General features: G+C 40.6%; 1 protein-coding gene, 1 non-coding gene and 2 pseudogenes across 5 annotated transcripts; 1 reads left to right on the plus strand and 3 right to left on the minus strand.

The window, feature by feature from the left end:
* Gm18660 (predicted gene, 18660) lies at positions 5,003-5,631 on the minus strand (annotated as a pseudogene).
* Positions 18,873-120,998, minus strand: Tm4sf1 (transmembrane 4 superfamily member 1). 4 transcript variants are annotated; one of them, XM_030252445.1, is made up of 9 exons: positions 120,918-120,998; positions 44,626-44,709; positions 43,520-43,632; positions 34,784-34,898; positions 27,874-28,344; positions 26,275-26,364; positions 26,042-26,187; positions 22,951-23,131; positions 20,639-21,032 (listed from the first exon to the last, which is right to left on the minus strand). In XM_030252445.1, the coding sequence occupies exons 5-9, from the start codon at positions 28,048-28,050 to the stop codon at positions 21,018-21,020; spliced, it is 609 nt and encodes a 202-aa protein (XP_030108305.1). In that variant the 5' UTR covers positions 28,051-28,344; positions 34,784-34,898; positions 43,520-43,632; positions 44,626-44,709; positions 120,918-120,998; the 3' UTR covers positions 20,639-21,017. The 4 variants fall into 4 exon arrangements, with proteins under 4 accessions (NP_032562.1, NP_001342059.1, XP_030108305.1 ...); NM_008536.4 differs by lacking the exons at positions 43,520-43,632; positions 44,626-44,709; positions 120,918-120,998 and adding an exon at positions 34,990-35,250 and having other exon boundaries at positions 18,873-21,032; NM_001355130.1 differs by lacking the exons at positions 34,784-34,898; positions 43,520-43,632; positions 44,626-44,709; positions 120,918-120,998 and adding an exon at positions 34,990-35,250 and having other exon boundaries at positions 18,873-21,032.
* Gm51274 (predicted gene, 51274) lies at positions 50,709-50,773 on the minus strand. Its single transcript, NR_162799.1, has one exon. It is a non-coding gene; the product is annotated as a predicted gene, 51274 (primary transcript).
* Gm5276 (predicted gene 5276) lies at positions 95,511-96,876 on the plus strand (annotated as a pseudogene).
* Positions 120,999-121,896: the final 898 nt, after the last annotated feature.

Below are 121,896 nucleotides of genomic sequence, written 5' to 3' on the forward strand. Positions count from 1 at the left end.
TCCCTTAAACACGAAGTGGTGGGTTTAGGAAGATGGCTCAGCAGTTAAGAGAAGTTGACAAGCATCAATGGGAGGAGAGGCCCTTGGTTCTGTGAAAGCCCGATGCCCTAGTGCAAGGAAATGCAAAGGTGGGGAGCCAGAAGTGGGTGGGTGGGTGGGGGCACACCCTCATAAAAGCAGGAGGAAGGGGGATGGGATAAGGGGTTTCTGGGGGGATTGGGAAAGGGGATAACATTTGAAATGTAGATAGATAAAATATTCAATAATAAGAAAAAAGAAATTGTTGATCTTGCAGAAGATGTGAGTTTGATTCCCAGCTCTCACATAGTGGCTCACAACCTCTCCTAAGTCCAGTTGCAGAGAATGAGACACCTCTTCTGAGCTCTGTGGGTACCAAGCATCCATGTGCATACATACACTTATGCAAAATACTTATACACATAAATAAATAGATTATAGATAGGTGATAGATAGATAGACAAATAGTTGATAGATGATAACTGAAAATTTTTTAATCAAATGGTTACCAAAAACCACTGGTGTTTTATCTGAAATGTATCAGAGATGCTATAATCACTGCATAATTTTTCTTGATATTTCAGTTGTTGGTCTTCTCACTCTTCCATATTTCTTTTATTTTAAACAAAACTAATTAGCATACATGCAGTGATAGAAAAAATGAAGCTGAGATAATGCTCTTAGCATGAAGCAAAAGTCAGAGGCTCGGGCGAATCTACAAAAATCAGTATTATTTGGTTACCAAGTTTTAAGAATGTAACGAAAGCCAATTTATAAAGTTTACTTTAGATTGAATCTAAGAAATGGGAACTGGTCCAAGAACTTCAGATACAAAACTGAAAAGCATCACTGTCTGTCATACCTACTCCCTTCAGTATCAGGAAGGCAAGTGCCTTCCTCTCCAGGTGCCCATCTCAAGTTCAAGCTATCATTCTCAGCTCTAGGGAAGGGACCGGCAGCCCACTGCTGTCATTACTCCTGTCGGCCACATGGTGTCACTGTCGAAAGCCTGTTTATTTTTCTAAAAATGCTTCCTTCACAGAGAGTCACTATAGGGACCCTTACTGGGAAACAGAGCTCCCTTCTATAGTCAAGGCTCTTAATGATATTGTTTTGAACCCCCATTTCTGGAGAGACTGCCATGCTAGAACGGCCAAGAATAGTCTAGAGGCAGAGAGGAAACTGGAAAGGGGTGGGGTGGGGGGTGTGGATAATGCAGGCCCCTAGGTATTAACTATGGTGTTTGCTTTCTACCACGGAACACATATACCTCTTCGATAGGGACCAGTGAATTTAAATGATAGTGGTTACAGAATGCTCTGCTCTCTTCTATATTTTTCATGTTTCTCCATCATATATGGGGTTCTCATGAAGGCTACTTATGACATCCTTGTATTGCTTTGCCTCAATATCCTTTTCCCTTTTAATTTTATTTGGGGCTTATACTCTAGCATTCCATTAGATCCTAGGTACGTGCAAATCATAATGGCCTCTCCTTTTACCCATTAAAATGTGCTTACGCTCATGCCAGAACACTCAAAATACACTAACCCCAGGGCCATGGTGAGTTAGTCTTGTAATCTTAGCCCATTTATACAACGTAACAAAATACTACCCACTGTGTAATTTATAAATGACAATAATTTTTTCTCTGTTCTAGAGCCTGGGAAATCCAGGACTAAGGCACTGTCCTTTAGTGTCTCAGGAGGGACAGACTCATGAAGAGACATAGATGCTGCCTTCTAGCTGGGCCTGGGCCTGGAGGGTGGTCAGTGTGCAGGGCAGGACCTGGCACAGACTCAGAAATTCTGGACCTGGACATGGAGGGCTGATGGGGAAGGAAACAGAGAGGGCAAAAAGAAAGCATGTAGGTGGGGTTCTTGGCTGGACTTCAGTCAAGAGAACATGAGGATACAGAGCCCAGTGAGGTCTGGACAGTACAGTGTGAGGTTCCTGGCTCAGACAGGCTTTCTAATCAGGTATACACTCCCCATCTCCCCCACCCTGTTGTCATGTAAACATGCACACACATACATGGGTTTCAAAATCAGCCAGAAGCACCTCTCAGCTTCTTAACACAGCACTGTCTGCTTTTGACCAGATTCTCACATACATTATCTCAGGCAGACATTACCATTCCCATGGACAAACAAGGAAAGAGAAGCTGAGTGACACAAGGGACTTGCTTAAGGTAACAAAACTAGACAGGAACAACGGCTGAGTCCCATGTGCATCACCTCCTCATTTCTTGTCCCATTCCTTGCTCCCTTTCTAAAGATCAGCAGCATGGCTGGGCCTGAACCTGGGCCTTATTGGAGAGTCATAGCAAAGCCATTTTTTAAAAAGCAGCCAACTCCTCCAAGTTCTCAGAGGCCCTGAAATGTGAAGTGTATAGTTGACACGATGTGTTCATCTTGGGAACACTACAGCTTGTGTAAGCACTAGCTCATTAGTCCTCATAAGACCAGACATTCCCAAACAAATGAGTTAATGTTTGAAAGTTCTTGAGATCTGAAGACTGTAAGCATAACATGAATGAACTCACGGCAGCACCAGAAGCCTCTACAGCTGTCCTGAAGTAGATGGCTTGAAGGGCTGTCCTATAAAAATGTCAAGTCATGATGGTGGTGGCAGAAATGAGGTGTGCTGGGGGGTCGGAGTCAGATCTAACAAGACTGACTGATTAGGACAGAATGATACCAAAGTAGACTCAGTGGTGACTCTGGTCTATTACCAGTGCCTGACAAACAAGATGACTAGAAAAGGGTGCTAAAATTGTGTCCAGGCACATTGGAAGCGACTACTGGGAAAGACTCACGGCATTTGCCACGTGTGCAAGACTGAAGAACTTGACCTGCATGTTTCAAGAATTCATCCTTTCTGGTGGCTATTATTCTGTCTAATAGAATCATCCAAGGAGCTTTTCAATCTCTTGACTGGATGAGGCATGCCGAAGCCACTGGATCACAGCTGAAAAGAGCTGGTCACTGATATAGCTATCTCTTTTGAAGCTATGCCAGTGACTGGCAAATACAGAAGTGGATGCTCACAGTCATCTATTGGATGGAACACAGGGCCCCTAAAGAAGGAGCTAGAGAAAATACCCAAGGAGCTAAAGGGGTCGGCAACCCTATGAGGGATCAACAATATGAACTAACAGTACCCCCCAGAACTGTGTCTCTAGTTGCATATGTAGCAGAGGATGGCCTAGTCAGCCATCAATGGGAGGAGAGGCCCTTGGTCTTGCGAAGATCATATGCTCCAGTACAGGGGAATGCCAGTGCCAGGAAATGGGAGTGGGTGGGTTGGGGAGCAGGGCAGGGGGAGGGTATAGGGGACTTTCAGGATAGCATTTGAAGTGTAAATGAAAAAAAATCTAATAAAAAAATGAAATAAAAAAAAAAGAAAAAGAAAAGAGCTGGTCAGATCAACCCAAATACCTTTTAAAATGCTTGGTGTTTTTGATTGATAACTGTGACCTGCCATCCATTGCAAGTTAGTTGGTGATGTCATCTGAGTCCAAGAATCACGGTTTGTAAGGGTGACACTGTACAGAAGTAGAGAATAATTCTCAGCCTTGGCAATTGCTTGGATAGAGTAGAAACTTGTTCTTTCTTTTCCTTTTTTTTTTCCTTTTTCTTTTTCTTTTTTTTTTTTTCCTTTTTTGTGTTGTTGTTGTTGTTGTTGTTTTTCGAGACAGGATTTCTCTTTGTAGCCCTGGCTGTCCTGGAACTCACTTTGTAGACGAGGCTGGCCTCGAAATTCCAGCACTTGAGAGACAGAGGCAGGCAGATTTCTGAGTTCGAGGCCAGCCTGATCTACAAAGTGAGTTCCAGGACAGCCAGGGCTACACAGAGAAACCCTGTCTTGAAAAAAAAAAAATGTTGAAACTTGTTTTTTCAACTGCTTCAAGTTCAGAGCAAAACTGAGCAGCTCAGTCTGCATGTACCTCCTGTCTCTGTGCACACAACTGCTTCTACCCACAGGTTGCCCCTGTTAACCACTGGAAATGCTTCTACCCACATGTTGCCCCCTGTTGACCACTGGAAATACTGAGATGAGGAAGTTAAATGATACATTCCTGAGTAACCAATAGGTCTAATAAGAAAGCAAGATGGAAAGCTTGAGACAAACATTAAATCACAACATCTAAAAAACATTGGGATTTAACAAAAGTAAGTTTAAAAGGGAGCTTTCTAGCCTATGTATGTTTGGTTTTCTCAGCTAATCTAACTTATCACATACCCAACAACAAAATAACAAGTGGACTGATAAAATCAGCTGGCACTTTCCAAAAGAAAACACACTCAAATATCCAGGAAATATTTTTTAAATGCTCAAATAGTAATTTGCACCAGGGTACGCAAATTAAATTGGTTACTTACAAACAGTATCTATATTCTCATGGTGATATAAAAGATTTCAGAACATGCTGCTACCTTAAAAGCCCCATTTTCTCAGGTTCTGTCAATGCCTAAGATCCTTCATCATTGAACTTGGGGGCTAAACAGCAATTTATATTTCCTGTGTCCGCCATATTTTATAATTTACAATAAGAGTTACATCAGCAAACATACTAAGTTTTTCAATGATATATATTAATTAGGTGGAAATTAATATGGCAGCAGTTACTCCTTAACCAGCAAGCTCCCCAAATAACCACACAGAAACCTTTTAATAGTTCAAAGCTTAGGCCTTAGCTGGTCAGATTCTCAACTAGCTTATCTAAGTTAACCAGACCACCTTGTCCCATCCCATGTCTACCTATGCCTTCCAGGCCCATAACCATATCTGTCTCCTCTCATCTCTCCTACCAAAAGGGCCTTTCTTATTCTCCTTCACAGTGTTCCTTTCTTCCTCCCAAGAAGTCCTACCTTCCATTTCCTTCCCAGCTGATTAACCATTAGATCTTTATTAAAGCCAACCAGAGAATGAATTAGGTGGATGAGGAATGACAGAGACACAGCTTCACACAGTTTACCCCAATTCTAAGTGTTACTATATGATACAATGGAATGATTTTTTTAAAAAAAAAAATCAGTTCAAAAGTTAGCTGAACTGGGTCCTTCATGTCCAGGGTAATAATTTCTACCTCTTTATCAATATTACTTATTTGTGAAAACTTAATGTTTTTAGTTGCAGATAATTTCACCCCTTCTTTTGCACAGAATATTATAACAGTATCTCCAGGGTGACCAAGGCCTCAGCTATATGTGCATGTCACTATACAGCATCTTTACTATATAGCTGTACTCCTGTATCCCAAATTGTTCAACTTCTGAATCCATTTAACTACATTCCAGTCTGAAACTTTTTCTTGATTTTGTGTTTGAAATACTAGTATCAAGGTACCTTGTTATTCAGCCCTTAATGTAATGAGATCTCTGTGCCAGCAAATTTTAATATTTTGGACTTGGTGGTGAAATTCCCCCCTATAGCCAGATTGCATTTATAGCCATATATGTCAAGGCATTTAGAGCACAGGGTGAGCTACAAGGAGACATGAGATAAATCTGTAGTCTGCAGGTTCACAACAACCAAGGCAATATTCCAGCTGGCTTTGTTACTAAGTCCTTGAGTACCTTCAATCATCTTATTCAGGACAGAGCCTTGGTTTCACCAAGCACACTTGAACATGATAGCAGAATTACACTGATGGAGCTAGAGACCAAAATAAGGAATGATTGTGATTAATTATGTGCCTGTATCTCTGTTTCTCTAATACTTTTAACATGAAGGGTTGCTAGATTCTGCTAAAGGCTTTTTCAGCATCTAATGAGTTGATCATGTGATTTTCTTTTCTTTCAGTTTGTTTATATGGTGATTACAAGGATGGATTTTCAACCATTCCTGCATCCCTGAGATGAAGCCTACTTTATTATGATGTATTGCGTCCCGCTCGACCGGCAAGAAAGACGCAACAAACCAGAATCTTCCGCGGCAAGAGCTTTATTGCTTGTTTCTCAGGAAGATCCCGAACTGGGAAAATGGCGCTGCTTTTATAACCCGCAGCGTGACGTTTCAGCACCTGATATGGCGTGACAGCTCCCGATTCGTTGCTTGCCCATCACCCCACTATTACACCCCGAGAATGGGAGTGACTAGGAGTGAATTCACTCTTGCACCTGCGTACAGGACTTGTTTACTAGTTAGGCACAGTGGAGGCTCGCGGCACACACGGCTCTCCTCAGAGATTACTGGCAGCACGCATGCGATTGCTCGCAGCACATACCGGCTCTCCACAATGATGGATGATGTTTTTATGACAAAATTTATCCTGTCTACAAGAAATCCAGGGACAGGGGTGAAGCAGAGCCTGAGCCAACCAATACTCAACTGGACTTGAGACCCATTTCATGGGAAATCACCCTGACACTATAAAAGATACTCTGTTATGCTTGCAGACAGGAGCCTAGCACAACTTTCCTCTGAGAGGTTCCACCCAGCAGCTGACTGAAACAGATGCAGATACCCACAGGTAAACAGTGGATGGAGCTTGGGGACTCTTATGGAAGAATAGGAGGAAGGATTGTGGGCCTTGAAAGGGATAGAAACTCCACAGGAAGACCAACAGAGTCAACTAACCTAGACTCTTGGGGCTCTCAGAGACTGAATCACCAACCAAAGACTAAACCTTGACCTTCTCACACGTGTAGTAGATGTGCAGCTTGGTCTTCATGTGGGTCCTGAACAACTGGAACAGGGGCTATCACAAGAGCTGTTGCTGTATGTGGGATATGTTCTTCTAGCTGGGCTACCTTGTCTGGCCTCAGTGGGAGAGGATGCGCCTAACCTCACAGAGACTTGATGTGCCAGGGTGGTGTGGGGGAGGGGACGGTGAGGGAAAGGATTGTGGGAGATGGTGACAGGGAGGGGGGCAGCGAGGGGGATGTAAAGTGAATAAGTAAAACAAACAAACAGACAAACAAATGAGATGTGGCCAGCTTTGCAATCCTGGCTATTGAAACAAAATCAGCAGGGTAGAACTTGGTTTAAACAATACCTGGAATATCTGTCACCAAGGCAACAAATGACAAAGGCTGGTGAAGATATGAGGAAATAGGGAGAAAGGAGCCATTTCCCATTCACAGCTGGGAAAAGTGTAAACTGGTACTGCCACTCTGGAAATCAATGTGGGGGTTACTTACAAATTAGAAAATAGAATTGCCACATGCCTCTCTCTACAGCTCCTAGGCATATACTCAGAGAACAGAATTTCCCATAGCAAATGTCTTTCCTCATCCATGCCCATGGCTGTTCTAACTGTTGACACTAGCAAGGAAATGGACCAGCCTAGATGCCTACCAGCAGATGAATGGATAAATAAAAATGTTGTACAGGAACATAATAGTGGAATTTTATTCAGCTCTAAAGAAAAAAAATGAATTTATAAAATTTCAAGGAAAATTGAGTAGATCTGGGAAGTGAAGTGACCCAAACTCAGGAATATGAAACCTGCATGTGCTGTCCCATATACAGATTCCAGCTTGTGATATGTGTATGCATGTGTGTGAGAGTGGGTGTAAATGTGAATAAGCTTAAAACTAGAGAGGAGTCCAAGAAAGAGTTTTTTAAAATTCTGGAGAATGGGGAGTGGAGGGCAAAGGGATACATGACTTGAAAGAACAAAAGAACCTGGGTCAGAGAATGATATTGAGGAGATGAGGAAAAAGAGGAATGGGGAAGTGAAGAGACGGTGTAGTGGTTTGAATGAGACACCCCATAAGTCCTGGGCATCTGAATACTTGGTCCCCCAATTAGTTGCTATTTAGGAAGGATTAGGAAGGCTGGCATTGTTGAAGGAGGTGTGTCACTGTGGGTAGGCTTAAGGTTTCAAAAACCTCCTGCCATCCCCAGTGAGCCCTCTCTGCCTCCTTCTTGCTGATCAAAATGTAAGCTCCCAGCTATTCCTGCCACCAAGCCCTTACTCTACCATCATGGACTCTAACCCTCTAAATTCATAAACCCAATTAAACACGTTTTAAAATATGTTTCCTTCTCTTTGTCATAGAAACAGAAAAGAAACTAAATTGGTAAGATCGTCTACTAAAATATATATTGTTTGAAAATGACATAACCTCAAATATTCAGTATCATAACTTTAAATTTAATTTAATTTAATCAGCAACAAAATAAAACCTAGCAAACTCTAAATTTCAGAAGGAAGGGACCACAGAAACAAATGAAGGATGAAATCACACTATTATCCCAAGAGACTCAACAAGACATTTGACTTGACAACATTCTATGTCTTTTCATGATTAAATACTCTCAAAAAATTAGGCAATTTCAGTGATAAAAAGCTGAGAACTTTCGTTGTAAGACCACAGACAAGACAAGGAGTTCACTTAAGTCACCCCTATTCAACATGAGTTCATTAGTTTTGTTTTGTTTTTTAATTTTTTTTTTGCTTTGTCCTCTACTGTATCTCAATTTTCAAATTCAATTCCTTCTCAGAACATATTAAGATAAATTGAGTTGAATATAACTTATTCCAAAACAGAGTTACCTTTTGAGCATTCCAACTTAGTGCTGGAGAGAGAGCTCCGCAGTTAGCAGCATTTGCTGCTCAGAGGATCTGAGTTGACCTCCTATCACCCACATAGTGGCTCCCTGCCATCTATAACTCAGTTTCAGGATATTCAACACTATCTTTTGGCCACTGCTGGCACCAGCAAACATGTGTTGTACATATATGAGGACAAAACACTCATACACATAAAATTAAAAAGATCTAAAAATTAATTAAATTAAAATTTGAATACAGATTAAAGAGAAAAAAGTTTAATTATCTTTATTTATAAATAGTACTATTTAATTTATAAAACTCCAGACTCTACCCTAAAGCGCACACACACACACTTACTCTTAAAGGAGAAAAAGAAATAATTTTTAATTATTATTAAAATTATAGGGTCCATGAGCCAACTTTTCTTTTTGTGAAGGCACACTGAATCATTCCCACAGACTAGCTTGGGCCAACGTCTACAAATATTAATCACTCTCTGACTTCAGAAAATAGAAACAAAGAATAGGAGGCGGTGTCGCAAAGTGCTCTGATTAAAAAAACAATGCTCAAAGTGAGGGTGTGCCATCAATTTTATTTTTTAAAATAAGATATATAGATACCTGAAAGAAGAATGAAAATTTACTAGGCAAAGCAGAAATTATATGCCTATGTTTTCCAAACACTGTATAGGAATTAGGACTTTCCTGATCTATTTAGTCTAGCAACTCAGCCAGCTTTGCCTGGCTACTTTCCACCTATTTGCAGGTATAATTATCTCCCAGCAACTCCTTTGGCATGACTTCTCTGACTAAATATAAGGACAATGGTTGTCTCATGTACTTAAAGAGTTTGCTTTAAGGATTGTAGATGGGTTCCTGAATGATTTTAATATGTGTCTTTCTAGCCTTGTTTTAATTTCTTCCTAAAAGCAATGTGTATTTCTTGTAGAACTTCAGAAAGAGTGTGTAACTCAAATAAATCAAGACAAAAAATATGATCAGAAAGTTGATTAAAATCATTTAACATATTCAATATCTGTGCACATAGAAATATAAATATAGAACCAACTTTCTGTTTTAAAACTTTTAAAAGATGATATATTTTTGTTTTATGTGCATTGGTGTCTGCGCCTGCATTTATGTTTGTGTGAAGATGTCAGATTCCTTGGAACTGAAGTTATAGACAGTGCCATGTGGGTGCTGAGAATCGAACCTGGGTCCTTTAGGAAAAAAACAGCCACTGCTCTTATCCACTGAGAAATCTCTACAACCCCTGTTTTGGAACTTTTTAATGGCTGTGTGGTCTATATTATTTATTCTGACTTTTGATAACCCTATTCTGGTTCTATTTAATCAAAATAGTTCTTTGCTATCAGACAACATCAGATTTGTCTTGGTGCTAAAATATACTCTACAGGAAGAGTTTACAGAAGAAAGGACACAGTCTTGTTCAGAGCTGTAGATGATTCTGTTTATTTGTGCAGGGGAGGCATGCCAGTGATGTGATGGGAACGTGGGGCAGAGACTATTTCATCACACAGGGGCAGGTAGTAAAGAAAGAGGCTTGGACCAGAGCCTTGGCTAAAACCTTCAAAGACTCACCCCGCAGTAACCCACGGTTATTAGCCAGGTCCCACTTTCTAAAGGATCTATAGCCTCCCCGAGTAATCTCACCAGCTGGGAACACTAAAACACAAACCCATAGCCTTATGACAATCTCTGGAAACTGAACTATTGTGAGCATTCTTGATGATATTCCAAAAATAAACTTTTCAAAGTAAATATACCAAATGAATGCATATTGTAGACTGTTAGTGGATGTCACCAAGCTGCTGTTCTGAGAAGATGCACTAAGAGCCCCATAGTTCTCTATGAAAAAAAGGGATGATGGAAATGTTATCAGAAACCTGTCCTATGGGAAGAAATGAGGACAACATGTTATTATCTGCTTAGATTTTACTTCAGGAAATGTTTTTCATATAGACTGGTATCTATGATTTGGTGTAAAAACAAAACAAAAGCAAAAGCAAAACAAACAAGCAAACTCTGGTACTCAGTGGCCATGCCCACTCTTCAAGCAATCAGAATCTATAATAATTTTTATTATGTTTGTGTTACCAGATAATAAGAAACTATTTTGACACAATCTCCCAAGGGGATTTCTAGACAAATATAGATGGTTCGACTATTCCAGACCCAGAGGACTGGCTATAAACAGAGCTTAACAAGGAAGGAGGGTGACTTGTGAGCGTTTTTCCTCTGAGCAATAACAATGTCTATCATTAAAGAATTTACAAATGAAGGGAAACTCTGCATCATTTAAATATGGACAACTAAGATAAGGATGACAGGAGTCCTTAGGCATGCAAGTGGAAGGTGTGGCATTCAGTGTGGGTGTGGCTGAGTTCCAGTGTGGTGTGGTGACGGTATTCTCTGTGCAGCGGACATACAAATGTAGGAGGAGGCAGGACTCTGTGAATGGCCTGGAAAGGGCGGAGCATTGGACTGGCAGGAGTATATGTCAGTAATATGCCTAACTTCGCAGCAAGATCTAACAGAAAAGATGGAAGCCATGCCATTTCTTTCTGTGACACACTTAACTTCTAAGTCTTCCATACAAACTTAAGTTCAAAGTCTCCCTGATACCCATCCCCATCCCTCCAGAACACAGTACAGTGTTCTGTACTGTCATCTGTATTAGCTGCTGTTTAACATTAAGAAAGCTAATGTTCTGACTTGTGTGGCACTGAGTAAATAGGTGGTTATTAAAACATTTCTGTTACATGCCTCATACATTGCCTTTTTAAACAGAAGATTGAGAAAATATGTCCATGATGAACTCATTAAATTTATGCCTTAACTCCTGAAAGAAAAAAAAAATGTATCATGGGTTTTTGTTGTTGTTAAATTTTAAGTCTTTGCAATTTTAAGTGGTCTTAAGCTATGCCTGCATTCTTATGTTTTTACAAGAATATATGCTCTGATATTACATAAATTCATTATCACTTAGTTTTAAAGCTAGTAATATAGTTTTGCCCAGAACAGCATACTATATTTCTAATATACTATTACATTGAACTGAATAGAAAGTGTAGAGCTTTTCAAACCACACCTTCTTTCAGTGCTTATCAAAATGTACATACGCTGGTCTACCCAGAGGGAGCTTACTCTTATTTTGAATTGTTTTCTCTCAAGTTTTGAATGTCTAAATATAGCCTTTTCCATTGTACAGAACAATCTCACGCTGCATACATACAACTGAAAGTACTAGAACAGGACCTTTGTGGATTGTTTTCCCCGTGCTCAATCACTTGTGAATTGCCGGAACTCCTTTCATATGAACTGGACTGTATCTTTTTTCACATGCTTATATTTTTATAATTTGAAAAGTACAATAAAATTTATATTTTTAACGTTTGCTAAAAAGGGATAGGAAGAGGCAGATCTTGAGATCTACGACCCACTGCTTTTGAGACCATACTTTTTCTTTGGTCACTAGTCATAACTGTCCTTAATACAGCATCTCTGTTCATGGTAGCTTACTTTAACCTTGAAACTTTTTTTTTTTTTTTGATCTTGGGAAACAAGAAACTAGAAACTTCACTTTTGGCTTTCAGACTCCTCCCTAAGATTGACAACCATTATCACCATGTCCCTTCTGGTTCCTAGGAACTCCAGCATGATAGCGTGGTAGTTTGAATGAAAATGGCCCCCATACACTCATAGGAGTAGCACTATTAGAAGTATGCCCTCCTTGGAGTAAGTGTGGCCTTGTTAGAAGTGTGGCACTGGAGGTGGGCTTAGAGGTTTCAAATGACTAAGCCAGGCCCAGCATCACTTTCTCTTCCTGCTGCCTACCAATCTCCAGCACTATGTCTGCCTGTGTGCTGTCATGAGAACCATAATGACAGTGGACTAAACTTCTGAACCTCTCATCAATCCCCAAGTAAATGCCTTCCTTTAGAAAAGTTGCTGTGTCATGATGTCTCTTCACAGCAATAAAACCTTAACTAAGTCAGAAGTTGGTACCAGGGTCTAGGTTATTAATGTGATAGACCTGACCATGTTCTTGTGTAGAGGAATGTGGACTTCGGAATGCTGGATCAGAAGAGCAGTTTAACAATTTAAGTGGAGATTAATGGGCCATCCTAGTAGGACCATGGAAGACAGAGGTGCTGAGGATAATTTGAATGTGGCTGCTTTCTGTCCCTGTCCCCCGCCCTGCCCCCCCCAAAAAAAAAATCTGCCTGGGGATAAATTTAAAATTTTTGGATTTGCAGAGGAGATTTCAAAACAGCCTAGTGTTGACTTTGTCATGTGGTTATTAGTGGTCAGTCTTATGTAAATCTATAATGAAAAGGAGCAGGCTAAGTAAGGAAAAATACAAAATGTACATACAGTTCAAGGAGCAAAGGGGAACCTGGGAGTACAAAGGAGATAAATCCTATATTTAAAGACATAGACCGATTAAAGAAAAGCCTGATGCTAAATGGAGTAAAGAGTGCGGTAACCTCAGGGTAGGACCTCACCCAAACAAGCTTCCAATTTGTGAAAAGGAATTGAGGAAAAAAAGGTTAGGGCTAGACTATGTTGATACATGCCTCTAATCCCAACACTCTGGAAGCAGAGGCCAGGCTGGTCTACAGAGCAAATTCCAGGACAGCTGAGCTTAGGCAGTGAAGAAATCCATCAAAAATAAAAAGCTGGTGAAAATGTATATGAATGTGGGGGTCATGCTCCAGCCCCAGCAAGCAGGAGAACTTGGGAATTTCAGGTGTATGGGTCTGGCTTTAAAGTCAAGGATAGAAGAAAGGAATTATAAAATCTCTCTCTCTGAGATGAGGGAAAGAGACCAAAGTGACAGAAGTGTCCCTGAATGGAACCCAGAGAGTTCACTGTATGAAACATGAAGTCTGGATTAGCTTAGGGACCCCAAAAGACTGGAAATGCCAGAGCTATGGGATATCTACCAAGAAGAGTCACTAACAGAACTCTTAGGCCCCCAGCCTAAGAGAAAGACAAGTATAGCAGTCAACAAAGCTGAAACAAGTTGGAGATCTGAAAAATACTTTGACATTAGACATGGAGTTGCAGAATTTGGCGTTTGCCTACCTGGTTTTTAGTCTTGCTTTAGTCCAGTATTTCCTTATTTGCTCCCTTTTCTCCCTTTGGTAATAATGTATATCTTGGTAATAATGTCTAGTCTGGAAGCATATGATCTGATTTTTCATTTTGATTTTTATAAATGATTACAGTTAAGGGGATTGCCATGAAACTTTGGACTTGAAACTTTTAAACAGGGTTGAGATTGTTATAGACTATGGGGACTTTTGAAGGTGGACTGAATGCATTTCTGCTTTATGATACAGCTACATGCCTATGGTGCTAAGGAGTAGAATGAGGTAGTTTGAATGAAAATAGTCTCTATAGGGAGTGTCATTGTAAAGAGACGTGGCCATATGGGAGCAGATGTCATCTTGTGAGAGAAAGGGTATCATGGGGAGTAGAGTGGGCTTTGAGGTTTTCAATGCTGAAGCCAGGCCCAGTGCCGCTGTCTCTTCCTGATTCCTGTGAATCCAGATGTAGAACTCTCAGCTACCTTACCATCACCATGTCTGCCAGTGTGTAGAATGTGTCCCGCCATGATGACAATGGCCCAACCTCTGAACCTGTTAGCAAGCTCCAGTTAAATACCTTCATCTATAAGAGTTGCGGAGACCATGGTATCTCTTCACAGCAATGGCAATCTCAATTAAGACCGCTTTAGGCTTTTTCCCTTTTCCATGTTTAAACCTGCAGGTTTCTAGGAACCTCATCAGAAACCAACCTCCTGAGAAAGGAAATGCACTAAACACTCTGTGCAGCTGTAAGAGCTCCTGATTTTAATCATGTTAGATTACAGTTCCATCATAGGTATCTCTGGATACAGTTTATAATTCTCATAAAAAGGGAGGAAAAAACAGCTCTGGCTATTATTACTATTATTCTCATTATTATTATTACTTATTCACCTTACATCCTGCTCACTGCTCCTTTCCTGGTCACCCCTCCCACAGTCTTTCCCTTCATCCCCCCTCCCTTTCTCCTCTGAGCTGGTGGCAGCCCCCTTGAGGATCCCTCCCCCCTGCCCCCATCCTGGCACATCAAGTCTCTGAGGGGCTAGGTGCTTCTTCTCCCACTGAGGCCAGAAAAGGCAGCCCAGCTAGAAGAACATATCCCACATACAGGCAACAGCTTTTGCGATAGCCCACACTCCAGTTGTTCAGGACCCACATGAAGACCAAGCTGCATATCTGCTACATATGTGCAGGGAGGCCTAGGTCCAACCTGTGTATGTTCTTTGGTTGGTGGTTCAGTCTTTCAGAGCCCCAAGGGTCCAGGTTAGTTGATTCTGTTGGTTTTCCTGTGGAGTTCCTTTCCCCTTAGAGGCTGCAATCCTTTTCTCCTGTCCCTCCATAAGAGTCCCCAAGCTCCAGTCACTGTTTATTTGTGGTATCTGTATCTGTCTGAGTCAGCTGCTGGGTAGAGTCTCTTAGTGGACAACCATGCTAGATTGCTGTCTGTAAGCATAACAGATTATCACTAATAGAGTCAGGGATTGGTGCTTGCCTTTGGGATGGGCCTCAAGTTGGTTCAGTTATTGGCTGACCATTCCCTCAGTCTCTGCTTCCTCCCCGGTGCCTGCATTTCTTGTAGACAGGATAAATTTGGGGTTGAAAGTTTTGTGTATGGGTTTGTGTCCCTGTTGCTCCATAGGGGTTCCTGCCTGGATATAGGGGGTGGCCTCTTCAGGTTCCGTATTGCCAGTGTTGTGCATCACAGCAAAGGACACCCCCCCATGATTCTCGCACCTCCTTTATTCTAATCTCTCTCTCATCCTGGAGATGTCCCCCACCTTTCCACAACTCATCAGTTGCACATTTCCATTCATTTTCATGGCCATCTGGCCATCTCTCCTGTCCCTCCGCACACCTTATCCTGACCCCCCCCCCACTCCCCTCCCATCCCGTCTCCCATCCAGCTCCCTCCCTCTATCTACCTTTTATGACTATTTTATTCCCCCTTCCAAGTGAGGTCAAACATCCTTGCTTGAGCCTTCCTTCTTGTTTAGCTTCTTTGGGTTTGTGGAGTGTAGCATAGGAATCCTGTACTTTATGGCTAATATCCACTTATAAGTGAGTATATACCACGCATGTCCTTTTGGGACTGGGTTACTTCACTCAGGATGATATTCTCAAGATCCATCCATTTGCCTGCAAAATCCATGATGTCTTGGTTTATAATAGCTGAATAGTATTCCATTGTGTAGATGTACCACATTTTCTTTATCCATTCTTCCGTTGAAAGTCATCTAGTTTGTTTCCAGTTTCTGGCTATTACAAATAAAGCTGTCATAAACATAGTTGAGCAATTGTCTTTGTGGGATGGTGGAAAATCTTTGGGTATATGCCCAGGAGTGGTACATTGGGTCTTGAGGTAGAACTATTTTCAGTGTTCTGAGAAACTGTCATATTGATTTCCACAATGATTGTACAAGTTTACACTCCCACCAGCAGTGGAGGAGCGTTCCCCTCATTCCACATCCTTGCCAGCATCTGCTGTCACTTGAACAGCTCTGAGGTTTTGTTTTGGGTTTTGTGGGTTTTGTTTTGTTTTGTTTTTGTTTTTGCTTTGTTTTTTTTTATTAAGTTATTTATTTCCTATAACATCTTGATGGAAGCCTCCCCTGCCTCTTCTCCTCCCAGTCTTTAACTCCCACTTCCCGCCCACATCCACCCTACCTCCCCTTCTCCTCAAAACAGCGGAAACTTCCAGTGACTATCAACCAGCCTTGGCATTACCATACACAGGAAGACTAGGTTCATCTACTTCTATTGAGGTAAGACAAGGAAGCCCAGTGAGGGGAAAGGTATCCAAAGGCAAGCAATGCAGTCAGAGATAGCTGCTGCTCCTGCTTTAGGAGTGCCACATAGAGACTCCACTGCACAACTGTATAGAGGGCCTAGGTCTGTACCATGTATGCTCTCTGATTGGTAGTTCATTTTATATGAGTCCTCATGGACCCAGGTTAGTTGGTTCTGTAGGTGTTCTTGTGGTGTCCTTAACCCATCTGGCACCTTCAATCCTTCCTCCCACTCTTCTACAGGATCCCCCAAGCTCCACTTAATGTTTGGCTGTGGGTCACTGCAACATTTTCCTCAGCTTCTGGGTGAAGCCTCTCTGATGACAGTTATGCTAGGCTCCTGTCTGCAAGGATAGCAGAATATCATTAATAGTGTCACAGTTGGGGGCTGGCGAGATGTCTCAGCAGGTAAGAGCACTGACTACTCTTCTGAAGGTCCTGGGTTCAAATCCCAGCAACCACATGGTGACCCACAACCACCCATAATGAGATCTGATGACCTCTTCTGGTGTGTCTGAAGACAGCTACAGTGTACTTGTGTATAATAATAAATAAATCTTTTTTAAAAATTGTGTCACAGTGAGCTCCCTCTCATGGCATGGGTTTCAAACTGTGCCAGTCATTGGTTGGCCCTTTCCTCAAATTCTGCTCCACCTTTTATCACTGCATATCTTGTAGGCAGGACAAATTGTGGATCTAAGGTTTTGTAGCTGGGTTGGTGTCCCAATCCCTCCATTGGAAGTCTTGTTTGGTTACAGGAGATGGCCAATTCAGATTCCATGTCCCTCATTACTAGGAGTCTTAGCTAGGGTTACCCTCATAGATTTCTGGGAATTTCCATTGTTCTATGTTTAAGAACCAGTTTCTTAAGTTTTTAAGATGTAATTCAAAAGCCTCTGACAATTACTTCCTACTCTCCCTTGGGAAATCCATTCCCACTCTTGGGATTGTCTCATGATTTGACACTCTCATGAGAAGCCCACAGTGACACTTGGACATATTTTTTTTCTTTCAAAGTGGTTCTTTCTCCTAGCCCTCAGGGTTAAAGCTTATATTACAATTTCTTTAATAAAGTCAAAGTCTTGAAATTCTTTTCTGCACTAATGTCACAAATCCCAACCTAGCTTACATTGAGGTTCATAAAAGATTAGGGAAACTCTTCAGTTTGCTTCTGTACACTCACCCTAATAGAAATAAAGTCTATTTTTTTATTACACAGACCCTTGTTCTTCATTAGGCTACACAGAAACAGCTTCTAATCTTTACCTTTTAAAAGTGGGTAGGGTGTTTTGTTCCCAATTCTAAGGAGGGGCATAGTGTCCACCCATGGAAGGAGTTACAAAGACAAAGTTTGGAGCTGAGATGAAAGGATGGACCATGTAGAGACTGCCATATCCAGGGATCCACCCCATAATCAGCATCCAAACGCTGACACCATTGCATATACTAGCAAGATTTTATCGAAAGGACCCATATGTAGCTGTCTCTTGTGAGACTATGCCGGGGCCTAGCAAACACAGAAGTGGATGCTCACAGTCAGCTAATGGATGGATCACAGGGCTCCCAATGGAGGAGCTAGAGAAAGTACAAAGAGATCTGCAACCCTATAGGTGGAACAACATTATGAACTAGCCAGTACCCCGGAGCTCTTGACTCTAGCAAACACAGAAGTGGATGCTCATAGTCAGCTAATGGATGGATCACAGGGCTCCCAATGGAGGAGCTAGAGAAAGTACCCAAGGAGCTAAAGGGATCTGCAACCCTATAGGTGGAACAACATTATGAACTAACCAGTACCCCGGAGCTCTTGATTCTAGCTGCATATGTATCAAAAGATGGCCTAGTTGGCCATCACTGGAAAGAGAGGCCCATTGGACACGCAAACTTTATATGCCCCAGTACAGGGGAACGCCAGGGCCAAAAAGGGGGAGTGGGTGGGTAGGGGAGTGGGGGTGGGTGGGTATGGGGGACTTTTGGTATAGCATTGGAAATGTAAATGAGCTAAATACCTAATAAAAAATGGAAAAAAAAAGTCTTTTTGAATTTTGTGTTGCAGAGATTTTTAACCCAGTACTTGAGAGTTACCTATAGGCTCCTGGGTAGATTTTTGGGGAATGAGACCACACTTTAGTGGAAAATCAATAGTAGCATTACTTTGTACCAATCTTTAACCAACATGCTAACTGCATTTCCTTTCATTGTGACTTCATGCAATAAAAGAAAGTAGTATTGAAACTAATGTCCCATTTTCATCTAGAGTATTTGTGTATGTTTTTGTATCACACTGAATTGCTCTTGGTACCTCAAAAAATCTCAGTTTAACTGACATCCTGTTTTAAAAGTCTAGTAAATTGCTTTACTCACAAGGTTGCAGCTAGAACACATGGACAATTGTCTGTTTGTCTTCAGATGTGAAGCAACAAAGTAGACTATCAAAACAACTACTATATAATTTTGACTTATTTTTATTTTATTTATGTAAATAAATGTTTTACCTGCATGCATGTCTGTGCACCACATGTAGGCACCTGTGGAACCAGAAGAGAATATTGGATCCACTGACACTGGAGTTACAGACAGTTATAACCTGCAGTGTGAGTGCTGGGACTCAAAACTAGGTCCTCTGGAAGAGCAATCAGTGCTCTTAACCACTGAGCCATCTCTCTAGTCCCACTTCTAATTTATTTGATAAAATATTCTAGTGCATTGATTTACTTCTTACGTCTATATATTTTATTTTATGTGTTTATAGATATTATTAGAAAAAGTCTCCAAGTTTCACTAGATTGTCAGAGGGATCATAGCACAAAGATGTTAGTTGGATCAGCTACCACAGCAGGTATCTTGCCTAAAGGAAGCGTGCACCTGTCTAATAGCAAACAAAACTCCACTAACTCTCTTGTCTGTTATGCAGGACAATGAATAACCAAAGCCAAGTCCTCTGTATAAAATCCCAATTGCTATTATCTGAATGTGTTTCTTTAATAGTTGGTCCTTGGATGGTCCTAGGAGATAGTAGGGACTTTAGAAGTAGGACCTTGTTGGAGGAAGTGAGTTGTTGGAGGACGTGAATCTGAAGGTTACATCTGGCCCCCAGTCCCTTTCTCTATCTGCTTCCTATCTACCATGAAGTGATCTGTGTCCTGTTATGCATGCTCCTACCAGAAGGAGGTTCTGCTTTCCCACAGGCCTATGACAGTGCAGCCTGTAACCCCAGACTAAAAGCTCCGGAACCATGAGCAAATACATAGTTCTATCCCCCTCTAAGTAATTCTGCCAAGCAGTGGGTTAAGGGATCCTTTTACATTAAAATAAATAAATAACAAGGTGTAATTTGTGCACCAAGAGAGAAAAACATACTACCTTACCCAGGACTTTGATAACTGGAGCACCCAGCAGAAAGAAAGATATCTAGCTGATTTGAGAGCCTCGAGGGATAGCATAGCCATGGTTATCTGTTGATAGAAAAGGCAGAAGAGGGGATAAGGCAGGGAAAGCAGGAGAGAGGACCCAGAGGAAAGCAAGACCTTGGCATAGATGCTACCCAACCTGTAGACCACAGGTCACTGAGAGGGAGGGAAAAACAGAAGCTGTGAACAATGACATTGGCTTGTCCTACTGAGTGTATTCACTGTGTGTAACCTTTCAAATCAAATTCTATTAAGTTAGAAACCAGATCTCCAGACCCAGAAGCCTGTACTCTGAAAACGTCTTTTGTCTTCCAGGAAAGGTAATAGATCTTTCTATGTGTTAGGAAGAAGTCCTCTCTACGTGACTCCGATAAATTGCCTGATGAGAGAGGGTGTCACTTCAGACGTAAAACTAAAGCCACAGCTGAATGGTATTGAATACTTAATTTTATGCTCAGAAGCAAGCTTGGGAAGCATTCCCCTGTGAGCTTCCTGACCCTGCCCCACCTCTCTTCTGTTTTCCCACCATTTCTCATTTTCCTTGTCTAACTATCCTGACCTTCCTCTTTACAGAAACAGTCTTTGTCTTTGAAAGGCAAAAAGGTTTCTACAAGCTGCACAACTTCAGCCTTGAGTAGTGTTTCACAGACATTGTCAGTATTATATATTTCCTCTCCCATACTTGGGTTAGCACGCTCTCAATGAGATTTCCGAATCCAGGTAAGAGAAAATCTCACTTCAGAGGGTTTCTTAGAGACTCATTCACATACAAATGGGAAACAGCATATGAACAGTAAAATATATCTTTCTTGTTTTTCTTTTTTTTTTATTTTGGTCCTTCTTGGTCTTAAAAAGGAAATCGGAGATCTTTTATTTAAAAAAAAATGCACATATGCACAATAGTTAGCTCTGATTTTTATCTCAAACACTGAAGAGTTTATCTCAGCTATGCTGAGAACAGTCCTTAAGTCTGTAAAATCCCTTCGGAGAGAGTGCAGTTTGCTGCCTTGTTTGTTTTGTGAATGTAAACACTGACATCATGTGATGACGTCAGCACATTTCCTTACAAAAGCAGAAAGGGTAGGATGTGGCACAAGGTGCAAAGTCTCACAACACAGGGAAAATATACAAATTACAGTGAAATACAGGAAGCACGCCCTTCTGTCTTGTGTTCTTTTTTAGCAGTTATATTGCTGTAAAGAAAATAAAATTTACATTAGCTTATTACCAGTGACAACACAAAATGCACAGTCTTATTCAAAGCAAACATAACATAGAATAATTTTTTTTTCATCAAAACTAGGCCCGCCACACCATTAGGGATCAGACAGAGCTCACAAAATGTTTCCCAAACAAACCAGACCCACTTACTTCCCCAGGAAAATTTACAGAAAGTGTTCATGGAAACTTCAGGATACTGACACAGAATTGGCTTGTAGTGTGTTTGTGTTGGGTCGCAATTCTTGGGGAGTAACTTAAAATAATGCCGTGGGAATTTCCCACTGGTGTGGGGTTACCCTAGTTAACCTTTCAAATCAAATGCTACCAAGTTAGGAGTCAGCTCTCCTAAACTAAATCCCCTGTCCTGAGAGAGCACCTTTTGTCTTGCAAACAAAGGTCATAGATCTTTCGAAATGTTAAGAAACAGCACTTTCTACAGTGACTCTGACCACAGACCACATGCTTGCCTCCACCTCAGGAAGTTATCTCTCCTCACAAAACACAGAACCAATTTTGTCCACCTACTTACTCCTTACGCCTATGCCCCAAATGCCCCAGCACCAAAGGCCAGCAGCAGCTGAGTTTATTCTCTGCTTTGTCTGCGTTTCAAGGAACAGCATAGGTTTGCGTTTAGGAATCAATCTCAAAGGTTGATTTTGTTCTTCCCCTCAGTTGCCTTACAAAAAACAATGCCATACAAAAGTTTTCCCACTAGGCTGTTTTCCTGGAAATTTGGCAGGATCCCAAAGAAATTCTTAACCTTGTGGATTTGCCTGATAGATAAAGCTAGAAATAAATTGTAACTTCCTCTCAAAATGAATAAAACTTTCCCATATATTTATAGCAAAGGGTTTCCCAGTAGCCCTGACTTTTAGTTTCTATTAGGTTTTATTTGTTTGCTGGTTTTTTATTTTTATATTTGCGGGGGGGGGGGTGTTGTTTTGTTTTGGTTTTGTTTTGCCTTATTTCCAAGGAAAGTCAAAAGACATTGAATTAGGAGATAAATGGAATGAAATAGAAAATATAAGTGAAATAAGTTTACTTTATCTTGTCTTAAATAATAAGACATAAAACAGCAACTTCCCAAAATGGGCCGATTTTAACTTCCCATCTGTTCAATAATATATGATTTATAGAGACATAGAAAAAATATTTCAATAAAACAGAAAAAAAAATAACTTTCTCTGTTACAAACAAGTGGATATTTCATTCCTGAGTCATATCCACAGGAAATGAGAGCTTCCTGGCTTTCTTTCACATAGAGTTTCTTTCACAAGGACATTCAAAGGCTAATAATTGCACTCCATGCTTACAGAGTAAGGGTAAGGCATTTTTGTTATTCCTTATTAGGAAAGAATTACAGGGAACCAAACAGGACAGGAAATGCAGCACCAAGGTTAAGAGGAAGGGCTTGGGCATAAAATAACTGAGGAGTTGAAGTCTGTTACCTCCTGAGTAAGTGAACTTAAGCATCTTGTTCAGTGCTTGAGTTGAGCATGTGAATGGGGAGTGAGACGAGTGCTACATCTTATGGAATCAGTGTTGGGTACTATTCCTGTGTACTTAGGAACATGAAGGTTAAGTATCTTGACACTCATACCTGTAACCAGAGCTGGGTGGGTGGAACATACAGGGGACTTGACTTGAAGGAGGAACTGTGTCTATAGGCAAGTGTTTCTGTGCCCACAGAATGATCTACAAGCCAAGACGACTTAGTCTGTGAGACTCAGTACTGTAGCCAAAATTGAATGTAAGAAATGCCTCCCCACAAAGATGAAGTGAGAGTAGGTTCTAGTTTGTTGCCTGTGCCTGGTTTTGCCTTTACGGAGAAGAATGGGGCCTTGTTGCCACTACAGGGCTAGACCTCCACACAGTCCCACAAGTTCTCACCTGTTGGCGAGAGCAGCAATAGCCACATAAGCCTCCAAGCATTCCATTTATTACTTGAATGAGACACAAGATGAATTCAACTGCGGCAAAAGCCAAGAGGATAGAAAATAGAGTCACATGCCACTCCACAATATGCTTGGGCTCATAGCACTTGGACCACATAGAGGAATTCAGAAGGTACCTGTGGACAGAAGAGGAACTTCAGACACGTGGCCACAGTTTAAGAGGATATCTCATAACTTGCCTTTATTGTTTAGAGATTTTCATTCAGAAACATGGAAATGAATTAACACAATGTTATGTGCTAGCTACACCGTTCCAACAAATGGAAGGGTTTAGCCCAAAGATTATCCCAATGATAAACATAAAATTAAAACACAAATTTTGACACCAATCTAGGATTCTGTGGTTAAAAAATTCACACATGAGAGATTTTTATATTCTTTAAAAGACATATGACTTCTTGTGAGAAAGAAAAGCAAACATATATTAGCATCATGATTAACACCATGTCTTGTATCATATGGCTGTGAACTAAAAGTAAAAATGGAAAAATGGAAACAATTCAGGCTGGGGTAGTAAACTTACAAAGCATATTTCTGTTCTGTTACCCAGGTTTATCATTGCTTAATCTTTGTCTATGAGCAAGCTATTGAGTAAATTTTTTATTTGGAAAATATATTTTACAGTATACTTTAAACTTTGGGATCTTAATTATCACTTTATTAAGATATTAAGCACTTTCCTCTTTTGAAAAGTATCCAAATTCTGCCAAGTTAAAACTCAAGAGGCTTTCATTTTCAAATGAAATTTGTTGATATAAATTGTTTTTAAATTTTTAAGCAAAAAGTTAATTCCCAATAGAAAGTAGAAGGATTTGAGTTCAGCCTCTTTACTTTCATGATATCATGCTCTGTAGCAATGAAGAGCACCTTTTATTCAGTTATTAGACCAAGATGGCTGATCTGCTGCTGTGTGAGTGCAACATTGAGCTAGAGCTGCACCGTAAGGAGCATTCTGTTCTGAAAGAACATGGACTCCAGCAGAAGAACACGGATTGAGAACATCAATGCCAAGTATGGGGATCAGGGAAACAAAGTGAAAGGCTACCATCAAAAAAAAACCTTCCCAAGAGAAGACCTGTTTATACCCACTCTGCAAGGCTCAGTTCCATGCAGGCAGGGGCAGGGCCTATTCTTCTTACACCCAGCTACCAGCACAGTATCTGGGACATTGTGTATGTTTAAAAATCACAGAATGATAAATAACACCCTGAACTCTCCTTGTTAAAAAATCACCAGACCATATTAAGGTCATATGTGACTTTATATATACACAACGTGAGAAATTTCTTCTCGCACATGTGTGTGTGTGTGTGTGTGTGTGTGTGTATGTGTGTATGTAGATACATACATACATACATACATACAAACATAGGCATGCCTTGGATCTCTTTCCTAGCATGTCAGCCACTGCTACTCCAGAGTAGAATTTGGATTCCCCGTAAAGTAGGATTCAATCATGTGGGAACATCCAGGAGTGACTTAACCCAACAACAAGACCTGGTACAATTTCTTATCACTTCTTCCTGCCCCAGCTTGAAACCAAACATCTAACATTGGAACAGTACACTGAGCCAATAAGAGAGTCAACTTGTTGGTTTAAGACAAAACTTACCACCACCACTCCACCCCTAAAAAAATCAAAACAGAACAAGAATATGGCATTCTGTCCCCGTGTTTCTGCTTGTCAGTAAAACAAAGGCTGTTATTCAGGTCACACAGAGTCAAAATTTTCTTTAGCTCTATTTAGCTACTGAAAATTTAATCGGTGGCTTGGAACTGTTAGTTATTCTATGTATTGAGATCCCTAAACAGATTCAAATAAAGAATGATCTAGAAGAAAAAAGACCTTTTTTTGAGAAGCATAAATGAGTAGTGAGACAGATGTACAAACAGCTCTTAAAATCTGTTTAGTAATAGACATAACCCTGTATGCACCTGAGATCATTTTCTATGAGCACATTATGTTCTGAGCAAAGTTGATGACAGTTGGAGGCATTAAGACTCCAACTCCAATAAGTACTGGGTTTTCTTCAGAGGCTACCATTCTTTCATGTTCATCCTAAACTAATTCTGACAGTGATCACAATATGTCAGCCATCACATGAGCATTTCACACGGATCGCCTCATTAATGCTCATGACAACTGCCATTCTCTAGATGAAGTCACTGAGAGACGGGAAAATTAGTTCACACCTTCCTGTTCTTAGAGAGTGAGTAAGGAGCTCAACCCGGGGATATCTGGCACTTCATTCTGAACTCTGTTGGAACCTACACTCACATATGCATACACGCATGCACGCACACGCGAACACACACAATATCTTTTCTTTTAAAGAAGGCAAGTCAGGAAAGAACAATCGATACTCATCCATCACCAGCTTTTCTGATTCTGTTCTTCTGTCATAACTGACTAAAAACAGAAAATCCCAGCATAAGACAATGGGCCTCTCTTAACGACACTGAAGCTGGAGTAGTGGGGAAGACCTTTGCTCTGTCTCTTGGTAACTTGAATCAAGGGTGTGTGTGTTATACATGCTTCACAATATGCAGGCATAGGGTGGAAGAATTGTTTGTCCTAGGTTTTGAATACATAAAAATACTATAATACTGTCCTATGACCTAGTAAAATGTGCTACATTTGACCTGAGTGTCATTGGGGGTTTGCAGCACATACTAGCTGAGCACAAACGCTATGAGGCAGACAACCTGGATTCAGAGATTCACTAGTACTTTCTAGCAATGAGACCTTGGACAAATCACTTCATCCTTCCCTGCCTCCTTTTCTCATTTGTAAAAGAAAAGGAATTATGGGAGCATCTCCATACGGTCGTGGTAAGAACAAAATCAGTGAATATATGCAATAGTATATTCACTGATTAGAATTTCCCCAGGTTCATGACTGCCCATCTAGCCTTACATACTGCATGATTTGGAGTAAGGAAATATTGGATGGGTGGATAGATAGATAACTTAGTTTTAAGCATTGTGGTTAAGAATGTGTTACTAGTTAAAGAACAGTTACATACTGTCCCTCAGTGCTGGCAAAGGTGTAGTTCCATACTCCATGGGCATCGCTGCACTTTGGTCCTTCTGCCAAACCCAGTGATGCCACAATGACACAGTAAGCAGATCCCACGATTCCAATCAGAGCAGCCAGTACAGAAGAAAGCATCTATGGAAAGGAAAAAGCAAGAAGTGAGCCTCCATCCTGTGTCAGGAACGAAGCACATCCACCAGGGCGCAGCACCAGGAGGCTTACCGAGCATCGCTTGCCGTAGTTTTCGTAGCCGCAGCAACCACAGCAGTCCTCTTCATCCATCCCAATGAACACAAACGCTGGCAGGAGCATCTGCTCAGAAGGCAAACAGAATCAAGCCATGGCCTTTCCTGATTCCCTATGGGTGGGTTCAGGCGTTTCTGTAAGATATATCTATGTCTTCTGATTAGGTCAACCAGATATCATGAATGATGTAAAGGCCTAAGAAGAGTCGCAAGTATTACATTTGCTTGCTTCCATGTACAGTGAGTGAGCACACAGAGTGTGAAATAATAACCTGTAAATGTGAACTGTCAGCACTGTTAAATGTAAAATCTGTCCTCATCAAACATAGAAGATCAAATCTTGAGTAGAACGGCTGAAACATTTTGAGTACGTAGAAAACGTAAACATTTTTCATAAAAAAAAAAAGATGATCTGTTTCTTTGAAGATACAAAGGCTCCAGTTCAACTCAGCAATGATGCTCTTCATGTAAGAATGAGCTACTTGAAATTTAAGCCCCAAAGCAGCAAAGCAGAGTAGATGCTAACTATATGTTAAACAGTGAGTATGCTCACTTGTATTATTTGCACTGATTGTGGGAACATGAACGATAGTGATGCTTAAGTTCAAAGCACATGCCAGGCAGTGGTGGCACACGCCTTTAATCCCAGCTCTTGGGAAGCAGACAGGTGAATTTCTGAGTTCAAGGCCAGCCTGGTCTACAGAGTGAGTTCCAGGACAGCCAAGGCCATACAGAGAAACCCTGTCTCGAAAAACAAAAAACAAAACCCAAAAGTTCAAAGCACATTTGCCACGCCAATGCCACGAGGAGTCCATTAGGTTTCAACGTCTTAATTTTAGTTGACAAAGGAGATAGTGTTCTCTGCAATAGTAACGATTCCATAAAATTTCTCTCTGCAGTTCTTAAGTCTAGCATTTTAAGTGGACAAAGTCAAATGTGTCTACATTCCATCTGTGTCGAGATGGAAACTAATACTTCACCTCCCATTGTGCCAAGGAAATTCCTCCCAACTTCAACAACAAACAACCTGTAAGGGGGAGGGAGAGTAAGCCAGCACATTCCATCCTTAGACTGAGATGCTAACCTGCTTCTAACTCCAACCTCAGGAGACCACTTACAGTTATTAGAAAATACCAGTTCACTCCCTAAATGTTTTCCCATGTCATAGATGCCTGAAAGTAAGCAGCAGAGAGTAATTTAGACCCCAAACTTTTGTCTCGGAGCCAGCCAACTCTCTCCAGCTCCAAATGAGGACTGACCATTGCTCCCGCACTCAGAAACTCGATAGTCTCTCAAGTCTCCTTGGACAGTGATCATTTTTCAAGCTGTAAAGTAAAAGCTTCTGAGAAAAGAGACTTCTCTCTAAGGCAAAAGATTTTACTAAAGCAACATCTAATAAGGTCAGCAAAAGTTTAACACAACCTTAGAATATTCTGCTTTCAAAGAGAGAGCGCAGCAACAACGACAAAATCCAGTTTTTACAGATGGGCATTATAGAAAACTTCGCATGAGAAGAATACTCTCTGCCATTCGAGAGGAGAGGAAGTTTTAGTGATAATAGTTCTGAGTGACTCACCAGCAGGCCTCCGCCTACAATGCCGGCAAAATACCACACGAAACGGCTGAGGTGGTCCTCCGTAGCATACTTTGTCTCCCCATTAGGAAAGTAGAGCAAAGCATTAGCTACGATGCAGAAGACAGCAGCCCACACCAGAGAGTATCCGATGTATCTTGCACACTTTACGTAGCACATAGTGGCACCAGGAGTCCTGCAGGCTTTCCTCTGTTCCCTTTCTTCAGCTCAGCGGTTCCACAGATCAGATGTTAGCGTGCCCCTTTGTGGAGAAAGCCGATGCTCACAGCCCATTCCTGCTAACACTTAAATAGTGCCAGTGCTTAGTGCCAGTAAACGAGGTTCTAAGCTTTCATTGGTCCAGACTTCAGACTCCGGTTGGGGTGGAGGGAAGTAATGGAGTGCCCCGCCCTTCAAATGAAATCCTTGGGACAACGAAACCAGTAGTAGGATGTGAGAAACATCCTCAGTCACCTGCAAGAGAGAAAATGACTAATCCACTATACCGCTTGCTCACAGGATAAAGACGAAGGGGAAGTCTGGCACAGTCTTCCAGTAACTGCTTAGAGACGGATGCTTTGGGCCTTGGAAAGAGCTGTGATCTCTCTCTTGCAGCCTTTTGGACCGTTTCCAGTCTGAGGCTGTGTTCACTTCTACATTGACACGAATTTAATTTGCGACCTGGGGCAAGTTTCCTAAGCTCTGAGCTCATTTCCGTGTCTGATCGAGGCAACGTGTCCAAGCTGTCACCCACAGATTTAAGGAGGCTGCTGGGAAAATTACAGAGTGGCTTCTTTTCCTCTGCCTGCGGCTAGCTAGGCAGGACAGATCCCATAGCTGGGTTCCCTGGGTCAGCGCGGCTGAGGGCATCTGCCTCAGAGAGAGATGGTATCCAACAACACAACAGCTCAAACATTCCTGACTAATGCCGTGTAGCAAAGCAGTGCCAGAAAAGGTGAAGGAGGCCCACGGCACGGCTTAGGGTGGAAGATGGAAGAAGAGGGGACTCATTTGCCCTTCCTTGGTAGGTCAGATAAGGAAGCTGAGAAAAACTGAAGAATCTAGAGACTCCAGCTTAGATCAGTGGTATCTCAAAGCTATAGAAAAGGATACAATCTAGCCACTAAACAGCACGGAGACTAACAATAAGTGAAGAGGTCACATTCCCAACTGGACTGAAGAAATAAATAAATGTAAATGCCGGAAAACCGGAACCATCTGGGTGTGTGCAGAGTTAGACCCCATAAAAGCCTCACTCTGTCTCCAGCACACTTCTAACAACAGGGTGTATGGTCTCTGTTCTGGTTTGTGAGTCCTGTCTAGATAGCATCCCATCGCTGATAAGGCTGAAAGAGCAATATAGGCAAATGACTGAATTCTCTTAAAACATAGCAAAGCACTTAGAAACTGATTTTCCTAAAAGGCATCCACTCCTTGCTTTGCCTACAAGGTTAGTGGAAGCAGACTGGAGTCTGCCATCTTTACCTTTGTCTGGCATTCCTATCCTCTACTTTGGGTCTCCTACTTACCTGCACATACTGATAGGTAAATCACTCATGATGTGTCTCTCTAGAAACTGCTAGTACCTAGCCTATATCATTCTCCTTCAAGGGGACAAGCACAAGATGAAAGAGCTGGCATCTTACTGTCAACCTTCTAGGCCTCTAAAAGGCATCTCATGGTCTCTAGTCTGGTCATCATGGATTGCAAAAAGAGCAGAGCCTGATAGAACAGACCACCCTCCAGATGAGGGAAGTTATTCAAAATAGGAGGCTATACTCTGGAGCCCTAGCACTAGTCTCCAAGGAACCAGCTTGTTCTCTCGAGTGATAAGGGCCCTTCTGAATACTTGCAGAAACATCACTCTTATCCCCTGCCCCAGTTCTTTCTCTAAATATAAAGCTCGCCTCAGTGCACTGAAGATGAGCATTCGGTCTTTGGACAATGTTATTTAGTCCTGTTCAGAGTATATTGATTAAGTCTCACTTCTCTGTGATAAATAATTATGATCATTTATCTCTCTAAGTGGCATATTGAGCCAGGTGGTATTCTGCCCTTAACCCCAGTTACACTTAGTTGGAGTGTTTTCATTATAATCTGCTATTCTATTGATCTGTCCCATTAATAGCCAAAATGGGGGAAAGTGTCCATTTGAGGACTTTGCCCCCTCACCCCTAGTTTTGAAATCCTCTGCTGTCTTCTTTCTCCCATGCCTGTGATCAGGAGTGCAAAGAAGAGAGGCTGTGGGGCTTGGATATTTCAAAAAGTATGAAGTAAGACACAGTATCCCTTCCTTCCAGCTTTGTGTACTGTGGCAAGTCATTTACCTTCCAAGACTGTCCCTTTGTCTGCACAACTATATTAGAAGAGAGCCTGAACCAATGGTTAGATTTACCAAGTCTGTGACTGTGTTGCTATGATACTGATTCTCTCCAAAAAGAAAAAAAACAAAATCCAAACAAAGGAAAAGAAAGAAAAAAGCAATGCCCTTGTATATAATCAATCACTTTTTCATTATTTCTAGAGATTCATAAGCTCTAATTGAAGCCAATTGGTAGTTCATTTTCTATGTCTACTCATTTAATCACACATGAAGATTTAGGACCTACCCTCAATACAATGAATAGAAAGTTCCCTACATGAATTCTTTTTGTTCTCTCAAGTTTAAGAACCAAAACCTCAGATAATGTTCACTCATATCTGATGTTCTCTGAGGTTCTTTTTTTTTTTTTTAAGATTTATTTATTTATTATATGTAAGTACACTGTAGCTGTCTTCAGACACTCCAGAAGAGGGCATCAGATCTTGTTACAGATGGTTGTGAGCCACCATGTGGTTGCTGGGATTTGAACTCCGGACCTTCGGAAGAGCAGTCAGGTGCTCTTACCCACTGAGCCATCTCACCAGCCCTCTGAGGTTCTTCTTTAACGACCTTTAGCTGTGGCCAGAAGCCATGGAATATAGCTGCTCGACCTGGCCCTGTTGCAAAGCTTTGGTGTAAGGAATTTTCAGATGAAATGTCAACCTTGTCTTGTGTTTTTGTAATAACAAAGTGAAGGGCACAGGGTAGCCAAGAACCTGTGATTCTCTGCTCTCAACCTTTTGATAGTAGAGGTCTCAGGAATATGCCACCATGCCTGGCCTTTATAATACATATTTTCTCCTTACTCGCCCTCCTGTCTCCTTCAGTGTCCTGTGCTTCCACTCTGCAGATGATCACCTAACCTCAGTTTAGGACTCTGGCTTAAAACTTAAAAAAAAAAACGTGTGATTTGAGGGGACAATTTCTTAACCATGTGGCCATGTTACTAACCAGACCTTAGCTGGGAGATAATCATGGCCTTTCTTTGGCCTCAAAACTGTTTGATATGCACAATTGCCACCTCCACAGAGCCTTTCTGGTCTCGGTTCATAACCCTTGGTGCTGGTCCTTCCTCTACCCCACTTCTGTTTCTGCTCTGAGCATCCTTGGAGCACCATTTTGTAGGCTTCTACTCACATGCAAGTTGAACTTCCCTAATGTGCAAATCTGAAGTCCTGACAGAATGCTCCAAAGTCCAAAATCTTTTCAGCACTGATGTGACAGCACATGTGGAAAAATTCCATATTTGCTCCCATGTAGTGGAGTGCCATCAAAACACTGGCATAGGGCCTGGGAATGGGCTTTTGGGCTCTTGCCCAGCATGTGGAAGGTCGTAACATAGTCACTAAGTTGATCCCTACTATGACAAAAATAAAATAAAATAGAGCCACCAAACCTAAGATGTATTGAAAATATTTACTGCTATAATTAGCTTCAGCCCATGTGTATTGTGCTAGGTGTACACACAAAATATTAAGTATATTTCATGTTCAAGCTTGAGTCTTATCCCATATATATATACATATATATGAATATGGAAACATATATATTCATATATATTACATATTCCATATACATATGTATACAAATATGTAAATATATATACTTACCATATATATGTATATATATGTAATTATATATATACATATATATATATTACATACTTCAAATATGTAATCTGGAAGCTCAGGTGTTGAATAAAGGAATGCAACCCCATGTAATTTGCCCAGAAGCCTTTCTGAAGACCTGTCTGCTGATGCCCAGTCCCACCCCCACTATTCTCCATCCCATCACACCTAGTGCAGAACAACCATCCCCTGAGATTATCCTGTGTGGTTGCCCATCTCACTCCTCTCTCCCAGACTGCAGGCACCTCTGCGTTGTCTACCATTGTCACCATGCTTGACGTAACACCTGTTGTAGTCCAAGTGCTTAGTAAATACTGTTAAGTACTTGAATGCATAAAACAATGGAACCAATGTTCTTTTAAAAGTATGTTTATAAGGTTTATTTCTTTTTATTTCAAGCAGATGGATGTTCTGCCTGCATGTGTTCACTGTGTGTGTGCATGCCTACTTCCTGAGGAGGACAGAGGATGGTATCAGACTGCCTGGAGCTGGAGTTATAGGTGGTTGTTAGGAGCCATGTAGGTGCTTAGAATCAAACCAGGTCCTCTGGAAGGGCATCCAGCACCCTTAACTGCTAAGCCATCTTCCCAGCTTTCATGCTCTTTTAAACTTGTTAATGGCATGAAAATCTAGTAGTCCGTCTGTTTTCAGTACCTTCTGTGAACTCAAGATCCCAGTTTGAAAGCCTTTTTAGCTACTCAGGTAATTTTTTCATGGTCCTGACACCACCTGGCTACTTAGTCTGTTTCAAGTTATCTGTTCCTTGGTTTCTATTGTCTATTCATCCCTGATATTTATTGTGTTCACATTATGTCTTTCTATAAAATGGCGGGAAACACAGTGGTAAAGAAAACAAGGTTTTGTTTGTTTGTTTGTTTGTTTGTTTGCTATTATAGAGCATCCATTCATGAGAAAGACTTGTTTTTAATAAGTGAACTACAGAGCATCTAAGATTATGGTGAATGGGAGAAGGGGGTCAGGTGAAGGACACGACAGAGTAGATCTCTCTGAGACAGATGATAAACTTTATCTCATGGAGCGTGATGTGAAGCCACGAGTCAACCTATGTAAATCCTGACGCACGCGGCATTTAGCAACAGCACAGTTCACATTATTTACCATTAACTCACTAATTTCAGCCACCCACTCTTCCAGGCAAGACACTTTAACTTCATCTCTAATATGTTTTGTTTATTTTTCTGGGGCTCCATCAATCTGACGTCATTGCTTTTGTTTATTGTTATTGTTCCTGATTAGTTTTTAAATACTAGCATCCCAACAGCTCTGGCTCACACCCAGCTCCTGCACACCTCTGGAATCAATGAACGGATGCCTCTGGGAGAAATGTTTTTTTGTTTGTTTGTTTGTTTTTATTTTTAACTATAGTGTAGAACTGTAGATTCTTGAGCACTGGTCTCAAGCTCTCAAACCCATAATTTAGTATGCTGCTCCTTCTAGAAAGTTCTGTTTCTTTTTCCCTGACCCACCCTACCTGTACTCCCTGGGCTAAACTCATTACTTCTTCGAGCATGCCTTCAAGTATACTGTACCACCCCACTTCTTCCATGCCTGCTCATGATTTTGTTTTAAACACAGCAAGCCCAATTGTGGCCCACACCATGTGACCACATGTATGAATCTGTATCCTTTCCAGCGTAAAATGAGACAGAGCTACCAGATATCTGGAAACTTCAGCTCACCTCATAAGAGCAGAACACTCGACACAATGGCAGGCGTTTCAGTGGCTCTCAATAAACATTTGCCAAATGAGTAAATATTTGTTCACAGAAATAGATGGAAGTTGAAAATGTTTGGTTCTAAGGTTGTTTGCATGTAAGAAAAGTCAACATAGCTTGAAAAGTTAGGCAGAGCTGACATTCATCATGTTTATGTACGTGTGCACGTGTGTGGATGAGAGCGGATGTGCATGGCGGTCAGGGGTATGAGGGCAAATTCTTCCTTAATTTTTTATTCACCTTAGTTTTTGATACTACCACTGAATTTGAAGTTCACCAACTGGTTAGACTAGCAGGCCAGGGAGCTCCAGGAGCCTCCTGTCTCTGCCTCGCCAGGGCTGGCATTACAGGCAGGTGCTGCCAAACGCCTTATGTTTTTACACGGATGCTGGGGATCTGAACTTAGATGGGGATCCACACGTTTGAACTGAAAGTACTACCAACTTTTCTGTCTCCCCAGACTCAAAATTATCATATTTAAATTTAAAAGCACTTAAATCTTACTCATCATTCACAAGCCTGTTTGGGCACTCCATCTAATGTACACAATACTTTCAAGAATAATTCCACAGAAAACTCCTACGATACTAAGTGCCATGTTAGTATAGCTTTTTATGTTGAAAGAAGTCTTGAGAGAGTGACTGCCAGTGTTTTCATAGACCACACTGGACATCTTAGAGTTGAAGATGTTAACAGCATAAAACAACAACAAAAATCTTTCCCAAAGGTTGTTTAGCTTGTTGGCAATGGAACTTGGTAACCTTTAAGAACTTAAAATTAGAAGCCTATATTTCCGTGTGTTTGTGAGAGTCTAGAGATAGATTCATACTCAGATCTTCTCTCTCCTGGTTGTATCTACATATATGTCCCTTGCTTGTCTAGAAGACACTGGCTTCTTACTCCTGTGAGTATGACAAGTGCTATAACTCATATGTAGTGACCATGCTCGTTAGAGTTTATGACTATAAGTAACAAATACAAGCTCAGCTGCCTTATCTATAGAAGCATTCATTATGAAATTTCAGATGAGAATAACAGATAGGACCATGGGACTCGGGAGCAAAGGGGAGCAAGAGGGCCTTTGTCATATTCCTTCCTGCATCTTTGTTCTCTCTGTCCGTAGGACTTGGTTTTCTGAACAAACCTGGTTCTACTTTCTCAGTCCACATGAAAGAATATAGCTGTACCTTTTCTTTGAGTCATGAGACGGTGCCCAGAGCAGGTTCTGAAGGATCTGAGTGTCACTAGATACGACTGCATCAGAGATCACACCTGTTGAGTCCTGCACAGTTAACTGCAGCTCTGCAAACACATGACAGAAGTCACTGTGCTCAGTCATCATGCCTGAAACCAAGAGGAGAAGCACACCCCAGTGGGTGAGTCTAATGCTTACCTGGAGTTGGAGTCTACTAATGTAGGTGGTCTGTAGTTTCCTTTATTTGAAACTGTAATCATGACACACAGGCGAAGGGGCAGTTGAGAAGAAGCAGTAGAAAATGGTCTTAACGCACAGCCACCCGGCTTTCCCCCTCTTTAAACTGCAGCTCACTTTGTTCATGGGTTAAAATAAAATTCTAGGTTCAAGATGAAACCAGTGTTGATTTCTTATCCCTTGACATCCTCACACTTACTGGTAGACCTCATAAAGCATCTCACAGCAGCCCCCAGCTGAGGAATCTCCCAGGTTTCAGCTGTGTTTTTCAAACAAGAAACTCCCTGCGTTTCCTAGGCCACAACTGAAAGCTCCAAACATGCCTGTGGTTCTCCCTGCCCAGCAACAGGCTGCACAGTCTGACTTCCTAGTGGATGGCTTAGATTGGGGTTTCAGAACATGCATGAGACAGACTGTGTGCAAACACTAATGAAAAAGAAAGATTTGTTTGCCCCTTGGAGTATCATTTCCTTTGATTTTCAGTAGCTAGAGCCTGTGATCCTGGCTTTCTACACAGGGCTAGAAACAGGTCTTCAAAACCACTTGTGTTGACTTGGCTCTAGGGAAGCAGTCTCGAAAGCTGGTCAGAAAAAGCTCCACCCCCAAGGGATTCTGATGAGCAGCCAGAACTGAAGTGTACTGATGTAGGCAGTCCAAACTTACAGCTTTATAAACAATGCTACTAATAAATAAATAAATAAATAAATAAATAAATAAATAAATAAATAAAATAGTGCTACTGAGGTCCAGTTGAGAAGAAAGGCCAGAGATTAAAACAAAGGTGGGGAGAACTGGGAGGAGTAAGAGGGGCACTGTAATCAGAATCTATATGTGTATGTATGTATGTGTAATAGATAGATAAATAGATACATATATATATATATATATATATATATATATATATATATATATATATATACGAAATGCATATATATGAAAAGGACCTATTTTCAATAAATTTTATGTATATAAAGTGAATAAATAAGTAATTCTGAAATATTTATTTTAAGATTTATTTATTTTATGTATATGAGTACACTGTAGCTGTAGATGGTTGTGAGCCACCTGTGGTTGCTGGGATTTGAACTCAGGACCTTAGGAAGAGCAGTCAGTGCTCTTATCCACTGAGCCATATCACTAGTCTGTAACTCTGAAATATTAAAATTAAATAATCATCTACACAGTGAGAAGCACATGGTTCTTATTGTGAAATGGGACCAAGAGACATCAGACTCCCAACACTCCCCCTATGATGTGAGATGTCAAGTTTTCTCCGCCCCCCCCCCCCAAACGTGAGGCTCTCTCCCAGTTGGCTTGCTTCCTACATCTGGCTTGCCCTGGGGAGAATGTCAGTAGCTGTCAGGACTTAGGTAATTATTCCCCAGTTTTGTTGTGCTGAAGAGAGAAGAGCACAGGGCAGGAGAAGGAGGATGAACAGGGCTGTTTCTCCTTCAGGAGTTAATTTTCCAGGTGAGAAGTTGGAGTTTGTGAGCTGAGGAAGCAAGCAAGCCAGGGCCACAAGGCCAACAAGTGACAGTTGGGATTTTTATTCCTTGGTTTTCTGACTCAGGCAGGATTTCTCTTTTCTGCAGGTTTGATTCTTTTTTTTTTTTTTAACTGCTTCATATGTCTAATGAGAAACAGACTTAGCTAGACAGACTTAGGGATTTCTTAACTAAAAAAGAAAAAACCCACAATTTCAAGACATTCACCCTTTGAACTCCATTTTTCTGAGACCCGAGGTTTGAAGGTTAATTTCACATCTTTTATATAAGAGGTTCCACTGATGTGAGCTGATTGACCTGAACCCTGCCTGGCAACTCAACGCTCAAAAGAAGGCTAGTGTCCAGTAGCTTGGTGTTAGTTACTGTAGCACAATAGACTCTTAACAAACAAGGGCCACACAGTTACACAAACACCTCCTATGTTCAGAATAAGACATAAGCAAGCCTCATCCAGACATGGGCAGTCCTGTGGTTTTGGCATATTGGAGGATGAAGCCAAAGGATCTCAAATTTAAAGGTCACTTAACAATAATTCTCTCTCTCTCTTTCTCTCAAAAAAAGAAGAAAGAAAAGAAAGTCTATTCCCTTTTATTTCCTTCCTCCTGATCTAAGCGTTCACCCTACCTTCCCTTGCCCATCTGCCTTTCAGCCTTATACAATAATATGCGTGCTTGCAGAGGAGAGGCTGGCCGTTGGTCTGTCCCTCTCCCACTTTGGTAAGCTCACTCAGTTGCTGATGTTACAAGAGTGTTTAATGATGGTGATTTTCAACACCACTTTTCAGGGATCCCTAGAAACAGAGAAGCTATGTCATCCAGTTGTGAATGAAAAGAAATCCTGTTGAGCATCTGTACCAAGTGCTTCTCTGACTTCCGAGTTCTCAGCCACTTAGTTTGAAGCATAAATAAGATTCGGTGTGAGCATGCTCCGAGCAATCATGATGAATCAGTGAGTTCAGGCTCTACTGACTGGGCTCTGCAACGCCCAGTCAAAAACAATATGGCTTTTGTAGCTGTCAAATAGCAACATGGCAAATTTCCCACTGATACTGATCAGACTGAAAACTCAGGTTCCTGCTGTTATTTCCCTGGGGGAATTTTATCAAAAATGACCTTACAGCAGTGAAAAGTTGAGGGGTGTGTGTGTGTGTGTGTGTGTGTGTGTGTGTGTGTGTGTGTGTGTGTGTGTGTGGAAAAGTGACAAATTTAGAAAGGCTATGACGTTTACTGATAGCCAAAGTGAACATTTGCCTTTCTACCTCCCTGCTTGGAGTCTCTGCCTTGCTTGGATACAGAATAGCTGAATTATGAGTAAGTATTTGCTTGGTGTCTAATATAAATAAGCAAGCTTCATATTTTCTACCCAGAAAGGGAGTTGAGATTCTAACTAGATGAATCATCTAGTGACAATTGCCTTCATTGTATTACGTTACTATTGGCAGCTTAATGGAAAATCCTTTCTACTTTCAGCTTGAACCGTTAGCCTGGCATGTTTAAAATGGCTATGAGGTTTGACAATGCCACGATTGGTGTGTAATGCCTTCAGGGCAGAATGGAAATTAGTTTTTCAGATGTGGTCATGTGAAGGATTGCGAAGAAACCAAAACCCCAATTTCAACATAATAATTGTCTGGGAATTTTTTAAAAATGCATTTCCTTCTTCCTCAAGAGGAATCAGAGCTTCCTACTGAGACCCTTTAGGATAACTGTCCCTCGAAAGAGGTAAGTCAGGAAATTGGAGATGTGCAAAAGGTCCTGGTATTGCAGCAAGCACAGGATGTGAGCCCAGAGATTACCATGGTCTCCTTTGGCAGATGTAGGTCCCTTTGGTTTTCACTCTTTGGTGAAGGATGGTGAAGAGCCTCCCACTTCTCAGTCACCCCATCTGATTTACTGACCATTCTTTTAGTGATCATGGTGGAGTTGTTGTTGTTTGTTGTTGTTGTTTGTTGTTTTAGATGAGTTTATGTCTTTAGTAATTAGAGACCCAGACAAAATCACATCTAGGTTTGGTATCAGACTCTCCTAAGTTCCTTTTTCCGTCTGCCATTAAAGCTGTATTCCAGGAACAGACATGTGCTTGTGTCTTTCCACAATGCCAGAATTTGTTGCAAAACGGTTCATTCACGAGTTGTATTAGCTTTGCTCCTGCTATTTACCTAGTAATTTGGATTTTTCTTGGCAGCTGGACATTGTAATCACAGCTTCTGTGACTTTGATTTAAAATATTGTCCTGTGTGGTGGTGCATACCTTTAATTCTAGCACTTGAGGACGAAGGAGGGAGATCTGTGAAAGCTTGAAGCCAACCTGGTCTACAAAGACAGTTCCAGTCCAGATAGGGTTACATAGTGAGTGAGACCTTATCTTAAAAACCAAAAACCAAACGAACGGCACAAGAAAACCACCCATAATTACTAACGTTAACTCTTGGATCACATCTTATTATACTTGGCACAGTTATAAACAGAATGTTATGCAATATATCATGAAATAGAATGGCTATAAAAGGATTGAAGAAGCCTCAAATGTCAGAGACCTCGAAGAGGCAGGCAGAAAGCTGATGCATATATGAAGAGTCACTGAAGGTGTTTACAGTAGACCTTTATTAATCTGGTTGAAGATTTTGTAGACCCACATAGCCAAGTTATTGGGTTGCAGGGTAGAGTAGAGCCTAAGAGACATAGGACCTGTCAAAAACTAGAAACTTTAGTGGGCGACATCAAGCTGTAGGACATCAAGTAGCATGCTGAGCTGAAGCATCAAGGACAGTCAGGACTTCTATGTCTGTCTGTCTTCCAGTGTACACACACAAGATAGTTGACAGGTTCATAGGGATGTCTTCATTACAGCTTTTTCCCTTTTACATGGTTCAGGTAGGGTGCTGTTCACTTTGTTGTCATGATGTGTTAGGTAAATTCTCAATAGTTTCTATGATATGGTTTTAATATACCATATGACCATATATTCCCAATCCACTTTGTGGGTATATAGGTTACATCTTTTTCCTCTTAGGAATAGTTGGTGTCTCGTTGTGGCGATGAACAGGTGTTGATGTCAGCACATGTAAAATTGCTTGCTGAGAGTCATCCTGCCTCTGCATTTGCACTCATAAATGGTGCCAGATGTCTTTGTTTAAGGCAGAGTTCCTAGGGAAAGGGAAAGCTTTGAAAACCACTGCTTTAAATGATAGGGAGTCACCTAGAGCAGGACATAACCTGGCCTCCACATTGCTTTCTCTAAAATCCATATGTGGCATTTATAGGCTTGTCAGCTTCACATAGCACACTAACAACAGGCAACTGGAGGAGACAGCTCAGCAGACAAAAGTGTTTGCTGTACAATTATAGGAAAATAAGGTTTTGCACCCAAATAAAGGAAGACCCCATGACATACCTGTACCTGATTCACTGAGACAGATTCATCTGAAGGGTCATTGGTCATACAGCCTAGTTCTAAGTTCAGTTAGAGTCTTTGTCTTAAACAAACAAACAAACAAACAAATCAGACAGACAAGGTAGAAAGCAAAGAAGACATCGTAACATCAGCAACTTCTGGCCTCAATGTGTACACGCACAAGCAAACACTAGAGCAAACATGCCTCAGAACACACACATGTGCACATACAAAGATAGAATGGAATTCTTTTATTCTTTTTATTTTATGTATTTGTGTGTATGCCTGAGTGTGTGTGTGTGTGTGTGTGTGTGTGTGTGTGTGTGTGTGTGTATCATGTGCATGCAGGAACCTGCAGAGGTCAGAAGAGCATCTCATCCCCTGGAACTAGAGTTATTGATAGCACCATGTGGATTCTGCAAACTTAACCTGGATTGTCTTCAAAAGCAGCAAGCTGTAAGCTCTTAATGACAGAGTCATCTTTCCCACCCTTGAAAAGGATTTTTAAAGGGAAATGTTTTCACAAGGGAATAATGGTCTCTGACAAATTTGCTTTCTTTTGAAAGGATTTGGAGTAGGCTTTTCCACTTGTCATTCTTTGGCCAAGTTTTCATCCACAGGAAAATTATTCAAAAACAACTTCCTGAGTAGTCACTGTGTTCCAGGCATGAGACTAAGAACCTGGCATGTACTTCTCAGTCAACCCTCGTGTTACTGGAATTGCTAAGGTCAGCCTGCGTCTCCGAAGCCCTAACAAACCAGGATCAGCTACTCATTCTTAATAGGTCAGTTAAAAAGAGACCCATTAACAGTGAAAAATAATTTATTCAATGTAACCATATTGATAAAAGAAACAAGTGACTCACCCTACTCCCCACCCCCATGATGTTTAATTGTGACTGTCAACTTGACTGGATCTAAAATCAACTAAAAGGCAAGTTGACAGGCAACCCTATAAAGGTCTTTCTTTTTATTATTATTTTAATTATTTCATTTATTTACATTCCAGTCGTTGCCCCCTCCTCCTGGTTCTTCTTCACAATTCCTCCTCTCCTTTGCTTCCGAGAGGGTGCTCCCCACCACCAATCCGGCCTCCCCCTCCCCTGGGGCTTCAAGTCTCTCAAGGATTAAATGAGTCTTCTCCCAATGAGTCCAGACCAAGCAGACCTCTCCTATATATGTGCCAGGGGCCTGGGAATGGCCATGAATGCTCCTGGTTGGTGGCTCAGTCTCTGGGAGATCCATGGAGTCTGGGTTAGTTGAGACTGCTGGTCTTCCTATGGGGTAGCTCTTCCTTCATCTTCTTCAATCCTTCCCCTAATTCAACCATAGGAGTCTCCAATTTCAGTCCAATACTTAGGTGTAAGTATCTGTGTCTGTCTCAGCTGCTAGTTGGACTTCTCAGAGGACACCCAGGCCAAGCTCCCATCTATAAAGGTCTTTCTTAATCAGATTATTTAAGTAGGAACACCTGCCCTAACTGTGAATGGTACCTTCTGGTGTCAGCATCTGCTGGGGACACCATCTTCTGGGAGCAGCATCTGCTGGGGGCAGCCCAGGTAAAAGGATGTGGAAGAAGAATAGCTTTGCTTTTATGTTTGACTGTTCTCACCCTTTCTGGAAATTCATCTAACATGCTGCTGCCACCATTGCGTTCCTTCACTGATAGAACCTATCATGGTGTGAAAATGCTCAGCCCAGGGAATGGCACTATTATTGGGTATGACCCTGTTGGAGTAGGGGCGGTCTTATTGGAGTAGTTGAGTCACTGTGGGTGTGGGCCTCATTCTAGATGCCTGGAAGCCAGTATTCTGCTAGCAGCCTTCAGATGAAGACATAGAACTCGCAGCTCCTCCTGCACCATGCCTGCCTGGATGCTGCCAGGTTCCCACCTTGATGATAATGGACTGAACCTCTGAACCTGCAAGTCAGCCCCAGTTAAATGTTGTCCTTATAAGAGTTGCCTTGGTCATGGTGTCTGTTTACAGTAGTAAAGCCCTAACAAATACAAAATCAGTTTCTTCAAGCGTCCTATGTAGACTGAAGTCTAGCAGCTCTCCAACAATCCTCTAGGCCCAGGATGCCAGGCTGGGAATGCTGAGACCTCCAACCTCGTGGACTGGATTCTCACTGTAAGTCAGCCATTAGTAGACCTCCCAGACCATGTCACATAAACCAATCTAATAAATCTTTTTAATATATATTGATCTTATTGATTCTGTTTCTTTAGGGACTCCTAGTTAATATAGGTACTGGTATTAAGAAAAAACTTGTGACATGGACTAATTTTTGGATAATTTTAGAACTTTGGGCTGAAAAAAGCCATGGAGCACCCAGAGCTTAATGAACTGATATGGGGAACTTGGAAGACAAAGTGCTATGGAGGTGTGCCTTGTGAAGTGTCAGAGGAAAGTAATGATTTAAGAACTAGACTAAGGGCCACTCATACTACATCCACTCCAGTAGTGACTGGAATGACAGGCCTGGAAAGCCTGGAAGCAGTCCCGAGGCAAAGACTTTCACAGAAACTTAGCCTCCTGGAACCTTGGCATTCCCATAGCTAGAATGCCCCAGATCTGTCCCTGTGATATTGTGGAGGGTCTTGCATGCTTTCTTGTAGTATTTTACTTGAATAGAGCTAGAAAAGCTCAGGGCTAGTCTACATAGTAATTACTTAGGACAATAGCCGAGTCACACCCATACACAGGAATACACAATAGCCTAGGAGATAGGTGGGTTGTAGTATTATTCATGAATTGTTAGTAGAATGGAATTCCCCTGGTGCAGGTTTTTCACTAGGCCCAGAGGAAAAGCATAATCAGGTATTTACTAAAGGACCCCTGGAGGTGGGTTTAACAATAGACTAGCATTGTATCAGAGTGTTCACCTGGCTCCTGTGTTTAGCTGATCTTGATTAAGGGTTGTTTCTATTCTCAGTTGTAAACACAGCCTGGCTCCCACCATCTTTTTATGTATGCATTTTCTTTGTTTTGTGTTAAGAACCAGTGTACCGGGGAGTGGGTGAGGGGGAGGGTATGGGGGACTTTTGAGATAGCATTGGAAATGTAAATGAAGAAAATAGCTAATAAAAAATTTTTTTAAAAGAAAAAGGTGGAATGCTAATTAGGAATGGGGAGGAAGATAAATAAAAAATAAATAAGTAAAGTAAAATAACAAAAAATAAATAAAAAACTAAAAAAAAAAAAAAAAAAAAGAACCAGTGTACCTTGACGGATGTATTCGCCTAGCTTTCTTGTTTTTCTTCTGGATTATAAGACTGGTGCTTGCTTTGAGAAAATACATTCAGATACCACACTCCCTTATGTTCATGTCTGTTTGTCACCCTTTTCTCACCAACTCCTTGCTTGCCTGTAACAGGAACCCCCAAATTTTTTCCACAGATTGAGGGAGGCCGACTGGGACTGGTCTGTGGCACACTCATATGGTATTTTGACTAAGAATCTGTGTTGCTGTTCACAGTGGGGCTGAAGGAATAACTGTGATTTTTCAAAGAGGTCAGCATCATTGAAGTGAAACCTTCGCTGGTCAGATAAAACTGAAAATTAAAAAATGATTAAAAAAGAGATTGGTACCATTGAAGTGAAATCTTCTGAGAAGTATTTCCTTGGGAGTCAGCTGAATCTATGGTCCAGAGGAGCCAATGCTGGTAGCCAAGCTTGGCAATGGGTATGTTTCTGACCTGGACCTGGTTTTGAAGACATGAGAGATGCAAGATTATGGGACCCTGGAGAGAAGATAAGGACTGATAACATATCAGGGTCAGGGTACTTGAGAAGAGACAAGAAGAGGCTACTGGAAACATGAAGCCTCAGTTGCAGAGAAAACCACAGGATATTGGAGAGTCTAGGACCATGGACCATCCACCAAAGACAGCAGCAGATGTGAAATCAAGCCAACTTAAGTTTATGAGACTAGCTGTGTGTTCTGCAGATGGCAGAACCAGAGAAGCAAACTGTCCCAATTTCTTTGGAATCCAGATGATTATGAGTTCCAGATGCCAGACATTAAGCTATACTGCTAAATTTTAGGTCTTTCTTTGATTTGTGTGTTTCCATATCAAAATATTTTCTTTCTGGAATAGTAAATATTTAACTCAGCTTTTAATGGGATCTTACAGTTAAGAGATTTTGAATTTTTAATAGACATTAAACTTATAAAGTCTTCAATGTTTTTTAAGACTGTTGGACTTTTAAAATGAACCCAAAACTGTAAGGAATAGCTGAAGTCTTAAGTGAATGTGTACTATTGACAAGAGATGGCCATCCATGTCCAATACCCTGTGCTTCAGACCCATACAAATGGTAAATCCTTCTCCTGATCTATTTTCAATATTAGCAGTGCAGGCAGAAACTATCAACCAAAGCTTCTTTCTCCTCACAGGTGACTGAGTTTCCCCACTGTTACCATGTCTTCATCAGAACACATGGCCCACCTGATCTGAACTTTTCTGTGTGTCTGTGTGTGTCTGTTAATCTTTGCATCTGTTCATCTGTGTGTCTCTGTGTGTGTGCATGTCTGTGTGTCTGTGTAACTGTATGGCTGTGTATCTGTGTGACTGTGTATATGTGTGTCTGTGTGTCTTTGTGTCTGTCCTTTACTTCATCCTCTCATTGCCATTTCAGGTCAATCCCTAAAGCCACACAAGTCACAGCACAGACCCATAATTAAGAAGAAAAACCTGGATCCTATGATGGCAATTGTAATGCTGGCCTTCTGTGGAGACAGAGATGTAAGAATCATCTAGGATTGAGCCGTCTAGCTTCTGCAGAAGAAGAAACAACAAGAAAGTTCTTTTAGTAACAAAATTAAAGATAAAAGCTGTCTCCTGAAAGTTGTCCTTGGATCTCTGATACATGTTTTATGGCATGTTTGTCACACACACATGCACACATACACACAAAGAATTAACTAAATTAAATTATTGTTTTAATTTTAAAAGAACATCTTAAGACAATTAGTCAACCTGAATGTAGTGAGAATTTTTGTTTCTTTAAAAACCCAGTTATTTTTATCTGAAATGTGTTTGTTTCAATCTCAGGTATGTATGGGATGTGGTTCTGCTTCAGTATATTGCCTTGCACACTCGCAGGGGCATGTTTTTTTCCAGCTGCAGATAGTTAAATTCTGGAGATTCTGAAGAGGAAATAAGTGCCAGAGCCCCAAGAGGAGTGGGAGCTATTCCACAGAAGAAAGCAGAGGCTGCTGCTGATTGGTCCTACTGCGGCATTTACTGCTGCCTTTGCCATTTGCTGGGCTGCTGGGTTGCTGGGTTGCTGTTTGTTCACTGGATTGCTGGGTGTTTTGATGACAAAGATTGGACTTGCTGTAGAAAGTAGCCTATACAGGTCTATGCCCCCTTATCCCTTTAACGTTCTTTTACTCCTACCTAGTATAGGGGGGTTGGAAGGGATCAGGATGGAATAAAGGTTAGAAAGAAGGTAGAGGTATAAGAACATAATAAAATAGAAAAAAGAAAAATAAAAACACCACCACCAGCAACAGCAACGAAAATGTGCCAGCATTTGAGTATTGATTGTCTGTCAAGTTAGGTAGTTTTGATTATGTCATTGGTAACTAGCATAATCTTCCCAATCTGCAAGTGCAACTAAAGAACATATGGGAGACTTAGGCACTATTTGTAAAATGTCCATGAGTTTGTGACCATTTTGAGATTAAAAGGGTTTTTTTTTTAAGTTAAATTTCACCATTAAAATGACACTAGAAATAATTCTAAGAGATCTTTGCAATGTGGGGAATGCCAGGGCTGTGACATCATGTCACACAAAGGGTATGACTAACACATCACCTTTTGCCATCTCATATGGGCTTGTTGTGCTTCCAGGAATCTGAAGTAAAATATTGGACAGTTGTGACTAATTTTAATATATTATTTATCCAGGATCCATAATTTTGGGCTTAGTGAGGAGTAAGGATAGTGTGATGGTGTGTTGTCATGTAATATGGGGCACTGTCAGGATGCCACCCAGCCTGAGGCCCTCATCCCCATGCCTGCTGACTGACAAGGTGCTGAGAGAGATATAGTGTTAGTCACGCATAGCCAGGACTCTCAAGGCTACTCCTGGCCTAAGCATCGTGCCTCATACAAGGCAAAACTCTTCCCAGAGAACAGTCTTCCCAGCAAAGGCTGATGAAGAAAAAAAACACCTAATTTCAAGTCTCAACTGGAACAACTTGCAAGGCATGCCTGGCCACAGAGCTTCCTGGTGGGCTTTTGTTGTACCTGTGTAATGATCTCTGGGTGATTGATATCTGACCCTTCTTCCTGTGGGCCTTACAGGTGATGGGTCCCAGGTCACTCCATCAGAATCTGTTTCCTAAGAATCTGATCTCACCATTTTCTTCAGTCCCATTTCACACTTTCTCAGTCCTAGGTTGACTGATACATGACTATTCATTTCCTATGAAATGTAGACAGAAAAATAAATAAAGTGAATTTAAAATTTTGCTTTTTATGCTTTTAATGTAGCAATAGGACCCCAAAGATAACAAGATAACTCCCAGTTCTGTTCCTGCTACAATGTTCTATTCAGAAGAGAATGGATTTTACTGGGTTTTTTTTTAAAGTTTAAATAAACTAAATTAGAATAATATCTAAATACTCACAGGTCTTCCTCAACCAACTCCAACAATATTCATGGCCAATTTTAGTGCTTTAATATCCCAATTTATTAAAATATTATTTAAAGAATATTCTAAGCATATTTCATCCATAAGTTTTTCATTATAATTTTATAAGAATGACTTTTAAAAACATATCTACCACAATATGTAAAACAGTATATATTACTAGTATTTCTTCTTTTAAAATATTTTAATTATTTAACATAATTTTTAATAAATATTTTTGATTATATTCTTCTCCTTCCCCAAGTCCTTCCAGGCCTCCTCTGACCACTCACCCAGCTTTAAGTTCTTTCTCAGAAAAACCAAAACCCAAGACAATAAAACCTCCAAAAACAAGAAAACAAAATAAAACACCACTCAAAGAATAACAAAAACAAAAACTAACTGTAACCAAATAAAAGCACACACAAATAAACATGGCACTATTATATGTCGGTCAACTACACTTGAACATGAGGTTTGTCCAAGAGTGAATGATATACCTATTGTCTCTTCACTGGAGAAACCTGATTTTCCCTCTCCCAGTAGGTATAAATGACAGTTCAGTTTTTAATCTTTACCCCAGTGGCTAAGTTTTTATTCATTCATTAATTTTTAATAATATAAAGGGATAGTATAAAAACTATCATATCAAAGTTGGACAAGACAAACCAACAGAAAGAAAAAAGAGTCCGAGAAGATGCAAGAATCACAGAGACACTCATTTACACACTCAGGAGTCCCATAAAAACACTAAACTGAAAGTCACAATCTATGCACAGAGGACCTAGTGCGCATCCATGCACACTCTGTGCATAGGGCTTCAGCATCTGTAAGTTCATATAAGAATTGCTCATGTTGATTTAGAGGGCCTTGTTTTCTTGGTGTCCAACATGTCCTGGGCTGCTTACATTGTTTCTGCCTCCTCTTCTGCTGGGTTCCCTGACCTCTGAGAAAAGGGATTTAATGAAGAAATCCCATTTAGGTTTAGTGTTTCAAGGGCTCATACTCTTTGCAGAGTCTGGCTATGGGCTCTATTTTTATTCAGTCTTCTGTAAGAGGAAGGTTCTCTGATAACAACTAAACAAGATACTGATCTCTTCATATAACAATATCATTAGGAATAATTTTATCACTCTTTTTTTTTTTAAATTTAGACCAGTATTTTTGTTTTTACCCTAGGTCCCTGGGCTAACTAGTCTCAGGTTCTTGGTCACACGAGCAGTGTCTGGTATGAATTCTATCTCAGTAGGTGGACCTTAAATCAAATCAGTTAATAACTGGTTACGCCCACAAGTCTTGTGCCATTATAACACTAGACTTGAAAGTATTACACCATTGTAGATAAAGAATTTGTGGTTGGCTTGAAGCTTCTCTTTTGATAGTGTGCAGAGTACATTCCTGTGCTGATTCTGGAATGTAGGGGTGAAGGCTTTATGTAGCTCATTATCTCTATGCTCAATGAGTAGTGTAGGTGTTGTCTTCAGCAATAGGGCCTTCCTGACAGTTTGGGAGAGCAACCTATAACCTTGGCAACATCTGGGGTGTTTGAATATTCCCATGGAAACCCTTTGGACAATAACCCAATCAAGGTACTGGAAATTTCATTGGATGACAAGAGATGGCCAGTCGGGACTGTCTTGCCTGTTATTGGAGAATTTTATTTATATCTCCTTCATATGCATATATATTTTAGGAAGTTTTCAGTGTATTAGGTCTCATATAACCCTACAAATTTCTCTTAATTTTAGCTGTCTCTCCCTGAATTGACTCCACCAACTCATTTTACCCTCCCACTCCACCTCCTCACTTATTCCTCCTATTTGAGACCCCTCTTCCATCCATATCTACATATTCTATTTCTCTGTTTTAATGAGATCTATCTGCTCCCTCTATTCTCTAACTCTATATCTACCCTCATCTAATATCTACATATAATTAAATACACACCATAGTTTCTTTCTGGATCTAAAATTTCTCACTTGGGGCAATTTTTTCTACTTCCATCCATTTGTTTGTAAATTTCATGATGTCATTTTTTAACAGATGAGTAATACTCCATTGTGTAAATGTAGCACATATTTATCTACTCTTCTGTTGAGAGACATTTAGATTGTTTCCAATTTCTGGCTACTAAATAGTGTAGCAATAAACATGGTTGACCTGTGTCTCTGCTATAGGATGAAGAACCTTTTGGGTACATGCCCAAGAGTGAGTGGTATAAGTGGGTCTTGAAGTAGGTAGATTCCCATCTCTCTGAGAAACTGCCATACTGATTTCCATGGTGGTACATGAGTTTGCAATCCCACCAGCAATAAAATAGTGTTCCTCTTACTCCATATCCTTGCCAGCATGAGCTGTCATTTGGCTTACTGATCTTAGCCATTCTGACAGGTGTAAGAAGAAATCTCAAAAGAATTAATTTGTATTTTCCTGATGACTAAGGATGTTGAACATTTTAGTGTTACTCAACCACTTGAGCTTCCTCTATTAAGAATTCCCTATTTAAATCTGTATACCATTTTAAAAATTAAGTTATTTTCATGATATGAGGTTTCTTAAGTTCTTTTTTGTATATTAGCCTTCTATCAGATGTGTAGTTAGTGAAAAATCTTTTTTTCCATTCTGTAGGATGCTGCTTTGTTCAATTGCCAGTGTCCTTTGCCATACACAAGTTTCTCAGTTTCATGAGGTCTCATTTATTAATTGTTGGTCTTAGTACCTGTGCTAATAGTGTTCTGTTCAGCAAGTATTTTTCTATGCCAATGAACTTAAGACTATTTTCCACTTTCTATTCTATCAGGTTGACTGTATCTGGTTTTATGTTGAGGTCTGTGATATATTTCTAGTTGAACTTTGTGCAAGATGCTAAGCATGGATCTATTTGGGTTCTTCTACCATCTCCATCCAGTTTTATCACCACCATTTATTAAAGAATGTCTTTTTTTCAATGTGTATTTATGGTTTCTTTATCAAAAGTCAGGTGTTTCTAGGTGTGTGTATTTATGTCTAGGTCTTTAATTCAATTGATCAGTGTGTCTCTATTTGTGCCAATATCATGCTGCTTTCATTACTATAGCTCTGTAGTACAACTTGAAATTGGGGGTGGTGGTACCTCCAGCAGTTCCTTTCTTATTCAAGGTTGTTTTAGTAATCCTGGGATTTATGTTTCCACATGAAGTTGGGTGATGACCAAGATCTGTAAGGAATTTTGATGGGGATTGCACTGAATCTGTAGATTGCTTTCGTAGAGTGATCATTTTTACTATGCTTATCCTATCAATCCTTGAACATAAGAAACCATTCCATCTTCTTGATACCTTTCAACTTATTTCTCCAAAGACATGAAGGTTTTATCATGCAATCCCTTTAGTTTCTTGGTTAGAAATATCCCAAGATAGTTTATGTAACTTGAAGCTATTGTGAAAAGTGTTGATTCCATGATTTCTTTCTCAGAGTCTTATGTTATAGTTTCCCACTATCAGTGTGTGAGTGTCAATATGTGACTTAAACTGTAGTAATGTCTCTTTTTCAAATTTGGGTACCCTTGTGTTGTGACATAGATGCAAAGAATTGAAATCTCTTCTTGGTGGGGTTTTTCTTTGATGAGTATGGAGCATCCTTTGCTATCTTTTCTGATTAGTTTTAATTTGAAGTCTATTTTGTCAGCTATTAAAATGGCTACACCAGATTCTTTCTTATATCCACTTGCTTGAAATATCTTTTTCCATCCTTTTGTTCTGAGGTGACATCTATCCTTGATGTAAACATATGTTTCTTAGATGCACAGAAGGGTGGATCCTGTTTTTACAGTACCATTCTATTAGTTTGTGTCTTTTTACTGGGGAAGTAAGACTGTTGATGTTGAGAGCTATCAATAACCAATGATTGTAGATTTCTTTTATTTTGTTGTTGTTGTGTGCACATGCATGCAAATGTGCTCATTCTTCCCTTCGGCTAACTTTATTGGTTTGAAATTATTTATTCCATGTGTTTTCTTAGATGTAATTAACCTCTTTAGGTTGGAGTTTACTTTCTAGTACCTTCTATAGGTATTGATTTATAGATAGGTATTGGTTAAACTTACTTTGGTTATTAAATGTCTCATTCACTCCATCTGTGATGACTGAAAGTTTTGCTGGGTATAACAGTCTTGTCTGGAAGACTGAGCCCAAAAATTCCAGCCAAGACTGTTATACCCAGCAAAACTTTCAGAGTCTGTAGCACATCTGTTCAGGACTTGTGGAGTCTCCATTGAGAAGTCAGGATTCATTCTGATAGGTCTGACAAAGAATTCTTTCTTTGTTCTCTATGTTTATTGTTTTATTACATGCAGAGGGAGTGTTTTTGTTGTTCAGTCTATTTGGTGTCTTGTATGCTTCTTGTACTTTGGTAGGCATCTCCTTTAAGTTAAGACTATCTTCTTCTATAGTTTTGTTAAAAAACATTTTCTGTGTCTTTGATCTGTGTTTCTTTTCCTTCCTCAGTTTCTATTTTTTTTTATTGTTTCATAGTGCTCCAGACTTTTTAGATGTTTTGTGCCAGGGTTTTGTTTTGTTTTGTTTGACTGTGATACCAATTTCTTCTAACATGTCTTCAATGCATGTAGTTCTCTCTTCCAGCCTCTTGTACTCTTTTGGTGAAACTTACTTTTGATACCTCTTCAAGTTCCTAAAATTTTTATCTCCAGGTTTTCTCCAGTTTGGTTTTGCTTGTTCATTTCTTTGTTTGTTTGTTTGTTTTTAATTCTATTTCCCCCTTTAGGTCTTGAATACTTTTATTCATTTCCTTCCACTGTTCATATTTTCATAGATTTCTCTAGAAAATGATGCCTTCATCTTTAAGGACCTCTTTCATATTTAAGGTCTTTGACTTGTGCTTCAACTGTTTTGAAATATTCAGGACCTGCTGTGGTAAGGCTCTAGCCTCTAGTAGAGACATTTTTGCCCTGGCTAATATTGATTGTGTTTTAAGGTTGCTGTTTAAGCAGCTGTGATTGGTAAGATTATAATTCTTGGTGGTGATATTTGGTCTTGTCTTTGTTGGGTAGGTGTTTTGTTCATTGGTTTATGTTTCCTCTCTGGTTGTGAGAAGAGTATGGTGGCTGTGTGTTGCCTGAAAAATCTTCTGGAGTTCTGATAGGTGTGGGCACTAGGAGTTCCAAGTAAAATGTGTTTTTAGGTATTGGAACATAAGACTTGGGGATGCAAATAAGCTCAGGGTGGTGGAGGAGCTTCAGGTGAGGGAGAAAATTAGGGAGTCCCACCAGGATCTGCTTAGTTAGTCCCCTGAGAACAGAGGCAGATACTGAGGCAAGGCCAGAGCAGAAGGTCTGCTAAAGAGCTAAAGAACAAGACTGAGGAAATGGACTTGGAGGAATGGAGGAAGAGCTGAAGATCTGCAGTTATCTCAGCTGCTTCTCTGGCAGCAGTGGCCTGTATATTCTCAGGGAGTGCCTTCTGTAGTTGGGGGGCTGGGACAAAGTAATGAGAAAGGAAAAAAATCCAGGGGAGATGTGTGTGGTTCACTGGAGATGGGGGCAGGAAGGGAAGGGAAGGGAAGGGAAGGGAAGGGAAGGGAAGGGAAGGGAAGGGAAGGGAAGGGAAGGGAAGGGAAGGGAAGGGAAGGGAAGGGAAGGGAAGCTGCAACAAGTGTTCAGCTTTAGAGCTGGAGATGAAACTGAGGCACTGGACTTGGAGAAGATATGAGAGAGGAAAAGACCTACACTTAGTCTACCTGGTTCCCTGGTCAGTGTGGCCTGTGGGTTCCCAGGAAGTACCTGTTTGAGTTGGGGCATGAAGCACAGCATTGGGTAGGCAAAATGAGATTAGAAAAAGAAGTTATCTAGGACCTACAGGATATGGGGCAGCGGGTAGAGGGAGGCTGCAGGAGGTATTTTGTTGTAGAGCTAAGGATGAGAGTGGGTGATTTGATTTGGAGGAGCAGAAGGAGAAATGAAAGTCTTCAGCTAGCTTATCTACTTCCCCGGACTAAGTGACCTGAGTTAGGGAATGAGATAAAGCAACCAGATGGCTGGGAGGCGGGTTAGGAAGGAAAGATCTGTGTAGTCCAGTGGAGATAGGGGGAATGGGAAGGGGGGCACAGAGATGCTCTGCTATAGAACTAGAAATGAGACTAGTGGGTTGGATGTGGATCAGCTGAGGAAGAGGTGAAGATGTGGTGTTAGCCTTCGTGTTTCCATGATCAGAGTGGTCTGTCTGTTTCTAGGGGAGTTCCTGCTAGTGTTGGGGGCTGGGACAAAACAACTAATGGAGGGAGGGAAGTTAGGAAGTGAAGATTTACTAGAGATGAAGTTGGGGGAGACTACTGCTGGTGTTCTGCTGTAGAGGTGGGCAAGAGACCGTGAGGTTGGACTTGGAAGAATAGAGGGAGAGATGAGAGTCTGCAATTGGGCCATCTGCTTCCCTAGCCAAAGCTGCCTGTGGGTCCCCAGGGATGGTGTGCTTGAGTTGGGAAGTGGAGGGAAGGAAGTTAGGAGGGGAATGTCTGTGGGATCTACTTCAATGGAGTGGCCTGGGCAATGTTTCTTTAATATCTTCATTAACTATCTTTCAGTGCTCACATTTGTAATTATCTTCTGAATGTTATCAACATCATTTTACTTTATTTGCAGGGTTTGGGTGCTTGTATATAGGTTCAGGTAGTATCCAAATCTTAGGATCAGTTAATATGGTCTTAAAGGTTGCCCTCCACAATTACTATCCTTCTTCCAGTCTCTTTGCTAAAGAAGGCTGTAGTCTGAAATCCTGTGTTATTGTTTAACGCTTGTGAATATTTCCTGTAAATTAGCAGTTGCACCCGAGGGCTTTCATCTAAGTTTAGTTCTCTCTCTTTCTCTTTCTCTCTCTCTCTGTCTCCTTTTTGTTTTGAAAAGAAAGCTTTTTCTATGGGATTTTGTTCTAATTGTAGGCAGCATCTCCAGTCTCACTAGTTGTTTTGCTCTGTAACTATTTGCATCTGTAGTGACCAATGTCAAGACGTCATGAAAATGACAAATGGCATATTTTATTACCTTCATTCATCTGCAGTATTACATTTTCTTAATTTTTATTTTATTTTTAGTTTTTAAATTAATTATTATATTTATTTACATTCCAAATGTTGCCTCGTCTCCCAGAGTTCTTTACCCCATCCCACTCTCCTCGTCTTCCCCTCTAAGAGGGTACTGCCCCCCCCCCACCTCCCCAGGGATCCCTCTTCTCTGGGGCATTATGTCTCTACAGGGTTAGGCACATCCTCTCCTATCAAAGCCAGACAAAGCAGTCCTCTGCTATATATGTGCCAGGGGCTTCAGACCAGCCCATGATTGGTGGCTTAGTCTGGGATCTCCCAACAGTCTGGGTTAGTTTACACTGTTGGTCTTCCTATAATGTTACTACACTCTTCAGTTCCTTCAGTCCTTCCCCTAACTCTTCCGTAAGGGTCCCTAACTTCAGTTCAGTGGTTGCATGTAAGCATCTGTCTTAGTCAACAGCTGGTAGAGCCTCTCACAGGACAGTTATGCTTGGCTCCTGGCTACAAGCACAACATAGCATCAGTAATAGTGCTAGGGTTTGGTACCTGTCCATGGGAAAGATCCCAAGTTTGGCAGGTCATTGGACAGCCTTTCCTTCAGTTTCTGCACCATTTTTGGCTGGACTACATTTTATGAAGAGAACTCTCTTCTCATACATTATTTGGTGAACAAAGCTGTACTCTGTACAAAAAAAAAAAAGGACAATTTTTATGTTCTAGAGTTACATGTTGCTCAATGATATACTAACATGTATACATAAGAACTTGGGTTTGGTCCCTTGGTCCCCAGCACTGCAAAAACTAAGAAAAAAGAAACAAAGAAGAAATGGGGGGTCAAAAAGAAAATAGACCCTTCTTATTGATTTACTAATTTTGTTTTATTTTCTAATTAATAATACTGTTAATTATTCTAATTAGTAATTCTAACTAATTACTAATTAAGTTTGTTATTCGTATGACCAGTTAATTTTTATTTTTTCAAGATTAGCAGAATTCCATGAGTTGGTAATGCCTTTTGGCTGTTGAAATGGGATTTTCTGTCTGTGGGAGTCTCTTGAAGTTGATTCAGTGAACTTTTATGACCCCTTCTTTATCCCTGTATGTTTCTTGACACTTATACACTGCTATCCTTGCTGTTAGTTGGCCATTTCTCTAAAGGGTATAGTGGGGAAAGAATTTCAAAGTACAATCCAGGCTGACAAGGAGTGGCCATTAATTTATTGTAGTCCTTATGTGAAAAAGAAGCAGGAAGTGGGATCGTTGTGCTGTTCTTTTTATACCCCTCTTTAATTTTATCATGTATTACTCATTTTCTTTATCACATATCATCACACATAAATATATATTTCAAAAAGGTCATTAAAAATTCCTTTCATTCCCATCTCATGACATTCTCCCTGTCTACACTGACTGTAATTAAGTTTGCTGTAAACTCTTTTAGAGGTTTTCTTAGCCAGTGCTGTTAGCCTATAAGAAAGATAGGTCTGCATAGGGTTCTAGATTCTATTTCAATCTATTCAGATGACTTGTTTTCTTTTTTTTTTTCCATTTTTTATTAGGTATTTAGCTCATTTACATTTGCAATGCTATACCAAAAGTCCCCCATATCCACCCACCCCCACTCCCCTACCCACCCACTCCCCCTTTTTGGCCCTGGTGTTCCCCTGTACTGGGGCATATAAAGTTTGCAAGTCCAATGGGCCTCTCTTTCCAGTGATGGCATACTAGATCATCTTTTGATACATATGCAGCTAGAGTCAAGAGCTCCGGGGTACTGGTTAGTTCATAATGTTGATCCACCTATAGGGTTGCAGATCCCTTTAGCTCCTTGGCTACTTTCTCTAGCTCCTCCATTGGGAGCCCTATGATCCATCCATTAGCTGACTGTGAGCATCCACTTCTGTGTTTGCTAGGCCCCGGCATAGTCTCACAAGAGACAGCTACATCTGGGTCCTTTCAATAAAATCTTGCTAGTGTATGCAATGGTGTCAGCGTTTGGATGCTAATTATGGGGTGGATCCCTGGATATGGCAGTCTCTACATGGTCCATCCTTTCATCTCAGCTCCAAACTTTGTCTCTGTAACTCCTTCCATGGGTGTTTTGTTCCCAAATCTAAGGAGGGGCATAGTGTCCACACTTCAGTCTTCATTCTTCTTGAGTTTCATGTGTTTAGCAAATTATATTTTATATCTTGGGTATCCTAGGTTTGGGGCTAATATCCACTTATCAGTGAGTACATATTGTGTGAGTTTCTTTGTGAATGTGTTACCTCACTCAGGATGATGCCCTCCAGGTCCATCCATTTGCCTAGGAATTTCATAAATTCATTCTTTTTAATAGCTGAGTAGTACTCCATTGTGTAGATGTACCACATTTTCTGTATCCATTCCTCTGTTGAGGGGCATCTGGGTTCTTTCCAGCTTCTGGCTATTATAAATAAGGCTGCTATGAACATAGTGGAGCATGTGTCCTTCTTACCAGTTGGGGCATCTTCTGGATATATGCCCAGGAGAGGTATTGCGGGATCCTCCGGTAGTACTATGTCCAATTTTCTGAGGAACCGCCAGACTGATTTCCAGAGTGGTTGTACAAGCTTGCAATCCCACCAACAATGGAGAAGTGTTCCTCTTTCTCCACATCCACGCCAGCATCTGCTGTCACCTGAATTTTTGATCTTAGCCATTCTGACTGGTGTGAGGTGGAATCTCAGGGTTGTTTTGATTTGCATTTCCCTGATGATTAAGGATGTTGAACATTTTTTCAGGTGTTTCTCTGCCATTCAGTATTCCTCAGGTGAGAATTCTTTGTTCAGTTCTGAGCCCCATTTTTTAATGGGGTTATTTGATTTTCTGAAGTCCACCTTCTTGAGTTCTTTATATATGTTGGATATTAGTCCCCTATCTGATTTAGGATAGGTAAAGATCCTTTCCCAATCTGTTGGTGGTCTTTTTGTCTTATTGACGGTGTCTTTTGCCTTGCAGAAACTTTGGAGTTTCATTAGGTCCCATTTGTCAATTCTCGATCTTACAGCACAAGCCATTGCTGTTCTGTTCAGGAATTTTTCCCCTGTCCCATATCTTCAAGGCTTTTCCCCACTTTCTCCTCTATAATTTTCAGTGTCTCTGGTTTTATGCGAAGTTCCTTGATCCACTTAGATTTGACCTTAGTACAAGGAGATAAGTATGGATCGATTCGCATTCTTCTACACGATAACAACCAGTTGTGCCAGCACCAATTCTTGAAAATGCTGTCTTTCTTCCACTGGATGGTTTTAGCTCCCTTGTCGAAGATCAAGTGACCATAGGTGTGTGGGTTCATTTCTGGGTCTTCAATTCTATTCCATTGGTCTACTTGTCTGTCTCTATACCAGTACCATGCAGTTTTTATCACAATTGCTCTGTAGTACAGCTTTAGGTCCGGCATGGTGATTCCGCCAGAAGTTCTTTTATCCTTGAGAAGACTTTTTGCTATCCTAGGTTTTTTGTTATTCCAGACAAATTTGCAAATTGCTCCTTCCAATTCGTTGAAGAATTGAGTTGGAATTTTGATGGGGATTGCATTGAATCTGTAGATTGCTTTTGGCAAGATAGCCATTTTTACAATGTTGATCCTGCCAATCCATGAGCATGGGAGATCTTTCCATCTTCTGAGATCTTCCTTAATTTCTTTCTTCAGAGATTTGAAGTTTTTATCATACAGATCTTTCACTTCCTTAGTTAGAGTCACGCCAAGATATTTTATATTATTTGTGACTATTAAGAAGGGTGTTGTTTCCCTAATTTCTTTCTCAGCCTGTTTATTCTTTGTATAGAGAAAGGCCATTGACTTGTTTGAGTTTATTTTATATCCAGCTACTTCACCGAAGCTGTTTATCAGGTTTAGGAGTTCTCTGGTAGAATTTTTAGGGTCACTTATATATAGTATCATATCATCTGCAAAAAGTGATATTTTGACTTCCTCTTTTCCAATTTGTATCCCCTTGATCTCCTTTTGTTGTCGAATTGCTCTGGCTAATACTTCAAGTACTATGTTGAAAAGGTAGGGAGAAAGTGGGCAGCCTTGTCTAGTCCCTGATTTTATTGGGATTGCTTCCAGCTTCTCTCCATTTACTTTGATGTTGGCTACTGGTTTGCTGTAGATTGCTTTTATCATGTTTAGGTATGGGCCTTGAATTCCTGATCTTTCCAACACTTTTCTCATGAATGGGTGTTGGATCTTGTCAAATGCTTTTTCTGCATCTAACGAGATGATCATGTGGTTTTTGTCTTTGAGTTTGTTTATATAATGAATGACATTGATGGATTTTCGTATATTAAACCATCCCTGCATCCCTGGAATAAAACCTACTTGGTCAGGATGGATGATTGCTTTAATGTGTGCTTGGATTCAGTTAGCGAGAATTTTATTGAGGATTTTTGCATCGATATTCATAAGAGAAATTGGTCTGAAGTTCTCTATCTTTGTTGGGTCTTTCTGTGGTTTAGGTATCAGAGTAATAGTGGCTTCATAAAATGAGTTGGGTAGAGTACCTTCTACTTCTATTTTGTGAAATAGTTTGTGCAGAACTGGAATTAGATCTTCTTTGAAGGTCTGATAGAACTCTGCACTAAACCCATCTGGTCCTGGGCTTTTTTTGGTTGGGAGACTATTAATAACTGCTTCTATTTCTTTAGGTGATATGGGACTGTTTAGATGGTCAACTTGATCCTGATTCAACTTTGGTACCTGGTATCTGTCCAGAAATTTGTCCATTTCATCCAGGTTTTCCAGTTTTGTTGAGTATAGCCTTTTGTAGAAGGATCTGATGGTGATTTGGATTTCTTCAGGATCTGTTGTTATGTCTCCCTTTTCATTTCTGATTTTGTTAATTAGGATTTTGTCCCTGTGCCCTTTAGTGAGTCTAGCTAAGGGTTTATCTATCTTGTTGATTTTCTCAAAGAACCAACTCCTCGTTTGGTTAATTCTTTGAATAGTTCTTCTTGTTTCCACTTGGTTGATTTCACCCCTGAGTTTGATTATTTCCTGCCGTCTACTCCTCTTGGGTGAATTTGCTTTCTTTTTTTCTAGGGCTTTTAGATGTGTTGTCAAGCTGCTAGTATGTGCTGTCTCCCGTTTCTTCTTGGAGGCACTCAGAGCTATGAGTTTCCCTCTTAGAAATGCTTTCATTGTGTCCCATAGGTTTGGGTATGTTGTGGCTTCATTTTCATTAAACTCTAAAAAGTCTTTAATTTCTTTCTTTATTCCTTCCTTGACCAAGGTATCATTGAGAAGAGTGTTATTCAGTTTCCACATGAATGTTAGCTTTCCATTATTTATGTTGTTATTGAAGATCAGTCTTAGGCCATGGTGGTCTGATAGGATACATGGGACAATTTCAATATTTTTGTATCTATTGAGGCCTGTTTTGTGACCAATTATATGGTCAATTTTGGAGAAGGTCCCGTGAGGTGCTGAGAAGAAGGTATATCCTTTTGTTTTAGGATAAAATGTTCTGTAGATATCTGTCAGGTCCATTTGTTTCATAACTTCTGTTAGTTTCACTGTGTCCCTGTTTAGTTTCTGTTTCCACGATCTGTCCTTTGAAGAAAGTGGTGTGTTGAAGTCTCCCACTATTATTGTGTGAGGTGCAATGTATGCTTTGAGCTTTACTAAAGTGTCTCTAATGAATGTGGCTGCCCTTGCATTTGGTGCGTAGATATTCAGAATTGAGAGTTCCTCTTGGAGGATTTTACCTTTGATGAGTATGAAGTGTCCCTCCTTGTCTTTTTTGATAACTTTGGGTTGGAAGTCGATTTTATCCGATATTAAAATGGCTACTCCAGCTTGTTTCTTCGGTCCATTTACTTGGAAAATTGTTTTCCAGCCTTTCACTCTGAGGTAGTGTCTGTCTTTTTCCCTGAGATGGGTTTCCTGTAAGCAGCAGAATGTTGGGTCCTGTTTGTGTAGCCAGTCTGTTAGTCTATGTCTTTTTATTGGGGAATTGAGTCCATTGATATTAAGAGATATTAAGGAAAAGTAATTGTTGCTTCCTTTTATTTTTGTTGTTAGAGTTGGCATTCTGTTCTTGTGGCTGTCTTCTTTTTGATTTGTTGAATGATTACTTTCTTGGTTGTTCTAAGGCGTGATTTCCGTCCTTGTATTGCTTCTTTTCTGTTATTATCCTTTGAAGGGCTGGATTCGTGGAAAGATATTGTGTGAATTTGTTTTTGTCGTGGAATACTTTGGTTTCTCCATCTATGGTAATTGAGAGTTTGGCTGGGTATAGTAGCCTGGGCTGGCATTTGTGTTCTCTTAGTGTCTGTATAACATCTGTCCAGGCTCTTCTGGCTTTCATAGTCTCTGGTGAAAAGTCTGGTGTAATTCTGATAGGCCTTCCTTTATATGTTACTTGACCTTTCTCCCTTACTGCTTTTAATATTCTATCTTTATTTAGTGCATTTGTTGTTCTGATTATTATGTGTCGGGAGAAATTTCTTTTCTGGTCCAGTCTATTTGGAGTTCTGTAGGCTTCTTGTATGATCATGGGCATCTCTTTTTTTATGTTTGGGAAGTTTTCTTCTATTATTTTGTTGAAGATATTAGCTGGCCCTTTAAGTTGAAAATCTTCATTCTCATCAATTCCTATTATCCGTAGGTTTGGTCTTCTCATTGTGTCCTGGATTACCTGGATGTTTTGAGTTAGGATCCTTTTGCATTTTGTATTTTCTTTGACTGTTGTGTCGATGTTCTCTATGGAATCTTCTGCACCTGAGATTCTCTCTTCCATTTCTTGTATTCTGTTGCTGATGCTCGCATCTATGGTTCCAGATCTCTTTCCTAGGGTTTCTATCTCCAGCGTTGCCTCGCTTTGGGTTTTCTTTATTGTGTCTACTTCCCCTTTTAGTTCTAGTATGGTTTTGTTCATTTCCATCACCTGTTTGGATGTGTTTTCCTGTTTTTCTTTAATGAATTCTACCTGTTTGGCTGTGTTTTCCTGCTTTTCTTTAAGGGCCTGTAACTCTTTAGCAGTGCTCTCCTGTAATTCTTTAAGTGGCTTATGAAAGTCCTTCTTGATGTCCTCTATCATCATCATGAGAAATGTTTTTAAATCTGGGTCTAGATTTTCGGTTGTGTTGGGGTGCCCAGGACTAGGTGGGGTGGGAGTGCTGCGTTCTGATGATGGTGAGTGGTCTTGATTTTTGTTAGTAGGATTCTTACGTTTGCCTTTCGCCATCTGGTAATCTCTGAAGCTAGCTGTTTTAGTTGTCACTGTTAAGAGCTTGTTCTTCAGGTGACTCTGTTAGCCTCTATAAGCAGACCTGGAGGGTAGCACTCTCCTTAGTTTCAGTGGGCAGAGTATTCTCTGCAGGCAAGCTCTCTTCTTGCAGGGCAGGTACCCAGATATCTGGTGTTCGAACCAGACTCCTGGCAGAAGTTGTGTTCCACTCACTAGAGGTCTTAGGATCTCCTGTGGAGTCCTGTGTGGGCCCTTGCGGGTGTCAGGCGACTCCGCTGGCAAGGTAGCCCGGGGCTCGAGTGGAGCGGAAGGGGTTTGTGCCCCAGATCAAGCCCGGGTAGCCTGCTTTCCTATGTACTGCAGTCTCAGGTTCCGCGCGATTGGATTGGGGCAGGCGCTATGTTCCACTCACCAGAGGTCTTAGGATCCCGTGGGGAGTCCCGTGTGGGCCCTTGCGGGTGTTGGGCAAGACTCTGCTGGCAAGGTAGCCTGGGGCTCGAGTGATGACTTGTTTTCTTAACCCACAGAAATCAGACTGGGAAAACTTAATAGATGGATATGGAACCGGTCTCCTGGCCTCTGCACTGCCAACTCCAGAGGGCACTGTTTACAGTGAGCTCTTCTGATTGACTTCCCCTGGCACTTACAGCACACAAGCCTAAGGAAGCAAAGGGCCAATGAACAAAGGAACTGAACACATAGGAAAGAAAACAGCTATTAAATACATGAGAGCACACTCAAGTTGGCTTGTAATGAGGTCAATGCAAAGTAAAACTTACACCAAAATACTGATTTCACTCTGAGATCAAAAAAGATTAAACTATAAACACAACTGCATTCGATGTTGGAACAACTGCATCTTTCTGACAGCTCAGCAACACACATTCGATTATAATTATGTTCATTGTGGCAGATTCAAAACAGGTCTAAAAATTTACCCTACACGGATCTTTAAAATTCTGGAAAAATGCCATAGAAATAATGTAGGTTTTTTTCCATTTTAAAAGTATTTTTTGAGCATTTTTAAAAAACTATTCACTTTACATCCTGATTGCTATACCCCTCTCCCACAGTCCTCCCCCTCCTCTTCTCCTCTGAGAGAATGGAACCCCCTTCTGGCACTTTAAGTCTCTGCAGGACTAGGGCTTCTTCTCCCACTGAGGCCAGACAAGACAGCCTAGTTAGGGGAAGGGATTCCACAGACAGGCAACAGCATTAGGGATAGCCACCACCACCCCCGCCCCACTCCAGTCATTTGGGATCCACAAGAAGACCGAGCTGCATATCTGCAACATATGTATATGAGTGGGGTGGTGTCTAATAGGCTCTAAGGCCCCTCAAGGGTCCAGGTTAGTTAACTCTGTTGGTGTTCCTGTGGTCCCATTCAGGGCCCTTAATCTCTACCCCATCTCTTCCATAAGAGTACCCAAGCTCCGTCCACTCTTTGGCTGAGGGTGTCTGTATCTGTCTGAGTCAGCTGCTGGGCGGAGCCTTTCAGAAGACAGCCATACTAGGCTCCTATCTGTAAGCATAACAGAGTATCATTTATAGTATCAGGGATTGGTGCTTGCCCATGGGATGGGTTTGAGGTTGAGCCAGGTATTGGTTGACCATTCCCTTACTCTTTGCTCCATCCCCATCCTTGCATTTTTTGTACGCAGGATAAATTTGGGGTTGAAAGTTTTGTGGGTTGGTGCCCCTATTGCTCCACTGGGGTTCCTGCCTGGCTATAGGAGGTTCTATATCAACCACTGCTGTGAGTCTCACCTAAAGTCACCCCCATTGATTCTTGGGAGCCTTCCTTATCCCAGATCTCTCACACCCCCTCTAGATCCCAACCCTTCCAGCTGCAGAATTCCATTCATTCTCGTGGCTCTCTTGTCCCTCTCCACACCTGATCGTGAACTCCCCCCATTACCCCCATATCTTCTCCCACCCAGTTTCCTCCTTTCATCTGCTTCCTACCATTATTTTATTCCTCATTCTGAGTGAGATTCAAGCATCTTTGCTTGGGCCTTCCTGTTTAGCTTCTTTGGGTCTGTGGAGGGTAGCAGGGGTATTTTACGTTTTATGGCTAATATCCACTTATAAGTGAGTACATACTATGCATGTCTTTTTGGTCTGGATTACCTCCTTCAGGATGATATTCTCAAGTCCCATCCATTTACCTGCAAAATTCATGATGTCTTTATTATTACTGGCTGAATAGTATTCCATTGTGTAGATGCACCACATTTTCTTTATCTATTCTTCAGTTGAGAGACATCTAGGTTGTTTCCCGTTTCTGGGTATTACAAACAAAGCTGCTATGAACATAGTTGAGCAAGTGTCCCTGTAGTAGAGTGGACATATTTTGGGAATATACCCAAGTGGTATAGCTGGGTCTTGAGGTAGAATTATTCCCAGTTTTGTGAGAAACTACCAAGTTGATTTCCACAGTAGGCGGCAGTTTTGTCCTAAAGACAGTGTCCTTTGCCTTAGAGAAGCTTTTCAGTTTTATGAGGTCCCATTTATTAATTGTTAATCTTAGAGTCTGAGCCACAGGTGTTCTGTTCAGAAGTTGTCTCCTGTACCAGTGAGTTAAAGTCTGTTCATTTAGTGTATTTCATTTTACATGGGGTCTTTGATCCATTTGGGCTTGAGTTTTGTGCAAGGTGATAAATATAGATCTATTTAAATTTTCTGCATGCAGTCATCCAATTAGGCCTGCTGGTTTGTTGACGATGTTTTCTTTTTTCCCTTGTATTGTTTTGTCTTCTTTATCAAAAATTAAGTTCCATAGGTGTGTGGTTTTATTTCTGGATCTTTGATTCTATTCCATTGATCAACCTGTCTGTTCTTGTATCAATACCATGCAGTTTTTATTACTATTGCTCTGTAGTATAGTTTGATGTCAGGGATGGTAATAGCTTCAGAAGTTCTTTTATTGTTCAGGATTGTCCTGGGTTTTTTTTTTGTTTTTCCATATGAAGTTGAGAATCACTCTGTCAAGGTATGTAAAGTACTGTGTTGGAACTTTAATGGGAATTTCATTGAATCTATACATTGTTTTTGGTAAGACGGCCATTTTCACAATGGTAATACATGAGCATGGGAGATCTTACCATCTTCTGAGATCTTCCTCAGTTTCTTTCTTCAGAAACTTGATGTTCTTGTCATAGAGACCTTTCCCTTGCTTGGTTGGAGCTACACCAAGATATTTTATGCTATTCATGGCTGTTGTAAAGGGAGTTATTTCCCTAATTTCTTTCTCAGCCTTTTTATCATATGTATAAAGGAGGGCTACTGATTTCTTTGAGTTAATTTTTTATCCAGCCACTTTGCTGAAGGTGTTTATCAGCTGTAAGAATTCTCTAGTAGAATTTTGGGGGTCGCTTGTGCATGGTCTCATATAATCTACAAATACTGATACTTTGACTTCTTACTTTCCAATTTGTATCCCCTTGATGATCTCCTTTAGTGTTTTATTGCTCTCGCTAGAACTTCAAGTACTATGTTAAATATATGGAGAGCCTGAGAACCCTTATATTTTCTCTGATTTTAATGGACTTGCTTTAAGTTTCTCTCCACTAAAGAATATTGCTGTATATTCTTTTTTATTATGCTTAGGTATGTGCCTTGTATCCTTGATCACTCTAAGACTTTTAGCATGAAGGAGTGTTGGATTTTTCAATGGCTTTTTCCGAATCTAATGATCATGTGATTTCTTTCTTTCAATTTGCTTTTATGGTTTATTATGTTGATGGATTTTCTTATATTGAACCATCCCTGCATCCCTGGGATGAAACCTATTTGATCATGATCAATGATGTTTTTGGTATGTTCCTGAATTTGGTTTGTGTATTTTTGCAGCAGTGTTCATAAAAGAAATTGGTTTGGAACTCTCTTTGTTTAGTCTTTGTGTGGTTTAAGTATTGGGGTAATTGTGTCTTCATAGAATGAGTTTGGCAGTATTCCTTCAGTTTCTATTTTGTGAAATAATTTGAGGAATATTGGTATTAGCTCTTCTTTGAAGGACTGGTAGAATTGTGCACTGAAACTATCTTGCCCTGGACTTTCTTTTTAGTTGAGAGACTTTTAATGACTGCTCCTATTTCTTTGGGAGTTAAAGGGCTGTGTAAATAATTTACCTGATCTTGATTTAACTTTGGTAAGTGGATCTGTCTAGAAAACCATCCATTTTGTTAAGATTTTCCAATTTTGTGGAGTGCAGGCTTTTAAAGTACAACCTAATGACTTTTTAAATTTCCTCAGTGTTAGTTGTGATGTCTCCCCTTTCACTTCTGGTTTTTTTTAATTGAATACTGTCTCTCTGTCTTTTGATTAGTTTTACTAAGGGTTTGTCTATATTGTTGATTTTCAAAGAACCAACTTTTAGTTTCAGTGATCCTCTGTATTGTTTTCTTTGTTTCTAACTGATTGATTGCAGCTTCTATTTTGATTATTTCCTGCCTTCTCCTCCTTTTAAGTGTGTTTGCTTCCTTTTTTTTTCCTAGAGTTTTCAGTTATACATTTAAATTATGAAGACTTTCTAATTTCTTTACAGAGGGACTTAATGCTATAAACTTTCCTCTTAGCACTGCTTTCATTGTGTCCCATAAATTTGGGTATGTTGTGCATCATTTTCACTAAATTGTAGAAAGTGTTTAACTCCTTTTGCTATTTCCTCCCTGACCTAGAGATCATTGAATAGAGAGTTGTTCAGTTTCTGTGAGTGTGTAGGTTTTCTGGTGTGATACAGAATTTTGCAACACTAAATGACTTTTGTCTTTATGAAGTAGGAAAGAATCACAATGGATTAGCACATGCCTGTCTTTAACAGTAAAAGTCATATATCTTTCACTTTATGTCACATCACAATTGCTATAGCTATGTGAAATATCATTTATGTCCATTTGTACGCATGGTCATTATGAGACCCATTATGAGATCTTGCCATTTAGTTGTAGGTCCTTTTTATTTCTAATGTTGTATATTCTGTTCAAAAAATTCAATGAGTCAAACGTATCACCTTAAAACACCCTCCTAGGAACTGCAACCCTATAGGTGGAACAACATTATGAACTAACCAGTACCCCGGAGCTCTTGTCTCTAGCTGCATATGTATCAAAAGATGGCCTAGTCGGCCATCACTGCAAAGAGAGGCCCATTGGACTTGCAAACTTTATATGCCCCAGTACAGGGGAACCCCAGGGCCAAAAAGGGGGAGTGGGTGGGTAGGGGATTGGGGGGGTGGGTATGGGGGACTTTTGGGATAGCATTGAAAATGTAAACGAGGAAAATACCTAATAAAAAAATAAATTAAAAAAAAGGCACAGATGGCATTTAAAGCTCAGAACAATTCGTTTGGATCCATTATTTGTTTTGCGATTAATGTGCCTTCCCTAGGTTAACTGAAAAAAAGTAATGGCAAGTAAATATTTTTCTGCATTTTTGTCATGTATAGTTGATTAGGTTAGCATGTTTCATACATACTTATCAGGAAATATGGCTACATTCATTTATAGACTCATTCATGTAGGCTTATATGTTTATATATTTTTACACCCATGTATAGCCTTCATTTTAAAATTGCAGGATTTTTGTAGTTCTAATAAATAATAATAATAATTTAAAAAAAACACCCTCCTAGGCAATACATCTTATGCTAAGTATCCACCTTCTCTTTCAGCCCAAAGCCGCTAAGACTCTACAATGATAGCTTTCAACTCTTAACCCCTAGTGAAAATTCTTCCAACAACTTCCTTGGCTCTAGCTTTTCTTCATATTGACAGAATTTTCCATTTCAGAAGTAAATATTAGCCTATTCAAAGCATACTCTGGTCGTATCTATTTTTTAAATTACATAGGTTCTCACAAACAAATTTGGTACTGTCTGGTGGTACTATTCTTTATTTTTATAATTTTATTTATTTATTGAAAGTTTTATATGTGTTTGCTGTATTGATATCATTTCTACCTCCCCCTCTCCCTTACCAACTCCTTCCATGCTCCTAATGCTCTCTCAAATTTATGTTGTCTTCTTCCATTTATATTCAATGCTTGAATACAACCTAGTAAGAATTTTTAAAGTGGTATGTTTAATTTATTTAATGCTTGAATGGAATATATAAGGAAGCACACACTGCTGAGAACATTTGGTTTTGTATATATATATATATATTATATATATATATATATTTGAAACTGTATAGCCTATCAGAGTGTTTGGCCCTGGAGAAAGTTCATTCTTTCTTTCTCAAGAATTGCTTGTAGCTTTGCATCTAGGAGTGGGAGCCTTGTTATGTTTTCCCCATTCATCTTGGAATGTCAACTACTATTCTCATTGTGCAGGTCTTATTTAGGCAACATTTTGGGGAGCCATTATCTCACACCAGATACCTTGGTCCTTTGTCTCTTAAAAGGTTTCTTCCTCCTCTCCTATGGTGTTCCCTAACTGTTAGGGACAGAGGTTGTGTTGTAGATGTGTCAGTTGGGATGGTGTCTTAGTTAGGGTTTTACTGCTGTGAACAGACACCATGACCAAGGCAGGTCTTATAAAAAATCAACATTTAATTGGGGCTGGCATACAGGTTCAGATGTTCAGCCCATTATCATCAAAGTGGGAGTATCCAGGCAGGCATGACACAGGCAGAGCTGAGCGCTCTACGTCTTCATCCAAAGGCTACTAGTGGAAGACTGACTTTTAGGCAACTAGGATGAGGGTCTTAAGCCCACACCCACAGTGACACACCTACACCAACCAAGTCACACCTATTCCAATAAGGCCACACCTCCAAATGGTGCCACTCCCTGGTCCAAGAATATACAAACTATCACAGCTGGGCATCCCATGGTCAGTTGTTTTCTACATTTTGATCAGCTATGGAATTCTGTAATAATTCTCCAGCTGGTACAAAGAGAAATTTATTTGATGAGGAGTGAGAACTACATTTACCTGTAGGTATAAAGATGCATATTTAGAATACAGTTACAAATTTTCACTGACTTGGGAAAGTAACAGAAGTAGAGCATCCTCTAAGGTCTATAACCTCATCAGCCAAGGGGAAGTTGGCTAGTTTTACAGTCTGAGACATTAATTTCTCCTATTAAATGGGCCTTAATTTTAACTAGGCTGTTGGTCACCCCAATACATAAGTGCCACTATTGTACTCTTGGGATATCTTGCCATGAACACTTTTGGGCACTGGAGAGAATCATGTTAGAGTCACAAGTTCAGCACTTGTGGATACTCCTTTTGGAGGTATCATACTGTTTCTTTAAAAAAAAAATGACCATGATAATGATGACCTCCCTCTGTGGTCTGAAATATAAAATTATGATAATGTCACAAACATTCAAGCTACAAAGCAAATTTATAATCGTTAGCAGCTTTATAACAAGTGTAGGCTCTACTTCCATACAGTTTAGCACCTGGAAAATGGTTTGATATTTTGTTAGAAGCAGACTCAAGTTTTTTGTATGGTATGAAACTGTAGGGTCTTGTAAGAACACACATGAACAGATCATTTAAAATTGAAATGTAGTGTTATTTTTATAGTAGACTCAGGGAACATTTTGAGTTCTCAAATGAAATCAATCTCCAGCTTGTTTTTATGTGACAATGTGGGTTTTGTTTTATTTTGGATCTTGAACAGGATGTGGAAAATAGGGACAAATGCCAAGACTGAGAGACTCTATGCCCTAGGGACCTTTGCTTTGGTGGCCAGGAAGTTCAGGGCTGTCTGTAAATTCATAAGTCTAGGATTGAGAGAGAGAGAGAGAGCAGAATAAAGGCTTTAGCTATATCTGAGAAACTGAACAAGGAGTTAGCATTTGTGTGCATGTGTGTATGCATGTGTGTATGCATGTGTGTATGGATGTGTGTATACATGTGTGTATGCATGTGTTGCAAGAGTACACACAAGTATATGCTTGTAAAGGTCGGAGAACAATGCTATATTAAAAATATTTATACACAGTTATATGCTCACTACCCTTGCACTACCACTACTTTCATGAATACACACACACACACACACAATCTCCTATCAGCATTGGACATCAGACTGGCTGGTGCCAGCTAGCCTCCCCACCCTTCCTTACGCTCCCCCTCAGTTATCATGTGGCCTGAGACTTATTGTCTGCCTTTTAATTGTTAGCTTCACTCATTTCCACTATATTAACTCAGCAGAACTAATCTTGAGGAATTGTTTTTTTCGCTTGTAACACAAGATTGCAATTCTAATCTCAAGGTGTTTCCAGCCCAGAATAACACATTGAATTGTAGCTGGAAAGAAATAGGTGTCCAGTGTAAGAGCCAAAAGAGGGCAGTGGCAGTAAAGAGGGGAAATTAAACCTGAGCTGGGTCTAAGAGCAGAGTCAAGGGAGGTTGCATAGAGGCCAGAGAAAGCCAGGACATTTCACATGAAAACAGTTGTCATTTACAGACCTGATGCAGAATGTCTTCATGGTGAAATCTGATCCTTGGTTGATCGCTGCATGCAGATATATCCTTCCTCCTCTACTCCAAAGCCTCTCCTTTTAGAAATCACTACCGGAATCATGTCATGTTCTCAGTGTGCTTTTAATAATTATTCATTTTTTCAGGAATTAAAAAAGGACATCATTCCTGTGACTGTTTATTTCAGCCTGCGTTACATAGTAAGACTGTCTCAAGTCCTTAAAAGAAATTTTTGGTAAGGTTTGTTCCCAGAGCATATTTTCTATGAATATCTCTTTAGAGCATATTTCAAAGGTTTTTTTTTTTTCTTTTATCATGTGCTCATGGATAACGCGGTTCATTTCCTTTTCTTTCCTTTGTTTTTTTCTTCCTTGGTTTTTTTTTCTTTTTATTTTTTTTACACTCCATATTTTATCCCCCACCCCCATCCACCCTCTGACTGCTCCACATCCCACACCTCCTGCCTACTTCGCTGTCTCCACGTGGATGCCCCCTCCCCACCTGACCTCTAAATTCCCTGGGGCCTCCAGTCTCTTCAGGGTTAGGTGCATCATCTCTGAATGAACACAGACCTGGAAAATCCTCTACTGTATGTGTATTGGGGGCCTCATATCAGCTGGTGTGTGCTGTCTGTTTGGTGGTCCAGTGTTTGGGAGAGCTCAGGGATCCAGATTAATTGAGGCTGCTGGTCCTCCTACAGGATCACCCTTCTCCTCAGCTTCTTTCAGCCTTCTCTTATTCAGCAACAGGGGTCAACTGCTTTTGTCCATTGGTTGGGTGTAAATATATGCATTTGACTTTTTCAGCTGCTTGTTGGGTCTTTTGAAGGACAGTCATGATAGGTCCCTTTTGTAAGTTTTCCATAGCCTCAGTAATAGTGTCATGCCTTGGGACCTCCCTTTGAGCTAGATCCCACTTTAGTAACACCCACGATAGCTAAGTGATAGTTATATGTCTTTGCATGGCAGTATGTTTAAATGTGTAACATAAGATAACACATATTATAATTTCAAAAGAACAATAATAATGTGCAAATATAGTTATCAAATAATACTTAAAGCCTCAAATTAAGTAATGTGAATTAATTATCAGGCTAAATAGTAAGATCTAGTTGTAAACTATAATGAGCATGAAGGATATTTTCAAGGTTCAAAACACTTCTCATTTAATAGGAAAGTATCTTGAATTTTTCTTGCTGAAAGACTCATTTACAACATGAAAATGATACAGGGAGATCTAAATTCATAATTAAGGAAAACGTTAGAGCAGTAGTTCTCAACCTTCCTAGTTCTATGATCCTTTAATACAATTATTCATGTTGCCATAACCCCAACCGTAAAATTACTTTTGTTGCTACTTCATGACTCTAATTTTGCTATTGTTATGAATCATAATGAAAATATCTGTGTTTTCTGGTGATCTTGGGCAACTTCTAGGAAAAGGTCATTCAACATTCAGAAGGGTCATGACCCTCTGAATGAGGGAGGGAGAGGGACCTGGGAGGGAGAGAGGAAGGGGAGAGAAAAGAGGGCAGGATCAGTTGTGGGAGGAGACGGGGGGGAGGAGTAAAGAGGGTCAGGAAATTAAATGGAGGTGTGTAGCGGCCAGGGAATGGGGAACTGGGGGTAGCCACTAGAAAGTTCCAGATGCCAGGGACCCAAGAGGTTCCCAGGACCCAACAGGAATGACATTAACCAAAATACCCAACAAAGGGCAGAAAGAACCTGTAGAGACCACATCCAGTGGATAGGCACCATCCTTGGTTGAGGAATGAGGCCACCCACCCATCTCAAAAATATTGATCCAGAATTGCTCTTGTTAAAAAGAAATGCAGTGACAAAGATTGGAGCAGAGACTGAAGAGAAGGCCATCCAGAGACTGCCCCATCAAAGGATCCATCCCTTCTGCATACACCAAATCCAGACACCATTGCTCATGCCAAGAAGTGCTTGCCTGGTATAGCAATCCCCCTGAGTGGCTGTGCCAGAGCCTGACCAGGGCAGATGTGGATGCATACAGCCAACCATAGGACTAAGCACAGTGACCCCAATAGAGGAGTTAGAAGAAGAACTGAAGGAGCTGAAGGGGTTAGCAACGCCATAGGAAGAACAATATCAACCAACCAAAGACTCCCCAAAGCTGCCAGGGACTAAACCACCAACCAAAGAGTACACATAGAAGGACCAATGGCTCCAGCTGCATATGTAGCAGAGGATTACCTTATCTGGCATCAATGGAAGGGTAGAACCTCTTGGTCCTGTGGAGGCTCAATAACCCAGCGTAGGGTAATGAGGCAGGAGTGGGTAGATGGGGGGAAGCACCTTCGTAGAAGCAGGGAGGACAGGGGAGAGGATAGTGGGTTTAAATGGGAAGGAGGATAACACTTGAGATGTAAATAAATAAAATAACCAAAAAGAAAGGGAAAAAAAAAGAATTTTATAAAATCGACAAAAGGAGTTTTCTTTTGACCTGAGCCCAGGGGCTACCTGGACTTTGTATCTGGTAACTCTCTCCTTGATTATACTGCCTTCATTTCTACTGTTACTATTTGTCTTAGTCAGGGTTTCTATTCCTGCACAAACATCATGACCAAGAAGCAGTTGGGGAGGAAAGGGTTTATTCAGCTTACATTTCCACACTGCTATTATCACCAAAGAAAGTCAGGACTGGAACTCAAGCAGGTCAGAAAGCAGGAGCTGATGCAGAGGCCATGGAGGGATGTTCTTTACTGGCTTGCTTCCCCTGGCTTGCTCAGCCTGCTCTCTTATAGAACCCAAGACTCCCAGCCCAAGGATGGTCCCACCCACAAGGGGCCCTTCCCCCTTGATCACTAATTGAGAAAATGCCCCACAGCTGCATCTCATGGAGGCACTTCCCCAACTGAAGCTCCTTTCTCTGTGATAACTCTAGCTTGTGTCAAGTTGACACACAAAACCAGCCAGTACACTATTGAAGCCAGACTCAAGAAGGCCAAGCCTTTCATTTCTAGTTGGGACGTAGAAAAGGTGAAAATGAATCACCTCCCTAGAATTCACAGTGAATTTACTCTACGTATAGTCACTAATCCTTTAAAATGACCAGGGAAGGGAGAAAGTGAGGAAATATGGAAGGAAGAAAAAATGAGGGGGGGAGTGTTGGGAACTGGCTGGCTTTATGTCAATATGACACAAGCTAGGATCAACAGAGAGTTAGGAAACTCATTTGAGAAAATGCATCCAAAGATCAAGCTATATTTAAACCTATGGGGTATTTGCTTAATTATAATTGATGTGGAAAGGCCAAGTCTACTATGGATAGGGTCACTCATGAGCTGGTGGTCTAGGTGCTATAAGAAAGCAGACTGAGGCAGCCAGAGTATCAAGCCAGCAAGCAGCACCTCTGCAAGGCCTCTGCATTAGCTCCTGTCTCCAAGTTTATGCGTGTTTGAATTCCTGTCCTGACTCCCTTCAGTGATGGAATATGATATAGAAGTATAAGACAAATAAATCCTCCTGAACATTACCTAAGACAGAAGTTAGTACCAGGAGTCGAGTATTGCTGTGATAGACATGACATACTGGTTTGGGGAGGATTATGGAAAGACTTTGGAGCTTTAGGCTAGAAAAGCCATTGAACAATCAGAGTTCAGTAAGCTGTTCTGGAGGAACTTGGAAGATAAGAATGCTGAAGGCAATGGAGATGATGGAGGCCTGGCTTGTAAAGTGTCCAAAGGAAGTATGGAAATCACTCAAAGACTCTATTAAGAATGTTGCCTATTAGCCGGGCGTGGTGGTGCATGCCTTTAATCCCAGCACTTGGGAGGCAGAGGCAGGCGGATTTCTGAGTTCGAGGCCAGCCTGGTCTACAGAGTGAGTTCCAGGACAGCCAGGGCTACGCAGAGAAACCCTGTCTCAGAAAACAAACAAACAAAAAAGAATGTTGCCTATTTTAAGATAAGAATCGGTGATTCTAAGGCTGAGGAATCAGATGGGTCTCACAAGGTATCAGACCTACTAAAGTGAAATCTCGGCTTTGCTGGGAAAATCGATGTTGGTCATCTGGAGGTAAGAAATAAGTGGTGATTAAGAAGAGACAAGCATCACTGAGGCAAACACTTCTGGAAAACATTTCCTCATTGTCTGCACACAGAAGCTGTGTTCCAGAGGTGGCCAAGTTTATACGTCATGTTGATCATCATACTTGGTAGTGTAAGCATCTCCCAGGTTATACAAGTTTTGAAGCCATGACGGGGTCTAAGCCTTGGCACTATGAAAGGTGAAAAGACACCATTGGTGAAGATGCGACCTCAGTAATCTGTGGAAGCTCCAGAATTGAAGGAGTCCTGTAAAGAAGCTGAGGGTTGGCACTATGAAGAGAGCCCAGGAATGGCTACAGGTAGCAATGCAGTCCAGTTACAGCTGAAGATCCCAGCATTTTGGAGATACCAGTACTGTGATTATTTCACCAAGAATAGCAGCCGTCATGGTGGAGTGGAGCCTGTGGTAGCCTAGAAGATGAGCTGGAGAAGGAGGAGCCACAGAAGTGACCCAAACCATTTGGAGGAGCTCAGAAGCTCCTGAGTGGATAACAGACATTGGACAGTGAGTTTTTACACAGTTGGGCTTGATTTTGCATTGATTTGTTTGTGAATGTGCCCCCATTCTTTCTTCTTGAAGTAAGAAAGTATTTATCTTATTTTTTTATTTTATAGGAGCCTACAGTTAAGAGATTTTGGCTTTCAAAAGAAACTTGGATTTCTTTAAGAAAAGCTGAATTTTTAACATGAATTTGTAGGCCTTTTAGGTTAAGATATTCTCTATTGTAATGTAAATATTAGTGTGTGATCTTGGAGATGAACAGGAAAGGAAAGGGTGTGACTTAACAGTGCTCTGTTTATATATCAAGTGGAAAAGGGGTCAGTTGTACAGGCTGGTTTTATGTTAACATAAGCCAAATGTATTCTGGGGAGGAAACCCAACTGGAATTTAAAAAAAAAAAAAAAAAAGCCTCAATAAGATAATAAGATTAGGCTGTGAGCAAGTCTGTAGGTAATTTTCTTAATTAATGATTGATTAATTGATTTCTTAATTAATGGGCCTAGCCCATTGTTCATGAGTCCAAACACTGAACTAGGGGTCCCAAGTTCAATAAGAAAACAGGCTCAGCAAGCAGCTCCCCTCCATGGGGTCAGCATCAGCTCCAGGTTCCTGCCCAGCTTGAGTTCTGTCCCTACTTCCTCCAATGATGGACTACAATGTGGAAGTACAAGCCAAATGAACCCTTTCCTCCCCATGTTTTTGTTTGTTGGTTGGTTTTGTTTTTTGTTTTGTCATGGTATTCCATCATGACAATAACAATCCTAAGGGATAGAAAAACAGGGAGGGAGGGAGAGAGGAGAGTAAACTTTGGAACAACTATGGCTTGCAAGAGCGTCTTTGGACCCCAGTTTCATGTCTCTGTTACTTACCTTTGGTCCTGAGTGCGTTCACCACTTGGCCACACCTACCTGGCCATGCTGCCAGTGGTGCTTAAACATAGAAACACTGGGGAAATGACTTGTTAGCTCGTAAGTATTGTGCAAACACATTCTATTTACAAGTCCCCTATTTACAGAAGACTGATCTATGTTTCTTTTTCACACTACTGTTCAAGACTGTAGGACCAAGCAAAGGCAACCAAAATGAAAGTGTATTAAGGAAGAGGCACCTGGGGCTAGAGATGGAATAGAGTAGAGCACCCTGACCCTGTTGGAGGGTTTCAGAGCTCTGTTGCTTCCACTTGGTGACTTATCAAACCACTCTGTCCCACTAAACCCTCAAGGACACAAAATACTGCCCAAGTTTATTTAACCATGAAAGCACTCATCCACCCATTCACAAGAAGTTATGAAAGGATATTAGGAATAATTTTACATGTACTGATAAACTATAGTTTTGAGGCATTGAGTCATGCCTTGAACCTCCTGCCTTGGAGTATTTATACCTTAGTGTTTATGGTAGTAATTGCTAATACCTCATGGGCATTCTTCTGCCTATATCCTAGCAATTGTTCCTAATACTAAAGTCATACATAGTCCATTGTACAAATGGGTACTGTTTTAAGGTTTATGCACATTTTAAGGAATACACATTGAAACATGGTTATGTACATCACTAATCCCAGTACTTGGGAAAGAGAAGTGTGCCCAGAATTTGATACCATACTAGGCCTTGAAAAGTTCCAGAGACACATGAGCCACATAGAGAACTGATGTCTAAAAACAAAAAAAAAAAGGAAAAAAAATGCATTGAAGTAGTTTTCTGTGGAATATAGGTGACAAAGTTGTCTGTTGGAGTCATGCAATGAGGACATGGGCTTTCTCATGCTATTTCTGCATTTGTAAATGTTTCTCACTATGAAACCATTTTAACATTGTAGATGTCCAGGAGAAAAAAAAAAAAAACCATAATAACAGGGGCTGGAGAGAAAGCTCAGCTGTTAAGAGCACTGACTGCTCTTCCAGAGATTCTGAGTTCAATTCCCAGCAACCACATGGTAGCTCACAACCATCTGCCTTCTTCAGGTGTGTCTGAAGACAGAAACAGTGTACTCATACATAAAATAAATAAACCTTAAAAAAAAAATACCAGTGTTGTATGTTCATGTTAAGTAAAGTGATTTGGTCATCAGATCATTGAAGTATATCTGTAGGTGCTACAAATCATTTTCCACTGTTATTGTTGCCCCTGTGTAACAGATGATAATAATAAACATTATGATAGGAAGACACAGGAAATGGAAATTACACCATTTATCTGCTGTCTTTTCTTTTCAACTAGACTGAGATGGCTGGCAGTGGGGATGCCTTCCAGCTATATCTATTTCAATACTGTTTAGATAGCCCTGAATGCTTTGTTATTCTAATTTTCAAATGCACACAGGTGATCAAAGGTAATTTTCAGGGGGCCCATGGATGTGCTGTGTAGTATATAGGGGCCTGTGGATATGCCATATCGTATAAAGCAGAAGATGAAGATAATCTGCTATTTATGGAGTGGTTCAGAAATCCATCATATCTTTAGTACATGAAACACAGATGGCAGCCTTGCTATTATAAAGATATCAATCGATAACTAATCGCAAGTGAGTCATAATTTGATATAGTTTGTCATCTTGTAAATAATTTACCACTTTATCTTCTAGTTAGGACATAGGCCCATTATGAGGAAGTTTATCTCATATGAAATAAGTGACTAGTTTCTAAGGCAGTGACCCCTTCACAGAGCATCCTAAGGAGGAGCTGGAAAAGCATTGAAATGCTCTTCTGGGGGTGGGGGGGCGGTTTCTATTTTTGCTTCCTTAATAATAATTTAAAATCTTGCATGAGGCTAGCTATGTCATACTCAGGAACAAGAACTAAATTTTAAAAGAATAAAAATTTCTCCATGTTTATAATTGTTAAAAATATGAATAGTAGCTATTCTTTCTGCTGTTATACCTGTGAGCTTAGTTCTCTGTGAATACAGATTTATAAATCTCATTCCATGCCTCCACGGAAACTGTTGTTAATACTATTATTCTATTTAATAAAAACAAAATGTGAGTATTTTGTTAACTCTTCCCAGTCTGGATCAAGACACACAACTTTGACTACATCAATATGGACACCTAGCCCACCCCCAGATCTGCTTAGAGTAACATTTTTCTAAATCAAAGAAGTAAACTAAAACTTCAAAAAGAATGTGGGTAGTGGATACACTCTTTATTAATAATAACATCCTTAATGTATAGCTTCATGGTCTTCACAGTCTATTATTCATTGTTGCTCTTTTGTGATTGGTCAAACAATTTGCCAGGGATCACAGAAAGAGTGGCAAGCCTAGAGTCAAATTTGTTTCCCTAGGTCCTATCCCCTTTCCTCCTGACATACCACACAGTTTGTAAGGTAGGTCCAAAGTTAATCGCCTTTAAATCATGTGTTCACCTTTGGAAAGTAGTTTTTTTTTTTTTTCATGCATCCACAGCTGCCTGGCACCAGCCTCTGACTAAACTCTTGGTGCTATGATTAGCAGGAAGGGAGTGGGTGTCGGCTTGACCATCTGTCATACATAAGGACTGGATGCTTCTTTAGAGAGAAGGGCTCTGAGGATAGGTTTCTCGGGCATTCTTAAACACAGACAACATCAAATCCATCTCTGAAGCAAGTGGAAAAATAAATAGCAAAGTCAGTGCTTAGTGTTCCAAGTGAAAACACCACTCTAAAGGCAATTAGCTGCTACTTTTAGGAACGGTGAGCACTGTGAGCTGAAACTGTAGCTAGGCCACTACGGCCCCTGAAGCAGGAGCAGACAGCAGCTATCCAAAGTCTACAGTTCTGCGCGACTAGGTAATGCTTAAATAAATAATCGGTTCCCATCATACAACTCAGTGTTTAGCCAAGCCCAAATACCCTGCTGCCAGCATTTCAAAGTCAACACTGGTATCTAAAATCAACACTGGCTGACTAACACACACCGGTACTTTCACGAAAACATATTGTGAAATAACCCTTTGCCTACAAAAAAAAATTCCTCCTGTGTTTTCTGATCACGGTTCATTATTCAGAACAATGCTGAATCCTTAATTGTTTTCAAAGCAATGAGTTCAATGATCTTTTTGTTGCTTGTTTGTGGCCAGTTACTCTAACAGAACCATAAAGGAGCTGAAATCTGGCCTGCTCCTAAGTGAACATATCAGCCTGCCACAGTTTTATAAAGAGCTGGCAAAAGTCGTGTGATTCTTGAATCAGTGACAGAGGACTTCGTTACCTCTAGTGATATCAGTAGCCAGGACTGATGTTTGAGAAGAGAAATCGGGTATTTTATATACATGGAACAGTCCACATGCCTTTTCTCTGTTCTAAAAACACATTTTCTCATCATTTTTTTTAGTACAGTTTACTACACACACACACACACACACACACACACACACACACACACACGTGTCTGCTGCTGAAGACTGAATATGCTGAGTGACAGCTAGCAAGCTACACTTGCATGAGAGCGCAGAATTGCAGCATTTCCAAAGAGTCCAGTCTGCAGCAAGATGAGGCAATGACACTGGGGTCAAGGGAATGGCAAGGGAAGCACACAATGGTGTCTAAAGGACGGTAGGAAAGCTAACCGGAAAATGAAATGAGGGGCATCTCTTACTTTTACCAGTAGACTTTGAGTGTTCAGCAAATTATGCCTTCATAATTTAATTTATTTTTATTGGATATTTCTTTATTTACATTTCAAATGTTATCCCCTTTCCCAGTTCTCCCCCCCTCCCAGAACCCCCTATCACATCCTCCCTCCCTCTGTTTCTATGAAGGTGTTCCTCCACGCACCCACCCACTCCCACCTCCCTGCCCTCAGATCCCCTGAGATAGATACTGGGGCATCTATCGAGCCTTCATAGGACCAAGGACCTCTCCTCCCGCTGATGCTTGGCAAGGCCATCCTCATGCAGCTGGAGCCATGTGTACTCCTTTGTTCATGGCTTAGTCCCTGGGATCTCTTAGGAGACTGGTTGGTTGATATTGTTGTTCTTCCTGTGGGGTTGCAATCCCCTTCAACTCCTTCAGTCCTTTCTCTAACTCCTTTAGTGGGGACCCCATGCTGTAAGCATTCCTCTCTGTATTTGTAAGGGTCTGTCTCTCAGGAGACAGCCATATCGGGCTCCTTTCAGCATGCATTTCTTGTCATCCACAATACCGTCTAGATTTGGTAACTGTATATGGGATCAAACCCCAGGTGGGACAGTCTCTGGCCTTTCCTTCAGTCTCTACTCTAATTTATCTCCATATTTGCTCCCGTGAGTACTTTGTTCTCCTTGTAAGAAAAGACCAAAGCGCCTACACTTTGGGCTTCCTTCTTCTTGAACTTCATATGGTTTGTGAATTGTATCCTGGCTATTTGGAGCTTTTGGGCTAATATCCACTTATCAGTGAGCGCATACCATGTGTGTTCTTTTTGTGATTGGGTTACCTCACTCAGGATGATATTTCCTAGTTCTATCCATTTGCCTAAGAATTTCATAAATTCATTGTTTTTAATAGCTGAGTAGAACACCATTGTGTAAATGTACCACATTTTCTGTATCTATTCCTTTGTTGAAGGACATCTGGGTTCTTTCCAGCTCCTGGCTATTATAAATAAAGCAGCTATGAACATAGGGGGGCATGTGTCCTTATTACATGTTGGAGCATCTTCTGGGTATATGCTCAGGAACAGTTTAGCTGAGTCCTCAGGTAGTACTATGTCAAATTTTCTGAGGAACTACCAAAGTGATTTCCAGAGTAGTTGTACCAGCTTGCAATCCCACCAACAATGGAGGAGTGTTCCCCTTTCTCCACATTCTCACCAGCATCTGCTGTCGCCTGAGTTTTTTATCTTAGCCATTCTGACTGGTGTGAGGTGAAATCTCAGAGTTGTTTTGATTTGCATTTCCCTGATGACTAAGGATGTTGAACATTTCTTTAGGTGCTTCTCGACCATTCCATATTCCTCAGTTGAAAATTCTTTGTTTGGATTTGTAACCCATTTTTAATAGGGTTTGATTTTCTGGAGTCTAACTTCTTGAGTTCTTTGTATATACTTGATATTAGTCCTCTATCAGATGTAGGATTGGTAAAGATCTTTTCCCAATCTGTTGGTTGCCTTTTTGTCCTATTGACAGTGTCCTTTGCCTTACAGAAACTGAAATTTTATGAGGTCCCATTTGTTGCATCTTGATCTTAGAACATAAGCTATTGGTGTTCTGTTTAGGAATTTTTCCCCTGTGACCTTGTATTTGAGGCTTTTCCCCACTTTCTCTTCTGTAAGTTTCAGTGTATCTGGTTTTATGTGGAGTTCCTTGATCCACTTGGAATTGAGCTTTGTACAAGAAGATAAGAATGAGTCGATTTTCATTTTTCTACCTGCTGACTGCCAGTTGAACCAGCACCATTTGTTGAAAATGCTGTCTTTTTTCCACTGGATGGTTTAGCTCTTTTGTCAAATATCAAGTGACCATATGTGTGTGGGTTCATTTCTGTGTCTTCAATTCTATGCCATTGATCTTCTTGCCTGTTTCTGTACCAATACCATACAGTTTTGTTTTTTCGGTTTTGGTTTTTTTTTTGGGGGGGGGGGGTGGGGGGTTGTTGTTGTTTTGTTTTAATCACTATTGCTCTGTAATACAGATTGGGGTCAGGGATGGTGATTCCCCCAGAAGTTCTTTTATTGTTGAGAATAGTTTTCGCAATCCTGTGTTTTTTGTTATTCCAAATGAATTTGCAAATTGCTCTTTCTAACTCTATGAGGAATTGATTTGGAATTTTGATGGGGATTGCATTGAATCTGTAGATTGCTTTTGGCAAGATAGCCATTTTTACAATGTTGATCCTGCCAATCCATGAGCATGGGAGATCTTTCCATCTTCTTAGATCTTCTTTAATTTCTTTCTTCAGAGACTTGAAGTTTTTATCATACAGATCTTTCACTCCCTTAGTTGGAGTCACGCCGAGATATTTTATATTATTTGTGATTATTGAGAAGGGTGTTGTTTCCCTAACTTCTTTCTCAGCCTGTTTATTCTTTGTGTAGAGAAAGGCCATTGACTTGTTTGAGTTAATTTTATATCCAGCTACTTCACCGAAGCTGTTTATCAGGTTTAGGAGTTCTCTGGTGGAATTTTTAGGGTCACTTATATATACTATCATATCATCTGCAAATAGTGATATTTTGACTTCTTCCTTTCCAATATGTATCCCTTTGACATCCTTTTGCTCTCTAATTGCTCTAGCTAGAACTTCGAGTACTATCCTGAATAGATAGGGAGAGAATGGGCAGCTTTGTCCAGTCCCTGATTTTAGTGGGATTGCTTCAAGTTTCTCTCCATTCAGTCTGATGTTGGCTACTGGTTTGCTGTATATCGCTTTTACTGTGTTTAGGTATGGGCCTTGAATTCCTGATCTTTCCAAGGCTTTTAACATGAAGGGATGCTGAATTTTGTCAAATGCTTTTTCAGCATCTAATGAAATGATCATGTGGGTTTTTTTTCCTTTGAGTTTGTTAATGTAGTGGATTATGTTTATGGATTTCCATATATTGAGCCATCCCTGCACCTCTGGGAGGAAGCCTACTTGATCGTGGTAAATGGTGGTTTTGCTTTGTTCTTAGATTTGGTTTGTGAGAATTTTATTGAGTATTTTTGCATCAATATTCATAGGGGAGATTGGTCTGATGTTCTCTCTCATTTTTGGATCTTTGTGTGGTTTAGGTATAAGCATAATTGTGGCTTCATAGAATGAATTGGATAGTGTTCCTTCTGTTTCTATTTTGTGGAATAGTTTGAAGAGTATTGGTAATAGGTGTTCTTTAAAGGTCTGATAGAATTCTCTACTAAATCCATCTGGTCCTGGGCTCTTTTTGGTTAGGAGACTATCAGTGACTGCTACCATTTTTTTAAGGGGTTATGGGACTGTTCAGATGGTTTATCTAATCCTGTTTCAGTTTGGCGCCTGATAGGTGTCTAGAAAATTGTCCATTTCACTCAGATTTTCCAATTTAGTTGAATATAAACTTTTAGAATAAGAGCTGATGATTTTTTGGATTTCCATTGTTATTGTTATGTCTCCCTTTTCACTTCTGATTTTATTAATTTGGATACTGTTTCTGTGCCCTCTGGTTAGCTTGGCTAAAGGTTTATCTATCTTGTTGAATTTCTCAAAGAACCAGGTCCTGTTTTTGTTTTTTTTTGTTTTTCTTCTTATTCTTTGTATACTTCTTTTTGCTTCCACTTGGTTTATTTCAGCCCTGAGTTTGATTATTTCCTAACGTCTATTTTTCTTGGGTATAATTTCTTCTTTTTGCTCTAGAGCTTTCAGGTGTGCTGTCAAGCTGCTAGTGTAAGCTCTCTCCAGTTTCTTTTTGGAGGCACTTAGAGCTATGCATTTTCCTCTTACAACTGCTTTCATTGTGTCCCATAGGTTTTTGGAATGATGTGCCTTCATTTTCATTAAATTCTAAAAAGCCACGAAATTCTAAAAAGCCACAGCTAGCCAGTTTGGCAGGAGGAGTCAGTGCAGTTCTTGGACAAATTCGACATGCACATGGAAAGAGAAGGGTCCAATATGTGCCCTGGCTAGTGTTACAAAAACCTGCACTTCTTAAAAACAAAAATTATTATTAATCAGTTTTAAATTAAAATACAATTGTGCCAGGCAGTGATGGTGCATACCTTTAATCCCAGCACTTGGGAGGCAGAGGCAGGCAGATTTCTGAGTTCGAGGACAGCCTGGTCTACAGAGTTTCAGGACAGCCACGGTTACACAGAGAAACCCTGTCTCAAAACAAAACAAAACCAAATGCATAATTGTGTCATTTTTGCACTTCTTTTTTCTTCTTCCAACTCCTCTCATGTACCCTTGCTCTCTCTCATATTCATGATTTTTTAAATTATTGATTAATTATTGATATTACCAAATACATAAATACAGCCTGCTCAGTCCATGTAATGTTCCTTGTATCTTGGTATCTGCCTTGTTTCAGTCTTGTTTAGGCAGCCATGCTGATGAGATTGCATAGGTGAAGCTTCCTTGCCATTTCTAGGAAACATAAACTTACAGAAAATTTCCTGTTCCACTGGTTTTAAAAAAAAATATTTTTAACATAAGCTGTACATCAAATAAAGCCCCATATTCTTTAAATAATTGTTTCAGAGGCTTAGGGTTGTGTTTGCGTTTGAAGCACAGCATGACAGTAATAAAGTTATAATTACTTAGCTGTTATAACTGTGGCCATTTTATATAACCAAATTATATTGGTGAAACTGCAAAGCTTCTGTAAGGCAAAAGACACTGTCAATAAGACAAAAAGGCCACCAACAGATTGGGAAAGGATCTTTCTTTACCTATCCTAAATCAGATAGGGGACTAATATCCAATATATATAAAGAACTCAAGAAGGTGGACTCCAGAAAATCAAATAACCCCATTAAAAAATGGGGCTCAGAGCTAAACAAAGAATTCTCACCTGAGGAATACCGAATGGCTGAGAAGCACCTGAAAAAATGTTCAAAATCCTTAATCATCAGCGAAATGCAAATCAAAACAACCCTGAGATTCCATCTCACACCAGTCAGAATGGCTAAGATCAAAAATTCAGGTGACAGCAGATGCTGGTGAGGATGTGGAGAAAGAGGAACACTCCTCCATTGTTGGTGGGATTGCAAGCTTGTACAACCACTCTGGAAATCAGTCTGGCGGTTCCTCAGAAAATTGGACATAGTAATACCAGAGGATCCCACAATACCTCTCCTGGGCATATATCCAGAAGATGTTCCAACTGGTAAGAAGGACACATGCTCCATTATGTTCATAGCAGCCTTATTTATAATAGCCAGAAGCTGGAAAGAACCCAGATGCCCTTCAACAGAGGAATGGCTACAGAAAATGTGGTACATCTACACAATGGAGTACTACTCAGCTATTAAAAGGAATGAGTTTATGAAATTCCTAGGCAAATGGATGGACCTGGAGGGCATCATCCTGAGTGAGGTAACACAATCACAAAAGAACTCAAATGATATGTACTCACTGATAAGTGGATATTAGCCCAGAAACTTAGTATACCTGAGATATAAGATACAATTTGCAAAACACATGAAACTGAAGAAGAAAGAAGACCAAAGTGTGGACACTTTGCCCCTTCTTAGAATTGGAAACAATCACCCATGGAAGGAGTTACAGAGGCAAAGTTTGGAGCTGAGACAAAAGGATGGACCATCTAGAGACTGCCATATCTGGGGATCCATCCCATAATCAGCCTCCAAACGATGACACAATTGCATACAGTAGCCAGATTTTGCTGAAAGGACCCTGATATAGCTGTCTCTTGTGAGACTATGCCGGGGCCTAGCAAACACAGAAGTGGATGCTCACAGTCAGCTATTGGATGGATCACAGGGCCCCCAATGGAGGAGCTAGAGAAAGTATCCAAGGAGCTAAAGAGATCTGCAACCCTATAGGAGGAACAACATTATGAACTAACCAATACCCTGGAGCTCTTGACTCTAGCTGCATATGTATCAAAAGATGGCCTAGTCGGCCATCACTGGAAAGAGAGGCCCATTGGACATGCAAACTTTATATGCCTCAGTACAGGGGAACGCCAGGGCCAAAAAGTGGGAATGGGTGGGTAGGGGAGTGGGGGGGGAGAGTCTGGGGGACTTTTGGGATAGCATTGGAAATGTAATTGAGGAAAAAACGTAATAAAAACAAAAACAAAAACAGAAGGGTGCAAGCAGGACCCAAAATATCCTCCAGGAGAGGATATTTTAGGTGTGTATACCCCAACAGAAAACTGAGATATCTCCCCAGTCCCCATGTAATGTTTTCATATATGCATACACACACATTGAAATGAGTTTGAGCCTGATTATATTCTCAGACATTTATCATTCCTATATGATTACAGATTTCAAAATCCTTTTTCTAGTGTGAACTTTTTAAAAGTAAAACTATAAGGAGATACTCACCTAATCTTAGAAGATGTATCATAAAGTTTGAAAAAAAAACAGAAACTAAGATATTTCCAGAGTAGCAATTCAGAGAGAAAATATTTATCAACTATAATAATGTAGTTATCAATTGTCTGATAGATTATGAAAACCAGAAACTCTTGGGTTTAACAAAGCCACTTGAATAACATTTTAAAACCCAAAATTCTATGTGAGACCAGATTTAAAAGTATATAAAGCTAAAAGGAATGTTACAAGATTAAATTTCCTGGAAGATACTGTTGGCCATTGTAACCGTCTCAGCAAGTAAGATCTGAGCAGCTCAGAGCCCGACCTGGATCTGCAAAACTGGTGGTCTCCAAAGTGTTTTGCATGGACTGGTGTTATGAGGACTAACTTGGTAAGTGTCAGATAACAGTCACTATAAAAATAACAATTATTTTTATATATTTTGATAACATGCATTTTCATGTGTATTAAATTTGATCCAACTACTTATAAGTCTTTGTATGTATCTTCAGATTATGAGACTGACGCGCTGCCTACTGCGCTAAGGAGGCACGTCTTTGTATGTATCTTGTGAGTTAAATAATATTAATATATATGGTCCATACCATAAATGTCTTTTGAGGGCCAGATTCCTTCCTCAGCTCTCAGAATTTGCAGATGAAAGAGTGAATGTAAGTTCACTAATGTGTCCTTCATTCTCATATTAAGGACTGTAAAGAAAATATGTATGCCAGCTAGTAAGATCATTGCAAAAACCGAAGTACTAGGAAGGAAATAAATATGGACAGAATCTAAGAAAAACCAAAGAAGAGGACCCACGGTTGCCGACTCTTCAAGCCAGAGTACTTCAAGCTGAGAGCCATCCACAGAAAGAAATGGAGCTAAGCTCGGGAGGGAGAGTCAGACATTTCAACCACAGAGCTGCCTGCAAAGGCTCCGGAATAGATAAGACAACACCTGCATCTCCTTTGCAATGTGAGGCCAAGATAATATTTATCATAACATTTTCCTAAAGATTATACCTTCATTAAAGAATCTCAAAGTTAGCTAACTATGATGTAAATTCCAGTTTTTTCCAAAGAGGCCAGTTTACACCCACATTCCTAATATCCTTTTGGGGCATAGCATTTATTCCAGACACTATCTTTTAAACACCAGATGTGTGAAAAATATTGGAAATTAAGAGTATGTGAGCCCGGTGTGGTGGCCCAGGCCTTTAATCCCAGCACTTGGGAGGCAGAGGCAGGCGGATTTCTGAGTTCGAGGACAGCCTGGTCTACAAAGTGAGTTCCAGGGCAGCCAGGGCTACACAGAGAAACCCAGTCTCGAAAAAAAAAAAAAAAAAAGAGTATGTGTGTGCATGTGTGTGTGTGTGTGTGTGTGTGTGTGATGTGTTCAGAAGTTAAATTGTTTTGCCATAATATAAAAATTGATGGTAGTCAATGATTTTTACTGAAGTCTACGGAACAGAAGCATCCTTGGATTCGGTTGCCATGCACAAGAGGTGTAACCATGCTTGGATAAGCCGTGGCAGTGTATCAAGCAAATTGTCAGCTGTGCAGTCAAAATCCTCGAGTATTATTGCATATACACACATAAAACAATTGAACGACAGAGCTCTCGCTATGTTGTCACCAACTTTGAGGCATGAAAAAACTTGACCAGGAAAGTATGTGAATTCACTCACTGCTGTCCATTACTAACTGGATTTCAGGAGAAAAAAAAAAAATCATGACCTTGAAGAACAGGTTTCTAGGTTAGTACAAGTGTCCTATACATATCTTGGAAATGTCTTTTAGGTCTTTGCTGCATTTTATTCAAGATCACCTGGAAATCTTAACCAAAATAGTCAATGCTTAGAGCTCTCCAAAACTTCAGCTTTTAATGCAAAAACAAAGCTCACAAGCAAGAAGATACCACAAAAAAAGCAAGGTGAGAACCAAACAAAATAAATAATGGGGACATAAACGGCTCATAAGATTTAACTTAATATTTCTTTACTTGATTTTATTTCATGTGTCTAAGTGTTTTTGCTTGCATTTATGTCTGTACACCATGTATGTAAAGTGATCATGAAAACCAAAGGAGGGCAGGAGAGCCCCTGGATATTACAGACAGTTGTGAACTGCCATGTGGGTGCTGGGAATAGAAGCAGGCTCTCTTCAGCCCCAGAAGTTTTAATTTAAAACTCTAATTACACTTCAATCTATTTTAACTCATATGAGGAAATATTTGATGCAAGCATTCTTTATGTAACGAGTGTGCAAACTTTTATACCTTACCTCTGGGCCTGCATAATGCAGAACAGACGTTGCTAGATTCAGAAGAGGTAGTGCATGACACCAGCAATACAGAACCCTAAAAGCAGTACAGAACCCTAAACACTACATTGCAGGAAGCACTGAGAGAGGAAAAAAATAGTTGCATTATTTCGATTATGTGTCAGAATAAAATGCTTATTTTATAGCATGTGTATTTGTTTAAGCAGGCTTTGAGAGTTTATAACCACATTCCACATCTACTTCACTCTGCTTGATGCTTGTGGTAAAGGGTATGCTCTGTAGTGCTCAGCATAACGACACACACCTTTGACTCCAGCACTGGGCAGGCCGAGCAGGAGGAACCCTATGAGTTCAATGCCAGTCTGGTCTACATAGCTAGTTCCAAGATAGCCAGAGCTACGTAGTGAGAATTCTCCCCCTTTAATACAACCAAACAAAGAAACACAGAGGGTGTCATCTCCCAGTTTCCTTCCTAGATGCCATGCCTGCTACCAGCGGCATTGCTTCCTCTGCTGTTATACACCCTACCCCACTGGAACTGCAAGCCAGAAGTAACTTTTCCATTTAAAAAAGAAGTTTTCTTTAGTGAATATAGATACACATTTTGTTTGTTTTAAAGGTAATTTTACCTTTGACAATTGATCTGTGGCTTTGATGATTGATTTGCAGTAGAACTGCCTTGAAAATTCATAATAATAAAGCTAATTTGTCATTCAATTATACTATTAAAACTATAAACCAGTTCTGGTTATTTTTCTGCTCTCTTTTTGTCTTAAAATTATCTTGGCCTATATGACAAGCTCTGTAGTCATCCTAGTTAGGGCTCTGTATTAAATTCAAATGGCTTTTGTCTTGTCTGAACAAGTCTAAAATTTGGGGATGAATTTTCTGATACCCCTCACTGGGTCCCATCTGCAGAAATTAAGCCTTGTGAACCCAAAGGCTCAGCTGCTTGCCCAGAAGTCTTCTGCACTTCAGAAAGAAAGAACAGAAAAGAAAATTAAGCCTTGACAGAAGCATGCCATAGTGCATGACTCTAGACCAGTGGTTCTCAATCACTCGGCTTCAACCCCTTTTGGGGTCAAACGACCCTTTCATAGGGTGACATATCAGATATCCCTCATATCAGATATTTACACCAATTCATAACTATAGCAAAATTACAGTTATGAAGAAGCAATGAAAGTAATTCTCTGGTTGGAGGTCACAACAATGTGAGGAACTGTTATAAAGGGTTGCGGTGTTGTGAAGGTTGAGAAGCACTATTCTAGAATAGGAATGGCTGGGAAATACTAAGGAGAGCTCCAAAGACTAAGTGCTCGCCACATCTTGACACATCCTGACACCCTGAACAGCTTGCCAACTGTAGAGGATATGTGGAAAGGGTGTTCCCTCCCTGCAGTGAGTCACAATAAAATAAAAGCAAATGAAGAGAGCTTCTGAGGCGGCGCCATTTTCGGCTCCAAACAACCGGCCACCTTCCTGGTCAGAGCACAGGTGTCCGCTCGATCCAAGAGGCTTCTGCCTCAGGTTCCTCGGGAGCCACCTTGATTCCGGGACTCCACGGAAAGTAGTCTACACAGGTGAGAGTGTGGACTACTGAAACAATGGCTTCTGTGACAGGCCAAAGCAACACAGCTTCTGGGAAACATACTGTTTTGGGCCTTCATCTTCAGCCAAGAGGAGGTCCAAACACCAGATAACTGTGCACCTTCCCTGAAAGAGGAGAGCTTGCCTGCAGAGACTGCTCTGACCACTGAAACTCAGAGGAGAGATCTAGTCTCCCAGGTCTGCTGATAGAGGGTAACAAAATCACCAGAGGAACAATCTCTAAACAGAGACAACTATAGCAACTAACTCCAGAGATTGCCAGATGGCGAAAGGTAAACGTAAGAATCTTACTAACAGAAACCAGGACCACTCACCATCATGAGAACCCAGTACTCCCACTTCGCCCAGTCCAGGGCACCCCAACACACCTGAAAAGCTAGACCTGGATTTAAAAGCATATCTCATGATGATGGTAGAGGACATCAAGAAGGACTTAAATAACTCACTTAAAGAAATACAGGAAAACACTGCTAAACAAGTAGAAGACATTAAAGAGGAAACACAAAAATCCATTAAAGAATTACAAGAAAACATAACCAAACAGGTAGAAGATATTGAAGAGGAAGCATAAAAATCCCTTAAAGAATTGCAGGAAAACACAACCAAACAGGTGATGGAATTGAATAAAACCATCCAAGACATAAAAAGGGAAGTAGACACAATAAAGAAAACCCAAAGTGAGGCAACGCTGGAGATAGAAACGCTAGGAAAGAAATCTGGAATTATAGATGCCAGCATCAGCAACAGAATACAAGAGATGGAAGAGAGAATCTCAGGTGCAGAAGATTCCATAGAGAACATCGGACAACAATCAAAGAAAATGGAAAATGCAAAAATATCCTAACTCAAAACATCCAAGAAATCCAGGACACAATGAGAAGACCAAACCTACAGATAATAGGAGTGGATGAGGATGAAGATTTTCAAATCAAAGGACCAGCAAACATCTTCAACAAAATTATTGAAGAAAACTTCCCAAATCTAAAGAAAGAGATGCCCATGAACATACAAGAAGCCTACAGAACTCTAAATAGACTGGACCAGAAAAGAAATTCCTCCCGACACATAATAATCAGAACAACAAATGCACTAAATAAAGATAGAATACTAAAAGCAGTAAGGGAAAAAGGTCAAGTAACATATAAAGGCAAGCCTATCAGAAGTACACCAGATTTTTCACCAGAGACTATGAAAGCCAGAAGAACCTGGACAGATGTTATACAGACACTAAGAGAACACAAATTCCAGCCCAGGCTACTATACCTAGCCAAACTCTCAATTACCATAGATGGAGAAACCAAAGTATTCCACGGCAAAACCAAATTCACCCATTATCTCTCCAGGAATCCAGCCCTTCAAAGGATAATAACAGAAAAAAACCAATACAAGGACGGGAACTACGCCCTAGAAAAAACAAGAAGGTAATCCCTCAACAAACCTAAAAGAAGACAGCCACAAGAACAGAATGTCAACTTTAACAACAAAAATAACAGGAAGCAACAATTACTTTTCCTTAATATCTCTTAATATCAATGGACTCGACTCCCCAATAAAAAGACATAGACTAACAAACTGGCTACACAAACAAGACCCAACATTTTGCTGCTTACAGGAAACTCATCTCAGAGAAAAAGATAGACACTACCTCAGAATGAAAGATTGGAAAACAATTTTCCAAGCAAATGGTATGAAGAAACAAGCTGGAGTAGCCATTCTAATATCTAACAAAATCGACTTTCAACCCAAAATAATCAAAAAAGACAAACAGGGGCACTTCATACTCATCAAAGGTAAAATCCTCCAAGAGGAACTCTCAATTCTGAATATCTATGCTCCAAATACAAAGGCAGCCACATTCATTAAAGAAACTTTAGTAAAGCTCAAAGCACACATTGCACCTCACACAATAATAGTGGGAGACTTCAACACACCACTTTCATCAATGGACAGATCATGGAAACAGAAACTAAACATGGACACAGTGAAACTAACAGAAGTGATGAAACAAATGGACTTAACAGATATCTACAGAACATTTTATCCTAAAACAAAAGGATATACCTTCTTCTCAGCACCTCATGGTACCTTCTCTGAAATTGACCACATAATTGGTCACAAAACAAGCCTCAACAGATACAAAACTATTGAAATTGTCCCATGCATCCTATCAGATCACCATGGACTAAGGCTGATCTTCAATAACAAAATAAATAATAGAAAGCCAATGTTCACATGGAAACTAAACAGCACTCTTCTCAATGATACCTTGGTCAGGGAAGGAATAAAGAAAGAAATTAAGGACTTTTTGGAGTTTAATGAAAATGAAGCCACAACATACCCAAACTGATGGGACACAATGAAAGCATTCCTAAGAGGAAAACTCATAGATCTGAGTGCCTCCAAAAAGAAACTAGAGAGAGCACACATTAGCAGCTTGACAACACACCTAAAAGCTCTACAACAAAAGGAAGCAAATTCACCCAAGAGGAGTAGAAGGCAGGAAATAATCAAACTCAGGGGTGAAATCAACCAAATGGAAACAAGAAGAACTATTCAAAGAATCAACCAATCAAGGAGCTGGTTCTTTGAGAAAATCAACAAGATTGATAAACCCTTAGCCAGACTCACTAGAGGGCACAGGGAAAGCATCCTAATTAACAAAATCAGAAATGAAAAGGGAGACATAACAACAGATCCTGAAGAAATCCAAAACACCATCAGATCCTTCTACAATAGGCTATACTCAACAAAACTGGAGAACCTGGATGAAATGGACAAGTTTCTAGACAGATACCAGGTACCAAAGCTAAATCAAGATCAGGTTAATGATCTAAACAGTCCTATATCCCCTAAAGAAATAGAAGCAGTCATTAATAGTCTCCCAACCAAAAAAAGCCCAGGACCAGACAGGTTTAGTGCAGAGTTCTATCAGACCTTCAAAGAAGACCTAATTCCAGTTCTTCACAAACTATTCCACAAAATAGAAACTGAAGGTACTCTACCCAACTCATTCTATGAAGCCACAATTACTCTGATACCTAAACCACAGAAAGATCCAACAAAGATAGAGAAATTCAGACCAATTTCCCTTATGAATATCGATGCAAAAATCCTCAATAAAGTTCTTGCTAGCTGAATCCAAGAACAAATCAAAACAATCATCCATCCTGACCAAGTAGGTTTCATCCCAGGGATGCAGGGATGGTTCAATATATGGAAATCCATCAACGTTAACCAGTATATAAACAAACTCAAAGACAAAAACCACATGATCATCTCGTTAGATGCTGAGAAAGCATTTGACAAAATCCAACACCCATTCATGATAAAAGTCTTGGAAAGATCAGGAATTCAAGGCCCATACCTAAACATGATAAAAGCAATCTACAGCAAACCAATAGCCAACATCAAAGTAAATGGTGAGAAGCTGGAAGCAATCCCACTAAAATCAGGGACTAGACAAGGCTGTCCACTCTCTCCCTACCTATTCAACATTGTACCTGAAGTCCTAGCCAGAGCAATTAGACAACAAAAGGAGATCAAGGGGATAAAACTTGGAAAGGAAGAAGTCAAAATATCACTTTTTGCAGATAATATGATAGTATATATAAGTGACCCTAAAAATTCCACCAGAGAACTCCTAAGCCTGATAAACAGCTTCAGTGAAGTAGCTGAATATAAAATTAACTCAAACGAGTCAATGGCCTTTCTGTAGACAAAGGATAAACAGGCTGAGAAAGAAATTAGGGAAACAACACCCTTCTCAATAGAAACAAATAATATAAAAATACCTTGGCGTGACTCTAACTAAGGAAGTGAAAGATTTGTATGATAAGAACTTCAAGTTTCTGAAGAAAGAAATTAAAGAAGATCTCAGAAGATGGAAAGATCTCCCATGCTCATGGATTGGCAGGATCAACATTGTAAAAATGGCTATCTTGCCAAAAGCAATCTACAGATTCAATGCAATCCCCATCAAAATTCCAACTCAATTCTTCAATGAATTAGAAAGGGCAATCAGCAGATTCATCTGGAATAACAAAAAACCTAGGGTAGCAAAAACTCTTCTCAAGGATAAAAGAACCTCTGGTGGAATCATCATGCCTGACCTAAAGCTGTACTACAGAGCAATTGTGATAAAAACTGTATGGTACTGGTATAGTGACAGACAAGTAGACCAATGGAACAGAATTGAAGACCCATAGATGAACCCACACACCTATGGTCACTTGATCTTTGACAAGGGAGCTAAAACCATCCAGTGGAAAAAGGACAGCATTTTCAACAAATGGTGCTGGCACGACTGGCGGTTATCATGTAGAAGAATGAGAATTGATCCATTCCTATCTTCTTGTACTAATGTCAAATCTAAGTGGATTAAGGAACTCCACTTAAAACCAGAGACACTGAAACTTATAGAGGAGAAAGTAGGGAAAAGCCTCGAAGATATGGGTACAGGGGAAAAGTTCCTGAATAGAACAGCAATGGCTTGTGCTGTAAGATCGAGAATTGATAAATGGGAACTCATAAAGTTGCAAAGCTTCTGCAAGGCAAAAGACACTGTCAACAAGACAAAAAGATTACCAACAGATTGGGAAAGGATCTTTACCTATCCTAAATCAGATAGGGGACTAATATCCAATATATATAAAGAACTCAAAAAGGTGGACTCCAGAAAATCAAATAACCCCATTAAAAATGGAGCTCAGAGCTGAACAAAGAATTCTCACCTGAGGAATACCAAATGGCAGATAAACACCTGAAAAAATGTTCAACATCCTTAATCATCAAGGAAATGAAAATCAAAACAACCCTAAGATTCCACCTCACACCAGTCAGAATGGCTAAGATCAAAAATTCAGGTGACAGCAGATGCTGGCGAGGATGTGGAGAAAGGGGAACACTCCTCCATTGTTGGTAGGATTGCAAGCTTGTACAACCACTCTGGAAATCAGTCTGGCGGTTCCTCAGAAAATTGGACATAGTACTACCAGAGGATCCCGCAATTCCTCTCCTGGGCACATATCCAGAAGATGTCCCAACCGGTAAGAAGGACACATGCTCCACTATGTTCATAGCAGCCTTATTTATAATAGCCAGAAGCTGGAAAGAACCCAGATGCCCCTCAACAGAGGAATGGATACAGAAAATGTGGTACATTTACACAATGGAATACTACTCAGCTATTAAAAAAATGAATTTATGAAATTCCTAGGCAAATGGATGGACCTGGAGGGCATCATCCTGAGTGAGGTAACCCAATCACAAAGGAACTCGCACAATATGTACTCACTGATAAGTGGATATTAGCCCAGAAACTTAGGATACCCAAGATATAAGACACAATTTGCTAAACGCATGAAATTCAAGAAGAACGAAGACCAAAGTGTGGACACTTTGCCCCTTCTTAGAAATGGAAACAAAACACCCATGGAAGGAGTTACAGAGACAAAATTTGGAGCTGTGACGAAAGGATGGACCATCTAGTGATTGCCATATCCAAGGATCCATCCCATAATCAGCTTCCAAACGCTGACACCATTGCATACACTAGCAAGATTTTGCTGAAAGGACCCAGATATAGCTGTCTCTTGTGAGACTATGCCAGGGCCTAGCAAACACAGAAGTGGATGATCACAGTCAGCTATTGGATGGCCACACGGCTCCCAATGGAGGAGCTAGAGAAATTACCCAAGGAGCTAAAGGGAACTGCAACCCTATAGGTGGAACAACAATATGAACTAACCAGTACCCCAGAGCTCTTGTCTCTAGCTGCATATGTATCAAAAGATGGCCTAGTTGGCAATCACTTGAAAGAGAGGCCCATTGGACTTGCAAACTTTATATGCCCCAGTACAGGGGAACGCCAGGGCCAAAAAGTGGGAGTGGGTGGGTAGGGGATTGGGGGGATGGGTATGGGCAACTTTTGGGATAGCATTGGAAATGTAAATGAGGAAAATACCTAATAAAAAATAACATCTGAAATAAAAATTTATAGAAGATGGGTATATAAATAAAATATTTTTGATGGAAAAAGAAAGAAACACAGTAGAAAAAAAAACATTAAAATTTTTTTTCTAATAAAGTGAAAATGTTTTCCAAATTCATTTAATGTCAAAGAAATGAATGGACGCTCGTCAGAGATTCTCTTGAAGAAAGAGATTTTTAGGTAATATCATTAGGTTGGCTATGGTACTGTTTTATTTCATGATAGGGATGGGCAGTCGATCTTCTTGTGTATAGGATGCCAGGTGATTTCAAGGAAAAGGACAACGTTACATTGTGTAAGAACTGGCTTCAGATATTTAAGGAAAATAATATGAACAAATTTAATGTGATTTTGTAAAATCTACACTCAAATATACTTTTACTCAAAGTATCTTTTATTCAAAGTAAGAATGTGATTTGTTCCTCATACTTCAGTGAGAATAAAAACTATGTAGATATTAAAATGCTTCAATGATAGCTGAATTTACTTAAATTCTAATATAGATTCTTTTAAAAATAATAGTTAAATAAATGATGCTATGCCCAAACATATTATCTCACACACCAAAGTATCAGATGGATGAAGCTTTGGGACAAAATAAGTAGAGAACAATAAGTACAAATCTTCCAATTTTATTACTTTGTATTATAATTTATTCAAATTTATGTTGCAAAAACAAGATTTATGCCCATTTATTCATAGACCATCTCTTCCTTTTACTTTTTAAAAAAATACTTTTTGAGAATTTCATATACGATGTGTAAACACATTATTTCTATCCCTTCCTCTCCCCCTCCAACTTCTCCTGTGTCTTCCACCCTACCTAGAGTTGATGACTTTGTCATATATATAAATATAAATAATTTGGCAGAACGAGGTTCTGGTAACCCCAGCCACGTTCGTTCCTTTGTCTTTTCACCTAACCACTGGCGTACCCGGCATACCCACCCCGTCCTGTGCCAGGAAATTACTGCACCACGCCCTACTCATACTCAGAACTGACCCCAGAGCAGAGGGAGCTGTCTGACATCGCTCACCAAATTGTGGCTCCAGGCAAGGGCATCCTGGCTACAGACGAGTCCACTGGAAGCATTGATAAGCCCCTGCAGTCCATTGGCACCGAGAACACCGAGGAGAACAGGCACTTCTACTGTCAACTGCTGCTTACTGCTGATGACCGTGTGAATCCCTGCATTTGGGGGTGGGGGTTTGATCCTCACGAGACTCTGTACCAGAAGGCAGATGATGGACGACCCTTCCCCCAAGTTATCAAGTCCAAGGGTGGTGTTGTGGGCATTAAGGTAGATAAGAGTGTGGTGCCCCTGGCAGGAACCAATGGTGAGACCACTACCCAAGATCTGGATGACCTGTTTGACCGCTGTGCCCAGTATAAGAAGGATGGAGCCAACTTTGCCAAGTGGCGCTGTGTATTAAAGATTGGGGAACATACTCCCTTAGCCCTTGCCATCATGGAAAATGCCAATGTTCTGACCCGTTATGCCAGCATCTGCCAGCAGAATAGCATTGTACCCATTGTGGAGCCTTAAATTCTCCCTGATGGGGACCATGACTTGAAGCGCCGCCAGCTATGACTGAGAAGGTACTGGCGGCTGTCTACAAGGCTCTGAGCGACCACCATGTCTATCTGGAAGGCACATTTTTGAAGCCCAACGTGGTCACCCCTGGCCATGCTTGCACCCAGAAATTTTCCAATGAGGAGATTGCCATGGCAACGGTCACAGCACTTCGTTGCATAGTGCCCCCTGCAGTCCCTGGGGTCACTTTCCTGTCTGGAGGGCAGAGTGAGGAAGAGGCATCCATCAACCTCAAGGCTATCAACAAGTGTCCCCTACTGAAGCAATGGGCCTTGACTTTCTCCTAGTGCCGAGCCCTGTAGGCCTCTGCTCTAAAGACCTGGGGTGGGAAGAAGGAGAACCTGAAGAGTTCAGGAGCCCCAGAGGAGTACATCAAGTGAGCCCTGGACAACAGCCCAAGTGACCAGTCTGGAGACGCAGCCAGTGAATCTCTCTTCAGTTCTAACCATGCCTACTAATCAGAGCTGATCTAAGGCTGCTCCATCAACACTCCAGGCCCCTGCCTACCTACTTGCTATTGAAGAGGGGCCTTCAGTCCCTTTCCTATCACTCTTGCTGCCTTCGTGTGTGCAGTGTTGTCTGTGAATGCTAAATCTGCCATCCCTTCCAGTCACTGCCAATAAATAACTATTTAAGGGTGAATAAATAAATTAAAGTAATTTATATATTCATCTATATGTTTACTAAGTTCAATTAGTGTTGCCCATGCATCCATGTGTTTAGCATTTATCACTATACTGGCTAATCTATGTAGGGTGCTCTTTCTTGGAGAAAGTTGATTCTCCATCTCTCAGCAATCATGGATTGCCTGTATCTTCATTTAGGGGTGGAGTCTTGTGTTCTCGAATTGACATGTAGAACGGTGTGATCATTATGTAGACCTTGAGCAGGCAATCATATTGTAAAGACTTTATAGGTAGGTGCCAGGCAGTGGTGGTGCACGACTTTAATCCAGAAGACAGAGGCAAGTGGATTTCCATGAGTTTAAAGACAGCGTTGTCTAAAGACTAGGACATGCAGAGAAAACCTGTCTCAAAAAGAAATTTTTATGGATGCAACATTACTGCCCTGTCTAAGAAGACATTATCTCTCAGCTGGTGTCCTGGTTCTCTGGCTCTTAGAATCATTCTATTCCCTTTTCTCTGATGTTCCTTGAGCCTTAGGTTTAAGGGTTGTGTTCTAAATGTTTCTACTGCCGGTAGGCATCCCATAGGCACTGATTCTCTCCATTTTGAGGGGCTGTAGCTCTCTGTAGTAGCCTCCACCTACTGCAAAATGAAGTTTATTTGATGAGGGGTGAGCACTACACTTATCTGTAGGTATAATAATAACTAGAATTCAGTTAGAATCTCTATTGGTTTACAAAAATGGAAGTTATCATTGTCCTATAAGATCTGTGGTCTCCTCATGGGTAGTTGGTAAGGTTTATAGGACCAGTCACCAATCCTTCCTGTCTTGCAAACATTAGCTCTCTAATTGGGATGTAAGTACAGCTAGGCAGTTGTTGGTTGCCCCCAAGATGTTAGTGCCTGGTTGCATGACTGAGGATAGCTTTCTTAGCTGGCCATTGTTGTGGTTCACAGGCTGCTGAGGAGTTCATTTTAACACTAGAAAGCTAGATCTTAGGGAAAAGGAGGCTTTGAGGTTAGTACCAGACTGATTCCTCCGTTTGAAGTATATAGTGTCTTCAGCAATAGGATACTATATAGATGCTATAAAGACAGATGGGGAGGGAAAAAGGGAAAGATAAATAACATTAAGAATGATTGGAAAGCCAAACAGAAACACTTTGTTATATAAATCTACTTTACTTCATTTAAAAAATATATATGTCTACATAAAATGATAATGCTCCTCCCAGGACCCATGAAATATTTAACATATTGGTCAGGGGGTGCTGAAGAGACTCCCCAAAACAACATATGCTATTACCATTTCCTTTGGTTTCCTCTCAGAAATTAAAGGTTAGAGCATCTTTTTTAAAAACAAGCAAACAAAAACTGACAATAGATGTTACCCTGGGCAGAAGATACTGATAGAGAGTTGTTGTGGATAGCCCTGGGGCTGATTATATTTGATGTTAATTACGTTCTGTTCAGCTGTGAGGGGCTGCCAACAGGGAGTGAGTCAGCACCAGGTAAACCTGTAAACCTGCTTCCCACCTTAATTTGTAAAATAAAGGAGAGCCGATGATTGGGCAGATAAAAGGGAAGGTGAAGCAGAAGGAGAAAATGGAAGAGGGAGAGGATACAAAGGAGGAGGAAGAAGAAAGGGGGAGCAGAAGCCATGGCCTGGAGAAACCACAAGTTCTAAGGGGTCTCATAAGCTGTGGAAGATGGTAGGGTAGCGGTAGATCAGCCCAATCTAGGCCCACAGCATGTAATCATATTAGCTGTGCTATGTTTTCATTGCTGGGGCATATTTGGGAGGAGATTTACTGCCAACAGTCTTTAATATTTGAGCATTTCCTACATCAGTGTTTGTATTTTGGTCATATTCTCCTCCACTCCTCTCACTAACTCTCCTCAGTTCTCAGATCTAACTCCACCCTCCCAACTTTGCCCCTGCACACACACATTGAGTCTAATTTGTGCTGCCCATATACTCATGGGGCCATCCTCTGTAGTACTCAAAGAACCAGATGCTAGACTCTTAAAGAAAACTGGCTCCCCCCACCCCCAAGCCTTAGTTAGTTGTGCTGAAGATTTTTGTTCAAAAAAATTATATATATATATATATATATATATACATATATATATTATATATAATATACACATAAAATTTATATATATTATATACACACACACATATATATATATGTATATATAATGTTTTAAATTGTTTTAAGTCACTCTTTTATGCTTATTAGTCTCTAATTTCATTATCTTATTTTTCTTTGTGGTTTTGATTTCCAATGAGGTGTAAACTTACAGACATTAAAACTCCTTACAGCTTTTGGATTTGTTTTGCTTTTTAACTTCAAAGTCTCGACACCCTTTCATAGGATAGTGTGCTGTAAATTGTTAACCAGAGTACTTTCACTATGAATACTAGGAGACATTTTGCTTATGTCACAAACAAGGTGAAAGTAAGGCAATGAAGAGACATACTGAAAGTCACTTATCAATGATAGCAACACGTCCTTTGATGAATTGTGTAATCGTTTTTCTTTTTAAATACTCAAACAATATATTTCCAGGCATGTGCTGGTTACAGTGTAATGCCTCCAGCTGCATGAATATCACCTTCCCCACCATGTTCCAAGTCCACATAATCAGAAAATAATAAATATGCTTTGGTTAATAACATTTGCCAAATTCTATGGTATAAATATTCCTACCAAGGATAGTTTTAATGTATCTATGTTATGACATTGAATATAGAACTGAGTCTTCCTAATTCCCATTGTTCAGCAGACACACTACCCCCACTCTCCCATGCCCCACAGATGTGACAGAGGTAAATAACCTCCAATATCTGGATAAAAGTAGAAGTATAGTTATGAAGCAATGAGTTTCTAGTTGTTTACTTTTGTAAGTGCAATATATTTATTTGAAAATAAATTACATAATTTGCATAGTAACTATGTGTAATTCCTAAAAACATAACTGTCATCTTTTATGAGCTGGCTGGAGTCAATTCCAGTGTTCTACTGCTCCTGTAGGAAGAGAAGGCTATTTGGTAGAGCATTCAGGAAATTTTCCATACAATGACATATGTTATGGATTAATTTCAGTAAAAAAGCATAAACATTTACTTAATAAAGGACGTGTTGACTCTATTCAAAATGGAAACAAATCCTAAATCCTGTGGACCATCAGTTAAATTTCTACAACAAGCACTTGGGGAAGGGGAGGCACTAATGCCCTTTCAGTTTAAATACATGTTTTAATAATTTAAACCTTTGTACTCTGAATTCTGTCTTTGTGCCTCAGGCAAACTAGTTCCCAGCAAGACTTCCTTCTCCAAAAGCAAGAATAAATAATGATTTTTTTTGTAAGATGACCATAAAGATATGAAATAATATTCGTGGGTCAATAGAAATAGCTCAGTGCTCTCAGTAGGTGCTAGAACATGCAAGTTTTAATTTACCACATTATATTGATAAACTTTTTAACTTGACACATCTAGGGCTATCTGGATAGAAGTTATTTTAATTGAGAAAATGTCCTTCCTCAGATGGGCCTATAGGCCATTTTCGTGATTAATGATTGACGTGGGGAGGGTCCATCCCACTGTAGGTGGTGTTATTCTTGTGCAAGTGGTCCTGGGTTTTTAATAAAAAAAAAAAAAAGCAAGGTGAGAACTCCACCGACACAAGGTCTCTGCCTCTATGTTCCTGCCATGCTTGAATTCATGCTTTGATGCTTTGGCTTCCCTTAACGATGGACTATGATTAGGATGTATAAGGCAAATAAAACGTCCTCTCCAAGTTGCTTTTGATCATACAAATAGAAAGTAAAATAGTATATGTACAATAAAATCCTACTCCACAACAAGGAATGGAGTTTTACACATACATTGTATTTTAAACATTTCAAATGTTAGGCTAAAGAAGCCGGACTATATACTGTATGAATCATTTTTTATAAAATTCAAACTAATGTAAGATAACAAGCTGATGGTTAGTTGCCCAAAGGGTCATGAAAGTGGGGATAATCACAAGAGAACAAAGACATTCAGAAGTAGTAAGAATGTTTGCTATTTGCTCATAAGGATGGCTCTGTGTTTTGCATGTGTCAAAATTTATCTGACATTATGTACAGAATATGATGTCATACATATATACATACATGTTTATATGGGATATCTGTATACATGTGTGTTTATATATGTATGTATGTATATATTACTGAGAGTCCAGAGTGAATATTCATTCAAGAAGATACTAAAAGCTGCAATTCAGCCTCTTTAGCAGAGCTTCCCATGGTGAATCAATTTAGTTTGCTCATCTCATAGCCCACAATATCAACTCACATGATGATCACCAACTAGCATGCTTCAAATAAACAGTGTTCATGTGTTCATTGTTCTAAATGCATTGACACACAGTGTGGACTCCCCTCTTTACATAACATTACCCATCATTTATAGACAACTCTGCAGATTTGAAACCTGCTATTTGCCCAAATGATACGCTTTTGCCCAAATGATACAATTAATTTCTGTGGAAAGTGTGTGTGTGTGTGTGTGTGTGTGTGTGTGTGTGTGTGTGTGTGTGTGTGTGTGAAGTCGTTTAGTTATTTTCTGGTTCATTCTTGTGCATCAAGCACTTTAACCACAGAGCTTCCCTGACTCTGCCTTTTAAACCCAGTCATCTGTGTTTTAACAAATCTTCCAGGTGATCTTCATAAGTAGTGATGTCCACCCCATAATCAGCTTCCAAACGCTGACACCATTGCATACACTAGCAAGATTTTCTCGAAAGGACCCAGATGCAGCTGTCTCTTGTGAGACTATGCCGGGGCCTAGCAAACACAGAAGTGGATGCTCACAGTCAGCTATTGGATGGATCACAGGGCTCCCAATGGAGGAACTAGAGAAAGTACCCAAGAAGCTAAAGGGGTCTGCAACCCTATAGGTGGAACAACATTATGAACTAACCAGTACCCCGGAGCTCTTGACTCTAGCTGCATATGTATCAGAAGATGGCCTAGTCGGCCATCACTGGAAAGAGAGGCCCATTGGACACGCAAACTGTATATGCCCCAGTACAGGGGAACGCCAGGGCCAAAAAAAATGGGAATGAGTGGGTAGGGAAGTTGGGGGGAGGGTATGGGGGACTTTTGGGATAGCATTGGAAATGTAATTGAGGAAAATATGTAATAAAAAAAAAAAAGAACTGATGACTCGCTGGGCAGTGGTAGTTCACACCTTTAATCCCAACACTTGGGAGGCAGAGGCAGGCAGATTTCTGAGTTTGAGGCCAGCCTGGTCTACAGAGTGAGTTCCAGGACAGCCAGGGCTACACAGAGAAACCCTGTCTCAAAAAAACAAAAAAAAAACAAAAAAAAAAAGAACTGATGACTCTTAAGGAATATGTTTGTTTGAATGAGAATACCCTCCATTCCATATGCATGTATGTTTGAATGCTTGGTCCCAGTTGGTGGAACACTTTGAGAAGGACTGGGGCATTGGGAGATGTAGCCTTATTGTTACTAGATGTGGGCTTTGAGGTTTTAAGACCTCATACCATTCCCTGACACATACTCTCTCTCTCTCTCTCTCTCTCTCTCTCTCTCTCTCTCTCTCTCTCTCTGTCTGTCTCTCACACACTCGCTTGCTCCCTTCCTCTCTCCTTCTTTTCTTCCCTCCCTCCTTCCTCTCTTCTCTCTCTCTCTCTGCCTTATGCTTGTGGATCAAATGTAAGCTCTAAGCTACTGTTCTAATGCCATGCCTGCATACCTGCTACCATACTCCCTGATGTGATGGGCATAGACTCTAATCTTCTAGAAATATAAACCCTAATAAACTCTTTTTCTATAAGTTGCCTTGGTTATGTATTTTGCTGCAGAAACAGAAAGTTAGCTAAGATAAGGACTGGGTTGAAATTCAACCGAAAAGAAATTCAACACTTAAATTCCTTCATGAAACTCGTGTGTTGAAACCTTAACTCCTACTCCTATTGTTTTTAGAGATAAAGCCACTAATGCAAATGGTAATTTAGGGTTAAGTGGGGTTAAAAAAAAAGGTGGGGCTCTAATCTAATAAGACTAGCATCCTTAAGAAGAAGAAGGAACACTAGACATAGTTTCCTTTCCATGCACAAAGAGGAAAGGCCATGTCAAAACTCATTGAGAAGGTGGCACCTTATAGCAGGTTATAACTGAGCACAGTTATCCAAATCTGGTGAAGCCCATATGGTGCCACCCCAAGCCACTAAATGCTGAACCCAGAGCTATACAATTTGTCCTGGTGTTTGTCCTGATTGGTTTCAGTTTTGCTTTGGTCCAGTTTTGCCTTGATTTCTTCTCCTCCTTCCCCTTTGGAATGATAGTAATGTCTAATCTATACCTATCAAAGTGTATTTTAAAGATGTAACTTTAAAACAAAAATTCAGGGGCTCACAGTTAAGAGTTTATCTTAAGTCTAAAGAGAGACTTTGGGCTTTTGAACTATTACATTTTGTTAAGATTTGGGGGGCTGTTAAGATTTGGGGAACTCTTACAGATGAACTACATGCATGTTGCTATGAGCCTTTGAGTATTGTAGTAGAATGATTGTTAAAAAGAGATATGCTCACAAGATTAATTCAGTCAACATTCAAACATGGACTAGGGATGACTTCATGAGCTCCAATTCCAAGCTAAAGAGCTATCAATAGCTGGCTTCTTAGGGAAGGGAGAATCAGTTCTCTTAAAGGGTGTGGCCAATGGTAGATTGAATATACTCTGGTGGATGGCTCTAAAATCAGGAGTAAATAGGCAGTATAAATTAGATTCAGTGGGTTATAACAAACAAAGATGAACAAACAGAGATGAAGCCGGGCGTGGTGGTGCACACCTTTAATCCCAGCACTCAGGAGGCAGAGGCAGGTGGATTTCTGAGTTCGAGGCCAGCCTGGTCTACAAAGTGAGTGCCAGGACAGCCAGGGCTACACAGAGAAACCCTGTCTCAAAACACCAAAAAAAAAAAAAAAAAAAAAAAAAAAAAAAAAAAAAAAAAAAAAAACAGAAGATGAAATTAGGTGGGTCGATTTGAGAGAAATTAGAGTGTGAAATGATGAAAATGCAATTAGAGTGTGAAATGATGAAAATGCAATGAATGTATGCATTATACAATTCTCAAAGAGTTAAATTATTATACATTTTTAAAAGTGATCTTCTTGGGGGAAAGGTGGTGTTCATGGACATCAAGTTGATAAGGGGAGGACTTGGGATTGTCAATCTTTTTTTTGTTTGTTTGTTTTTGTTTTGTTTTTCGAAAGGGATTGTCAATCTTAACTGTTAACTTGACAGGTCAGCCTGAGACAGATGGAATTTAGGTCCAGGCACGGTATGGTAATCTCCAACCAGCTAAATTTACAAAGACAGACAAACATCTGAATTCTTCTTGAAATGTTAAAAAAAAAGAAAAATGTTACTTCCTGTCCTTTTCCTAAGAGTCAAGGCCTAAGGCCATAGAATTCGATTTGTGGGATGGTCAAGATGGAACCTGGAATAAATAACAGAATTGATATGTAAATTTAAAACTGGGTTTTGGGTCTACACAAGAAGAAGTAACAAAAAGTGGTAACACTTCTTTAGAATTTTTTTTCTAGTGAGACCTGAGCTGTCAGGAGATCTCTGGAGAGCAAACACAGCTCTTCAAGTTTTTTTCTAACAGAACTTCCAATTTTAGTTGGAAAATGCATGGAGAGTAAAACATAGCTCTTTTAGAATGTTTTTCTAAAATTATTTCTGAGCTTGGTTGGGAATCCCAAGAATTACTTAGAGAGATAGTACACCTCTTTTAGAATTTTTTCTTTCAGCTAAGCAGAGAAGACTGTCTGAAGAGAGAACACAGATCTTTTAGAATATTTTCTGGCTTTCTGATTTTGATCAGAAAATCCAAGAAATACTTTTAGAATTTTTCTAACAGGATTTCTGACTTGGTCAGAAGATCTAAGAATTTTCTATAGCAGCTTTTCTGACTGGTCAAAAACCCATGAGCTATCCAGAGATATTTTAGAATTTTTAGTAGCAGAGAGAGCTGTCTCAACCAGACAGAGCTATCTCAAGCAGAAAGCTAGCTGTCTTAACCAGAGAGATTTTTAGAAGAGCAATAACAAAAAGCTGTCTCCAGCAAAAAATAGATAGAGGGCAGTCTTAAAAGCTGTTCTGAGTATAGCACACACACATACAGAGAAAGAGAGAGAGACAGAGAGACAGAGAGACAGAGATTGAGAAAGAGCAATATGAAAAGCTATCCCAAGCAGAATACTGAACCAAGAGCTACCTACAGAGAGCTATTTAGGTTACTGTATTAGTCAGGGTTCTCTAGAGTCACAGAACTTATGGACAGTCTCTAGATAGTAAAGGAATTTATTGATGACTTACAGTCGGCAGCCCAATTCCTTACAATTGTTCAGTCGCAGCTGTGAATGGAAGTCCAAGGATCTAGCAGTTACTCAGTCTCACACGGCAAGCAGGCGAAGGAGCAAGAGCAAGAGCTAGACTCCCTTCTTCCAATGTCCTTATATTGTCTCCAGCAGAAGGTGTAGCCCAGATTAAAGGTGTGTCCCACCACACCTTTAATCCCAGATGAAAGGCGTAGCCCAGATTAAAGGTGTGTTCCTTAAACTCGGAGATTCAATCTTCTGGAATCCATAGCCACTATGGCTTAAGATCTTCAAACCAAGATCCAGATAAGGATATCCAATCCTCCAGATAAGGGTCACTGGTGAGCCTTCCAATTCCGGATTGTAGTCATTCCAAATATAGTCAAGTTGACAACCAGGAATAACCACTACAATCCACCCCTTGTCAACTTGACACAAATAATATCTCATGTTCACATGAAACAATAACAAGGTTGTAAATACGCCTAACATGATATAACTATTCCTCGTACAATCGCAAACGCATTTGTAAATTTACAATGGGCATTCATATTACTTTATAATCCTCGTTTCTGCAACTGGTTACGTGGCCTTAATTGGTATTTATAACTACCTTCCTCTACTACCCATTCTGTATTTCCTTCTCCTTCAGCCAGCACCTCAGCAGGTCTTGGCTCTTTTCCTGGAGGATTGACCCATACCTTCATTCCTGATGGGTCTGCGTCCTTTGTCATCCTGCTTGGATTAGGCTGTTGTAGTTTCCCATTGACTTTAATCACAGGACATGGTAGTACTAAGAGACGCCCTAAGGGATCTCCTGCACTCCAGACATAATCTTGCTTACCACCATTGTGAAGAGGTAATCCAATTTCCCCATGGTAATCTGGATCTATCACCCCTCCTAACACTGTTATTCCTTTTTTAGCCTGTTGGTTTAAGGGCATTAGAAGCCCAAAATGACCAGGGGGAAGTCTGAGCTTCCAGTTCAATGAAATGTTTGTTGTAGCTCCTGGTAGGAGCACTCCCCTCTCTGGAGCCAAAACTTCTAAGCCAGCAGAACCTAGAGTTATGGGGACAGGAAGCAAAAATTTTCCTAGAGGGTCACTAGGAGTGATAGTAAGTGGAACTATTCCGTTTTCCACCCCTTGATTCCTGGACCCATGAATCCTGGCTATGGGTGAAACTGTACCATATATCGAGCGCTGATTCAAAGCATATACTGCCTTCTGAAGAACTCTGCCCCAGCCTTCCAAGCTGTTACCACCTAATTGGCGCTGTAACTGCGTCTTCAAAAGGCCATTCCATCTTTCTATCAGCCCAGCTGCTTCAGGATGATGGGGAATGTGGTAAGACCAGTGAATTCCATGATCGTGAGCCCACTGTCGTACTTCTCTGGCTGTGAAATGAGTTCCTTGGTCAGAAGCAATACTGTGTGGAATACCATGACGATAGATGAGGCATTCTGTCAGTCCGTGAATGGTGGTTTTAGCAGAGGCATTACGTGCAGGAAAGGCAAATCCATAACCAGAATAAGTATCTACTCCAGTAAGAACAAAACGCTGTCCTTTCCACGAAGGAAGTGGTCCAATGTAGTCAACCTGCCACCAGGTTGCTGGCTGGTCACCTCGAGGAATGGTGCCATATCTGGGGCTCAGTGTTGGTTTCTGCTGTTGGCAGATCTGGCAATCAGCAGCAGCTGTAGCCAGGTCAGCCTTGGTGAGTGGAAGCCCATGTTGCTGAGCCCAAGCATAACCTCCATCTCGACCACCATGGCCACTTTGTTCATGTGCCCATTGAGCAATGACAGGGATGGCTGGGGAGAGAGGCTGATTGTCCACAGAACGGGTCATCTTATCTACTTGATTATTGAACTCCTCCTCAGCTGAAGTCACCTTTTGGTGAGCATTTACATGGGACACAAATATCTTCACATCCTTTGCCCATTTGGAGAGATCTATCCACATACTTCTTCCCCAGATGTCTTTCTCACCAATTTTCCAATTGTGATCTTTCCAAGTCCCTGACCATCCAGCCAATCCATTGGCTACAGCCCATGAGTCAGTGTATAATCGTACATCTGGCCATTTCTTCTTGCAAACAAACTGTAATACCATATGTACTGCCCGAAGTTCTGCCCACTGTGAAGATTTCCCTTCACCTGTGTCTTTCAAGGTTGTCCCAGAAAGGGGTTGTAATGCTGCAGCTGTCCACTTCTGGGTGGTGCCTGCATAACGTGCAGAGCCATCAGTAAACCAGGCTCTAGTCTTCTCCTCTTCGGTCAGTTGATCATAGGGAACACCCCATGAGGCTATAGGTGCATGCTTGGCAGCAGATGGCATTGTAACAGGAGTAGAAACCATAGGCATTTGAGCAACTTCTTCATGTAACTTGCTTGTGCCTTCAGGACCTGCTCTGGCCCGATCACGTATATACCACTTCCATTTGATAATAGACTGCTGCTGTGCGTGTCCCACTTTATGACTTGCAGGGTCTGATAGTACCCAGCTCATGATGGGTAGTTCAGGTCGCATAGTGACTTGGTGTCCTATTGTCAGACGTTCAGTTTCCACTAAGGCCCAATAGCAGGCCAAGAGCTGTTTTTCAAAGGGAGAATAGTTGTCTGCAGATGATGGTAGAGCTTTGCTCCAAAATCCCAAAGGCCTTTTCTGTGATTCACCTACAGGGGCCTGCCAGAGGCTCCAAACAGCATCTCTATCAGCCACAGACACCTCAAGTACCATCGGATCTGCTGGGTCATATGGTCCAAGTGGTAGAGCAGCCTGCACAGCAGCCTGGACCTGTTGAAGGGCCTTCTCCTGTTCCAGGCCCCACACAAAGCTAGCAGCTTTCCGAGTCACTTGGTAAATAGGCCTAAGTAACACACCCAAGTGAGGGATGTGTTGTCTCCAGAATCCAAATAGACCCACTAAACGTTGTGCTTCTTTCTTGGTTGTAGGAGGGGCCAGGTGCAATAACTTATCTTTCACCTTAGAAGGAATATCTCTGCATGCCCCACACCACTGGACTCCTAAGAATTTCACTGAGGTAGATGGTCCTTGAATTTTGGTTGGATTTATTTCCCATCCTCTGATACGCATATGTGTTACCAATGAGTCCAAAGTGGTTGCTACTTCCTGCTCACTTGGTCCAATCAGCATAATGTCATCAATATAGTGCACCAATGTGATATTTTGTGGAAGATCCAAACGATCAAGATCCCTTCTAACTAAATTATGACACAGGGCAGGAGAGTTAATATATCCTTGAGGCAAAACTGTGAAGGTATACTGTTGGCCTTGCCAACTGAAAGCAAATTGCTTCTGGTGGTCCTTATGGACAGGTACTGAGAAGAAGGCATTTGCCAGATCAATAGCCGCATACCAGGTGCCAGGAGATGTGTTAATTTGCTCAAGTAAGGAAACTACATCTGGTACAGCAGCTGCAATTGGAGTTACTACCTGATTTAGTTTTCGGTAATCAACTGTCATTCTCCATGATCCATCTGTTTTCTGCACTGGCCAGATAGGAGAGTTAAATGGAGATGTGGTGGGAACCACCACCCCTGCATCTTTCAAGTCCTTGATAGTGGCAGTAATTTCTGCAATTCCTCCAGGAATACGATACTGTTTTTGATTCACTATTTTCTTTGGCAGAGGCAACTCTAAAGGCTTCCATTTGGCCTTTCCAACCATAATAGCCCTCACTCTACAGTTCAGGGAACCAATATGAGAATTCTGCCAATTTCTGAGTATATCTATCCCAATTATACATTCTGGAACTGGGGAAATCACCACAGGATGTGTCCGGGGACCTACTGGACCTACCGTGAGTCGGACATCAGTCAAAACTCCATTAATCACCTGCCCTCCATAAGCCCCTACTTTAACTGGAGGGCCACAATGTTTCTTGGGATCCCCTGGGATCAGTGTCAACTCAGAACCAGTATCCAGCAGACCCCGAAAAGTCTGATTATTTCCTTTTCCCCAGTGTACAGTTACCCTTGTAAAAGGCCGTAGGTCCCTCTGGGGAAGAACTGGAGAAAGGGTAACAGCAAAACCTTTGAGTGTCTTATCAAGATCCTTCCTCAGCGGAACCTGGCCACCCCTTCATTCAAGGGGTTCTGGATCTGCAAACTGTCTCAAGTCTGGAAATTGATTCACTGGCCGAGATTGCTGTTTACCACGATCTAATGTAGCCTTTCTTTCATTTGTTTGAGAATTTTTCTGCTTATACAGATCAAACAAATATGCAGTAGGCTTCCTATGTATTTCATTCCTGGAAACACCATGATTGATTAGCCAGTACCAAAGGTCCAAGCGAGTCATGCCATTATAAATTTCACCTCTCCTGTGCTGACCATTACTGGGTATGTTATTATAAACATTCTTTTGTCTACGCTGTCCATTATAATAACTAGGATCACCTTGTCTCCGGCGATTCAATGCTGCCACCTGGCCCTTGTTACCTCGGGATCCAACTAAACCCAGTGAATTTAATTCATCTAATTGAGCAGAAGCATCTCCAATGCTAAGATCTGGCACAAGGAAAAGGGAAAGAACAAAACCCTTCAAATGTGCTGGTGCCCCTCTCACCAATTTGCGTCTTATAGAGCTGGTGAAAGGCATATCTTCTGGACCTTCCCATTGTGGACAATTATGCTTTACACAATATATCCACTCTAGCATTGCAATTTCCCTAAGTCTTAAAATCCCTTCATCAACACTAAGCCACGGAATATCAGGCATCTCCAAGTCATTTCCAGTAGGCCATCTTTTGATAAACACCTCAGCCAACCATTCAAACAAACTTTTGACACCTTTTTTAACTATGCGAGCTTCCGTATTAAACCTAGAATCTCTACTCAGAGGACCCATGTCAATAAACTCAGCCTGCTCTAGTTTTATGTTCCTTCCACCCTTATCCCACACCCTTAAAATCCATTCCCACACATATTCACCAGGTTTCTGCTTGAATGAATTAGCAAACTCATTAAGCTCCTTAGTAGTGTAGCGAATTTCCTCATGGACTATACTTTCTACCTCCCCTCTAGGAGCCTGTTTTGCTTTGAGTCTGGTTACAGGTCTAGAAGAAACTATTGGTGGGCCGTGAGCAGACTCTGCAAAATTAATTTCCTCATGTGGGGAAGGCATTATTTCAAGAGGTGGGGCTGAGGGTACTACTTCCTCAGGTGGGGCAAACCCTTGAGAATCTGAGGATTCAAAATTCTCAGCTTCAACATGGTCTTCCCACACATCCCCGTCCCATGTTGTAGGATCCCATTCTTTGCCAATTAGGGCCCTTACTTTAACTGTCGACACACTCTGAGGCTGAGACTTGAATTTTCGCTGTAGTTCAGCCAGCCTTACAATGAGAGTTTCTGTTTGATTTTCTGCAACTTGAGCTCTATTGCTACAAGAGAGAAGATTCTCCTCAAGGACACACTTAGCAACTTTTAGATCGTTTACTTGTGTCTGGAGCCTTTCGATTTTATCACACAACTCCTTCCTTTCATTCATCATTTTTTCCACAGATACTAAGAGCAGCCAGCCAGTAAAATCATTTTTCGATTTTTTCCCCATCTTGTAGAAAGCTTTGTGCACTGAATCACCTAATTCATTAAGAAAATCAAGGGCATTAGCTTCTTTAAGTTCGGAATATAGTTTCAACCATGGGTCTTCAAAATTCTCTGAGCTCCCAGGAGGGAGAGAATCTGGAGAGGTTTCAATAGTTGAAAGTGCTGGTGGATCAACAAGCCAATTCCAGAATTTTAAAAGATTCATCCTTGTACTTCTGTTACTCTAGAACCACTCCTGGTACCAATTTGTCTTAGTCAGGGTTTCTATTCCTGCACAAACATCATGACCAAGAAGCAAGTTGGGGAGGAAAGGGTTTATTCGGCTTATACTTCCATGCTGCTGTTCATCACCAAAGGAAGTCAGGACTGGAACTCAAGCAGGTCAGGGAGCAGGAGCTGATGCAGAGGCCACGGAGGGACGTTCTTTACTGGCTTGCCTCACCTGGCTTGCTCAGCCTGCTTTCTTATAGAACCAAGACTACCAGCCCTGAGATAGTCCCACCCACAAGGGGTCTTTCCCCCTTGATCACTAATTGAGAAAATGCCTTACAGTTGGATCTCATGGAGGCATTTCCTCAACTGAAGCTCCTTTCTCTGTGATAACTCCAGCTGTGTCAAGTTGACACAAAACTAGCCAGTACAATTGACCCCTTCAGTCCTGGGCCTTCAATTGCAACTGAGGCTGCACCTTTACCAATGGCCTTCCATGGCCTCTCACAGTGCCGAGCCTCGGCTGCTTTGCGTGACCCCTTCATGCCTTCAAAACCAGTACCACCTGGGTGACCCTTACATATTACCAAGTCCTGCTGCAGCAGGAGTACAACCTTGGCCAGCTCTGGAACACAGCCTCTTTGTGCTTTCAGAAAACACTTCCCAGAAGATGTCACCTCAATGATGCTGGTCTCTTCTTAATCACCGCTAATTTCTTAGCTCCAGCTAACCAGCATCAATAGTCCCAGTAATGCAAAGTTTTTGCTTTGGTAGTTCTGGTATCTTGTTAATCACAGCTGATTCTTCAGCCCCAGCTAACCAGAACTACAGAATCTTCACATTCAAAACAGCAATGGCCCTGAAAAGAGTCTTTAATTTTCCCTCTGAAATTTCACAAACCAGACCTCCATCTTCTGCAGTGTTCTCAACATTATCTTCCAAGCTCCTACACAACATCCGACAGAGCTCTTAACAACGGATGGATCTTCAAGCCCAAAGTTCCAAAGTCCTTCCACAGTCCTCCCCAAAACATGGTCAGATTGTCACAGGAATACCCCACTCCTGGTACCAACTTCTGTATTAGTCAGGGTTCTCTAGAGTCACAGAACTTATGGACAGTCTCTAGATAGTAAAGGAATTTATTGATGACTTACAGTCGGCAGCCCAATTCCTTACAATTGTTCAGTCGCAGCTGTGAATGGAAGTCCAAGGATCTAGCAGTTACTCAGTCTCACACGGCAAGCAGGCGAAGGAGCAAGAGCAAGAGCTAGACTCCCTTCTTCCAATGTCCTTATATTGTCTCCAGCAGAAGGTGTAGCCCAGATTAAAGGTGTGTCCCACCACACCTTTAATCCCAGATGAAAGGCGTAGCCCAGATTAAAGGTGTGTTCCTTAAACTCGGAGATTCAATCTTCTGGAATCCATAGCCACTATGGCTTAAGATCTTCAAACCAAGATCCAGATAAGGATATCCAATCCTCCAGATAAGGGTCACTGGTGAGCCTTCCAATTCCGGATTGTAGTCATTCCAAATATAGTCAAGTTGACAACCAGGAATAACCACTACAGTTACCATCTGGAGTAGAACATAGGCTATCAGCTTGAACTCACCACAATTTGACTTCCAGTCCTTTGTTTCTCTGCTGTCAAACATCCCTTCTCTCAGAACCCTTCTCCAAGTTGAGGCTGGTCCTTGGCATGCATTCATGTTTGAAAATGATGATGATGATGTTTGAGATGACGACAAAGCTTTGAGGGTCAGAAAGCTTCTTTAAAAGAAGCAGAAGATAAATGTTCTCAGAACTAAACAAGTTTAGTGGCTAAAAGACTACATTTAAAGTCACAAGGTTACATTACAGTAGAATTAATTTCCTGCTGGCTTCAGCAACAAGTGGTGATGTTTCACTTTGTCCAGGACAATTGGGAAACAAGCCCAGTATCTGCAGATTGGGAATAAGAAAAAGCCATTGTGTGGTACAAATTAAGACACAACTGTCTGACATAGGCAGACTATTACCATGACGCTTTTGTGGTGGAGAAGGGGAACGGAGCTCAGCTCCAAATATAGTATCATTAGGTTTATGAATTAGCATCAGGGAACATGCTTTCATTACAAAGTCAACAACATTTTATAATGCCATTTGTTACTTTATACCATTTTTATGTCATGAAATAGTACTTTAATATAATTAATACCTAGTAACCCTTACATAAATATAACATTTTTTAGGGCTTCAGATGTCTCTCTAGAAAAATTATAGCTAGTTTTTTCCATTATAAGTCCATTGGTCATATTTAGCATATTCATTCCTTTGATGTTATCAGTATTTTTCACCACCACCAATTTGAGAGGGAAAATAGAGTATAAAATGGTAGGTTTTAATCTGCATTTCCTAGATTATGTTTAAAGTTATCTACCTTATGTGGTTATTAGGTATTTATGTGACTGATCAGAAATGTTCACATCTTTTGGTTTTTGTCCATGAAGAAAGTCATGCTTTTATAAATCATTTTAATATCAAACACATTTATGTTTACCCTCTATCCTGATAGTATTTTTAAATAATTTTTTCTATAAATAATTAGACTCTATGGTACAATATTTTATATATGTTGATAACATTTACAAAGATTTGTGTGTTTGTGCTCCCTTTTTGATTCTGTGTATGTGTCTGTATGTGATTGTGTGCACATGATATGATAGAGGTGTAGGCCTCATGGACCTGTAGTTACAAGTAGGTGTGAGCTGTCTGATGTGTGCTGGGAATTGAACTTGGCTCCCCTAGCAAAGCAGTATGTGATCTTAACCACTGAGCCATCTCAACAGCCCCTTGACCACATGTTTTAAAAATCATTAGCTACCCCCATCACTACCAGCACTAAAATAACAATCAGCTTTAACATTTGCTCCAAGTACTCTTTCACTCTTTATTTGAGCTGTTTCATTATGATTGTTGAGTGGCATTTCACTAATGCCAGTGAATGCTGTGTTTCTTTAGGGAACTGGTCAGCAGATGAACTGGAGGTTTTTCTGTGAAAAGCCCAACCAACCCTCAGATGAATTCAGTGGGAAGAGCTATAGGCCTAGTGATGAGAAATGGTACTGAAAAAGTGTTAACATAAAAACAAAAAAACTAGGCCTTTAGGCCCAGGCTTGAGAATGTGACCTTTGTGACTCAATGCTCTAAGGCATGCTAATCATAAAACAGATACGGATATTCCTCCACCCACCTGCTTCCTGGGTTCGGGGAGTGTTGTTCAAAGAAAGTCACCCTGACCCACCCTGACTGCTCCTGGAACCCACTTTGCAAATGTGCTACTGTTAGAGACTCATAGAAACTGTCTTGACTCCCACTCCCTCAACTCTTAACTGGTATTTTTTGTATTTTCCAACAATGCCCTCCCCACCCCCTTGAGTTGTGCTTTCTTCCTTTAAATACCCCCTCCACCAGCTACTCTGGGCCCACACGGTCCTCTACCCTGCGTGGTGTATGACCGTGGGCCCCAGAGCACTCTTGAAATAAAAGTCCTCTTGTGGTTTGCATCAAGACCGTTTCTCATGAGTGATTTGGGGTGTCGCCTCTTCTGAGTCAGAACATGGGGGAATCCTCACGTTATGAGTCTTTCAGTACCAGACTTTGTGCTCACAATCCCCTTAGACTGTTCTTAAACAATGACAGGGTACACATGGTCTCCTCTCCCTCTCCAGGTTTTGCTCTTCCTACATCTCTAGAACAGGACTGCTCTATCTTGTACAATTTTTGTGAGATCTCACATAACAGAATACATATAGAGTGTTTAGTTCCATGACTAACACTTGACAAGTACACCACAGAGCCTCCATCTTTTGTTAACTTGATGCAATTCCTTTATTCTTTTCTATGTGGTTGTTTAAAAACAAACAAACAAAAAAACCAACCAAACAAAAAAAGCCTACAATCACCAGCCTTCTGGAGGTTTGTCATATACAGAAAAAAATTGATCATTTTATTGAACTATGATAAAATGAAAACATAATTATTATTTCTGGTAATCCTTATGACCCTTTTATAATAAGAAACTTTAAAGAACTGTCTAGGCTACCTACTGAACAACTTACAAAAGCAAGTATCACTATGGTAACATAGATTCTCTCTTGCATGAAGAGGTATAAATATGCAAAGCTATTGAGGAACTTATGTGTAAGGTGGGTGTGTGAAAGTAAATGTGAAGTTGCTCTCCCTGAAAGAGAACAGTGAGGCCGAGGACCTACCACTGCCAAGAACTAGCCTGGGCTTGAAGAAGACTTCTGAGTAAGGGGTGTCTGGCAGGGGCAAAACAAAGGACAAAAACAAGTCAAATCATGGGTTCAAGTTGATGCTCAAGACAGCTTTCCAGATTTCTCCTCTCTCTCTCTCTCTCTCTCTCTCAATCTCTCTCTCTCAATCTCTCTCTCTCTCAACCTCTCTCTCTCTCAATCTCTCTCTCTCAATATCTCTCTCTCTCTCTCTCTCTCTCTCTCTCTCTCTCTCTCTCTCTCTCTCTCTCTCTCTCGCAGCTCTCTGCTGGAGACAGATTTTTTGCAAGTATAAAAACTCTCTGGATAGCTCATCTCTTTAAGATCAATTCACCTTTTATTTACATATCAATTCAGTCATTACCCCAGGTTCCCTTTTGATTATCCCATGAAACAGCAGCCCTTTTGCCCAGCCCCTTGTGGAAGCCCACACCCTGCTGGCTCTGTTCTAGGGGCAGAAACCCTGTCATTCTATCCCTTAAAGGGCCAAGCCAGACTCAGTTGCTGATGGATGAAACACTTCCTTTTTTTGTTTGTTTGTTTTGTTTTGTTTTGTTTTGTTTTGTTTTCGAAGCAGGGTTTGTCTGTATAGCCCTTGCTGTCCTGGAACCCACTCTGTAGACCAGACTGGCCTTGAACTCAGAAATTCACCTGCCTCTGCCTCCCAAGTGCTGGGATCAAAGGTGTGCGCCACCTCTGCCCGGATGGATGGAACACTTCTTGCTCAATAAGATGTTTTATGTTGGATATCATGTGATATGTTTGAATTGTTTTAAAACACACAAAATAATGACAAATTTTTGATTAGGTTGATTTAAATTCTTTCAAAAGATTAAACTGATATTGGAAGTTAAAACATTTATTCTTTCCTGTGTCAAGTTTTGAAGTTTCAAAACAAAAATATCCACTTTCTGATTATCTTGTTTTCAGAATCTAAAAAGTGGAAATGAGAGGCATTTCCTGATTCTTCCTGAAAGACAACTTGTTGCTGAAAGAGTAATAAACTCAATGCTCCAAGGTATGCTAATCATAAAGCAGATAGCGACATTCCTTCCTCCACCCACCCGCTTCCTGGGTTCAAAGAGTGATCATTCAAAGAAAGTCACCCTGACCCACCCTGACCACTACTGGAACCCACTATGCAAAGGTGCTATTGCTAGGGGCTCTTAGATTGTTAGGGGCTCTTAGAAACTGTCTTGAGAGATAACCTGACACTTGTGACTTTGTACTTCCTTGTGACTCTTAACTGGTATTTTTGGTATTTTCCAACAACGCCCTTCCCACCTCCTTGAGTTGTGGTTCCTTCCTTTAAATACCCCCTTACTCAGCTACTCGGGGCGCCACAGTCCTCTACCCCTGCGTGGTGTATTACCGTGGGTCCGAGAGCGCTCTTGAATAAAAATCCTCTTGCAATTTGCAGCAAGACCATTTCTCGTTGGTGATTTTGGGGTGTCGCCTCTCCTGAGTCAGAACGTGGGGGAGTCCTCACGTTGTGGGTGTTTCATTGCCTGGCTTGCCCAGCTTGCCTAAAGCCTCCTGAATCTTTAATATCTCCTTGGCAGTGCATTTTGTCAGCATGCACAGATTGCCCTACTTCATGCCCTTGCCTGGAATGAATGATCCATGAGGGGAAGACATGTGCCTCAGTCCCAGTCATCCATGTACCTAGTGAGGGGCTAGGAACAGCACAGATACTGTGTCCCCTCCATGCAGAGGACCAGGAGAATGAATGGAAATATGCAGCTTCTGGGGATGGCAGGAGGGAGGACCCTCTAGAAAGACCCAGAGACTTAGGATGGGAGGGACTCCCAGAGCTCAATGGGGGTGACCTTAGCCAAAATGCCCAACAGTGGGGAGAGGGAACTCAAAGAGTCCACGTCCAGTAGATAGATAGGGCCCCAAGTGGAGGGACAGGTTTACCAACCCACAGTCAACATTTCTGATCCAGAATTGTTCCTGTCTAAAAGAACTTCAGGGACAAAAATGAAGAAGAGACTGAAGGAAAGGCTGTCCAGTAACCAGCCCAACTTGGGCTCCATCTCAAGGGAGCGGGGGATTGGGGGATTGGGGGTGGGGTGGGAGGGGCACATCAAGGCCTAATACTATTACTAATGCTATGATGTGGTTATAGACAAGAGCCTAGAATGACTGTCCTCTGAGAGGCCCTACCAGCAGCTGACTGAGACAGATGCAGATACTTACACCCAACCATTGGACTGAAGTTGGGAACCCCTCTGGAGGAATTAGGAGAGGGATTAAAGGAGCTGAAGGGGAGGGAGACCCCATAGAAAGATCAGCAGTCTCAATTAACATAATCCCCTGGGAGACTGAGCCAACAACCAGACAGCATAGATGGGCTGGTCCAAGACCCCTGATGTATATAGTAGAGGATTGCCTAATCTGGCCTCAGTGAGAGAAAATGCACCTATTCTTTGAGAGACTTGAGACCCCATGGAAAAGGGATCAGGAGGCACTCTCTCAGAGGCAAGGGGGAGAGGGAATGGGATGAGAAACTGTGGGAGGGGGTGGCCAGGAGAGGGGCAATGGATAGAATATAAATAAATAAAATAATTAAATTTTTTAAAAATGAGATGTCGTCAAACTGAAGGCAGCAGCTTGGAATATTCTGTCTGTGTTGGCCCTCCTAATTATTCTGGTTCTTTTTTACACCAAGGGAAACTGGTAATTTCTCCAGACACAATGTAATTTCTGCAACACAGACTTTTATCAACTCTTCTCTGGAGTTCCCAGGGGAAAGTGTTATTGTATCCTCGCTTTGGTCTCTACTAGAATTTTCTCAGTTAATCAGCAAATCCGTATATAAACATAGGTATTATGATGGCTAGCCTTATGTCAATTTGACACAGATAGTTATCTGGAATGAGGTAACCTCAATTGAAAAAAAAAAAAAAAACCTCCATAAGATACAGCTGTAGGGAATTTTCTTAATTAATGATTTCTGGAGTAAGGCCTACCCTTGCAGTGAGATTTTTTTTGAGAATTCTGGAATTTTTGTCTCCTTAGAAAAATAAAGAAATGTTTAAAGAATGTGCTTTTATTTTAATCTCAGGTATAAGGATGTGGGCTGCTTCAGATTGTCTGCAGCAACTGACTATGATTTGCCTCATGCTCTAGCAGAAGCGGGATTTTGCCAGCTGCAGACCCTCATTTGCTAAAGTCTTGATTGCCAGGATAAGGCGTTCTCAGGAAGTGAGAAATGGTGGGACCTTTAGGAGGCAGGCCTAGAGAAAACAAGTTAGGATATCAGGGAATATACCCTCAAAGGGAGCTTTGGAAACCTCTCTCTCTGCTTCTCAGCCACCCTGAGGTGACTTTACCACATTCTGCCTGTGAGGAAATTCTGTTTCCTCACAGGCAATAGTGGTACACTCAGAACTCTCTGAAACAAATGAGACAAAACATTTCCTGCTGTTTTTAACCTCAGTATTATGTTTTAGAGCCATGAAGCTGACTAACACAATTAGGGCACCACATTCTTCTCTGTTGTCAGGATTTAGAATTAGTTTGTAAGAATTAGTTTGCTTGGCTCACATTAGCTTGCACTACATATAGTCAACGGTGTCACACACAGCATAATTTCTAAAATTACCACAAATATATTATGGTAATTGTGCTTGTTTTTTAGATGTGAAGACCCACCTCCCTAAATTTTCCACCCCTATAGATATTTCTTTGGGACAGCACAGAATAAATGTGATAAGAAGACCCTACACCTAGTAAACAAAAAACTACACCTGCAAAAGACCCCAGCACTTTAATATATTTGACTCTACTGAACATACCACTTAAACTTCTCACTAGGAAAAAGAGCATCAAAGACAATTCAGTGTGAAATTAAAAGGTGACACCATTGTCATCTCAAAGCAAAAGGTCAGTCAGCTTTTACAGGAAACTCAGTAAACAATTTAAGTCTGTGTGTGCCATCTTTCAGAATTGACAGCTGTGCCTCCTGGTGCTTCAGACACATTTTCTCACGGGTCCTTTATTAAAAAGTCCTTCTTCCTTCCAAACCAGGTTCATTTTATGCAACACATTCTATCAGCTAATCCACTGGATAGTTTTACATCCAGTCCTTGGGAATACATACATGACAAATGCAAATATAAATGAGCAATTAGAGAGACGGAAGTCATTAGTGTTTATAAGAGAGTTCTATCATAATTAGACTGCTTGAGTCCCAGTATCAAACAGTGTGGTTTGTATTATTTATTTTTAGTAACAATAAAGCAAACATCTCTTCTGTGCACTCATAGACCTGACTGGTGCCTGAGGTATTTTACACACAGAGATAAGTCCAGGGCAAGAATGGCAGTATACCCTGAATGCTTGGGGCACATGGAGGTTAGATTTTTGTTGTTTATGATTTTTTTTCTTTAAAAAAAAAAAAAAAAAGATCTGTGATTTGGGCTATAAGATGCAGACTTTGAAGAAGTCACGTTTCCCCAACAGTCTTCTTTGGGCCTGAGCCCGAACCTAACTGTGATGGCAAGCATTGCCCAATGCACCAAGGTCTCTCTTGCCTTGTCCAATATTGAGAGTGTCAAACTCTGCTGGCAATGATTCAAACACCCACTAAATCTCTCACTTCAACATTTAAAATCCAGGTAGAAAAACATGGCTCCATTTCTAACCCCATTTCTATTTCATGGATCTCAGGGATCACGTTCAGGTCATCAGCCTTGGCAGCAAACGAACGCCTTTACCCACTGACTTACCTTGCTCGTATCTTTGAGTAGCTAAAATTAGTTTTCAATGAACTAGGTTCTTATTTGATAACACTGAAATGGTTTTTTTTTTTCAAAGAGAAATCTGCTTACAAACATACCTGTCATAGGTTCTTATCAATTAAATTTAAAAAAAAAAAAAGATGGGAAGAAAAGAAAGCCTGTTATAAAGGTCAAGCATGAGCAAGGGTCACAGGAAACACAGTGCGATACTGAAGCACTTAATTGTCATTCCAGGCTCCAAGCAAGATTGCTGAGAGGTGACTAACAGGCAGTGTGGTAGCTCTGCTCCAGGCACAGCAGATCTCCTATCATTATAAGGAAAACTCCCAGCCATAGCCAAGCCCCTGCTTGGCGCTGATGTGGCCAGGGCTCTCTCTCCTAGTTGTTAGCTATTGAGGACACTGCAGGAGGGTAGGGTTTGAAGAGACCTAGATACTGAGGTCATAGAAGAACAATGACATGGCTGATGCTATAAAACTCAAACCATAATCTCAATGAGATGTCACTCAAGTCAGGGGCTTTGGTTCAGCAAACCTTGCCAGAGAAGTTTGTCTAGTAAGCCCGGAAGACACTTTAAAGGGAAAATAGAAAACTCTGGGCTAGTCCCTAGAAAGACTGTGACGATTTTCTATGGAGTTCTTCCTAGCTTCCAACAGTCCAACTGGACTCTGTTTAGATGCTCCCAGGGCTACCACCTGCGATTCCAGAATGTCTGTATGAACTATGTGAGGTAAGATATTCATATTAAGAAGACTTACACACACACACACACACACACACACACAAGCATATACACATAAACACGTGAACAGACCAGTGTTACTTCTTACCTGAAGTTGACATTTGGCAAAGACAGTAGCTGTATCCAACTCAGATGGCTCTCCTATAACGTTGTAAGGGCTCTAATTCACATTTTCTTTGACCCTTCCAGTTCCTGCAGCAATCTATCACTACCAGGGCAGAAAACAAACAAGTTGCAAAAGAAAGTGATCTATCCTAGTAATTATTTGACTAGAAATGTGATCAATATTTTAAGGTCAATTCATGTCTCTGCTGCCTGATGGATAAAGTTCTACTTGAAACCCAAAGGCAGATAGAATTATTTCAAGATAATGATGTGGCAAGCAGTTGGAATTTAATGCATGTTTTGTTTAAATGTGACTGATACTTTTAAAAAAAAAATCAAAGCTAAAATATTGAATTAGAAAAGTGACCCTTACCTCCTCTTCAAACAGACACTTAAGTAAGGCTGTTTTTGAACCCCACATCTCATGTTAAGTGAGAAATTGCCAGAGATTTGACACATAAAATACAAACCTAGTGAAAACTCACAGTCACTATGCTTGCCGAAATTATATTTCACAACTCCTTTTTTCTTCTTTTTAGCTTGTTTGGAGATTTTTTTAAAGTATAGTATCAATAATTTTACTTTGAACTAAAGCATTTATATAATACTATAGATATATAGTCTATAAATATAAAATCTATAATACATATATATATATATATATATATATATATATATCCTTATCTAAACTTAACCAAAAGATGGGAAAACTGAGAAGCCCAAACTGCTTATCTGAGGACTCTAACCTGCCAAGTGTTAAAAGATGAAACCTCAGACAAATGTTACATTCTGCACCCAATGCTCTATCTACTATTTGGTATTTCTCACCTTTGGTCATGTTCCTACATTTTTTGTAGTAAGCTATTTTCTGCATTAAAGATCTAGTCACTACTAGATGAAGGTAAGCAGTGCTTACCATAGATAGCTACACTGTTTGCCAAAGTTCTCATTTAATTCAATTC

The sequence above is a fragment of the Mus musculus genome, chromosome 3 (genome assembly GCF_000001635.26).
Source record: "Mus musculus strain C57BL/6J chromosome 3, GRCm38.p6 C57BL/6J".
NCBI classification, from domain to species: domain Eukaryota; kingdom Metazoa; phylum Chordata; class Mammalia; order Rodentia; family Muridae; genus Mus; species Mus musculus.

Excerpts from the sequence above, each read along its gene's own strand:
- Tm4sf1 (NM_001355130.1), bottom strand. The coding sequence starts at position 28,050 with ATGTGCTACGTAAAGTGTGCAAGATACATCGGATACTCTCTGGTGTGG. Across the intron at positions 26,365-27,873 it reads TTGTAGGCGGAGGCCTGCTG|ATGCTCCTGCCAGCGTTTGT; the intron begins GTGAGTCACTCA and ends CCTTCTGAGCAG. Across the intron at positions 23,132-26,041 it reads TTTGCCAGCACTGAGGGACA|GTACCTTCTGAATTCCTCTA; the intron begins GTATGTAACTGT and ends TTCTGTCCACAG.